At 39.5% G+C, this 144,179-nt stretch overlaps 3 protein-coding genes across 16 annotated transcripts in view; 1 reads left to right on the top strand and 2 right to left on the bottom strand.

The window, feature by feature from the left end:
* Positions 1–34,580: 34,580 nt before the first annotated feature.
* CNMD (chondromodulin) lies at positions 34,581–59,795 on the top strand. 2 transcript variants are annotated; one of them, XM_005601262.4, is made up of 7 exons: positions 34,581–35,085; positions 35,520–35,660; positions 40,520–40,660; positions 47,148–47,261; positions 51,122–51,275; positions 55,633–55,799; positions 59,176–59,795. In XM_005601262.4, the coding sequence occupies exons 1-7, from the start codon at positions 35,014–35,016 to the stop codon at positions 59,386–59,388; spliced, it is 1,002 nt and encodes a 333-aa protein (XP_005601319.1). In that variant the 5' UTR covers positions 34,581–35,013; the 3' UTR covers positions 59,389–59,795. The 2 variants fall into 2 exon arrangements, with proteins under 2 accessions (XP_005601319.1, XP_001493054.1); XM_001493004.5 differs by having other exon boundaries at positions 59,173–59,795.
* Positions 59,796–78,172: 18,377 nt separating this feature from the next.
* Positions 78,173–115,726, bottom strand: SUGT1 (SGT1 homolog, MIS12 kinetochore complex assembly cochaperone). The gene is given in 13 exon segments (NM_001286856.1): positions 78,173–78,284; positions 84,711–84,892; positions 88,252–88,342; positions 96,972–97,079; positions 98,131–98,227; positions 100,105–100,139; positions 101,994–102,010; positions 102,393–102,446; positions 106,741–106,811; positions 107,540–107,609; positions 108,305–108,395; positions 115,430–115,487; positions 115,579–115,726. Coding segments are annotated over 13 exon segments (1,014 nt in total). The 5' UTR covers positions 115,617–115,726; the 3' UTR covers positions 78,173–78,182.
* Positions 115,727–123,203: 7,477 nt separating this feature from the next.
* ELF1 (E74 like ETS transcription factor 1) overlaps positions 123,204–144,179 on the bottom strand; it is a 108,447-nt gene continuing 87,471 nt past the window's right edge. For 7 of the 13 annotated variants that reach the window (XM_023621662.2, XM_070239839.1, XM_023621663.2 and 4 more), the window contains exons 4-9: positions 137,345–137,452; positions 135,807–135,974; positions 132,031–132,114; positions 130,789–130,981; positions 129,180–129,629; positions 123,204–125,219 (exon numbers count right to left, since the gene is read on the bottom strand). In XM_023621662.2, the coding sequence (XP_023477430.1) occupies positions 124,613–125,219; positions 129,180–129,629; positions 130,789–130,981; positions 132,031–132,114; positions 135,807–135,974; positions 137,345–137,452 (1,610 nt within the window). In that variant the 3' untranslated portion in view covers positions 123,204–124,612. The remainder of the gene's footprint in view (positions 125,220–129,179; positions 129,630–130,788; positions 130,982–132,030; positions 132,115–135,806; positions 135,975–137,344; positions 137,453–144,179) is intronic. The other 6 variants (XM_023621664.2, XM_070239845.1, XM_070239844.1 and 3 more) reach the window with 1 other exon arrangement.

Here is a 144,179-nt window from a genome sequence, read left to right as displayed (position 1 = left end):
AAAAATGTTGGCAAGGATGTAGAGAAATTGGAACTCTTGTGCATAGCTGTACGGAACGTAAAATGGTGCAGCCTCTATGGAAAACAGTATGGCGGTTCCTCAAAAAATTAGAAACAGAGAGAGAGGGTTCTAGAAAGATGGCAGGTAGGATGCACCAGAAATTTGTTTCTGCACCTAGACAGCAATTACACTGGCAGAATCTATCTGATGTAACTATTTTGGAACTCTGGAGTATGTTGAAGGCTTGCAACTTTCAGGGCCAGACTTGGAAGGTAAATTGCAGTTCATTTCAATCAATTTCAGCACTTAGCACAGGAGCAGCTACTCATCCCGGCAACCCTAGCCTCATAGCAGGCAGCTGGGTAAATGTTCCTGGAGCAGCTTGCACATAGCTTGTGGAGCCGTGGTAGGTAAAAAGGCCCCTGTCCTCCAAATATCAGGGACCTGTGCTCTGATCCCTGATTGCTGCTTCTGATCATAAAGGTGCAGATAAAGAGGCAGGCAGCCACTGTTGCACCTCCCCCCATTGTTGCCGGCCTCTCTGCCTCCACCTGAAGTGACTTCCAGGGAACTTAAGGGGTCAGATCTCTTCCCCACCCCCCACTGTCTTTTTTCTCTTTTTCCCCATTTGGGAGCCAGATATTAAAGACGAGGACATTCAAAAACAACTGCATATACAAGGAAAATTAGAAACTAACCATGCATATCCAGGGAAAAACTCAGAAACGACCTCAGAAGGTTTTAAGTTTACACCTTAGGCTGATCCTCAGCACAGCGACAGCCTACAATAATCAAAAAACAAAAACAATAACAAAAACCAGCAAACCCTGGGGAAGGGGGAGAATCTGATTTCCAGAGTTACCACATTAGACATACATAAAAAAACACATACAAAAAAACCAGGAATGTATGACCCATTCAAAGGGGGAAGGTATCAACAGAAATTGTTCCTGAAACAGACCTGATGGAAGATATACCACATTAAGATTTTTTTTTTTTTTTGAGGAAGATTAGCCCTGAGCTAACATCCACTGCCAATCCTCCTCTTTTTGCTGAGGGAGACTGGCCCTGAGCTAACATCCATACCCACCTTCCTCTACTTTCTATGTGGGACGCCTACCACAGCATGGCTGCCAAGCGGTGCCACGTCCACACCCAGGATCCAAACCGGTGAACCCTGGGCCGCCAAAGCAGAACGTGTGACCTTAACTGCTGCAACTCTGGGCCGGCCCCTACATCAAGATTTTTAAACAATTGTTTTAAAGCTGCTCAAAGAACTAAAGGAAGATGTTAAGAAAGTAAGAAAAGGATGTATGAATAAAATGGAAATATCAGTAAAGGAATAGAAAACCTAAAAGGACACCAAAAAGAAATTCTCGAGCTGAAAAGTCACAATAACTGAGGGCTGGCTCCATGGCATAGTAGTTAAGTTAGGCACGCTCCACTTTGGTGGCCTGGGTTTGTGGGTTCGGATCCCAGGTGCGGACATACATCACTTGTCAGCTGTGCTGTGGTAGTGACCCACATACAAAATAGAGGAAGATTGGCATAGATGTTAGCTCAGGGCTAATCATCCTCAAGCAAAAAACGGAGGAAGATTGGCAACAGATGTTAGCTCAGGATGAATCTTCCTCAGGAAAAAAAAAATTTACAATAATTGAAATGAAAAGTTCACTAGAGGAATTCAAAGGCAGATCTGAGCAGACAGAAGAAAGGATCAGTAAACTTAGGATAGGATGGTGGAAATGATCAAGGGTGAGAAACAGAAAGAGAAAAGATTGAAGAAAAGTGAAGAGAGCCTAAGGGATCTGTGGGATGTCATGAAGCAAATTGACAGATGCATTGAGGGAGTTCCGGAAGGAGAAGAGAAAGAGGCAGAGAGAATATTTTTGAAAAATAATGACTGAAAACTTCCTAAATTTGATGAAAGATATGAACGTAAATCAAGAAGCTTAACAAATTCCAAGTAAGATGAGCTCAAAGAAACCCTCATGAGACACATAATCAAACTTTCAAAAACAAAGACAAAGAGAGAATCTTGAAAGCAGTAAGAAAAAAGCAAATCATCACATACAAAGGATCTTCAATAGAACTATCAGAAGATTTCTCATCAGAAACTTTAGCAGCCATAAGACTATGGGCTGATATATGCTAAGTGCTAAAAGAAAAAAACTGTGTCAACAAAGAATCCTATATCCAGCAAAACCGGCCTTTGAAAGTGAGAGAGAAATGAAGACATTCCTAGATAAACAAAAGCTGAAAGAGTTTGCTACCACTAGACCTGCCCTGAGAGAAATGCACAAGAGAGCCTTGCAAGGTGAAATGAAAGGACACTAGACAGTAACTCAAAAGCATGTGGAGAAGTAAAGATCTCAATAAAAGTAAATAGATGGGAAATTATAAAAGCTTGTATTGTTGTAACAATGGTTTATAATTGTACTTTTTGTTTTCTACATGATTTAATAGACTGATACATTTAAAGAAAAAAAGATCATTATTAATCTAAAAGCTAGAATTATTGCAACTTTGGTTTGTAACTCCAAATCTTATTTTCCACATAATTTAAGAGACTAATGCATTTAAAAGAATTATTAGTTTATATTTTGGGGCACACATGTATAAAGATGTAATTTTGTGACATCAGCAACTGAAAGACATGGGGATACACCTACAAAGGAGCAACGGTTTTGTTTGCTATTGAAGTTATACTGGTATAAATTCAAATTAGAGTGCTATAACTTTAGGATGTTAAATGAAATCTTCATGGTAAACACAAAGGAAATAGCTATAGAATATACACAAAAGGGAATAAGAAAGGAATTTAAACATTTCACAACAAAAATCAACTAAATACAAAAGAAGACAATAATGCAGGAAATGAGGGACAAAAAAGCTATAGCGTATACAGAAAACAAATAGCACAATGACAGAAATAAGTCTTTCCTTATCAATAATTACTTCAAATTTAAACAGATTAAACTCTCCAATCAAAAGACAGAAATTGGCAGAATGAATAAAAACACATGATCCAATTATATGCTGTCTACAAGAGACTCAATTGAGATTCAAAGACACAAACAAGTTGAAAGTGAAAGGATGGAAAAAGATATTCCATGCAAATACTAACCAGGAGACAGCAGGGGTGGCTATACCAATATGAGACAAAATAGACTTTGAATCAAAAAAGTTTACAAGAGACTAAAAAGGACACTGTATATGATAAAAGATTTGATACAGCAAGAAGTTAAAACAATTGTAAACATTTATTCACCTGATGAGAGACCAGAAAAATACATAAAGAAAAACTGACAGAATTGAAGGGAGAAATTTCTACAATAATGGTTGGAGATGTCAATATACCACTTTCAATAACACATAGAACAATCAGACAGAAGACAAGTGAGGAAAAAGAGGACTTAAACAACACAATAATCCAAATAGATTTAACAGACATATACAGAACACTCTACCCAACAATAGCATATAAATTCTTCTCTAGCGCACATGGGACATTTTCCAGGATAGAAAATATTTTGGGCTACAAATTAAGTCTCAATAGATTTAAAAAGATAGATATCATACAAGTATGGAAACATTACTACTGATTCTACAGAAGTAAAAAGGATTATAAGAGAGTACTAAGAACAATTGCATGCCAACAAATGGATAATCTAGATGAAATGGACAAATTACTAGAAACACAAAACCTATCAAGACTAAGTCAAGAAGAGATAGAGAATCTGAATAGACCTATAACTAGTAAAGAAGTTGAATCAGTAATCAAAAATCTCCTGACAAAGTAAAGATCTGGATTCCATGGCTTCACTGGGAAATTCCATCAAACATTTAAAGAAGAAATAATGCCAACCCTTCTTAAACTTTTCTAAAAGATTGAACAGGAGAGTACACTTCATAACTCATTCTATGAGGACAGAACTACCCTGATACCAAAGCCACAGACACTACAAAGATAGACAACTATAAACCAATATCCCTTATGAACATTGATGCAATAATCCTCAGCAAAAATTAGCAAATCAAATTCAGCAGCATATTAAAAGGATTATACACCATGACCAAACGGCATTTATTCCTGGAATGCAAGGATGGTTCAACATACAAAAATCAATCAATGTAATACACCATGTTAACAGAATGAAGGGGAAAAAACACACAATCATCTCAACTGATGCAGGAGAAACCCTTGACAAAATTCAACATCCTTTCATGATAAAAACACTCAAAAACTAGGAACAGAAGGAAACTACCTCAACATAACAAAAGACATATCTGAAAAACCCACAGCAAACATCATATTCAATTGTGAAAGACTGAAAGCTTTTCCTCTAAGATCAAGGCTGCTTGGTTCACCACTTCTATTCAACATAATACTAGAAGTTGTAATCAGAGCTGTTATGCAATAAAAAGAAATAAAACGCATCCAAATTGGAAAGGAAGAAGTAAAATTTTCTCTGTTTGCAGATGATATACTCTTACATGTAGAAAACTTTAAAGATTCCACAAAAAAACTGTTAGAACTAGTAAATGAATTCAGCAAAGTAGCAGGATACAAAGTCAACACACAAAAATCAGTTGCATTTCTGTGCACTAACAATGAACAATCTGATAAGAAAATTACAAAAACAGTGCCATTTACAATAGCATCAAAAATAATAAAATACTCAGGAATTAACAAAGGAGATGAAAGGTTGGTACAATGAAAACCACAAAATATCGCTGAAAGAAATTATAGAAGACGTAAATAAATGGGAATACATCCCATATTTATGGGTTGGAAAACTTAATATTGTTTAAATGTCAATACTACCAAAGAGATCTACAGATTCAATGCAATCACTCTCAAAATCCCAATGACATTTTTTGCAGAACTAGAAAAAACAATCTAAAGTTTACATGGAGTCTCAAGGGACCCTGAATAGCCAAAACAATCATGAAAAGAAAACTGGAGGACTCACACTTCCTGATTTCAAAACTTACTACAAAGCTACAGTGATCAAAGAAGTGTGGTGGTAGCATAAAGTCAGACTATATATAGATCAATGGAATAAAATAGAGAGCCCAGAAATAAACTCTTACGTATATGATCAAATGATTTTTGACAAGGGCGCCAAGATCATTCGATGGGGAAAGGAGAATCTTTTCAACAAACGGTGCAAAGAAAACTGCATATCCACATGTAAAAAAATAAAGTTGGACCCTTACCTAACACCATATACAAAAATTAACTCAAAATGGATCAAACACCTAAATTTAAGACCTAAAACAATAAAACTCTTGAAAGAAAACATAAGACAAAAGTTTCATGACGTTGGATTTGGCATTAACTTCTTGGATGTGATACCAAGGGCACAGATAACGAAAAAATAGACAAATTGAACTTCAAGAAAATTTTTAAATTTTGTGCATCAAAAGACAATCAATAGAGTAAAAAGGCAACACACAGAATGGGAGAAAATATTTGCAAATCATATATCTGATAAACAATTCACATCTAGAATATATAGTGAACTTCTAAAATTCAGCGACAAAAAAACAAACATCGTGATACAAAAACAGGCAAAGGACTTTAATTTCTTCACAAAAGATATATGATTGACCAATAAGCACATGAAAAGATGCTCAACAGCACTAATCATTAGAGAAAGGCAAATCAAAACTACAGTGAGATAGCACCTCACACCCATTAGGAAGACTACTATCAAATAAAAGGAAACAAATGTTGGCAAGGATGTGGAGAAATTAGAACCCTTGTACACTATTGGTGGGAATGTAAAATGGTATAGCTGTTGTAGAAAACAGGATGGCAGTTCCTCAAAAAATTAAAGAAGAGAATTACATATGATCCAGCAATTTCACTTCCGGTATATACCCCCAAAAAAGCAGGGACATGAACAGATATTTGTACACCCGTGTTCACAGCAGCATTATTCACAACAACTCAATGTGGAAGTGACACAAGTATCCATCAATGGATAAATTGATAAGCAAAATGTAGTGCATACATGCAGTGGAATATTATTCAGCCTTAAAAAGGAAGGAAAGTTTGCAATATGGGACAACATGGATGAACCTTGAGGACATTATATTAAGTGAAATAAGCCAGTCACAGAAAGACAAAAACTGTATGATTCCACTTGTATGAGGTAACTAGAGTAGTCAAATTCATAGACACAGAAAGTAGGATGATGGTGGCCAGGGGCTAGAGGAGTGGGGCCATGGGGAGTCAGTGTTTAATGGGCACAGAGTTTCAGTTTGGGAAGTTGGAAGAGTTCTGGAGTTGGATGGTGATGATGGTTGCATGAAAGAGTGAATGTACTTCATGCCACTGAACCGTCCAACTAAAAGTAGTTAAAATGGTAAATTTTACAATTAGAGGAAGTCAGCTAACTTAGCTCTCTGGTTTCCTATATGAAGAAGGGGAGACAAAGTATTGCTGTAAGTGACTAAGCAGAGTAGCCCAGCTGGCTGGTGGCGGAGACCAGATGGAGCTCCTGAGAACTAGCTCCCCCAGTTCCATGTCCTTTGACCTCCAAACTAGTTTCCCAAAGTTCTGTGGGATATTTTTAGGTGTTGAGAAATAAGAGACAAGGCATTCTATGGTCATGTAAGTCTGGGAAATGCTGGGTGTAGCAGATGCTGCTGGTGCCCCATGTGAGCACAAGAGACTGACTCCCAGTAGGTCTTGTCCATATCTCTTTGTCTAGGGCCCTTTCTGAAACCATGGAAGGCCGATCTGTCCTTCCATAATGTGCCAGGGGCCAGGGGCTTGACACCTGCCAGGAGCAGCCCTTAAACTATGACTGGCGAGAGTTGGTGTATAAACATCCCAGCAATCTCGCCCCTCAGGTGGGATAACTGAGGTGAGGTCTACACTGGCCCCTACAATTACCCCAGGGGAACTGAGCTCCAGTTTAGTAATGCGTCCTTCAAGGCTGCCTTCCCTTCCCTGTCTTGCTTCCCAACTGCCTTACCGTATTTCCCTTCACTTCCCAAACTGACGACTTGCACTCAAATCCTTGTCTCAGCATCCACTTCAGGAGCTCAAAGTAAGAGCTCAGTAAAGAAACAACGAACAGATTTCTTTACTACAGAACCTTCCAGAGCCCTTAACATGCTAATGTACTTTGTGACTATCTGAGAGAGATTCAGTCTGTAGCAGTTGCCAAATATTTAACTACAAAACTGTATTTCCACCCCGCCCCCCCCCCCCCCCCCCCCCCAGGTATCTCTTGAGACCAGTATTCCAAGCGAAATGTTTGGGGAGACATTCTTTTATTTTACTGATGAGAATGTCGTCAGTCTCTGCATTTTACTGACAAGAGGACTAACCCCAAGAAAGTCAAGGATTCTTCTAAAATGTCACAGCCAGGAGTGGCAGAATTATGCTTAGAATCTTGGCTTGCTCTTCCCTCTTCACTACACAATTTTGCATCTGTACATCATTCCAGATCAGCATGGCCTACCTAAATTCATTTATTGGTTCGAACAATTTTGTGTGTGTGTGTAACCTTTAGGGTTTTCCACATGTAAGATCATATCATCTGCAGACACAGATAATTTTATTTCCTCCTTTCCAATTTGGGTCTCTAGGATCCCTCTGGTTCTAATGTTCTAATGTACTCTGATTTTAAATTACTTAAAAGTAACTGATGACGTCCATTTAGAGCTGAATTGCCATTCTATTTCAAATCCTTAACCCTCTTCTCATGTGCTAGGCAAGGCTGGCCTCCTGCTGGGGCCGGTGGGGAGACATACTCTGTCTGGGCTGGCTCTGTGCTCCTGTCCCTGTCATCTTTCGGGTCCAGAGATGTCTGTTTCTCAGGATTTCCTCCCAAAGGAGAATGGAGAAAGCCGGCAATCTCATCTTTAATTATACCCATGCCTTTGAAACCGAGAGTTCTCATCTAAGTTCCCAAGTTTGCACATTGACTTTTTTTTTTCCTGTAGCACACTGAACACCTGAAATATTTTCTTGTGTTCAAAAAGAGAACTTTTGTCTGGGTCTGTGGAAGACTTGAGGTCAGAGATCAGTCGCGCAGGTCTAATATCATAACTGTTTGTAACAAACAAAAGAAAGAAGGACAAATCCTTAACCAAGAAACTTGGGCAACCCCTCCAGACAAGTGGGCTGTCTAAGGAAGCACACAGCCCAGCAGCCAGCACGTCCGGCGCTGCTGTCAGCACGCTCGCTCGGAGCCGGGCAGTGTGCAGGCTTGCTTCGGGTGGAAAAAATTACATTGGCCTTGGTTCAAGCCTCCTCACCCTCTTTAGCTGACAAGTCTTAAAAGAAATCAAGAACCAGAAAGAATTAGAGGTTTGCCTACTTTTCCTCACTTTCAGAGGCTTTACTGCTTCTAGGATTCATCCTGAAGTTCCTTTTTCAACCTTTCCTCCTGCATAAAACATATCAATAATTGTCCGATTATACACGCACCTGGACTATATTTACAAAACGTGAGTATAAATGATCTGGCAAATCATGTTAGCACTGCGAATAAATTTAAGGGCATTCGTGTGAGACAGCAAACCAGCCTATTTCTAAATACCGAAGTCTAACATGCAACCAATTCAAGTCGGTTCAGCCAAGAGCCTGGCTCTGTGCTGAGCGCTGAGGAGAGAGCAGACCGGACGCAGACCCCACACTGGGGAACTGCTATTTTTATAGGCAAAGAACGGTCAGATATCGGCAATTTAATGTGTTCAACCGCACACAAAAACAAACGACAGAAACCCCCGGTTCAAGGAGTTCACGATTCAGGAGGAAAGATTAAATGTTAAACAACCAAGGTTGAAACAAGGATTTAAAAAGGTCCTAGCAAGGTGCTGAGGGGCTGGCGGGGCACCCAGGGAGATGCCCTAAGGAAGTGGAGTTTATGCCTTTTATGAAAAAAATCAATTATTACACAAGTATTGAAAAAAGAAAAAGTCTGCCATAGTCCTACCCACCAAAGATAATTTGTTATCAATAGTTCAGTGTATTTCTAGATTTTTCCTATGCCTATGCTTTTATTTCCTCTTTTTTAAGGCAATTTCTTCATACGACCCATGTTTTACAGGCTTTTTTCCATGTAACCATATATCTTGAACCTCTTTCTGTGCTATATCAATCTCGTTTTTTCCAAACTACTGCATGGTCTTCCATTATGAGTGGGTCTCATAATTTACTTCACTCTCTCCTATGAATGGACATTTAGGTTGTTTCCAGTTCTTAACACTTCAGACGAAGTCGCAGTGGACATCCCTGAACTGAGATCTTTGAATCCTTATGTCTTTTTCTAGTTGCTAGATCAAAAGATACAAACACTTTACATCTAACAAACACTGTCAGATTAGAGGAAATAAATTTTAAATTGGCCTTGAGGATCAGAAGGAAAAGGAGGAACAGGATTTTGAGACTTAGGTCAGTGCCTGAGAAAGGATGTGGAGCTGTAAGAGTAAGCAGCAAGCTGATTCCTGTGACCTAAAATTTAGCACAATGGCAGATGGGGCCAAAAATGTACTTTGGGGGCTGATTGTGTTTGGAAGGACCGAGCAGCCACAACTCCTCATTGCTGTGGTTTTTCCTCAAACTCACGCCCATCACTGCTGTCATTAACTGTCCCGTGATCATGCTGAGGGCAGTGGATGGGGCTGCAGCCCCATGGGCTGTAGTGTCTCTACTTGAGGGCAACTGATGAGGAGAAGGACTTCCCCATTCCCTCTACCTAATCCTGAGCCACTGTCCCCAGAAGACTGGCCCTTGGCTACCATCTGAAGCCTGATGGCCAAGGGTTGACTCCAGCTCCAACACTTACTCCCAGCGTGACCTTAGGCAAGCCATCCACCTGCTCTGTGCCTCAGCTGATAAGTGGGAATAATGATAGCGCCACACTCCACAGTGCTGCCATGAGGATGAAATGAGGTGTTGCCATGAGGGTGAAATGAAGCCGTACCTATAAAGCCTTCAGAAGAAGGCATGGCACAGACAAGAGCTCCAGGATTGTTGTTTCATGTGATGATTATTATTCTGTGGCAGCCTGTCTTCATCCCCTCTCCTTCTCAATGACAGTGACTCAACACCTCTCAGGGTAGGAAAGGGAAAAGCATGGGTTTCAGCCTCCAGTGGCCTCAAATGTGAAATGGAGATAATGTCGTTCACCTTCAGGGTTGGTGTGAGATTCAAGATGAGGTATGTGAGGGACCTTGCACCCAGCTGGAACTCAATAGCAATTAGCTGTTAGTATCATTACTGCCGATATTATCATAAATGCCCCTTTGCCAATACACTGACATGCATGTGTCCTCCACGTCTTCAAAGGGAGTTAAATCCCTGAGCCTCTGAGGTGGAAGACAGAAAGCAAGTCCGTATGCGATACTGTTGATGAAACAATAGAGCAGGAAGTGCTTATGACAGGCAACGGCAGTTTGGAAATCAAGAGGGCCGTGACGGGAACAGAAGTAGAGGTGGTAAAGGTGTGATAGTTAATTTTATGTGTCAATTTGATTGGGCTAAGGGATGCCCAGATAGCTGGTAAAACATTATTTCTGGATGTGTTTGTGAGGGTGTCTCTAGAAGAGATTAGCATTTGAATCGGAAAATGGAGTAAAGAAGATGGCCTTCAGCAGCACGGGTGGGCATCATCCAATCCGCTGCGGGCTTGAACAGAGCAGAAAGGCGGAGGAAGGGCAAATTCACTCCCTCTGCTTCAGCTGGGACATCTTTCTTCTCTGGCCCTTGGATACTGGACTTTGATGTTCCTGGTACTTCAGGCCTTCAACTCAGACAAGGATTCTTGGGCCTTGGGACTTGGCCTTACGCCATCAGCATCCCAGGTTCTCCGGCTTGGAGACAGACCACAGGACTTCTCAGCCTCCATAACCCCAGGAGCCAATTCCTATAATAAATCTCCTCTTATGTCTATATCTGTATCTATATCTATCAATGTCTATATCTTATCTGTATTTATCATCTATATCATATTGGTTCTGTTTCTCTGGAGAATCCTGACTAATACAAGAGGTGTAGGCAATGGTGATAGAATTAACAGAAACAGGTGGGAGCTTACCCAGGCCCCTTCCTTTTCTTTGGGGGTTGTATAAAAGGTCATCCCTTAAATTCAAAGGTAGAGAAAGTGTTTAGAGAGCCGGGAATGCTCTCAGATGCAGAGAATTTGAGAGACAAAGAGTGTGTGGAGAGCAGCAATCTTTAAACTGGGAACTGGAGCCCAGGCGTATACAAAGGCTTTCCAAAGGGTTTGTGGGCACAGATGGTTCAGAGGGAATTAAGTTCCCCATCCTCCATTTCCATGCAAATTCTGTCCTAGAATTAATCTGCCTGAGAACATGTCTGTGGCCAAATGTCCTGGAGATTTTCCTTCCTCATTTCCCCTTTCGAAGTGCCCATCTCCCATTTTTAGCTATTATTTTGTTGTTGTTGTTGTTATTAACCATTCCTTAAGTGTGTGGACTTTCTCTATTGGAGCGTGATTTTGCCCAGAGGAGAATCTTACAAGACCCCATTAGGGAGAGCAAGGAATGTATAAGCTCTGCAAATGTCAAGGAACCAGGAGAGGTTTTCTGACACCATGTGTGGTGAGAGATTGCCAGATCAGGGCTTTTATTCCACTCCATCTAATCAGTGTATCAGAAGAGATTCCAACACACAATGGGCTGTAGTCTCTAAGCGATGAGAAGCTGTCAAAAATCATTTTTTAAGTGAATTGCTCAAGACTACATTGTGCCTTGAGAAAAATGGCCCCGTATTCAGAAAATCTCATTTTTTAGGGAGGCACTCTCAGTAGCTAAATATTTGAATGTAGTTAAATATTTATAGATTCACAGTGTTAAATATTCAGGTTACCTCTGGTAGGCAGATGTTTCCTAGCATCAGTTATAGCCTCACAGATTCACGTAGCTCTCATTACCTGCTTCTTCGGTTATTCCTTTAAGCCCTTTCAAGTCATCTAATTGCTCCAGCGACCAGGACATTTTTATCAACTCTTGTTAATTAAAAGGCTTAACTTCCAATGCTTCATGCCTAGAGCTGGAATTAGTCTACAACTATAATCTTCCTTTGAGCTTAGTCCTTCGTCCACCCCACGCCCTCTTCCGCCATCACTGCCAGCCATCTCCAGTCCCGCCTGAGCTGTCTGCTGCTTATTCCTTCTGAAGCTCCTACTCTCCACTCTATCTGAGAAAGGAAAGAACAGCCTGCCCTTGTGGATCTGCTTCCTCTGCAGGAGCCAGAGGACACAGTTAGGGACTCTAGGGGTTGTCCTATAAATCTTACACTTTGGATCAAAAGTAATAGGACTGAGATTTGTCATCCACTTCACCACCTTATTTGATCATATATGACCCAGATGAGTCCTCTCCACACTCCTTCTTCCTTCCCGCTCCTCCTCCCCGCTCCCTTACCCTTAAAGTTAACTCCCAGAGAGAAACACGATGAGATGGAAATAGGGCCTGCACAGCACACAGAGCGGTTGATGCCAGTCCTTGAGGTCCCTCAAACTACCCCAGCTCCTTCATCTTCCTCTCCAGTTCTGCAAACCCACGTCCTTCCAATAAGTCCCTCTTTTGACAAAGCTGGTTTGAGTTGGATTTCTGTTCATACATGGCACATTGTAATAATCAGTGAATATGTATGCAATGTATAAACTTCTATTCTTTGATAATCACAATGATAGAACATCTAAGGGGACTCAGTTTAACTTTTCTACAAAACAATAAGGCCCCTCTGATATGTACTACATGCCGGGCATGCACAGATGGATAAGATGCTCACTCACCAGAATCAACAGATATTTTTTGAGTGCCTGATGGAAGTCACTGCCCTCATGGGCTTGATATCCAAAGAGGGCACTCACAACCAATGATGACAACTGCCATAAGAGAGGGACAAAATACTTGCCATGGTCCTTCAGGATGGGAACAATGATATCCCCTTGTAGGAACAGGCAAGTCTTTGTGAAGGAGGAGCCATTTTTGCTGGATCCTGAAGGATAGCTAGGGTTCCAGCTGGTGAAGATCACGAAAGAGTATTCCAGCCAGAGGACTAGGAGAAGTGAAAGCAGAAAAGCAATAAAGCTCAGGGCAAGCTTGCAGTACCTGATCTGGCTGAAACGTCTGGTGTGTGAATGTGAGCTGTGGAAGGAAAAGCAGGAAGAGAACGTGGGCCACAGGTGTGGGGGCCTGCCTTACACGAGGCCAGAAGAGTGTTCTCTCAATTTAATAGACAACGGGAAGAAGTCACACAATGTTTCTGAGCCAGAGAATGACATGATCTGAGCCAGACTTTAAGAAGATTAATCCAGCAGCATTATGTAGGATGATTTCAAAGGCAGAGAAATAGGGGCAGAGAAACTGGTAAGAAAGCAGGCAAAATCATCTTAGGCAGAAGATAATGAGGGATTGAACCAGGACGGTGGAGATGGGGAGGAGGGAACTGATGGATGGGAGAGATACTGCAGAGGTAGAAAACCAACAGGATTTGACAACTCTAAGTATGAAATCCTGCATAAAAGTGTGCATCATTCTTATTCGGTGTTACTTCGGGTAGTCAAGATTTGCAGACCATCTGTCATTGATGCTAAGAAGTAAATCAGATTTTATCCCCATTTAAAGTAGGTTGTCAGAAACCCAGAGACCCCATGCTCACAGGATTGTGCACCAGAGGAATGTCACAGAACTAGGCATGACCAGGGCCAGTCGCCTACTTAGCACAATGCCTGAGATGACTTTAGGCTCCTCTACCTCCAAACCTCCCTGAGTGGAACACCTCAGTAGATAGCTGAACTCTCACTGCGTTCATGAGTTGTCCAGGGGTCCTGTAGGGCTGTGTTGCACTCCGAGACACACCTGCTTCAGAGCTCCCTCTGGGAGGCCCAGGGCCCAGGGCAGGGACAAAGTATGAGCTTTAGAGGACAGGAAGTGGGGCTGCCTGTTTCTGTCTGCCTCCCCAGCACTCAGCACAGAGCCCGGCATGTAGATGCACAGTAAATGAATGAAGGATTGATTGGACAACTGAATGAATCAGAGAATTTCTAGAATGTCCAAGCACTCTATGGGGGCCCCCGCAGCTGTCACCCCTCTCTGTCAATCAGCATCATAGCAGGCCCCATTCCTCTTCTGAAGCACCCCAGAAAAGCTGAGCTCCCCATGGCTTCAGCCACAGCCTGAGAGGTGGCAGAGCCTGACCCCACCACCAGGGGAGAGGAGAAGCAGGGAGCAGGCGAGGGGGATGGGAGAGGAGGGCCTTGCAGAGATGTGGAGGCAACACTGCTCCCGCCCCACCAGCTTGGAAGGCCATAACGCTTGTTCTCTCAAGGGTAGACAGAAGAACTGAATATATTAAATAATCATTGTTTAATTTAAGTTGGTAAAGCATTTGGGGATATCAACAGTGGGAACAACTCTCACAAATAATAACATTCGAGGCGCCCACCACAGCAACTGCTTATGTCTCAACACTTGTTTCCTTCCTTATCATCTCTCTATTGCTTCAAGCCACGATTTGATGAATCTCTGCACCAGAAAAAAACCAAAACTTATTAAAATTATGCTGTCAAACTGTTGTAATTTGACTTCATCTTGTTTTTAGCTGTTTAAAAAAAGTTCCCTTCCCAAGCCCAGAGCCCTAAGCTTGGGAACAACACATGCCTCAGGTCCTTCTGCTTTTTTCTTATGCAAACAGAAGTGTCTCATATAATATTTGAGTCTACAAAGGTCCAGAGAGAGAAATCTCTGTTGTTCCCCCCTCCTCTGACTGCACGTGGGTTGTTATTACCATACGTGCGAGGCATTTTTAGATTGAGAAATTACAGCGATCAAAATTCTGCCACACACCCTATAAGGAGGTCTGAGAAAATGAAAGGAACACACACACACACACACACACACACACACACACATATGCACTCTCAGGCTACGGCCTTGACCTCTATTGGGGTGTGGCCATTTCAATGATCTTGGTCCTGCAGATGAGCTGAATGGAAAAAATTCAGGCACTTCCAGGGTGATCCTCTGCAGTCCCAGACGGTGGAAGGTATGGAGTCTGGCAGTCTTCTTCAGGTGAGAGAGGACCATTATCAAGGGGTGATGGTGACCTCCCTGGAGATCACGAGGCCTCTGGTGAGCTACGGCCTTTGTGACTGATGAAATTAAACTACCCAGAGGTGGGACCAACCTCAAGAACAAGCTGAGGAAAGTGCTTCTGGGAAACCCTGCCTGGCAATGCTGGGCCAGAAACAAGAGGTTTGGGGGCCTGGCAAGCAACAACAGTCAAACTAGTTGGTGGCAGAACTTTAGTGAAACTGAGATAAGAAATCAGCACTCTATGATCATATTCATCTCCTCAACCCTTGTATTTCTGTGTTGTTTGCTTGGAGTTTGTTTTTCCATGCATTTCCTAATAAGATTCTTTTGGGAAAAGCCCAAACTCACTTCAGCTGAATGAAGGGATGAGAAAGGATGCAGACGGCTGGACCAGTGTAACGAATAGAGATCAGGCCACTCCCCAGCCACTTGGAGGAGTGGTGACCACGGCAGTAGCTCAGGTGGAAGCAGAGTTAGGTGGGTAGAAGAGAAAAGAGTAGTGTGGGAGCTGGAGGTTAGAGACTATGCCCCTGGGGTGCTCCCTCTCATACTGTTAGTTCCTCTAGTCTCTAACCTCCATTGACTGCCCTGAAATGTGAGCTAGGGACTAAAGAGAATGAAGAGTGTTACAAACACAGACTTTGTATTCAGACAGAATCGGGCTTGAGGACTCGCTGTGCCACGTTTGGCTGAGTGACCTTGGACACAATATTGAATATTTCTAAGCCTCAATTTTTTCATTTGTTAAGAGGGAACAACAGTAGTACCTACCTCATGGTGGATTGTTGCTGCGATTAAATGAGATAATATATGTAAAAGTTGAGTGGAATTTTATTGCTCAGACAGCCCAACACCCCCACCGCCTCTGGGAAAAGCATCCTTCCTCTTTCAGGGAACTACCATTCACCACACCTTCACCCTGGCATCCTCATGGGAGTTGCTACCTTTTTACATGACCTTGACCACAGTGACTGATCGAGAGGTAATCAATCACCCCTTGCAAGTTATGCCAAGCACAGTTGCTACCCCTTAACTATAGTCATTGGTCCAGGGAAGGGCATGTGTCCTAAGCAAGTCACTGGGACTCGTCCAAAGGAACAGGGAGTGCAGATGGTGAAGTCCTTGGCTCCAGTCACCCTGCCTTTCTGTGGTTTGGCTGTATGCTAATTTAAGTGGTATTTATGTCTCATGCAACCAAAAGAATCTTGTATAAGCCAGAGTGGAGTGTTTAAAGTGGCAGACTCCAAAACGTGGAACTGGCTGACTTAAGGTCAGTATGATAGTTTTAACATACATCTGCAAATTCACTGACACTCCTTCCATCAGGAAGTGGACTCTGTTCCCTCCCCTTGAAACTGGGCAGGCCTGGGTGACTGCCTCGATGAATGTGGTGTAAATGACACTGTATGATTTCTGAGGTCAGGCTAGAAAGAGCCACACAGCTTCTGCCAGTTTCTCTTGGGAAATTCACTCTGGGAGCCTTCAGCTGCCATGCAAGAAGTCCAGATACCCGAGGCTGCCATATGGAGAGACCACGAGGAGAGAGACTTGCCCAAGGGGTCCCAGCTGTTGGAGTCTTCCCAGCCCAGGCAATCTTTTGTGGCATGAAGAAGCCTCTGACAGGACCCCAGCCCCAGATGCTGTGGAGACCATGAGTGAGAACTGCCTGGCTGAGCCCGTGAACCCCTAGAATCATGAGCAAAATAAATGATTTGCATTGTTTTAACCAATGTTCGGGGGTGGTTTGTTGTGTAGCAGTAGATAACCAGAACAGCAAGTGAAAGGCAGGCAGGGCCCTTCACTCTGACGGCAATCCTTAGTAAGAATCAGCTAAGTGTTGTTAAACTATTACCTGCCGTGTCTGGGGACTCAGCCTGCTGAGGCTAAAGCTTTAGGGACTTGGGTAAGTTGAGAAAGATTAAATGTTCATATTGTTATAAGTTGCAGGATCATAAGAAGCTACCTCTGGAACTGATGTAAAGGAATGGACATCACGAAAGACGCGGAATGGTGTAGAGTAGTTAGACATGACTTTGAAAGATTTCAAAATGCTGAGGAAAGACACGTTTGTGGTTTTGCACAGGAAATTTGCATTATATTGGATGAAGCATTTTTGGAAATGTCTTAGGAGTGTGTGTGTGTGCGCACACGTGTGTACACATGCCCAGGTACTACATAGACAAGGGTGTGGACTGTAATTGGTCTATTTTTCTCTTTGCCCAGCACTCCTCCCTTCTTCTGAGATCAACCCTCTCTCCCTCCTCCCTTAGAGGCCCCATCCCTCCTCCTACTCCTTCACTATAAAGTCTGAAGCCATCATCGTCTTACAATACCCCACCTCACTGTGATGATTGATCAGGAGGTGAAAACCTGGCCTGGGCTAGTCACCCAGAGGCCTTGCCCAGCACTGTTTGTATTTGAGCCAGGTTGGGAATAATGGGTTGGAGGGAGAGATCCTTCTCTCCAGATTTGAATCTGTAAAGATGTAAGGCCAATTCTGATAGTGGAAACGCTCGTGAAGAATAAAGCCAACACAGAGAGAAAAGAATTGGCGCAAGACCGGGGAAGTCTGTACGGTGCTTGAGTTTCTGCCTTTTCCACCATTTATTCATATCGGCCAAAAACTCACAGCCAAAGCTGTTTGATTCAATCATCTGCAATCAGAAGACTCTTTAACACAGTTCCAGGGACATAGACGGGAGCCAATAAATGCTTTTCACACACAGCTGTTTCCCACTGCTGTGCTTCCAACAAGAAGGAGAGAAGTCAACTACACGTGAGAAAAGTGTTCAAAGCCACACTCCATCGGGGCTCAGCGGGCCATGAAGTCAGCCCACCCGGTCACCCTACTGGGAGCCCTTAGATGCAGGCATGTCCAGATCCACCCACACCCCTGAATGAGAATCTTTAGGGGTGGGGCCTGGGTGCCGGTATATTGTTAAAATTCCATGGGTGCACTTCTGATTAAATAAACACAGGTGTTTATCTCCACTAAAACCTGATAAAATGACAGCAAAAGAATTAAAGAGCTAAAAATATACAAAAGCAAAAACGAAAAAAAAACAGGAGAAGAGCCAAGAGCAAATGAGAAATGTCAATAACATTTTATTACATGGAAACTATATGGGAAAGTCAACAAAGAAGGCTGAATCTAAGTGTCTGTGGGGCGAGGGGGGCAACAAGAGGCAAGACTATGTGCACTCCGGGACCCCAGAAAGGCTCAGGAATTGATAATTCTAGGTGTTCCTAAAAGGCAGAGGTACAAAGTACAGCTGAAAAGAGGAGGACTGATTGAAAGTCTGTACAAGAAGCAGTTGGTGTCCCAGGTGCCTCCCCACCCACGGAGCCAGCAACAGCCCTCACCCCACCAGACAGAAGAGGAGGTTCGCTCAGGAGAGGACAAGCAGCCAGGTGCTGGAGTCTGAGGCTTAGGCACAGGTGAAGGCAAGATGAGGTGCATCTAAGAAAAGGAGAATTAAAGAAAATACTGCAGGCTGAATGGAGAGAACCTCCTGCCTCCTTCCCTTCTTGCTCCTGACTGCTGGAAATAAATTTAACTCTCAGGACAAGAGTATATATTCCTCTTGAGAAAATTGAAAGGCCCAAGGGAAAGACCCATACATAAAAACATTTGGATGTCCCCAGCAAAAAGCCAAGTCCCCATCCATTGACCATACCAGCGCACAGTCCTGCCCACACATATGGGGCTCCTGTTTAGCTTCTCAGAGCCTCAGAGTTAAGTCTCAACGACAGCCAAGGATCACAGACAACTGAGGAAAACCACTACTGGAAAAGAGAGACCAAGACCAATACACAGGACAAAGAAACCTGGAAGAAATAAAGACAATGCAGGGAACTGAAGAAAACTTCATTAAAAACTGTAATTCAGGGCTGGCCCAGTGGCATAGTGGTTAAGTTCACACACTCCACTTTGGTGGCCCAGGGTTAGTGGGTTCAGATCCTGGGCAGAGACCTACACACTGCTCATCAAGCCATGCTGTGGCAGCATCTCACATACAAAATAGAGGAAAATTGGCACAGATATTAGCTCAGGGACAATCTTCCTCAAGCCAAAAACAAAAGAAAACTTTTTAAAAACCTGTAATTCATATCCTCACAAAGAGCATGTATTACATCAATGAAACTCTAGTTTCACTGATAAAATGCTATTTTTAAGAACCATTTGAGAACAAGAAATATGATAGTAGAATAAAAGAAATGGAAGACAGAGTTGTAAAAAACTCACAGAAATTATAATTTTTAAAAACGGAAAATAAAAGACAAAAGGTGAATGGCCATTCAAAAGATATTCCAAAAAGTGAAAACATAAGGAAAGAAATTGATCCCCCAAAAAGTACGAGAAAAATTCTTAGAACTAAAGGACATACATTTCTATTTTATGACCGAGGCAGACAACCCAATCTCAAAACCCCAAAAACACTGGGTGACTGTTCGTTTTATCTTTACAATGCTTACATTCACAGGAAATACATGGGAATGACAAAATAGCTAGTACTTACTGACAGCTTGCTCTATACCAGGTACCTGCTGTGTTTTATATACCTTATATCTCATTCAATCTTCATGGCAATCCTATGAAGTAGGTACTATTATTTTTCCCATTTGCCAATGAAAAAACTAAGACAAGGAATTTAAGTAATTTGGGGGCTATGATTCAACCCAAGTATGTCTGTCCTAACCATTATGCTATTCTGCCTCTTGTCTGTTAATGCATGTACTGCGTACACACACACCCACACGCACACACAGAGATCTTTATCTGTGCCATCCCTTGCTTTCACTTCTTGGATAGCTGCTAACAAGTTTTATTATTTGCTTTTTTGGTGTTTCTTCTACTTTTCAGAAAGACTTAGTTCTTTGTGCCACTTCACATTCTCAATTTTTAACCAAATTGGCCATTTTCTGCTTGTCGTTTGGGAGCTTTGCACACAGAAATGTGAAAAATGGATCAGTCTTTGGGTCTGTCATACCAGCTCACGTGGTCCTTTAACCTCCCAATCATTCTTTGGAAGTCAAAATCCCTTAGAAAAGAAAAATCGTCTTTTCGTCCCTGTTTGATTGATAAGGACTGGCTAAGGAAGCACTTTGCAGGGCCGTGGAAGAGTACAAATGCTTGTTCTTCGCATCCTCTGTGCAATGCAACGACCAGCTTGGGAACCAGTGTTGACAGATCTTGGGATAGGAGCAAGGCCGCCTTTCACCAAGAAACGCTTTATTTGAAATTGTAAAGATAGTGTCAACAGTGCCTGTCTTTGAGATTCACACTAAAGAAAGAGGACATATTCAGCTGGGCTGAACCAACCATCTCCGAACAAAGGCAAGGACAGAAACTTTCAAGACATGTTGACTCTTCTGTGAACGCTATCATACATTGGCACTGAAAAGCATCGAAAATCTCATAAAAAGCCTCAAAGACTATAATGTTGCTGCACAGCAAGAAGAGGACTTTCTTCAAAGATGCACATTTATGCAATTTCTTAAGTCCCCTCTGTTCCTCTAGGTGTTCTGACTGAATGTGTCTGTTCCACGGTGTCTCTGAGCCTTCCCTCCTGCTCCACAAAGATTCGGCGTAACCAACACCCAACTTCCAGCGGAGGCCATCTCCTCCAATTCTCAAAGGGGGAAAAGAGCAATGAGGGGACTAGGGTCGGCTCCAGGCCGACATGTGCCAGCTGTATGTTGCCAAAGCAGACCACAGTAAGATTAGAAAGCAGTGGAGATATCAAACACCAAAAGGAGAAAAGGCAGGTACAATGGGCCAACTTTGAAGAGGACGTTGTCCTGTGAAGTAGTTGAAAACAACTCTATGGTAATATGAAAGCATTCTTTTCTTAAGCCATCAAATTATAATTATGCCATTGACTACTTAAGGGATTGTTAGAATCTTGGAAGTCACCTGTAGATCAAACTGAACAAATGGCAACATTCAACAAAGTACAGAAATCATTAAATCATCCCAAAATGGATAATACTCAAGGCATTTCACCTGAATATTTTTAAATTATTTTTTCTAAGTTGCTAAAATAGTAAAGTACTTTGCATTTTACCCAGTTTTTGCACATCATTTCATCTTGGACTTTAAGATGCCTTTATGGAGCGGATAGGCCTGCCATTACTCTGCCCATTTTACAACGAAGGAAACTAAGACTCTGGAAAGTGAAGAGATTTGTCCAAGATCCCACAATTAGTAAGAGTAATGGCTGAATTAGTATAGCACTTTAGTAAGAAAGATACAAATCACTTTCGAATACATCATATCCCATCAACTCTCCTAATAGTCCTGTGAGAATAATGTTACCAGTAGGCCCATTTTTTCAGAAGTAAACTGAGGCTCTGAGAGATAAGCAGGTTTTCACAGTTCCTAACATTGGTCCATACAAGACCCACATCCCAGATTCCAAAGCTGACCCTCTTTCTACTTGAATTCGAACGCTGACCTACTGTCTACAAATCCATTGCACTTTCTGCTAAACCATCTGCCTTTGAAGAGGATGAAGAAATAAATCCTCTTCCTCCTTCACAGGCAATTGTTGAACCAGAAATTTCGAGAGTTCTCTGTTGATTCTTTCAACTCAGTAAGTATTGGAGCAATCTACCAACAGTCAATTTACACTGATTTACAAATAGAAGATACATGGGAAACTATAGAAGTCTTCTCACATCCATCTATAGCACAATATTTGATATTTTAGATTCAGCCAGGAAAGGCCATGGCTTTAGAAGACCCGAGTGTGTCTTGGTGTGCCACCAATAACCCCTGAACCAGGCCAACAAACTGAAGTGAAAAAGTGTCCAGTTGTCCACAAAATGTCCAGTTGCCCTGTGTACCCTGGACATGCCCTTCAGAGGAATCTAAGTCAGGGTCCAGTGTGGGAGACAAGAGTATCACGACTAACAAAGCCCAAAGGTTATTAGTCTTAACTTGGTGTTCTGTCACTTCTCTCATCTTTTCATTCAAAGATAACCTTATTTTGGCATTGATTTCGATGTCTAATATAGTTTCATTTTTCAAGCAAAATTTAAAGACTGTCATTTCCACACACTTGCGCCCAATGAGAAACAGCTCTGGTGACAACTTTTTTTATTAAAGTTCCTCATGACCAAACAATAGTGCTTCATTCATCTGAATTGAAAGACAAGGTTGTCAGAAAATCTGTAAGCTGTTTCCACCCAAAGCCCCCAGTGCTGTGAATAGTGCTTCTGTCCAACTCCTTTCACAGATCTGACTTCAGCACAAAGTTTGGCTCAGAAGGTTTCATAAAACCAATCTTCAGATGCCACAAATGCCCAGTGGGTTTTGTGTTGACTCTGAAAATACCATAGACTGCATTTAATCTTTTCATGGGACATGTTCATTAGTTTGGTTTCCATATTCCTGAAATAGAAGTTTCTTGTGTGCTCAGGGTGCACTTTGGAGAAATCAAAATGGCTTATTGCTTTTTTAAGTTTTGTGCAAAATAATAAGTACTACTTTTCCTTTCAATATTTTTCTAGACAGAGTGAAAGCAGCAGTGAGTAGAAGAAAAACTTAATGTTGGGTTGCAAACGTCCAAAGTTTTTTCTGTTTTAGTTTATCAAATTCTTATGTAACTATGAAGATAATCTTTGAATTACTTCTGAATCTCAAGTCAATGGAAATCTTGGTCCCAAGAGAATGGGTGGGGATTTAAAACAGAAAGTCGTTCACATGATATACGTAGCTGACATAAATCTGAGAAGCCAGCTTATTAGGGAAGCTTTCCTTTAAGTTGTAGTATGAAAGGTTGATCCAGTTGCTGCAGACAGGATCTTGACTTACAGAAAGGAGGTAGAGCAGGTGCTAATGGTGATTCTCAGATTATGCATTTGATTTTTTGCAATTAAATAAAAAATTAGGAGCCTCTTGATTGCTCATGTTTGTTTTTGTTACAGCTGCTCCCGGGAGAAACAGTATTTTCGCCATCTGTAAATTAGCCGTAACTCCCAGCTTTTCTTTATGTTGCAACATATGTTATCAGCAGTTTTCTGTTTCTCATGCACTTGATATACTCCTTTGAATCCTACTTAAAACTCACTTTCCCTGTGCTTCCATGCGTTACAGCCCACCAGCTTGCTTCGGTCTGCCACTATTGTGTGTCTCCATTTCCCTCCATATCTGTCTCCCGTTTAATTCAGCATCTCCTACAGGTCTGCTCATTTCCAGGCTCTCAACAACCTTCAGGGATAGGTTTTAATAAGCTGATAAGTTGAAAGGCAGATAATTTTGCGGATGACTAAACTGAGGGTCAGAGAGATAAAAAGTAACTCATCCACAGTCACAGAGCTTATCAGCTGGAGAACTGAGATTTGACCCCAGGGCTACCTGACAGCAGAGCCTGGCCTATCCATTCTCCCACTGTTCCCTAAATGATGTGTGGCATCTTCCTGGAGCAGCAAAGGAGCTATGAACAACTGAGTCTCAGCCACGTGGGTATAAAGGTCACATGGCTCATGAGTTAGACCCAGCAGGTCTGGGAGATCATCTACTTCAACCTTCTAGTCCAATTAGCAACTCCCTCCACAATAATCCAGGTAAACCATTTTCCAGCCTGTGCGTCAGTTGTTTTTAAATGAAAAAAAAAAAATTGTGGTAAATGGCTGTGTATCTGATTGCACGTACATAGAAATATTCATCCAGTGGTGGAGTTTCTGCAGCAACGTTCTATTTGGGAACAATTGTGCCAACAACCAACTCAGGTTGATCAGAGAATTCCCTCCTGCAGAGCCAGGCACCCAGGAGAGACCCAGCAGTGAGGTATAATCAGGAATTGTGGTCCTTGTTGCTGTTTATGTGCCTTCCTGGGACTGACGATCTCAAAAGTGGTCCCCAAAAGGGCTGAAGCATCTTTTAAACTGCACAAACAACATGACAAACACAACACAAATTCAAAAAGAAGAGGAATCCCTCACAATCCCACCAGCCAAACTAATCATCTGTTTTCATTCTTCTTGCTTCCTGCTGGTCCTTGCCCACATGTAAACACGATTTTTAGAGTTGTAATCAAGTATACGTGCAATTTGCTATTCCGCTTTGCATGCTTAACGTTACATCATAAGCATTTTCTGTTGCTACACAGTCTGCATAATTATAATTTTTAGTGACTCTATGATAGTCCATTAAATTGACACGGCGTAATTTACTTAACTACTCACTCAAGTTGTTTTTAGTTTTTCCTTGTTATAAATTACTGCACAGTGATTACCTTCATTGTTTTTCTGGTTTTTCTCCCCAAATCCCCCCAGTACATAGTTGTATATTTTTTTCAGTTGTGGGTCCTTCTAGTTGTGGCATGTGGGACGCTGCCTCAGCGTGGCCTGATGAGTGGCACCATGTCCATGCTCAGGATCCAAACCAGCAAAACTCTGGGCCGCCAAAGCAGAGTGCGAGAACTTAACCACTCGGCCACAGGGCTAGCCCCCAGCTTCATTTGTATTGATTTTTTTCCCTTCTTTTGGATTACTTCCTTGGAGTTGAAAATTGCTGCACTCTGTAAAAAAATAAAGTTAATGCAAATGGATTATGTTTATAATTTTGTAACATACAAAAGATCCAAGTCTTTAGTAGAATTTAACATCATGTGTGGTTGTTCTTTGACATATTACTTAGTATTCAGTAATAACTTTAATAATAATTTTGTGTCATAAATGGACAAAATTCTGCCCTCAATGAGCTTATGTTCTAAAGAAAGTAAAAAGATTTTTTTTAAAATAAAGGTTATAATAGGTTACAACAATATGAAATTTCAGTTGTACATTATTTCTTGTCCATCACCATATAAGTGTGCTCCTTCACCCCTTGTGCCCACCCCCAACCCTTTCCCCCAGGTAACCACTAAACTGTTCTCTATGTCCGTGTGTTTATCTTCCACACATGAGTGAAATCATATGGTATTTGCCTTTCTCTGTCTGGCTAAAAAGATAATTTTTTAAAAAATAGAGTAAAATAATTTTCAAGTCTTCCCGACAAGCAGCATTCTTTTTCAGAAATTTTTGTTACCTTTTCTAAGTCTGCCACAGTCACCTCCTATAGCTCTTTAAAAATGGTTTTTGGGGCCTGGCCCGGTGGCATAGTGGTTAAGTTAGTGCACTCTGCTTCAGTGGCCCAGACTTCATGGGTTCGGATCCCAGGCACAGACCTGCACAGCGCTCATCGAGCCATGCTATCACGGCATCCCACATACAAAATAGAAGAAGATTGGCACAGATGTTAGCTCAGGGCCAATCTTCCTCACCAAAACAAAACAAAACGAAAAAACGGGTTGTTAAGCAGAAGGTTGGGGTCATTGGATTTGCTATTCAGGTAGATGGCTTTGTCCTCAAATGGGAGATGGCCTGGACAGCGTGGACGTGCAGCAGGGGTCCAGTCAGGAGACCCCAGCAATAGTCCAGGCAGCACAGGGTGAGGCTCTGAGGTATGTAGGGCAGGTGGAGAGGGGATGGTCAGAGGCGGTAAATGCAGGTGACATTTCTTGGAATGGTCAGGGCTTGAAGATCAATTAGGTGTGCAGATTACACAAATGTCCTTGTTTGCCAGCTCTTCAGAGATTTTCAGAAGAAAGATCCTACCCCAGGCTCAGTATAAGAAAGATAGACACCTGCCAGCTCGGAGTCATCTGAGGCACTCCAAAATCTCTGAGCTCATCTGCTGAAAATGCCGCCACAGGAGAGTCATTCGTTTTCGTTCACATTTTGCCTCTCCACCAGTCTCCAGTTACTGGGTGACCTGCTTCTAGATGAATGGCACTTTAGAACGTTATCCACGATGTGGTACTGAGGAAGGGGCACTGGGCTAGGGAGTCAGAAAATTGAGTCCTAGACTTTGCTGTGTGGTCGTGGTGAGTCACGTGATCATGCCAAGCCTCAGTTTATTTATCTGTAAAATGGGGATAATAATGATTGTCCTGCCTGTTTCACAAGTCGTTTTCAAGTATCATGTGAAATCACGTATGTGAACTCTCTTCGTAAACTCTGATGTACTACACAGAAGTTGGAGGGTTCAGGGAGCAGAAAGGGAGGCGGGATGCTGATCATACCACCAGCTGTTGCTAAATGGTAGAAAACAGAGCCTTAAATGAATGGGACACGGGATAGGTGAATTTTGATGAGTGTGCCTGAAGGGTTATCTTAGCCTGCGAGGGCTGCCATAACAAAATACCACAGACTGAGTGGCTTAACCAACAGACATTTATTTCTCATGGTTCCGGAGGCTGGAAGTCCAAGACCAAGTTGCCAGCAGATTTGGTTCCTGTTGAGGGCCTTCTTCCTGCCTTGTGGACAGCTACCTCCTTTCTGTGTCCTCACAAGGTGGAGAGAACAAACCCTGGTCTTTCTTCCTCTTCTTATAAGGGCACTACCCCTGTCATGGGGGCTCCACCCTCATGACCTGATCCAAACCTAATTATCTCTCAAAGACTTTAATTCCAAATACCATCACTTTGGGGGTCAGGGCTTCAACATGAATTTTGGGGGATACAACATTCAGTCCATAACAGTGCACCGGCGAACAGAGCACTGACAGGGACAGGCCTGAATGGGAGGCTGATGGGGCTCTGACCACCCAGAGCAAGAGGATGTCTGAGGATGGTGAATGAGGGTGTGAATCCCGGCTCTGTCTCTTTCTAAAGCTGTACAACGTGGGCAGGTGACTAACTTGGCCACACCTCAACTGCTTCGTCTGAAATGAAGACTCATTCATTCCGTCACTAGATAGTTTGAGTAGCTACTGTGTGCCAGGAACTGTTCTAGGTGCTGGGGATAAAAAGGTGAAAAAGACAGGCCAAGTCCCTGCCCTTGTGAGGCGTTCATCCCTACGGGATGGGAACGGTGTCCTGTGGGGCTGCTCTGAGGACTGCATGGTGTAATCTACAAGGCATGGTGGTTGCACAGAATAAGCGCTCTATAATTGTTAGCTGCTATTATCATCTCTTTCACCATTTTTCCTGGGGTTGGTCCTGTTAAGATGCTATATGAATAGAACAAATGAATAGAAATCAGCGGCATTAACCCAGAGGTCCATTCAGACACCACATCTGTTTGTATTTTCTGTTGTGGGTAGAAGTTCCAGGGTCACCCTCACACTGCTCACTTCACTGGGTAGCCAATATCTGTGCCATTTAACCATTCTCTAGGCTCGCTTCTCCAATGAGTCCAGAAGGGCATTGCTTATTTAGGAAATGACATGTTCCGAGTTATTAATACATTCCAAATATTAAAATTTTGGTCGGAGCATTGGGAAAATCATGGCAGGATCATAATTTAGGGAGGCCAGGTGGCTAATGAATGTTTGGTGCCCAGGAATATCTTGATTCCTCTGCCCCTCTCTCCCAATTAACAAAAGCACTGATGATCTCAGGGCTGTTTCTGGCCAGCTGGGATAAATCAGCCCCCTGGCAGCTGCCCAAATGACGTATTTTAAGGGCACAGGCCATGTGGCTCTCTATTGCAAAGCAATTGGGGTCACCGTGTTTGCATATGGATTAACTGGCTGTGCATGGATTCTCCCCACTTGCTGTGCCCACTGTGGGTTGACACGCAATAGCTATTCAGCAATGATAAAGAGGAGGCAGACCTAATGACCCTTCAGAATGGCCCCATCTTCATTTCTCTCCATTCCTATTTTCAGCAAAGAGAATTCAATTGGCTTTCCTTATCTATTTTTACAGTCCCTGTTCTTAGAAGGAATTTCCCACAGTTGACAGAAAAAGGTATCTGGATGAGAATGGATGGAGAAAATCATAAAGGTCCATACAGATGGGACTTGAAAATTATGAGTTTGGCCTGCTTTTCTTAGTGATTCCAAGGCAAGATACTTTAAAGTTGCAGTCATTTTGAATAAACTGTTAATTGGATGAGCTGTTCTCTGGGGGAAACTCAGGACAAATCCCACTGAACAGGCTCAGGTGGTAATTGCCCTGTTGTGAACAGTGTCTAGAAGTTCCTGAATATTCCGTCTCTACTCCCCTGAGAAATCATGTGCGACACAGAGGAGAGGACTAACTTAGTCCCTATTCAGCCATTCAATAAACATTTACCAATGACCTAGTGTGTTCAACACACCATACTAAACATTGGAAGGGTCCAAAGACGTCCAAGACAGTCCCCAGCTAGCCATGAGCTCGCTGTCTTATAAAGAGAGACTAGGAATTCACAAAATAACCGCCACAGAAGGTCACACAGTTTAGGTGCCAACTGTTCTGTGATCCTTGTGTCCTGTGATCATAGGTCCTGGATTTTCTGGGCTTGTTCTAATCCTTCATTTTCTATACCATCCCCTCCATAAATCATGGAAGTCCTCCAATAGTCAGAATCCATACTACACTTCTCAGACTACGTCTTCTATCTGGAAGCAAGGAGGCAAAAATCCTCTGTTCAACCATGAGTTCTGATTTTTAGCTATAAAGGATGGTCACTGAACACATGAGTAGCTCATATCATAAGGCGATTGACCATTCATAATTCTGCAAATGCAATTAAAAAGGAGCAGGAGCCTTTTCAGCAAGGTTTTCTGAACTACGACCTAGCAAATGTTTTCAATGGCCTTTGCATGGCTTTTCTTCTCATTTATTAATTAACTATGCACCTATCCAATGAACAACAGTGAATAAAACACAGTCCTGACCTCCCAGAAGCTTCCGTGACAGTCTGGTGGGGAAAACAGACAGATAAATAGGCAAAGAGGCAAGTGGGGAAGTGGCCAGAGCCTCGAATATGTTTTGAGGGGTTCAGACTTTACTCTGATGGCACTGAGAGCCTCTGCGGGGTCTTAAGCAAGATGCGGGGGATGTGAGTTGCACTTCAGAAAAGTTGATCTCGTGACAGTATGAAGAGACAGAAGGGGGCAGGGCTAGAGGGAGGCAGGCAGACAGCAAGGACCTTCTCATGTCGTCCCAGGGATTCCTGCCACATAAAGCTCCACTGAGGGGGATTTCAATTCTTGAGAGTGGAAGGGTGAGATGGAGCCAACAAGTGGAGAAACAGCCACCCAGCGGGGTGCAGGGGCAGGCTATCGCTTCAGTTATTTATACACGGTTCTATATCTCTACACTCTGTATGATTTCCGTACATTCTGGCATTTAGATGAAGAGACGGATGCTGCTTAGGGATGAGTGGTTAAAGATAACTTGAAAATTAACCTATCTATGTGGACTGACATAAATTAAAAAGGCTCAAAAGCGGCTCAGCTAAAGGGAAGAAATTCTGCTTTGATAATCCCAAAAGGCAGATAATAAACTAACCCCTGATATTTAACATTGGAATTCGATTTTTTTTTCTGGAGTATATGTACCATCAATGAGATGTTTTTTATTTTGCCAATATGAAAATATTCCCTGCACTGACTCCAAACTGGCTGGATAGCAGGAAGCGGGAAAGGAAAAGCAAATAGAACCCATGAGCCAGTTCATGAGCTCAGGGATGGAGGGACGGTGGAATAATGCACAAACAGTTAATTGCCTATGACAGCTGTCCATCAATGCCCTCTTAGTCCCCCTAGGTTGTAGACATCAGTGTCGCCATCAGAAAATTCTAGGGAGGCTCCAGCTGCCTGAGTGGAGTAATTACATGTTAGTGACACCATGGAATCTCCTCTTTTATCTTTAAACACTCGTCCCGAAGCTGCCCCCTTTCTAAATATCAGAGTGTACAGAAAGAAGCAATGATAGAAAACTGCGAATAAAACTAGCTACAATAATAGTGCTAATAATTGGAGCTCTACGCTGCTGCTCCATCCTCTCCTGTGAGAGGGAGGCTCTGCATGTGTTCCCCGGAGACAGGAAGCTGTTTGTAGTTCTCCACGGTCCATTCCAGGACTTTGTCTCACTCCTCTCCTGGAACAAAGTCTTTTCTTCCAAAGTTCACGCGTCCATTCATCCCAGCTTTTTCACTCCCTCATCTCTGGCTAGGGAGTTCCATGCAGAACATTCTCCCACTTTCCTTAACAATTTTGCAACTCCCTCACCAATGTTTTCTTTCCGTCACATCCCTATCGTGCCTCATACAACTTCAAAACCCTCACTGATTCGGACACCCTGACCTCAATATCCTCCACTCCTAGCAGTATCATCATCTCCAATCCCCTTTGTCAGTAAGACGACACTTTAGACCATGGTTCTAGGCAGGGCCAGTTCACCTCTAAGATCTCAAATTCCGAGTTCTCCCTCTCTGATTACCTCCATAGCTTTTCCCTCCCCTGCCCCATCAGGCCACCTTCCCTAATCCCCAAGTTCATCAGCCCCTCCTTACTTCAACGACCGACCGCTCTTCCCAGCTCATTCCCTAAAACCACCAAGCCCCTGACTTCTGCCCTACCCAAGACCATCTTCAATATCCAGTGTGATGGTTAGTTTTTTTTCAGCTTTATTGAGGTATAACAGACACAAAAATTTTAAGGTGACTAAAGTATAGATCATGGTCATCTGATACATGTATACATTGTAAAAGGATACCCCCATCCAGTTAATTAACATGTTGTGATGGTTAAATTTTTTTTTTTCCGAGGAAGATTAGCCTTGAGCTACTACCACTACTGCCAATCCACCTCTTTTTGCTGAGGAAGACTGGCCCTGAGCTAACATCTATGCCCATCTTCCTCTATGTTATACGTGGGATGCCTACCACAGCATGGCTTTTGCCAAGCAGTGCCATGTCCGCACCCAGGATCCAAACAGGAGAACCCTGGGCCACCGAGAAGTGGAACATGCGAACTTAACCCCTGTGCCACTGGGCCGGCCCCTGTGATGGTTAATTTTATATGTCAACTTGACTGGGCTAAGGGATGCCTGGATGGCTGGTAATTCATTATTTCTGGGTGTCTGTGGGGGTGTTTCCGGAAGAGATTAGCATTTGGCTCGGTAGGCTAAGTAAAGATCAGCCTTCATCAATGTTGGTAGGCATCATCCCATCTGTTGAGGCCCAAAGAGAACAAAAAGGTGGAGGAAGGGTGAATTCACTCTCTCTGCTTGAGCTGGGACACCTGTGTTCTCCTGCCCTTGGACATCCGTGCTTCCAGTTCTCCAGACTTCAGGACTCCAACTAGGACTTACACCACCTGTTTTCCTGGGCCTCCAGTATGTAGACAGAAGCTCATCGGACTTCTCAGCCTCCATAATTGTGTGACCCAATCTCTCATAATAAATCTCTTTCTATATATGTCCTATTTGTTCTGCTTCTCTGAAGACCCCTGACTAATACACCCAAACGACCACGGCATCATCCAGTGCCCTCTATCCTACTCTGAGTTTGGCCAGCACTGATGGAGAGTCTTGGCACCTTCATGTTCTCCAGGCTCAAATGGTCACCACTCTTGTAAAGTCCGTATTGTATTTCTCAGACAACTTCTGTCAACTTCTCCCACACTTCACAAGCCCTGCTTGGTCTCCTGGCCTTTCTGTTTCAGTAGATGGCCCTCTCTGCTTCTTCACTGACATTATCAAGTACATCTCTACTTGAATTTTCACAGGTCTCAAACTTAACATGTCCAAAACTCAGGCAAAGCTCCTACCAGTTGCTTGTGATTGAAACCTGGGGACCATTCTGACATCTGCCTCTCCCACATACCTCATACTCAGTCAGTCACCAGAGCTTGTTGATTCTACCTCCAAAATAGATCTTGGATCCATTCATTTCTTCCTATCTCCGTCATTTATGATTATCCTAGTTCTGACCACCATCATCTCTCGCCTAGACCAGTGAAAGAGCCTCTAAAAAATCTACCCCTTTCTCTCTAACCTCCTCCACTTTAAACACTCTACCCCACAGTGGCCAAAATAATGTTTTTAAAATGCAAACTTGATCATGCCATTCCACTGTTTCAAATCCCTTAATGACTTCCTAATACTAAGAGGAAAAATTTCAAAATCCTTGACTTGACCTAGAAGACCTCATTAGCTGAGACAACTGCCTCTCTCTGTAACCTCATCTCTTGACCTTCTTTCTTTCTCTACAATCCAGCCTCCTCTTCTTCTGAATGCCAAACTCTGTACTACCTCACGGCCTTCTAACACGCGGTCTCTCCATATTTCCCGCACCCCTACACCCATCTCCACCTGGAAAATTCCTATTCTTCTTTCCATTCTCAGCTTAAATGTCACCTCCTCAGGCTGCCCCCCTTCCCTGCCCAGTGTAGACTAGATGTTATATTATCTTACTGTGCCCTGTAGTTTTCCCTCATGTTGTTTATCACAAATGCAGTGACATCATTATTTTGTGATTACCTGCTTACTGACTGCTTTTTCCACTCCTCTATAAGCAGCTCAAGAGCAGGGACCATGTTTCATTTGCCCATTTCTGTGCCCTCAGATCTGGCACAGTGCCTGGCATGAGGGCAGAGTTGGGTTCTAACCTCCAGGGAACGAGCCTATGGATTGGGTCCAGCAGAGAGTGGACAGAGGGGAGCAAGCCTGTGAAATGGGCACCCCTTTGGTCCCCTTCTCCATGGGCCTCCCACCTTGCTGCTTCTTCTACTGTCTTTTCATCACTCTTATCCATCATCATCTCAACGTTACCTTGAAATTGTCAAAAATATGCCCCCTTAGGAGAACATGCTCAGAGGATGCAACTACTCTCCCTGCCCATCCCTTACCCCACCCCTCGAGCCCCAATCAGCGACTTTCTGTGTCCTGCCTGGCACACAGTGCACCATCTGTTGTATGAAGGAGGCAGAGCCCTGCATTTCCCCCAACTCCTTACCCTCTCCTCAATGTCCCTCTCCTCAGAGTCCATGTGTCCCCAAAGCATCCACATCATTGCTTACTCCCTCCAGCTCCTCTCTCCTTCTCAAGGTTAATCTTGCTTGCTTTGGATCCATCCCCTCCTTTCCCATCTTTCTTCCTCCCTGCCCCTTTCCCTTTCCAGCCTGAGGAGTGGGGGAAGGCAGATTTCCTTTGATCCTCCAACTCCCTTGATCTATCCTCCTTACTTTCTGCCTCCCCTCAATGCCAAGGTTCTTAAAAGAACTGTCTCTATTTGCAGCGTTCACTTCCTCCCCACCCACTCACTGTTATTTATTATTTTATTCAGTCACTTTTTGAATAGTTAATATGTGTTCACAGTACAGAATTCAAAATGTTCCAAAAGGTACACCATGAAGCATCTTCCTCCCATTGGTGTCCCCAAGCCCCACAGCTCTCCTCAGAGGCAAACCCTGCTACCAGCTTCTTGTGTATCTTTCCAGAGAGCATATGCATACAGGCATTCTTGTTTGTATTTTTTATACAAATGGAGGCATTTATGCACATTTTCTGTCCTTTGCTTTTTTCATTTAAAATATCTTGGAGAATGTTCTGCATTAGTATATCCAAAGCTGCTTCATTCTTTTAAATGGCTGCCAATAACCCTCTGTGAGGATGTACCATAAATTCTCTGCTGTGGACACTGAAGATGCTTCTAGTCCTTTGTTCTAGCAAACATGCTGCAATGAGGATCCTTGCACATATAGGATTTTTCCACCCTTGTGAGTGCATCTGTGGGATAAATCCACAGAAATGAAATTGTGCTTTGCCTTTTGGAATTAAATTGCTCTCCATAAAAGTTATACCAATTCACCCACCCACAACAAAACATGGAAGGGCCTCGCTTCCCCTCCTACTCTCCAACAGATGGTTTTAACAAGTGTTTTTATTTTTGCCATTCTGATAGGTGAAAAAGAATACTTTTAATTTGCATTTCTTTTTATGAATGCAGTGAAGCATTTTTCTCATGTTTAAGAGCCATTTGAATTTCTCCCTCTGTGGATTGTCTGTTCCTATCCTTCGCCCATTTTTCTATTACATTATTGGTCTTTTAATGATTCCTAGGAACTCTCTATACAAGAAAACTAGTTCCTTATCCATGATATGGTGCTGCAAAATATGCAAATATTTTTAGTCCCTCTATAATCCTTTGCAATATGACTCCCACCCCCACTTACTCCTCAGCAGAGGACTCAGTACGAATTAATGAAGCCTGGCTCCAAACGAGGTACCATGGCTCCTAGTACTGCAGATGGCATTTCCAAAAGTGAAAAAAAACTCTCCCTTGTTTTGCTTTTTTTAAAAAATATATCAATTTTAGTGATTCCTTTGGACATAGCATTTTGGGGGGGAGGGGGTGTTGCCAGTGTTGGTTTTGTTTGTTTGTTTAACTTACTTAGTCAACCAAGCAGAAGGCACTCTTACTCTGGGCTCCTCAACTCCTTCCCTCAGCCCACTCTGCTTGGCTTTCATCTTTGCTGGGCTGTACACTCCACCTAGGCCTCCTAGGGACACCTGGCCGAGGGCTATCCTACCCCATGCTCTAGTCCAGGGGCCATCCAGCAACGTCAGGTCGGTGAAAACCCTGGCAAACTTCAACCAGTGTCCCCTGTGCGCCAACACAACCTTGCTCTCCTCTCCATCCAGTTCCACCAGCCCCCCGCCCCGCCCCCCAACACGCATACAAAGGCAGGAAACGGGTCCTCAGCTGGGTGTCACAGCAGAGCCGTCTGACATTCTAAGATTCCTGCATGGTGGGAAGAGTCCTGGGAGTTGAGCATTTCTTGGGGTCGCAGAACTCAGCATCCCTGGTCTACCCATTCCCCTCCCCCTCATCCCAACCTTCACACTCAGGTTTGCCAACATGCTTTTGGGGGGCCCGAAGACAAGAGTGAGCGAGAAGGGGGCGCATCTGGAACGCAGGACGAGCTCACACTGCTGCTCCGGGCGGGAGAGGGAAGGGAGGAGAGAGGTGAGGAAGGGGTGGGGACCCTGGAAGGGGTGGGGACCGCTGGGCAGGCCCGGGCGGGACGGGGCACGGTGTGTGTGCGCGCGCGTGTGTGGCGTTGAAATGCCCAGCATATCGGGGCAGCAGGACAGAGCCCAGGGCGCGCACGGAGCCTCCGGGTGACTCGCTCCTCCCGCCGCAGCCATGACGGAGAGCTCGGACAAAGTTCCCATCGCCCTGGTGGGGCCCGACAACGTCGAGTTTTGCAGTCCCCCGGTGAGTACCGCCCAGGGTCCCCAGTCCTGCTGCCAGGTTAGTCCACACTCAGGGCCCAGGCTTCGTGTGGGTGTTCCAAACCACTCTCTGGGGTCAGGATTTGTGCCAGAAATGTGGGAGCAAATTTGGGCGCCCAAATATGGGGGTGGGGGCGCCCCACGTGTGTGCGTGTGCAGGGAGCACGGGATGCATAGACGGGTGTGAAGGGGAGGGTGAAAAGGGAGTCAGCAGGGACCGTCCTGGGGCCGGCGGAGAGTGCACCTCCGCGCCTGAGTACCGGGGACCCGCGGGAGGAGCGCGGCGAAAGGGGGCGCCCGAAGGAGCCCAGGGCGAGCTGTTTCCCGCCCCGACCCTTGAGTCCCTGGGGGCGCTGCGCGGGGACCGCCGGCACGGGCGGCGCAGAGGTGACCGGTCCTCTCGGCCCCCGCCCGCAGGCGTACGCCACGGTGACCGTGAAGCCCTCCAGCCCCGCGCGGCTGCTCAAGGCCGGAGCCGTGGTCCTCATTTCGGGGGCGGTGCTGCTGCTGTTCGGGGCCATCGGGGCCTTCTACTTCTGGAAGGGGAGCGACAATCACGTAAGTCCGGAAGGCGGCGCGCGCGGTGCGGACCCGAGTCGGGCTGCGCAGGGCGGAGAGGTGCGCGGAGCCGGGGAGGCGCGCGGAGTGGCGGGGTCCCCTCTGTCACCCGCATGTTCCTCCCTAGGTGGAGCCAGAGCGCCCCCTCGCCCCAGCTTCTGCTTTCCTCTAGGGTCTCCCGGGTGGGGCACGTCTGCCTTCTTCCATCCACCTCCGCTAGGCTGCTCTCTGCTCATGGGCAACTTTGTAGAAAAGCCAGTCTAGGTTTTAAGGGAGAGTATTAAAACGTAAGGTAGCGGGAAAATGCAGTGAACGGTTCAAGGAAAGCCGTTTTCGGCCGATCTCAGCCTGGCGCCCCCTCTACGCAGTTGTGGGATCATAGGTAAGGCACGTCACCTTCTGGCCTCGGTTTACTCATCCTTAGAGAAGAAAAGCAGCTACTTATCCTTAGAGAAGAAAAGCAACTGTAAGGCCTCTCCCAACTGAGAAAGGCTGTTAATTCTAAGAACCTGGGACAAAGATGGTGGAGGAATATTCAGACCCAGCAGTGGGGACAAATTTGACCTTTCAGGAGTTTTTGTTTGTTCGTTGCATGGTACCTGTTCCTTAATGCTCCCTTCTCTCTTGCTCTAAGGGAAATAAAAAGGTCTAACCTCCTTAAAGGTGATAAATCTCTTTAAAAATCAATTCTGGCCTAGTCACACGTGATTTAATGGTAACTGTTTCACCAACGGCTGGCCTACTTTCTCTGTATGCAACTATCTATTTTAAAGTTCCGCGGGCTCTCTAGGAGTATAAAAGCGCTTCTAACTGAGCAGAATTTGTTTTGTTCCCCTACGTAAAGGGGGGCATTTTATCTTGATGACCATTGCCAGGCCTGGTATAAGATTATTCTGACTAATGGGAAAGAATTCCATCTCCAGGGTGCACACAAAGGGCTGTTTCTTAATCACTACCCTCAGAGGATCTCTGACGGTTTTTCCCCCTCTCTCCCACCATGAAATTCAAAGCGTGAAGGAATTCCAGTACTTAGAGAAAACGGTGCTGAAAGCAATTCAGCCATTTTACGCATCACGTCTTCTGCAGTCACTGCATAATTTGTATTTCTAACTCAAATACCTAATGTAGATAAGCATGCCGTTTAGCACTGAGTCTGTTTTAGAGACTATATCAAAGTTACAAGCATCAATTTGTAAGATCAGAATCGCACCGTATTTTGTGTATATTTGAAAAGTGCCTTAATGTATTTATGTTTTAAATATAGAAGCCGGGCCAGATGCTCATATTTGAAAGCAGCAAATCTGAACATGAGAATAATTTCAATATCCACATCTCCATTAATAGCAGAGTTTAGATGGTTATGGTATTCGAATGTAAATGTTATCTTTTAGATGACAAAACCTCAGTGGTATAGGTCATTTGGGGATAAAAATAGCTTTGCTTTTTTTTTTTGGTAAAGATTTTGGTCATGATATATGTTAAAATGAATCCCATATGGTATTTAATTATTCAAGGCCAACACAGTTAACTAACAAGCTTCTGGAAAGAGAGATGGAAAGATCATACCGAATAAGCAGGGCTCCGTTTTTTCACGTCTTTGACTTTACTGCAAGGTGGTTGGCTATCTGGTTCAAGAGAGTGGTATTAAATTCTGAGAATACAGAGGAATAGTGAATCACATTTTATTGCCCACGATCGAAGTTATTGCTATTTCCTATACAGGCAGGAGAATGAAGAAAATCGTGGTAGTTGGTTTTTTTTTAACTCCCCAAATATTCAATGCTGATCCATATTAAGTCTGAAAAACAAATCACAAAATACTAAATAGAGTAAATTTGGCACCATCGATGCATAACATATGCACAGGTCTGCTTTCCCTGAATTCAAATCTGAATAGCCCAAACAAAGCATAATCAAAAAGGTAAGTCACTGTCAAAGAGAAAGATATGCCCAGCCAGTGGACTCCCTGGGGATTATCCATGCCTCTGCTCCTCCTATTGGTTTATAGAGGAGAACCAGCTGTAATTCACCTCGTATCCCTTTCGTATGGGTAAATTCCCTTAGGACAAGCTTACTCCAAGTCAGCTGGAGGACTGTGAAGCATCGGAGTGCTAATACTGGGGGACAAGTGATTGGGCTCAAATATTAAGGCCATATTTCATCCCCATTATCGTAAATGGAACAAGGCATTGAAATACGGGAAATTCCCACCACTGTGAGATAACTGACAACCCTACCCTGTGGGATAGGGGAATAAGAGAGATCATTGCTTGGGGCCTTTATTCTCAGACTGATTTTTCTAGACACTGTCCCAAACATTATGTAATTAATCTTATAGAACCCTTATTAGAAACTCATTTGCAAATATCCTTGGCTGTAAAAGGCACCATATTGAGCAGAATTTTGGCAAATAATACATTTCATTATACTTTGATAGAAATAGCCTAAGGTGCTAACAGCTCCAGCAATTTAGAGCAGATAATGTGATTACTGCTCCACTAGCCCAGCCTCCTTCTGAGCTCGGGGCCCAGTACTTTGGAAATAACTTCAGAGTGTTTACCACCCCCACCCCAGTCGCTTCAGGAGAACACAGACCTCTCACTGCTGCCCCATGCAGACCGTGTACTGCTTATAAAGGATGGGCTGAAGCTACATTACAAAGGATGCTGTATACCCATACCTAGTTAGGAAGCTTTTGTTGTGAGGAAGGTGGTGGTGGAGGAAAGTGGGATTAGGACCCAAAGCCACTCTTCCAGTGTTAACAATCTTGTCTCCTTAAGACCTGCTAAGAGTTTGGAAACAGTTAATTTCTTAAATTTTGCACTGCTTTACTAGTAAAAGCTTATGTGCCATGCTTTCAAAAAAATAAAAGAGCCTCTTGTTGCTTGAGTGAAGGATGCTTGTGCCAGCAGGAACTCACACAAGTGTTATCTGCCATGCTCGTTTTGACAGGCATAATTAACCCATGTGAATAGTGGCTGCTCGGAGAGCATGGGGACAGAACAGAGTCTGCTTTCTAAACCTTACCTGCAGAAAGCACTGGCTCAGCCAAAGAAAACAGGTTTCCCAAACTTGGCTGATCATAAGACCCACCTGAGGTGCAAAATGAAAACAGATTGGTGGGCTCTGCTCCAGCTCCACTAAATCAGAACCCCCAGAAGTGGTTCTTATGGTCAGACAAGCCCGGAGACAGTATACCGCAGGAATCTAAATTCCTCCATCCGAGGGAAGGAGGGCTGCTGAGAGATGGTTGAGCTGAAGCTGGATGCCGAGATTTTCTGTTCCGCTTAATGAAGGCTTTTGCCTTAAAGGGTATTAGCCAGCAAAGCCATTTCTACATGTCTGTTGATAAAATAAAACAGTGCTCTGTGGGTCTTGTAATAATGAGTTTTCTGCAGCTAATGATCCAATAACAACAGATACTTTTTCCAGTGTGTGTCCACGTAGCAGTCATTCTTCATAATGAGGGAGAAAATCACACTTGAATCTGAGCTGTTTGCAGTTCTGACCTACTGACCTGACACTACGTAGCGAGTGTCTTTCATCAGTTCTCATTTCCTCCCCTTTAAAGTTTTTATATATATATCATCTAAGATATTATATATACACATATGACTCTAAGTCAGAAAAAGAAGGAAAGAAAAGAAAAAAGAAAAGAAATCCATCTACTATCCCCAACACAGAGAAAGTTCTAGCAGGGCAGCCACACACTGACCAGGAGCAGTGGGTGAATTATTTTTTAAATTAGTGTAGTAACAAGATGTCTAAACGAAGAGAGCCCTTTGGATCATCTAATTTAAATTTTTAAACTTTAAAAAAAATTTTTTTAACAGCAGAATTTTTCATAAGATTTTACTCAGAAATCCAACACATAAAACAAATAAGAAGCCAAGCCTCTCTGGTTAAGCTGTGGGTGGACAGGGGAGAAAAGAGCTCCACAGTCCCACCTGCTCTGCCACCCTCACCTCTGGGCTGCCTCTGTGAAACTTCAGAGCTCTAAGGACATAAATCAAAACCACCTATGAGGTCCAGCTTCTTCGTTTCACTCTGAAGGCCACTCCCAAGACCCAGATGTAAGAGGCGTGGCCACCTGTTCTTCTGCTTCCTGGACCAGTCCTCTTCTACGATGCCAAGACTCTCCCCCTTCTCCCCCCACACGTCCTAACACAATGCCATACAACACCATATGCCTGTCCCATAGAGTCATTAAAATGAGTAACTCCCATTTTGAGCTGAAACAGATGTGCACATTGACCTTGCTCTCTACAGATCCCGCTCTATATCAGGCATATCCTAGCCCTGTCTGCAGTCCTTACTATGTACTACGTTCCCTGCCAAATCTTGACCAAAGGATTAAAAGGAACCTTCCAACTGAGGTGCCACTGCAGATGTGTTCAGTTAACAGCCAGTTAACCCTCTGCCTTCTCAGTTTCCATTTATCCATCCATAGGTTTCAACTCTGGCCGCATAGTAGGATTGACCTTTAGAAAAAGAAAGATCTGTGCCCAAGCTCCACTCCCACAGGTTCTGATTTGATTGGTCCAGGGGGAAACCCAGGCATGAGAGCTGGAGATTCTACTCAGATGCTTCTATACACAGCTAGGATTGCGAATCACTGAGCTATTTGAATTGGTATCAGACACTATGAAAGGTTTTACTTTTAAGATATTTTTAAAGACATCATTGTATTAAGTGATTGGTATATGGATGAAGTCCTCATATGTAAATGTTTTACTATTAAGGATGATTCAGTATATCTCTGACAAATATGAAGGCTATCTCATATACTGGAGGTCTAAAGATAAGCCCTGAATTGCTCTAAAAGGAAAGCATCACTAACTCTCATGTTCACTTTCCAGATTTACAATGTCCATTATACCATGAGTATCAATGGGAAATTACAAGATGGGTCAATGGAAATAGATGCTGGGAACAACTTGGAGACCTTTAAAATGGGAAGTGGAGCTGAAGAAGCAATTGAAGTTAATGATTTCCAGAATGTAAGTATATTTCATGCATTTGGAGAGTGTAACCAGGCAAGCCTGGGAGACTTTTCCAATTCAGGGAGCAGTAGCATCTCTCACACACACCCAAATGGTAACCATGCTTTATAGCAGACATAGAGCCACTAACCCACATACATCATGCCACATATTCTCTCTGAAAAAGGACCACACTTTGTCTTTTATATTATCAAAAGGAAAAAAACAACCCCTCGGCATGGAAAAGAAGAGGTTCTTCTTGAAACTATATCAAGTCTTGGCAGAAAGACTTGAAAGAGCTATTTCTTTCCAAGCAGCTTTCTGTAACACGGTGAATAAAAAGCAGAAACTATCTTAGAATGTTGCAAGGTCTGAATTTTGAACTTACAGAGAGAGGAGGGAAATTTCAATAAACTAATAATCTCATCAACAACAGGTGGAATCTATTTGCATGCTTTCTCAGTTCTTCAGATTTCCCATTTAATCCAGAAAATTATCATGGAGAAATTCCTCTTTTATATCATGTTTTCTGACCCTGGCCTATTACAGATAAAATATTCGATTCTCCTGTGAAAAGGGCAAACATGTTTGTTTTCAAAAATTCAATCCACAGGCAATTTGAGACATTAAGCTATATATCGATGCTTCAGTGTACATCTACAACACAAAGGATCACCCAGGCCTGTTTTCCTGTTGGCCAACATAAGTATCTCACTCTCTTCCGTGTTCTGAGATGAGGAAGAGGTATCATTCCTTGGGGTCTCCTGTTACTTCTGTAGGTAAAGTAGGTGAGATTTCATAATGAAAAACAGCTCTTGAAAATAATGTGTCTTCTGATAGTTTATTGGCCTACAAACATCTCATCGACCTGTTTTCCTCTGATTGATAGGAAACTAGAGATGCTTTTCATTTGAATGAAAGAACTCCCCTTGTTGATACCAAAACACACCTCACAAGTCTTTTTGAATAGCAAACAGACGTTAGCGCCCCACTGATGTTAGATCTTATTTGATCATCATGAGGACTGGCTATGTTCAGAGTGGGCTGTGCCCTGGGGACGGGCTCTGCAGCCCTGCGTGTGCCCAGCTGCTCTTCATTTAGTCATCGCTTTGCAAATGGTTCTAGTCAGTGCACAAGGATCATTTCTCTGGACCTATTAAAGGCTTTTACTGCAAGACCCAGGACAAGGTAAAAGCATTTTTTTACCCTTGTCCTGCTCAATATAAAATTGTAAAATGTGGCTCCCACACACACATCATTCACTGCAGAACAAAACTGAATGCCTCTAACGTGCCACAATATCAAGATACGCAAAGGTGGCTGCACAGATGAAGAAAAGATCCGTCTCTCTCAAGATGTGCTTGTATCTTGAAAATACTTCTAAAATATTTTAATCCCAAACCTATATTTCTGTTTTATAATCCTCTGGTTCTAATAATGGTATTGATTGTGTTTTGTTCTCATAGGCCAACAGGGCCACAAATATTTTTTAAACTGATCAATTCTCTTTGATAGCTTCCACATTTCTCTAAGTCAGAACTGGTAAGTAGAACACTTTTTTGATGGATAGAGCCTTTTATGGGTTTAAACCAGCCTGAGCTTTTGAAAACATGTGAATCAGCCGCCATGGTACCTGCACTATTACTTTCTCCTGTATTTTAAACTGTCATTCAAATTCAATCAGTGTTTATTGAGGCCTACTGTGTGCAAGGGACAGTGTCAAGCATGGGGGAGGCAAAGATGAGTGACACTTGTTTCCTCAAAAGCTATGAACAGAGGGCTGCGGAGCGCAGAGGGGAGGCAGTCGCTGCCGGATAGAGGGTGGGAGCAGGTGTTGCAGAAGTGGCAACAGCTGAATCAGGTCTTGGCGAATGATTAGGATTTCAACCGGCAGAGGAGAAGGGCGGAGCTTTCCAAGCCCAGGGAAGAATACTGAATACAAATGGCAGGCCTGCTCCAGGGGTCTAAGTAGCCCAGTGCAGCCAAAGGTGGGGGAGCGAGGAGAATGGGGATGCAGTGGGGCCAGATTAGGGAAGGTTCTGAATTGTGAGGAAACAGTCTCCCCTGTTAACCCAGGACCCCACCAAGATTTTAGAACTAGTGGAAAAAAACCTGCTGAAGGGGAATAGCACTGAACAGAGGGCTCCAGGCTCTGTACTGTTAAAGAACAATGACTCAGGACCCTTGTTAACGGAGGCGAGGCAGACTTGATTCAAGGTGGGGCTACTACGGTGGGGTTTTGTAGTAGGGGAGAGATTTCGATCGACTCTGAACACAATAAGGACAAGTGGAGATTAATAGCCAAGGCATACCCTGATACCCTGAGAAATGCAAATACTGGGTTAGTTCATAGTTACATTCTAGAAAGTTATACCCTCAAAAGCATCAGTGTTGGTGGCTTAAGCCAACCCTCTCACACCTAATGACCCATTTATATAACAAAAATCCTGGCTAGAAATTAAAGATAGAATAAACCTGTGGGTCTATACAAGCGTTTGCTATACAATTCTTTTAACTTCGTGAATATTTGAAATTTTTAAAAAGCTGGAGGGAAAAAAAGGATAGCATAACCTTACCTGGTAGGTAGGTAGGTTATTGATTTCAAAAATCAGTGTAACCCCCAACTATAACATAAAGGAAAAATAGAATGAAAGTAATTTATGATAAAATTCAAGCTTCAATATGTAAATGTTCAGCCTGATGCACTCAGAGACACCATCAAGTCGTGTGCTGGCTTCAATCACTGTCAGTGCCACAGCCTAAAGTGCAGACTGATCTAAGTGTGTGTTGACAAATTAAATATCAGGTAATTTTCTCAAACAGTGAAACACAAGGATCATTTTCTCTAATTTCCCTAGTAATTGCTTTCCTAGGAAATTTGCGGTACGTTAAAAGTACGCCAAAGATCACTTTGTGTTTCTATGTAAAACTGTTAGGTTCTGGGCACAGACACTCACAATCAGGTTTTTAACGAGGACCGGGCAGTTAGTTAGTTCTTCAGGGCTTCCGCAGGCTCGTCAGGACCTGGCATCTCTGGGCCCTGCCCCATAAAGGGCCAGAGAGCCCCTAATCTTTGTGACAATGGAAAACTCCCTTAAGGATTTCTAAAGCGCCCCGTTGGGGGAAAGCCTCCTCACCCTCCTTGGGAACTTCTAGTTTAAGCTACAGAAATAGATGAGATCCCCCAGAAAGAAAAAATATGTGGCTAGGGGCCGGCCCAGTGGCGCAGCGGTTAAGTTCACACGTTCTACTTCTTGGCGGCCCGGGGTTCGCTGGTTCAGATCCTGGGTGCGGACATGGCAGCGCTTGGCATGCCACGCTGTGGTAGGCGCCCCACATATAAAGTAGAGGAAGATGGGCATGGATGTTAGCTGAGGACCAGGCTTCCTCAGCAAAAAAGAGGACTGGCAGTAGTTAGCTCAGGGCTAATCTTCCTCAAAAAAAAAAAAAAAAGTGTGGCTAAAACAAGAATATCTGATTCTCCATAAAAGAATGTCAGGTCATTGGACCCTTCACTCATTACCTTTGTCAGCAAATTTCTTCATTATCACCAGCTTCTAAGGCCTTGTTTGTTTGCAAAAAAAAAAAAAAACCAGGAGGTTTCTTGGCTTCCTTGTGCTTTTTCCTCCCCTCTGTTTAATCTCTTAATCTATCTGGCTGCTTGATATGGATTTGTAGCTAGACAGGGTGGTTAATACGTGTGAATTCCTCCCCACAGGACCCAGCCCCGTGGGGTTTCCGTTCTCTTTGCAGCGTGTAGACTGTCAGAACTAAGTCAATACTAGATGCACACTCAGAGCTGTGAATCCTTCAGTAGAGCCGCTCTCTCCTTTGGGGCCATGGTAATGGTTATCTGGTTTTTCCTCTCTTGTATCTCACATTTCAGGGATCTGAGGGTGTGAAGTTAAGAGGGGGCAGCAATCTCCCTCTCCTGCCTTTTGTTTTTCAAACCGTGAGCTCTAACCTTACCTGCAGAGTAGGAGGAGCAGGCCTTCAGGGGAGAGCAGAGAGCAGTGGTTCTCAGAGTGTCCCCCTTAGGCCACCAGCAGCAGCATCACCTAAGAGCTTGTTAGAAATGCAAAGTTTAGCGCCCACTCCAGATCGACTGAATCAGAAACGCTGGGGCGGGGGCCAACTCTCTGCTTTATTTAGCAAGGCCTCCAGGTGATTTTGATGCCAGGGAAAGTTTGTGAGACACTGGTACAGAAGAAACTTGGGTCCCAAGGCTGTGTGTTAGTCCAGTCCGGCTGCTGTAACAAATTACCATAGACTGGGCGACTTCTAAACAGCAGAAATTTATCTCTCACAGTTCTGGAGGCTGCAAAGTCCACCATAAAGGTGCCAGCAGATTGGGTGTTTAGTGAGGGCCCACTTCCTGGTTCAGACAGCTGTCTTCTCACTGCGTCCCCACATGGCAGAAGGGGTGAGGGAGCTCTCTGAGGTCCCTTTTTACAAGGGCACTAATCTTATTCATGAGGCCTCCACCCTTTTGACCTAAGTACTTCCCCAAGGCTCGCCTCCAAATACCATCTCTTTGTGGGGGGGGTTAGGTTTCAACATATGAATATTGGGAGGATACAAACACTCAGTCTATAGCAGGCTGTTTCAGTCATTTAAAAACTGTGTTTCCCTGAACAAGTTCCTTTCTCCCTAAACTGGTGGTCTTCACCCCTGGCTGTACATCATAAACTCATGAGGATCTTTTAAGCATACTAGTGTCTGGGCGCCACCCCAGGCCAATTAAATGGAAATCTCTGAGGAGAGACCCAGGCATCTGTTTTTAAAATCTCTCCAGGTGATCTTAATGCAGTGAGTCAGAAGCTCTGCAGGAAGCCTGGGGTTCCTCCTCTGTAAGCAGGGTTGATGCCCCCCACCCCAGCCTCCCCGAGTGAGAGGTGACTCTGGGAGAAATACGTGAAGTGTGCTACATCTGTGTACGTGGTCAGTTAGGCCGCAAGGCACATAATGAGGAGCTTTAGGAAGAACGAGCCTTTCCTTCTCCGTTCTCTGCTTTGTCACCCAGCAGCTTTTGAAGGGCTCCTGGCTCTGAGGTTACATGTCGTATAACTCTCCCTGAATGTCCTCAAGAATGACTTACATTTAATTTCGTTCTTCATTTAAGAGAGCTGAATCTGGGCCGGCCTGGTGGTGTAGTGGTTAAGTTGGTGCACTCTACGTCGGTGGCCTGGGGTTCGCAGGTTTGGATCCTGAGCACAGACCTACACACTGCTCCTCGAGCCGTGCTGAGGTGGCATCCCATATACAACATAGAGGAAGATTGGCATGGATGTTAGCTCAGGGCCCATCTTCCTTAAGCAAAAAGAGGAAGATTGGCAATAGATGTTAGCTCAGAGCCAATCTTCCTCACACACACACACACAAAAGAAGGCTGAATCCTGAGCCAGGACCCCTAGATTTACAAATGCTTTTCTTCCCTCACTCCCTGGCATTGACACTGGAACTGGTTCTGTGTCTTCCCAACGTTTGTCTCAACTCAACAGAAGATTGACAAGTTGAGATGTTCAGATTTCTGTTGGTGTCTACATTATTACGGCATAAAATGTGTAGACCTTTAATACTGTTTTTGGCCACTCGCTAGTGATGAAATTAAGCAGCAGGGTGAAAGTAAACACTCTGGGGACAGAACCTGCTGTCGCGCCTGATGCGCTTTGTGGGTGAATCAGTGCCGAGCTGTCAGCCAAGATGGGAGCCTTGCGGATGAGGTCTCCCTTGAGGCTGGTCCCTAGGCAGATGAGGAGGAGACACTGTTTATACCTCACAGAGGAGAAAGACAAAATATCCAAGTGTTTGCAAAAGGCCTAGGAGCAAAGTTCAGCTCCTTGTGTTACAGAAAGCTTTACTATTTACTCTGGGCTCGGTAACTTAGGAAAAATCCGAATTCATGGAATTAATTAATTGGACCAGCATCTTTTGAGAACCTTTGTGGGATCACCAAAAAGAAAAAAAGAAAAGATTCAAATACCAATGTCAGGAAGCTTATAACTGAGTAAGGGGATGACACTCACAAGGAACTACCGTATAAACACTGAAAACTAAGCACCAAATGAGGGAGGAAGACGTGAGGGCTTCTGGGAAGTCAGAGGGAGAAGAACCTGCTTAGACTGGGATGGTCAGAGAAAGCTGCATAGGAAAGATGGTGTTTCCTTTGAGTTTGCGGGATCAATGGAGCAATTAACCTAGCCCTTCTCTGCTCCAATGCCACCCCCTGGTAGAGGCTGACCACAGGTCTAAAGTACTATTCCCTGTCATTCCTATCTCGCATTCTGCTTTATTTTTCTCCATAACACTTATCACCACCTGACCTTATCTCTGTTTTTTGTTTTTGGTAAATAACGCTAAAAGATAGGCTCCATGAGGGTAGATTCCATCTGTTTATTCATTCCTAGACCCAGGACCCGAGCAGTGCCTGGCTTGCAGTAGACACTCAATACACTGAATAAATGAACGGATGGATAGATGGATGGATAAACTTTTATTCTCCCAGGGCATCACAGGAATCCGTTTTGCTGGAGGAGAGAAGTGCTACATCAAAGCCCAGGTGAAGGCTCGCGTTCCTGAGGTGGGCACCGTGACCAAACAGAGCATCTCCTCCGAACTGGTGGGTACCAGCATGCTCCAGACCTCAAGAGAGGTTGGCAGACATTGTTTGAAGGTGCAACCATTTCTGTCTCTAGTTCCTGGATAGGTTCATGACCAGAACATAAGCTCTATGTCTTCTCTGCCAAAGGAATTAAACTATTTTGGTCCTCCTGGTTGGTTCCAAGTGAGCATTCTTACATGATGTAGTAGATTTAAAGGTTTTGGAAAACCATATTTTAAGTGCATAAAGGGGCTTGGTCTTCCTATGGCCTTATTTGCCTGATGTTAGGGAACTACCTGATCAGTGATTAAGACAACATGAAGGACTTCACGTGATAGAATCTTCATTAAAGGGGCCTCAGGAGCCTTCTAGCCTCAGTTCCACTCAATGTGAAAATCCCTCCTGAAAATCCTTGACAGCTGATCGCCCAGCCTCTGCTGGAAATCAGCGACAGGTGCTCTCTTCTCTGTGTGTCAGGCAACTTCTTGGGAGGTAGTTCTAATTGTTTTGCCCTACAGGGGGAGCTGTCATGGCTCCCCCTACAATTTCTTCCCATTGGTTCAAGTTCAGCCCAATGAAGCTACTCAATATATATCGAATTCCTTTTCTATGTGTCAAACCTGTGAGGTTTTAAAAACATAATTCTTCCATTTATTATTAATATCTTGCCTTTGGTCTTAATTTTATAAAAGTTTACTTTAAGAAGTGCACACACAGTTCTAAAACTATGTTTAACAGTAATGTTCCATTTATTTGATACATTAGGGCTTATGAAGTGGTCACATTCATTATCATCTTCCATTGGAGTTGCGGCAGGGTATGGTGGAAAGAAAATGGACTTTGGAGTCAGAAGAATGTGGGTTCAAATCCCAGCTCTGACACTTGCTGTGGATTTGGCTTCAATTCTTTGAGCCTCAGTTTTGTCATTTACAAACTAGGGGTGTGTAGACTGTCTCCATGGGTCTAGAACCTACTAGATAATGGATGGCTGCTGCTATAATTATTAATTTTATTATGATCATCTTTGATCCTTCCAGTATCCCTTAGAGGGAGGTGAAGCAAGCATCAGGTCCCTCAAGGCAAAAGAGGGAAAATAAGGGTAAGAAAGGTGCCTGGAAACTGCCCAATTGTTTGCTCTCATGGGAGCACCAGCAGGAAGCATCTCAAAACAAAACAAAACAAAAACTAAACAGCAGCCTGTGCGTTTCTAAAGCTGGCAGTCTTGTCCTCAGTTTTCTTTTCTACTCCCAGTTTCCCCAACCATTCGTCCTGTGGGATGGTTTCCAGTCATTCTCCCTCTGATCCTGTTCCAGTTGTTCCTCCTGAGCTGAGCCGTTCAGAGCGGAGAGCCACGCTCTCAGTGTGACTCCACTAGTACAGAGGATAAAAACGGACCTATACCTCCTTTGTTCTTGAACTTAAACTTCTCTTATTGCGTTACCTTTTTTGTGCAGTCATATCACTCTGTTTCTATTATGAAGCCTCAGTGAACTATAATCCTCGACGTTTCCCCGTAAGTGGCTGTAGACCTGGTTCTGCTCTCCTGCCTTCCAAAGGAACCAACTCCCCAACCATAGCTGACTGAGAGCTAATCAGAAGTTTGCAGTACATTTTCTGGGTTTTTAAAAAACACGTCTTTTTTTTCTGATTTTTAAAAACAATACTTTGTCAACGTAGAAAATTTGGGAACTACATAAAAGAGTAGAGAAGGAAATTGCCCAAATTGCACACCCCACAGATAGCTCAGGTTAATGTTTTGGTGAATTTCCGTCATATGCAAGTGTGTGTGATATTCTTTTCATAATTGAAGTGATACTGTTGTACATTCTTATTATTTTCGCTTTAGTTCTCAAATGTACATTATAATGGATGTGTTATATTTCATCATATCATAATTTTAAGTCTGTCCTCAAAAACTTCAGGTATCTTCAATTTTTCACTATTTCAAACAATTCAAAATAATTTTTTGAATACAGAAATAATTCATGGTGGCGAATACTTTTGTATTTTTTAAATTTTATTTATTTTTTTAAGGAAGATTAACCCTGAGCTAACATCTGACGCCAATCCTCCTCTTTTTGCTGAGGAAGACTGGCCCTGAGCTAACATCTGTGCCCATCTTCCTCTGCTTTATATGTGGGACGCCTGCCACAGCATGACTTGCCAAGTGGTGCATAGGTCCATACCTGGGATCCAAACTGGTGAACCCTGGGCTACGGAACTTAACCACTGCACCACCAGGCTGGCCCCAATACTTTTCTATTTAAATCTTGGTCTGCATCTGATTCTTTCCTTAGGCCATAGAGCCGAATTATTTGTCTTGTGTTTTAGTTGTTTATATTGTGCATGGTGGATTCTGTGGTGGAGAAAACCAAATTCACACAATATGTTTGTGTACATTAGGAATATTTTTGGCTGTCAATCGCAGAAAACTACACTTAGAGTGTCTTAAACAAATAAGGATTTGTTTTTCTCCATAGTAAGCACTGTGGAGGTAGGTGGCTGCAAGCAGTGGCTCAGGGGCCAGCATCTCTGATTTTTTGCCCTTTCCTTCCAGCTCCAAACATCTACCATGCATTCAAGTAGGGAAGTCAGGAAGAGGTTGAGCAGTGCCAACCGTGACTTCCCTTCAAGCAGAAAAAGCAGAAGGCTTCTCAGCCCGCCAACATACGTCAGCATGGAGCTCACTGTCTAGAACTGGTCACACGGGCACCGCTAGCTGGAGAGTCTGAGAAAGCGAGTGTCTCTCCTGGGACCAGGCACATTGCTGCCTCAAACAGAAGCAGGATTATGTTGCAAGGAACAGGAGAGAGGTGGAGACTGGGCAGGCCACTGAAAGTATATGCCACCAGTTTCTTTAACATTCCTAGCTTGTGGGACGCATGTATATATATGTGTCATCCCCATCATCCCACTCTTTGCCCACACCCTTTAGATTATGATGGGGTAGATTTATGCACCACTTGCTCTCATACATTTTTCATCAGTTTTGTATAATTTTAGAAAGCTTCTATACCCAAAGAGCATTCATTTCCTGGATGGAGCCATTTAATTTAAGGTAAATAACTGGATTACCTGGGCATTAGCTTCCTCCAATGACTTTCAGTTGTTTTAATGCAGCCATAAGCCTGAGGGAGAAGGCGTAAATGAAATGCTGCTTTTAGCTAAAAATACGGAGAAAACATTTTAATTTCTCCAACCTATTGCAAACTAGTAAGTACATGAAAGGAACAACCTGGCAAAATAAATTTTTCTCCTGGGTTATCAAACCATTCTCAGTATCTCGCTGTAGAAGAAAATCCAGGGTTTAGCTTTGAAATCTCAGTGGTGTGCTTGATGCGAGGGACATCTGAGACATGTTTTGTTATAGCTGGGAAATGGAGAAATGGTTTATGTTGAGTAAGACTTTGAAGACATTAAAGAACCAATCACTTTTTCCATTGTTGTTGGGAGGCTGCAGAACAAAACCCCAAAGGATTTTCGCTTCAAGTGAAGGTTTCCTCTGTCCTTTATAGCATTCCAGGCCCGTTCAATTGCTTTTCCTCAAAAACATCATTGATCAAAAACATCAGGTTAACCTAAATCTCAAACTTGGTATCAAGTAATTTTCACTTCCACTGAGGACACTCGTATTCACACATTCCAGCTATCCAAAGGCAGGGCAACATGAGGGCGTGAACATTGTTAAGAGAGCTACAAAGAGAAGAGATGAGAACCTTAAAGTGTGTGTGTGTGTGCGTGTGCACGCACATAGACCTACATACAGAATTCTCATTAAGTTTTCATAAGGCGAAGTAATCTTTTACCAACACGTGAATCTCCATATGCAGCATGTTCCACTGTCCTCTTTGCTCAGTGTATCTCATTTTTGCTTACAGGAAGGCAAGATCATGCCAGTTAAATATGAAGAAAATTCTCTTATCTGGGTGGCTGTAGACCAGCCTGTGAAGGACAACAGCTTCTTGAGTTCTAAAGTCTTAGAACTCTGTGGTGACCTTCCTATTTTCTGGCTTAAACCAACGTATCCAAAAGGTAACATTTTAAATTCTCTTAATGGCTGCTTGGAATTCTCCTGGTTTGCATGAGGCTCCTGTGAGCCCCTCCACAGGCCTGAGCGTGTAACAAGGAAGATAAATCAGGATGCGTGTCACACTGTTGCAGTGTCTCAGGAATGGGCATGAGAGATCAAAGAGAAGGAAAATGACAGCCGCGAATGTTAAAGGGAAGGGATGGAGCAGCAGGGTTAACAGGAAGCAGATTGGGAGCCAGAAACCACTGCACTACCTGTGGTCTTTCTTTATGATATTCCCGCTTCTTTCTGCTCTGCCTCTTAATCTGTTGTTTGCACTTTCCAATTTTACATTTTTTTATTCCTAAGGCAGAGAATTCAGGGACTAAGAAGCTGTCATACCGCCAAATCTTTATTATGTTGAAACCTAGAATTATGGGACAGCCAAAAGCTGCTGTGGGCTGGGGCCAGCCCGGTGGCATAGTGGTTAAGTTCACGCTCCACTTCGGTGACCTGGGGTTCCCAAGTTTGGATCCCGGGCTTGGACCTGGCAGTGCTTGTCAAGCCACATTGTGGTGGCATCCCACGTAAAACAGAGGAAGATTGGCACAGATGTTAGCTCAGTGAAAGTCTTCCTCAAGCAAAAAGAGGAAGATGGGCAACAGATGTTCGCTCAGGGCCACTCTTCCTCACACACATACCAAAAAAGCTGCTGTGGGTATGGGTTGGGATTCCTTAAGTTCAAGGCTCAAGCATTAGCTTCCAAGTCCGGTGAGAATAAATGAAGGGTCCCTGGGGTTCAGACCCAGGCTGGAGCACACCTTCCACTATTTCTGGGTGCTGAAGGGCAGGTGAACCGCGCAGGCCAGGCTCCTGCCCCTGAGTTTCCCCGTCCCCAGGGCTGCTCTCACTCTTGATTTCCACCACAGTCACCCCACTGGCCGCCCAGAGGCCCACCTGGTACTCTGGCTCAGGTGTGGAAAAAAAGGCCTTTCTCCTAGCACAGCTGAGATAGACTACACTTTCTGAAAGATTTTATTGGACACCGAGAGAGAGCACCATGGAAATAAAGAAAATGCAGGCATTAAAACCACAAGGCTCAGGAGGGGGCAATGGGTGGATATGGTTTAAAGGGAGCAGAGCTTCAGTTTGTCAAGATGAAAAACGTTCCGGAGATAGCTGGCTGCAATTTTTTCAAAAACCTCACCAGGCTTAGAAAGTCTAGGCTTCTCATTCAGCCATGGCTAACTTCTTCCTACAGTTGGCACAAGTCTTATTCCATCTCAAAGCTTGGATAAGATAGTTACTTTCTAGCCCAGGCAGGCCAGACGGGATTCAGTGTATAAGCCACTGGTAGTGGCTATCTGGAAGAGTGAGTTGAGAAGGATCCTGAGGCCACATGCAGGCTCAAGAAGAAAGAGTCCAGGGGCTGGCTCGGTGGCACAGTGGTTAGCTGCGCACGTTCCGCTTCTCGGGCGCCCGGGGTTCTCCGGGTTGGATCCTGGGTTCGGACATGGCACCACTTGGCAAAAAGCCATGCTGTGGTAGGCGTCCCACGTATAAAGTAGAGGAAGATGGGCATGGATGTTAGCTCAGGGCCAGTCTTCCTCAGCAAAAAGAGGAGGATTGGCAGTAGTTAGCTCAGGGCTAATCTTCCTCAAAAAAAAAAAGAAAAAGAAAGAGTCCCATGAGCAGTATCTGCCACAATGTAGGGGCCGGGGAGTGGGCAGCTAAATGGGCTGTGGCTTTTGCCATCCCTGCTCTTGCCCCAGTGGGTGCTCGAAACTCACAATCCTGTGGCCACTTGCCAAGTTCTCACCTTTGATGCCTCACTTCCTCCACGTGGAATCAGCCTCCTTGCTTTCCACTACCCGGGAACTTCTTCTCCAGTATCTTGTCACCTGTCCAGTCAAGGACAAAAGTCTGCTTCATGGAGAGCTCTCCCTAAGCACTTTCTATCTGAGGACAAGTCTCTTACCCAGAGAGTTCATTCATTCATTCAGCAAACATTTATTGAAGGCTTATTATGTGCCATTTACTTGTTCTGGGCACTTGGGATAAATTGGTGAATAGACAAGAATCCATGCCCTCGAGGAATTTTATATTGTAGCAAGGGGAGACAGTAAATAAACACTAAATTTAAATAAGAAAATTGTATGGTACGATACAAGGTGCTATGGGAAAATGATAGAGCAGGGCAAGGGGTTGGGGGTGGGGACAGGAAGACAGTGCTGTTGGCAGTGCTAGGATGACTGACAGAATGAGCACCTTCACCCTTTGGGAAAGAGCTTGTTCCCTACATCAAAGATGTGGCTTAGTTCTTCACAGTCCAACAGCATGACCACATCTTAAGCATTCAGTTATCACAACATCCACAGCAGAATTACATATATTACGTACAACACCAGAAAAGTGGAAACCACCTAAATGCCCCCAGATTTGAAAAGGATTAAATAACTGTTGATATAGCCATAGGATGGGATACCATACACATTAAAAATGAAGGATTTGGGGCCGGCCCTGAGGCATAGTGGTTAAGTTTGGCATGCTCTGTTTCATGGCCCGGGTTCACAGGTTTGAATCCTGGGTGCAGACCTATACCACTCGTCAGCCATGCTGTGGTGGCAACCCACATACAAAACAGAGGAAGATTGGCATGGACGTTAGCTCAGGGTGAATCTTCCTCAGCAAAAAAAAAGAAAAGAAAAGATTTTTTTTCCCAATCTCTCATAAATGCAGTCACATTTTATAATAAAATCAAGAAAATAACCCCCCCCCCCCCGAGGATGCCTGGCTGCCTCACCACCTAATTCTAATAAAAGCCCCCCAACTCCAGTGTCCAGCAGTCTGCCTTGGCTCGTCAAGTGGGCAGGTCACCAGCATCATGCAGCTGTCTTATCAGAGACACTGTGAATGGTGGCTGGGCAAAGTCAGAGGGAAGGGCGAAAGCTGGTGTCTGCTGAGCTGCGCCTGTGCTAGAGCTCTCCATCCTGTGCTCATTTAATCTGGACAAGTAGTCCAGGTCACTACTAATAGTCCCTTTCTATAGATGAAGAAACTGGGGTTCACAGAGATTAAATAACTTGCCTGAGCTCATTTGGTTAGTTGAAAGAAGCGGTGTTGAGATTTGAATCCAGGTCTCCCTGATGCCTCAGAAACCAAGCAGCTGTCTGGAAGCTATCTGTGGCTGCAAAGCACATCTCCGTCCTCATAAATGACCCAGCATGAGATCATCACCACTACCGAATATCTGAGTGCTTAATATACGCTAAACTCTCTGCTAAAACCCTTAGACAGAGTTTTTCATTAATTCTATCACTGCCCTGATAATTAGATACTATTATCATCCCCATTTTACGGAGGAAGAAACTGAGACTGAGAGAGACACCGAAGCTCACACTGTGTGGTACTTTCCATTTTTGTTACTCAGCAGCCATAGGTCATGCTGCAGGACCTGTGAGGCAGTGTGGTGAACCAGAGCACTGGGCTGGAAGCCAGAGAAATTCACGTTCAGCTCCTTTCTTTGCCACCCATTCTGTGATCTTGGCCAAGTCATTTGGCCTTTCTAAGCCTTAATGCCCTCATGTATAAAAGCACCTACTTTTTCTATCCCATAGGAGTTTTAAAAGAATCAACCAAGATAATAAGGCCCCTAAAACCATAAAGCTTCATAGTATAGTCAATCTATTAGGAATGCACAAGGCTGGAAGTAACAGAATACCTGATCATCAGTGGTTTCAACAAATACAAGGTGACTTTTTTCATATAGCCAGGAGTCTCAAGATGGGTTTCTGGCATTATCAGCTACTCAGTGATATCATCAAGTCTCCTTCTGTCTTACCATTTTGCTACCCATACCATGCTGGCTGATTATCCTTGTGTCTATCACTTCCAGTCACAAGTGGGCTAACAGATATCATATCCGCATTCAAGAAAGGAAGACATATCTGTCCTCTTTACCAAGAAAGCAAAAGTTTTCCCAGAAACTGCACTAGCATATTCTGCTTATGTCTCACTGGGCAGAAATGTCTCATCTGGTCACTCCTAATTGCAAGGGAGGCTAGGGAAATGAGTGGTATTTTCCTTCCACATGCTGTATGGCAGGGGCAGGAAAAGGAAAAGAGGATTGAGAATGGATTTTTGTCAGCTATCTTACAATATCCATGTCAATAGGATTATAAACCAAAACTTGAGTTATCTGTATGTTTAACTCCTAACCCGAGACTCTGAAACATGCCACATTTTACAAAAATCATGAATACAAATTTAAACAGTATCTAGTCATGTATGTGTTTTGATAGCCGTTTTTTATGTTTTTCACCCTGTACAGAACTTAATTATTCAAATAAAGAAATAACTTACAGCAATTTTTTTTTGCAGAACTCCAGAGAGAAAGAAGAGAATTGGCAAGAAAAATTGTTACAAATACCACAAAAAGACCACAGAGTGGACCACAGGGCAACCCAGCCCCAGGAAGACCAAACAACGAAACGAGACCCGGTGTTCAAGAGGATTCAGGCCCCTTCAATCCAGACAACCCTTACCACGTGCGTACTGGCGTTTCCATGACGTGCTCAGACGAATGCATTGAACCTAACACTGAACTGGTGGTGTTTCTACTTGAGCTTTCAAACAAGCATTTAGTATTCAACTGAGACTTACTAAAAAAGTATCTCGTTTGTTGCAAGGTTTATAAATTAAGCATTAAACTTAAGCACTACCTCTGTAGTGTAAAATCCTGATTGGTTGTAACCTTTATTCAAAGTAGTTTTCTGTGCTCTCCTCTTTTTGAGTCACAGGCAAATCCAAAAAGACAAATTCGCATCAGGAATTTATTTAAAAATGTTTCCAAGTGTGCCCTGGAGGCAACACACAGAATGAAAGGATCCTCTTTCCCCCTCCATATCCACTTTATTCATACGTTCCACAGACACTCGTTGAGAATCTGCTGTTCCCCAGGCCCTGTGCACACAGTCAAGAGTAACTTTGCCCTCGGGGGCTCTCAGTCCAGTCGGCAGACAGACTCACCTAGAGGTGACATTGAGAACTGGTGCAAGGATGACACTGATGTGCTAACAACTTCTCAAATCCTCAATGAAATATTACTTACCATTACTGTGTTTTTCATGGAGTGAAAGAAGAAAAACAGCATTTATTTGTACCTAATGTTTTAACTGAAAAAATAATACGTGCATGTACATTTTAAACGAAGTATAAAAGAGTACCAAGTGAGTTTCCCTTCTACCTCAGCCAGCCTCCCCAGGACAACCTATTAACAATGGCAGGCTGCCCAGTTTCTTTGCATAAGAAAGTACACTCCCACACATGCACACACGTATTTTTAACACAAAAGAGCATACAAAACTTTGATATCTTGCTTTCTTTCCAGTTACAATACAGTATTTTGGAGATTTTTCTGTATCTCCTACCTAGATCCACCTCATTCATTTTAATGGCTACATTGTATTCCATTGTGTGGATATTTGTACAGAAACTTAACCAGTTATGCTTTGAGGGACATTATTTTCCTGTCTTTTGCTGTTACGAATTCTGTTAATATACACCTTGTACATGCCTCATAGGGTTATGGGAAGGAGTAAATGAGGAAATGCAGGTGAAGCTGTTAGACAGGGCTTGGCATATAGTTAGCATTAACTTTCTCCATGTTAGTTGGCTATCAGCCTTATTAGACCTCTTGTACACATGTGGGAGTATGGCTGTAGCACAAACACTGATGCATGGGTCTGATGGGTCCAAGTAGATGGGAATTTCATACTTCAATGGAGGACACCAAACTCTCTTCTGAGGAATTACACCAGCTACACATCTTCAAATGGTGATGAAACGAGTAACTTGTTATCACTTTTAAAAAATCTTAACCAGTCTCTTGGGTGTAAAATTGTATCTCCAGGTTGTTTTATCTTGCCTGTCTTTAATTATGCGTAGGGTCGAGCATCTTTTCATACACAAATAAGTCATGTGTATTTTTTTTCCTATGAGGCCTATTCAGCCCTATATTGTTTCATGTGTTACAAATATATTTTCTGGTTTATCATTTTAGACTAATATATTTTAAAAAGATTTAGAGCAAAACGCATTTTCTAAATAACCCAAAGCTTATCAGAAAATCCAGGACTATGGTACTTCATTCCCTAAAACTCAAATAATAATTACAAAAGAAATAAAATCTGAACAGGGAAACAAAATTTAATCTAGTTTTTTCCGCAGGTAGCTGGGCTAACTGAATCTGTTTCTAGGGACGAGGGCATCAGCCCCTTTACAGAAGTGCAGGACGGGACTTTGCCTTGCTTCCAGACTTGAGTCATCTCTATTCCTTGAAAAACTCTAGATGTACCAGTTTTTCCCTTTGTTACAGTGTTGAGCTTTAAGCAGAAACCCCTCCTCCTGATCTCAGTCCCTCCCATGTCCCTTGTAAGGAAATACCCTAGGGCAACAACCTGAGATTTCCTCCCAATTTTTTAATCTTAACAAACCTTTGCTGAACTCTCAGATGAGGAAAGGCCTCAACAGGCTTTTGGACTCCCCGCTACCGGGAAGAGTCAGCTACAATTAATGAGGTGGTTTTTATTTTTGCTGTCCCAGATGAACTTACTTCAAGAGATACGGGGGCGGGGGAGCGGGGGAGGCTGAATAAAAGAATAATGGTGTAAGAAAGTAAGACACCAAATATTTTGATGACAATATTTGAACACAGGCTGTACCAGACGGTGTTAAGGAATTGCTAATTTTGTTAGGTGTGGTAATGGCAGTGTAGTTGTTTAGGAAAACACTCCATTTTGGAGGTGCATTCTAATGTATTTATGGGTGAAGTGTCATAATGCCTCCCTTCAATTCTCTTGAACTTCACTTCAAAATTTTAAATACTTCAGCCAAACAAAATCAAATTGGACAAAAGTTAGCAACTGTCAAATCTAGATGTTGAGTACACAATTTTCTCTGCTTTCCATTATGTTTGAAATTGGTCATAATAAAAAGCCCTCCACCCCCCTCCCTGAAAAATTGAGATTCTTTTTGTACACCAGAAAAGGTGCTGGGGTCGCTTAGGTTCAGTTTGTGTTTGGTGTTGCATCTCTCTGTTCAGCTTCTTCCAGGAAAGAGGCTGAAATCGAATAAAGAATTTACATCAGCAATAAGGACTTCGTGACAATGTAATCCAATGCCCTATTAAAGAGGATACAGAATCTACAGCCCTAGAATTCCATGAAAAAGAAAACCAGATTCATAAATTTGACAGGGGGCAAGTTCCTTCCAGTTCTGTGATCTTTCCAGCAGTGACAATGGAGGGTTTTGTAGGTGTTTGTGTAACTATAATTATGGCACATACAAACTAGAAGGTAAAGTTCAAGGTCTTGAATTTTTCCACATTATATGTCGTCTTTTCCTGAGTGTGACAACCCCCTTATGTTGAAACAAAGGCAGTGGAAGCTAAATGGATGACGTTTTCACCCACTGCAACTGGAATAGCAATCCGTTAGCTTAGATCAGTGAGTTTCAAAATGTGCTCTCAAGAGCACTGGAAGCCCTACAAGAAGGCACCAGTGTTCCGCTGACTTAAAATCAGCAGTGGCAGAAATGCTACTTTTGAATCATGCTGTTTTCCTATTTAAAACAAGTTGAGTCACTACTGAGTGGTAACCATGGCTCATTAAAGGTATGGGGAAACTTCACCGTAACATTAAAAAAAAAAAAACCTTCCTGCCAGGGACAGATTAGGTAGATGAAGTCCCTTGATGTGAGAAGGAATTCTGAATTATGAGGTTTTAAGACGGAAATCTCCTTACAGAAAATATGCTGATTTCTTGTAGCAGTGAAACATTCAGGATCTTATTTAAAAATAACGTGCATGCTATAAACTTCGCATTATGAAGAAAACACGAATAATGCTCTTTTATTTCACAGCAGCAGGAAGGGGAAGGCATGACATTCGACCCTAGACTGGATCACGAAGGAATCTGCTGTATAGAGTGTAGGCGGAGCTACACCCACTGCCAGAAGATCTGTGAACCCCTGGGAGGCTATTATCCATGGCCTTATAATTATCAAGGTTGTCGTTCGGTCTGCAGAATTGTCATGCCGTGTAGCTGGTGGGTGGCCCGCATCTTGGGCATGGTGTGAAATCACTTCATATACCACGTGCTGTCAAGTAAGTTTTAACTTGAGACAAGCAAAGTATGAAGCATCTTGATGCTCAAGGGACCACGAAGTATTTTATACTCAATCTGAGCGATATTATTCAAGACTTTTAACAGAATACTTTTTAATAGCTTTAAACAGAACTTTATCCAGAATGTTCAAAGGTACTGAAAAGGTAGTTTAAGTCTAAAAATGTCATAATCATCCTTTATTACTTGCTATTTTTTATCTGCTTTGCTTTGCCCAGAAGGCCTGCTTATAAGACTTCCTTCCCAAGCTATTTTGAAATACACATGAAAACTTACAATTTGTTAAAGATCTCAATTGTACGTTTGAGTTCCTTTTAATCAAGTCATTGACTAAAATAAAGTTTTTCTCTTTGTACAGAATTCCTCAACTGTTCTTAGACTGTATTGTTCCTCCCAGTCTTGCAAATGTACCCCTGGAGTTCTGAGATAAAAACAAACAAAAAAAGAAAACAGGACACATAATGGAATCCACCTGAGAGTAAACAATATAAACCTCAATGTGGTGGCTCATAGAAAATTCCTTATCTACAGTATGTGCTGGCATGTGATTAACAGGTGGCTGCCCTATATTAAGAGTCACCTTCAGGAAAAGAGCATTAGGATAAAAAAGGAAAATATGGTCAAAGATAAACCAGACTTGTGGGGAAGGGCTTTCATTGACATTCTGAAAAGCAGGTCTTCACACCCTTTTCAATCTGTTTTCAGTAAGCGGTCATTGGGCATGAAGCAGCATAATGATTTCTACCTTTCTAGTACAAATCAGGCTGCTAATGTAGTCCAATTACCAATAAGTTACTCTCCTAGTAATAGGGCTGACAGTGCTACTTGGCAGATATGGCTGAGGAGGAATGGCTTATTTATTTATAACAACATAAAGAAAGCATCTCAGGAACAAGGACTGTATTTAGAAATTGAAATACTAGAACAGGAAGATGAACAGGTATTTTCTATTTTTTGACATTTTAGTTTTGAATCCCATAGTTTGAAAGAGAAAGAACTTTCCTAAGGAAATAAAAGTTTTCCAAAACAACACAAGGATTCGGAGATGACAGAAAGGTCTTTATACCATAATGTCACTACAGTCCCATATTCTAAATATGCCTTATTATTGTATTCCTACTGTTTGCCAATTTAAGTCTGTAAAGTCACACAGAATTTTTTAAACCTGGTTACCAGATGAACACTCATACACCTGCATTTAATAGAATATACAGCAAGCTAGGTCTTTGGGGGAAAAAAGGGTTGAATGAAAGACACACTGAATTATATGTAATGGTCATGCTGTTCTCAGACAGAAGCTACTTCCTGCAAAGTTATGAATTTTACATGTTTAGTCTTTAAAATGGTTGTCATTCTATTAACTAAGTAAATACGTGCCAATGGTTCTGCACACCATCTCCCACTGCACTGCCCAGCAAGCTGCACTTGGTTCTGGAAATAAAAAAGAACAAAAAAAGAACGACTCAGTGACCCCTGCCCAGAAGAGCTTGTGGTCTCATAAGAGATACTGATTATCAGGACTCAGTATACCGAAGGTCTTGATAAAGATGAGCATTGGGCTTCTTGGAGGAAGAGAATGCCTTCATGAGGTCCTCAAGGATGAGCAGGAGTTGGCCAGGTGATGAGAGAGGAAGGGCATTCCAGGCAGAGGGAGTAGTTCAAGTAAAGCTGGAGGTGTGAAGTTGCATGGCACAAGCAGACAAATGGAGCATTCAGGTAGAGGTAGGAAATATCAAGATCGAAATGTAGACAGAAGCTATATCTTATATTGCATGTTAACTTTGAATTAATTTATTTGGTGAATAAAGAATAGGGAACCATGAAAGGTTTCAGGCACGGAGAGGGCTGGTTAAGTTTCCATTTTAGATGGATCACACCTCACTAGCTTTCCATGTGAGAACTGAGCAGGCGTCAGACTTACCAAGGAGCAGAGCATGTCTTAAAGGCAGGCTGCCTCTGGAAGAGGTGCTCCCTTTTCAAAGCACCATAATTAAATTAAAATATAGGAAATGGATAATTTACTTCATAACAGATAATGAAATTATGTTGTGTTATGAGAAGTCACTAAATACCCAGGGAAGTCAACAGAAAAAAAATATCATGTCTTAAGGGCAGAGGAGAAACTCAAGGTTGGACAAAGGGTAGGAATGACAGAAGAGATTCAAATTGTGTTCAAGGAAGAAACCTAAAGGTCTACTTTGAAAGAGAAGAATCAAGTGTACAAAAGAACATCATTTAGTAAAGGAAGACAGGCGACTGCAGAATACAAGCTTTTCACAAACTGGTACCAATTCCCAGATTAACCAGGCCAGTCCAAAAGCTGCAAATACAGCCCAGTTTGCTGTGCTGAATCTTGACTGTGTATAGACACACACACAAATATATATTTTATTATTTTATAGATATTCAATTTCAGTGGTGGTGTAAACCAATCCTTACAGACATCATAGATTTTCAAGGTCCTAGTTTGATGCAGATTGGAAGGGCTACTATAGGCTTAGATGTGATAGTTGCTATTGTGTCAGTAGACAAAAAATGAAGAAATAGTATTGCTGGGTTTCAATATGTGTAAGTGTTCTTTCTGTTACATTAACATATCTCACTGATATATGCCAACAAACTTCCATTGCAATTTTAGAAACTTACCCTCATCCTTATACCTCCCCATTCCACCACCACCTCAAATAGATGACACTAAAGAAGTAAATATATTCAGAATAATCACTTAACCCACTCAACAGTTTCTTACACCAGGTTTTATTACACTCTGAAATACAAACTACAGTTTTACAAAATAGAAATTCCTTGTGTGAGTGGAATAACTTAATCTTATTTCGGTACAAACTGAATATGCTGATTTATTTTATGAACATTTATGTTATAGAAATGGTCACAATTTTTTTAAAGTTAACTCATTTATTGAGGGGGAAGGAAGGAGTTGACAAAAATCTACATGCATAGATAGTCCTAGTAGCATATGCAAACATAAAGGTGTAAATTTGAGACTCAATGAGGCAAACTTCAGCAAAAACATTTTACAGGCAGAATGAGTTTTGATGTTTATGAAAAAATGCTAAACTCCTCTTAAAGGGCTTTTGTACATATATGCATGCTCATATTTTATATGCATATATAGGTTTCACTTTGAAAAGCCCAATATAATATTACAATCAAATTTACAAAACAGGTTAAGTTAGTGTTGACTGACTTTTAACAATAAAGGGACTCACCACAGGTTTTGTTTAAACTGCTTACATTAGAAAGTAATCAATTTACATACAGTTTTTAGGTACTTACTGTGTAAAGATAAGTAAGTACATCTATATCAACATTTATATGCATGTATAACCTAAATCTAGCAAACAGCTGATGCTATTTCTAACGTATTTGGCTTACTGAACCTTTTCCCCATCTTTATAGTTTTAAAATCAAATATATAGGAGTCAGTCTTTATTAGGGTATATGTTATCACCATAGAGTGATAAAAATCAGTAATGGGACTGGGAATAGTATACCCACAAACCTATAACTAGTCCCTAGGTTAAAACATCAAATTATTAAAAACCATTTGTTTTAAGAGGTATACCCCACTAAATTCCTTCTATAAGTTAGTAATAACTTTACAATGTTATCTATCATATTCCTGTTCTCTTTGTGCATGCTCCTTTACAAAAATTCTCTTCACATCAAATTCCTATAATTGAATCAGAACCCCAGAAAATTCAACCCTTTTTCTCATCTGTAACATGATAGAAAAATTTTAATAGCAACGAGATAGCTTGGAAGAAATAACCTCTATATACTTTTTTTTAACTAGTATTATATTTGCAAATTTACTTGCAATTACTTTTTCTTAAAACGTGGTTTCCGTGGCTTCCTGTCCTTCAGCCTTCCAAGGTGTGGATTATTTGCTACAAATTTTCTTTTCAACTGTCTATATTCCATTAACTTAGACTATTATCCATCTTTTTATAATGAACTTGCTTTATACTGACAGTCAAGGACCTGGAATAAACTTGTCAAGCATGAAATTTCTCTTAGTAGGACGTGCTGCTCTTAAAGACAAGTGGTTTCTTTTCACTTAGAACCATATTCCTATCTGTTAGCTTCTGAGGTAACTATACAACTACATAGCAAAAAAGATCTCCACAGGATGCACCCTAACACACATTCTACTCAACCAGCACCGTAACTTTTAATATCTACTTAGCACCTGTGTGTAATCAGACAGGCAACATCTGAGAATACTCCAGTTGCTAAAGAAGAAATAGTGCCTCATTATGGCTCTCCATAAATATTGAGTATTTTAGTATTCTCTGCTCAACTTTAGTATTATCTCAGCAGTGATAAACTAGCATCTTGTCCAAATAGTCTCAAATTATTTCCTTTTGACTGAAACAGATTTTCTTTCATCATGTGCAGTACCAATTATATGGATTCAATGACTTTATCATAACGACCCTAAGGTTCTAATGATGGAGAAACAAAAATAATCACTGAGCATCTCTTCTCCGCCTTTACAATTCACGTAAGAGTGAAAGAAATTCCTCAAAGGAACAAACCCCCAAGTAACTTTTTACTTTTTTCTAAAATTTATCAGAAATAAGACATTAGAGATGATTAGTGCTAATCTCACTTCTTTATTCTCTCCTTTACTCCTTGAAGCCAGTGCTTTTTTTGGTGAGGAAGATTGGCCCTGAGCTAACATCTGTTGCCAATCTTCCTCTTTTTGCTGAGGAAGATTGTTGGTGAGTTAACATCTGTGCCAATCTTCCTCTATTTTATGCGAGATGCCACCACAGCATGGCTTGATGAGCAGTGCTAGGTCCATGCCTGGGATCTGAACCTGCAAACCCCAGGCCACCAAAATGGACTGTGCAAACTTAACCACTATGCCACCAGGACAGTCCCTGAAACTAGGGCTTTTTAAGGGCAATGCCCCAGGTCACATACCTCATGATCAGCAGGTCATTACAAACACAGATTTACTGGGCCCTATCCCAAACCTACTGATTCAAAATCTCAGGAGGGAAGCTGAGACAGGCCACAATTAAAAAAAAACAAAACAAAACTTCCCAGGTGATGGTTATTCACCATTAAGTCTGAGAACCACTATCTTATATATTATACACAATATCTGCCCAATGCTATAATTTTTCATGGCCTGCTATTTGGGGCAACACTCAGAAGGTCAGTAGAAGATTAGGGTAAATAATTTAAGTTTTAGAATCAGAATCTAACTTGCCTATCACCAACTATCTGTGTGAGTAAAGAACTGTTATCATCACTGGTGAATTCTTCCAAATATTCCAAGATGATTTAATACCTATCCTCCTCAAATTCTTCCAAAAAACTGAAAAGAAGAGAAGACTTCCAAGCACATTTTATAAGGCCAGCATCACCCTAATACCAAAACCAGACAAGGACACCACAAAAAAAGAAAATTAGAGGCCAATATCCTTGATGAACATAGATGCAAAAGTTCCTCAACAAAGTATTGGCAAACCAAATTCAACAATACATTAAAAGGATTATACACCACAATCAAGTGGGATTTATTCCAGGGATGCAAAGATGGCTCAATATCCACAAATCAATCGTGATACACTACATTAACAAAATGAAGGATAAAAATCATAGGATCATCTCAACAGATGCAGAAAAAGTTTTAGATAAAATTCAACATCCATTTATGATAAAAACTCTCAACTAAGTGGGCATAGAAGGGAACATATCTCAACATAATAAAAGCCATATATGACAAACCCATAGCTAACATCATATGCAACAGGAACAAGCTGAAAGCTTTTCCTCTAAAATCACGAACAAGACAAGGATGCCCACTCTAATAAGTTTTTTTTTTTTTAAGACTGGCAACTGAGCTAACAACTGTTGCCAATCTTTTTTTTGTTTTCTTCTTCTCCCCAAAGGCCCCCAGTAGACAGCTGCATATTCTAGTTGTATGTCCTTCTGGCTGTGCTATGTGGGACACTGCCTCAGCATGGCTTGACGAGCTGTGCCAGGTCCACACCTAGGATCTGAACTGGCAAAACCCCGGGCTGCCGAAGTGGAGCACACAAACTTAACTACTCAGCCATGGCGCTGGCCCCTCTCACCACTTTTATTTAATATAGTATTGGAAGTCCTAGCCACAGCAATTAGGCAAGAAAAAGAAATAAAAGGCATCCAAGTTGCAAAGGAAGAAGTAAAACTGTCACTATTTGCAGATGACATAATACAATACATAGAAAACCCTAACGACTTCACCAAAAAACTGTTAGAATAAATGAATTGAGTAAAGTTGCAGGATACAAAATCAATATATAGGAATCTGTGGTGTTTCTATACACTAATCAATTATCAGAAAGAGAAATTAAGAAAATCCCATTTACAACTGCATCAAAAAGAATAAAATACCTAGGGCCAGCCCCGTGGCCGATTGGTTAAGTTTGCGCACTCTGCTATGGCGGCCCAGGGTTTCACTGGTTCTGATCCTGGGCATGGACATGGCAACACTCATCAGACCACATTGAGGCGGCATCCCATATGCCATAACTAGAAGGACCCACAACTAAAAAATATACAACTATGTACTGCGGGGATAAAAGCAGAAAGGGGGGGGGGGGAAGATTGGCAACAGTTGTTAGCTCAGGTGCCAATCTTTATAAAAAAAGAAAAAAAGGAATAAAATACCTAGAAATAAATTTAAGCAAGGAGGCAAAAGACCTGTACACTGAAAACTGTAAGACACTGATGAAAGAAACAGATGAAGACACACATAAATGGAAAGATATTCTGTGCTCATGGATTGGAAGAATACTGTTGAGTCAAAGCAATCTAAAGATTCAGTGCACTCCCTATCCAACAGCATATTTTACTCAACTAGAACCAATAATTCTAAAATTTGTATGGAACCATAAAAGATCCCAGAATAGCCAAAGCAATCTTGAGAAAGAACAACAATGCTGGAGGTGTTATGCTCCCTGACGTCAAACTATATTACAAAGCTGTAATAATCAAAACAGAATGGCACTGGCACAAAAACAGACACACAGATCAATAGAACAGAATTGAGACCTCAGAAATAAACCCACACGTATATGGACAGCTCATTTACGACAAAGGAGCCAAGAACATACAATGGAGAAAGAGTCTCTAATAAATGGTACTGCGAAAACTGATCGGCCACATGCAAAAGAATTACCATACACAAAAATTAACCTACAACTGATTAAAGAGTAGAATGTAAGACCTAAAACCATAAAATTCCTAAAAGAAAACATATTCAGTAAGCTCCGTGACATTGGTCTTAGCAATGTTTTTGGGGATCTGACTCCAAAGGCAAGGGAAACAAAAACAAAAATAAACAAATGGGACATCTCTACACAGCAAAAGAAACCATCATCAAAACAAAATATAACCTACTGAATGGAAGAAAATATTTGCAAATCATATATCTGATAAGGGGTTAATATCCAAAATATATAAAGAATTCATACACCTCAACAACAAAAACACAAATAACCCAATTAAAAAATGGGCAGAGGATCTGAACAGATATTTTTCCAAAGAAGACATACAGATGACAAACAGGCAGATGAAAAGATTTTCAACATCATTAATTATTAAGAGAAATGTGAATCAAAACTACAATGAGATATCAATTCACACTTGTTAGAATGGTTATTACAAAAAGACAAGAAACAACATGTTGGAGAAGATGCAGAGAAAAGAGAACACTTGTACACTGTTGGTGGGATTGTAAATTGGTGCAGTCAGTATGGAAAACAATATGGAGATTCCTCAAAAAATTAAAAATAGACCTACCATATGATCCAGCTATTCTACTACTGGGTATTTATCCAAAGAATACAAAAATACGAATTAGAAAAGATATATGTTCACTGCGGCATTATTTACAATAGCCAAGATATGGAAACAACTTAAGTGTGCTTCAATGGATGAATGAATAAAGACGACGCAATATATATATATACATAGTGGAATACTGAGCCATAAAAAAGAATAAAATCTTGTCAATCATATCAACAAAGATGGACCTTGAAGGTATTATGGTAAGTGAAGTCAGTCAGGAGGAGAAAGACAAATACTGTTAGGATTTCACTCAGGGAATCTAAAACAAATGAACAGACAAAACAAAACAAAGATAAACTCACAGATAGAGAAGATCAGTGGTTACCAGAGGGGAAAGGGGTTTGGGGTTGGGGGAAAACAGTGAAGGGGGTCAACTGTAGGATGACGGATGGTAACTAGACTTTTGGGGGTGATCACTGTACAATGTATACAGAAGCCGAATTACAATGTCATACTCCTGACACTTATATACAGTATATATTTTTAAAAACTGCTATGAAGAAAAAAGTATCTCAGTGTGCTCTGGAAAAACCTGTATTTTTCTGCACCTATAAAACCAAAGGTTTGGACTAGACTGTATTTAAGATTCATTCCAGCTCTAAAATCCTGATTTTATTTTTCTTTGTTTTGTCTCCTCATACTGACAGGGGATGGAATGCAAATACATGTTTAAGGGAGTAACAGGTATCAAAGCTACTTCTAGTCTTGGCAAATGGCCCATAAAAACATGTCCTGCTGATCTGATTTTAACAATTCTATTAAACACAAAATCTTCTATCACACTTATTTTTAAGTCCCTGTTCACAAGCAGTCATTCTTTATTATCCAATTTTGTCTATCTATTCTGCTATAACTACACTTATATTCCAGGACAAGAAATAGCTTTGCTAAACAAAGATCACACTAAAATGTGATATTACCTGTAATTTAATGCGTAAGGACAAAAGGGCAGAAATAAAGTGAGTGTTGCGACTGAAGGATTCCCATATACTCAATTAAGTCATATACCATAACTCAAATTCATTCACATCAATACCATCGGGTATTCAGAGTAAAACGCCATTGCAATCTGTTAGATTTAGAAAGTAAATCTGACTTGACTTACGCACATTTGATAAAAATTAGGCGGTTTTTTAAAAAGAATGACAACCAATAAAACTTTGACAGCACGAGGACAAGAGGCTTTTATATTAAGCCAGGATAAGCCCTGGCCTCGGTTACCATCCTCTCGTTTTTCTGACCTGCAAGGCTCTACTCTAGTCTCACCCATCAGTAATCTCGACCCCTTGCTCTCTCTGCCACAGCTGCACAGCCTTCTCAGCGTTCCACACACACATCAGGCCCATTCCTGCGTCAGGGCCTTCACATTTGCTGTTCCTTCTGTGGGAGTGCTCTTTCTCAAGTATCTGTATGGCTCCTCCATCGCGTCCTTCAAGTCTGTATTCAGATGTCACCTGCTCACCAAGTTCTTACTTGGTCTCCTATCTCAAATTTCAACCACCTATTGTTTCCTTCGCACATTTAGTTTTCTTCCTTAGCACTTATCATTTAACATACTACTTTGCTTATTTCCCCCATAAACTAAGCTCCATAAAGGCAGACAATTTTGTTTTGTTCACCACTGTATCCCTAGGGCCTAAGAGTGTCTGGCACATACTTGGCACTCAGTGTTAATGAATAAATGGGTATATAATGAACTATGTATTTTTCACTGATCTATATTATTCTATTACCTAGATTAAAGTGAAAATCCACTCCACGAAAAAAAGGTTTATGGCTTTTGACCAACAGACCTCAAGGGTTTTAATATTGTTAAAAAATAAAGTATGCAACCCTCACCAAGGAGGGTCACAGAGTATTCAGTATCTCAAACTTTCCTTGGGGGGTTTTCTGGAAAAAATGTGACAGTGAGCAGTTCAAATTTTTGCCAGAAGTTGGTACGCTTATTAACAAAATTGCTAGACTCACTCTTGGTTTCCAGGCCTCTCCATACGCCCAAACCAATTCCATGCCTGGCTTTGTGAAACTCTGGCCTCCCTTACTCTAGACCCAAGTTCTTTGGGCTCAAGATTTCTTCTGAAAGGATAACTAACCTACTTAGAAAGGAAACTTCAGGGGCCAGCCCGGTGGCCAAGTGGTTGGGTTCACGTGCTCCCCTTCGGCGGCCCAGAGTTTCCCCGGTTCAGATCCTGGGCACAGACATGGCACCGCTAATCAAGCCATGCTGAGGCGGCGTCCCACATAGCACAGCCAGAGGCATTCACAACTAGACTATACAATTATGTACTGGGGGGGCCTTTGGGGAGAAGAGGGGGAAAAAAAAGGAGATTAAAAAGAAAAAAAGTAAACTTCAGTCCCTTAAGGAAACACACACATATTGGTTTTAAAATAATTAGACAAGAAAAAAAGGAATCTGAAATTTAAATAGTAAAACAAAAAACATGTGGATATCACATTGGTTTTGATTAGTTATATAACTGCTATATTCCCTCAAGTAATACAGATAACTTAGGAACAAATTAGATTTAGTTCTCATGGCCATGGGTTAAAAACCTACTTAAAAATTACTATTCTATCTATACTGATGAATAAATGATCAATTTCAAGGGCATGATATAAAAACAAAGTAAACCTTTAAAAAAATTAGTTTAGGGTAAAGTAACAGTTCTAATACTTGAGCATCTACTGTGTGAAAGACACTGTGCTCTGCACCAAAGACCCACAGCTAAGTAAATAAGACTGTAACTGAGCAAGACACACAAGGTGTAACAGACAACTGCAACCAACCCTAAAACCAGTGAAACTGTAAAAGCACAAACAAGGCACTTTCACATCACAGCTGGGAATGGCAAAGAACTCGTGTGGAGGGCATGGAATGGGGGATTTCAGAAGAGTACTGACCTTTTTGTTTGGGACACAAAGAATGACTAGAAGAAAATAAGGACATTCTATGCAGTGTTAAGACGGAAAGCAAATGTATCCATCCACTTATCAAATTCTCTATGTGCCAGGTACCGCAGATACAAAGTTGGAAGTCAGCTCAGTCACAGGGGGAAGAAATGAATCAGTTATAGTGACTTGATAAAAGAGGTCAGACTCTCAAACATGCTCTTGAGACACGGTGGGTTTTGTGTGACTCTATCAAAGGATCTAATGGACACCTCAACCATAAGCAAGTAACTCCATCCAACTGCTACAAAGTCAGCGGTTGACTCAATAGCTTTCCTGGAGGTGGCATATGAGTTCAGTTTTGACACATCAATAGGAAGTTGGAGCTTTCCTAGTGGGGTGGAAGAAAAAAATTAAAATACATGGGATATTCAGACAGAGGAAGAAAAAAATAAAAATACATGGGATATTGAGACAGAGGAGAGGTTTGCAAAGTAAAGACAGAATATGCAAGAGAGATTATATGTGGCCCACAAAGCCAAAAATATTCACCATAACGCCCTTTATAAAAAGAGCCTGCCAACCTCTGAATAGCGTATTGTGTATGGCTGGAGCTTAGCTAACAGTGAAGAAGTGACATATGAGGTTAAAATACTTGGTTGAGGCTGATTATCAAAGCCCTTGAATAACAGGTAAAAGTCAGACTTGTTAGCCTCCTTTTAGGAATTTCACTACTCAACAAGACTGAGAAAAAAAATCAAGGACTTTATACTTAAGTAACATTTATTGGTTACATCCTTTGAGTCAGGACTTGGTTAAATCTTCACAATCTAACAGGTAATCATCATCCAATGTTACAGATGAGAAAAAAGTTCAGATAGAGTCATTTGTCCTCAAAACACACCATTATTCAAGTATCAGAACTGGGATTTTAAGATTCTAGATTTACATGTTAGTATCCCCTCCACTATAAAACAGTTGCCTCTGTGGTAGAGTAGAAATGAAAGAAACTGATCATTTTGCAACTAATAAATAGCAAAATAATAGTAAAGCCAAGGAAATGCATTCAACATCTTAGCATATTTCATGGTCACTAGCTACACATCCCTAGCCTAACCTAACTTATGAAAGTGTTCGTTTGTAGTCAGTCAGTCACAGAAAAGGTCTATGCTAGGGTACAAATGATAAGGAAAAAGTGGTATCTCAGTGAGAACTCCAAACCTGAGTCCACTGTAGTGTCTATATACAAAGGACTGCACATACTTATCTTTGCTCCCCACCGATTCTTTGCGGGGGGGAAATAGGATTGATGAACTAACTCTTGCAAAAACATCTATCAGCTTCTCTACACTGATGGAAATAAGAGGACGGAATCTGTGGTTTATGAGTGGTGTGATTCTGCACCTTGTTTTTATAAACCCTAATAGTTTTACTCTGTTTTGAGATTTAAATTAAAATGGAATTAAAATCAGAGAACTTCTGAAAGGAAGTCCTTTAACATTCTACATATAGTCTGTATCTTGTGCCATCATTACATTTTATGATTCTTTTTAAAGTACTATTGACAATACTTACATATTTAAGTTCTGCTTAAATAAATTACAATAACTACTCATTCAAATTAAAAACTTTTCAATGAACTCTTATGCTCTCAAAGTACTTATTTTTAAAATTATACTAAAATTTTTAACTAGCTGATATACTTTCCTCAGACAGAATCCTGAAGGACTTAATTCATAAGAAAAAGGCTTTCTTTAGGATTTAAACCTCAGTCTAAATGCACATAAAATACTCTGATGTTATCTGTAACTAAGAGATGTAAGTAAGCGCTGCTCTTTGCACTTTTACATATATAGGCACACAATTCTTTCAAAACCCTTGGAACCAGATGTGTTTCTGAATTCAGAATTTTGAATTTTAGAATACAACATAGATATATACCATTTATTTTGTAACAAACCTCAGCAAATTCTGTGCTAGCACTCTGTAATTAAACATATTAATATCTCTGCAGCAAAATATATGACTACTCATATTATAAGTTTAGGTCAAGTTTTGTACCACTGAGTCATACACACACACAAATTTAGCTTTTAGAGTCTTCTGGATTAATTGTGGAATTAATATTAACTCATTCAACTTATAATAGCCCACGAGGTGGATATTATTATCCCAGTTTTATAGACAGGAAAACTGAGGCACAGAGACATTAAGTACCTGCCCACTGTCACACAGCTAGTAAGCAATGTAACCAGGATTTGATCCCAAGCAGGCCGTCTTCAGATCCACGCATTTAACCACTATGCAATACTGCTTTTTAATGCACTTAACAGAGCATTAAAGTATATATAATAGTCCCCCTTATCCATGGTTTTGCTTTCTATACTTTCAGTTAACTGTGGTCAACCACAGTCCCAAAATACTAAATGGAAATAAATAATTCTTTAAGTTTTAAATTGCATGTCATTCTGAGCAACGTGATGAAACCTCACGCCACCCCCACTCTGTTCCACCTGAGACGTGAAATCATCCCTTTGTCCAGCATATCTGTGTTGTATACGCTAACCCGCCCCTTAGTCACTTAGCAGCCATCTCAGTTATCAGATGGACTGTCACGGTTTCACAGTGCTTGCGTTCAAGTAACCCTTATTTTACTTAATAATGGCCCCAAAGCCGTAATGTGCTTGCCTTAAGTACAAAGGTGAAAGTTCTCGACTTAAGGAAAGAAAAAAAAATCATACGTTGAAGTTGCTAAGATCTACGGTAACCTTTATTAGTCTATTGTTATAATTGTCTCATTTTATTGTTACTGTTGGTAATCTCTTACTCGGCCTAATTTAGAAAATTAAACTTTACCATAGATATAGGAAAAAACATAGTATATATAGAGTTCGATACTATTTGGTTTCAGGCATCCACTGGGGGTCTTGGAATGTATCTCCCCAGTGGATAGGCAGGGACTACTATAGTATGTGCAATACTTTACTATTATTTAGAGCTTTTGTAGCTGCATTGCAGAGTATGGTTTTTAAACGCCCACATATAGGCACTGAAGATTATTTTCCTAACCCCTTTTTGATAAACTAAAAATTGCCTTTGGGTAAACACTATGGTTTTTAAAACATCTTTTTGTCTAACTGAACCCTATAATCCTAAGAAAAACTAAAGTCAATGAGATAGGTTTGAGAAGTCTCAATTGAAAAACTGAAATTAGGAGGCTGGCCCCGTGGCTGAGCGGTTTGGTTAATTTCGCACACTTTGCCTCGGCAGCCTGGGGTTCACGGGTTCAGGTCCTGGCGTGGACCTACACACCACTCATCAAGCCACCCTCTGGTGGCATCCCACATGGAAGAATTAGAATGATTTACAACTAGGATATATAACTATGTACTGGGGCTTTAGGGAGGGGAAAAAAAAAAGAGGAAGATTGGCAACAGATGTTAGCTCAGGGCCAATCTTCCACACACCAAAAAAAGCATATCTTAAAAAAAAAAATTCAAATTAAAAATTCAAATTCGAAGGCACAGCAAAGATAACATTTAGAAGATTCCAGACAAGCCAAAATTCAGAATATATACAAAATGCTATCATGATTGCTCTGTACAAAGGGACTAAACCTGAATCATTCCAATTTTATTGAAGAAATCAGTGCCACACTGATCCTAATACATCAATCTAGGGAAAAAACCTTGAAAAAATCTTAGCATTTGTACAATGAAAACTAGTGTGAGAGTTCTCAAGTTCAAAGAAGAGCAAGAATTTGCTAAGCATGATGTGCCAGTCTTCTCACACCTGTAACAGTTCTACGGGTATCTCACTTCCCTGTAATTGTCTGGATTTGAGGAAAAAAGCACCTTCAACATAAATTAAGATGACTAGCTTTTATTACTTTCCATAAGAGGCAAGAGGTTTGGATTCATAATAAGCTTTCCTACTTAAGAAACTGACGCTAATATTCTGATCTTTAGGAATATACCTTCCTAGCCCGTGTATAAGAAGAATAGAACCATTCAACTTGCACATTCTCTGCTTCACTGTCAGATAGCTGATTTACCAAAAATCATTCATTGCACATCCAACTCACTGACTTGAGGAGGAAGTCACAGTTGTTAAAAGCATGAACACTGGAGTCTGACAGGCCCAGGTTCAAATCCCAGAACCGCCACTTATCAGTGGAGTGAACTTTGACTTTGGCCTTATTTTTGTGATCTGTATTAACAGGATGCTATCACTACTTCACAAGGCTGATATAAATGAGGTAGTGTATACAAAGCACTTAGTGATAAGTGGCCCATAAAAAGTATTAGTACAGAACAGCTATCACTGTTATTGCCCTAAAGGGTTATTAGTGTATACGACTTTAGGTGATTTGGGGGACAAGTTCACTGAGGTAGGAAGAGATACTAAGAGTTAAATTAATTTCAGAAGCAAATCCCACGGATGGGCCCAAATAGTAACATTTGTGAGTAAATCACTATCTCCAATTTGCCCACAAGTTCCCAGATATTTCCAAAACAAAATCTCTTGGTGTAAAATGATATTGCAATAGCATATGCATAGTTGGAGACAAAGGCAACCAGATCAATGTTGGTGATCCCTCTTATTTAAAGCTACACCTAACTCTTCCTGGAATAGACACCTCTATTTTGTCCTTTCACCTTTTATTACCTCCCCTCCTTGGTTCCTCCAAGGCAGAGATCATTGAAACCCATATTCCTATGGGGCTCTAAAAGCACATATGAGTGTAAAGGTAAACTTTAGAGCTGGTTACAAAGAAAACTCATTCTCGAAACACACACACCACCCAGAAATTTTCTACCTATTTTTGGAAATGTTAGCAATAGCTACAAGTCAGAGAGATGCACATTAACCTGGACAAGGAAGAGCCCAATAGAATTAAAGTGCATTAGGCAGATCAGATGGTAAATTAATAGGCAATACTGCTCTGGGTCAATGCTATATCTCAGAGATCAATGACCTACTCTGATATGTACATAATTAGGGAAGGAGAAAAGAAAGGTAAAATGGGAAAGGATAGCCAAAAAATAATTAAAGTACTGAACTAAATTAAAAGTTCTACCTATTCATAACATAGGGACATATCCCCATTTTAAGTTTATTTAAAATGTATCTACAAAGTTTATATAGGACAGTCCAATTATTTTCTCCCTTGTCCTATATAGTTAGCCTGCTAAGAAAATATGAAGCTTTTCCAGATTCAGGGAGACAATAACAATAATGATTCCATGTTCTGCATTTAGTGAATATCACAAATCTAAGGAACGAAAATATTACAAAAAATTGTAGTTATCAATGCAAACCATTCCTTCTCTCCATTGCAGATAAAGACAGAGAAAATAGATTATTTTTTTAAAGTGGTCAGTAATTGCCATTGTTGTTGAAGACTGAACTTGTCAGCTAGCAACCAACTCTGAATGGGTTAGGACACAGAACAGAAAATTATCAAAACTGACAATGCTGTCTCAAACCTGTAGTATAGCCATCTAAGGAGATTCCTTGATAACAGAGTTCAAAGCAACAGATTATCCTATTCAAGAGTCTTTGAAAACAGTGGGAGAATTCTGGGAAGTCATCAAGGTGCAAATGATTACAGAAATCAGAACAGATGAAGAATCTAAGATTAAGAAAAAAATATATTCTAGGATTAAACCTTAGAAAGGAAAATAAGAAATAGGGGGGGAAAGGGTACATTCTGAAGAAACAGAAGGTTACCAAGAGCACTAAGAGGACTAAAATTTGAGAAATGAAAATAGAGAAACAAGGTGAGACCAATTAATAGCTAAGTTGAGATAGTAAGAGAGAATAAAAAAGTTGAGAGGCTCTTAATCAAAATGAAGTTGTTTGACTTTCTGGAGGCTTACAAGTGTTCATTATTTAGAATGGTGAAGGAGAAGCAGGAGAGTGGTCTTCTAGGGCAGCAGTCTAACCTACTTCTCAAGATCCCCTTCTTTACCCATAAATCTATTGTATGTAGACCAGGTACATTTTATAATACAGTCATGTATATTAGGAACTCCATTTGGCTCAGCAAAATCCTGAATGCCCTAACACTAAACAAATCTAGCCAACAGATAAGCATACTTAGATATAATGTATCCCAAGCAAAACAAGTTCCAGCTTTTAAAAAACCAACTCCTATTATAATAGTGTCATTCTTAGGAAAAAAGTTGCTCTTAATTGGCAAAATGTTTCCTTATTTAGAATCATGGGCTTTTGATTATAAGTCTAAAACCCTAGAGATTATTTACAGATAAAGGAACTAAGACATAGAAAGGCTAAACCTGCTAAAGATTATAAAGCCAGTTAGTGGTAGAGACTTGCCACAGCTGGGATTCTTGCTTCTGGTGTAGCGCTGTTATGTCCCTGACTTACCACCTCTGTAGCAAGAGCCTCCCGACCCCTTAGGACTAATGGTAATTGAGAAAATTTAACATACAGCAAAAAAAAATCACTATCTTGTCTCCCTAAGGAGAAAATTTGAGAAATTCACAAAAGCAAGAACTTAATTTTGCCTTTTCCTTCAGTGTTCAAAAACAAAGTAGCCTGTAGCTCTAAGTGGGCAGAAGACAAGTGAAAAGCACTGCATGCTTAAACAAGCTATCACAACAGGTTTGGGTACGGGCTGGTATGGCCCCACCACCATTTTCCTGATGAACTCTCCCACGCTTCATGTCCAACGACTAGAAGGAAGGGCTGAAGTGCCACTCTTTCAAAGGCTGAAATGATGACTGATTTGCCTCCCATTCACCCTAACCTCAGTTAAGAGCAGACAGAGTAGTGCCTTGCCACAAAACGTTAGTGAGACGTAACAGGTACCAACCTCAAGGGCACTGTGGTCAGAAAATGAAGTCAGACCTACAGGTACTCTAGGCCTATGCACAGCTTAGGCTGCAAAGAATTTTAATCATAGAACACTTCTTTTGTGTCTCAAAACTGTATTGCTAATGAGTTCAGCATTCAACCATTCCATAATTCCTTCATGAATGTTAACTTTCTCTCTCTGCTACATCATAAACTCTGTAAAGTTAATGATCATGTCTTTTAGTTTTCGTATTCTATGGTATCTATGTGTTCCATGATATCTATTTATTCTACAGAGTAGATAGATACCAAATATATATGTATTAATTTACTCTCTCAGCAGCTACCCTAAACCACTGAAACCAAAGTAATCATAGGGATGTGAGAAGAGAGATTTTCCAATAAAGACAAAAAACCCAAACAAAGCCAAACCCAAACCACCAGTGCTGTAATTCCAGGACTCCTGCTGTGGCAAAAGCAGCAAGACGTGGAGTTGGGCTTTCCCAAATCACTCTTTGCCCCCAACTTCACAGATTCTCCTTCAGTATAGATAAATTTGCAGCATGTTAAACTCAAGTGTCTATGTTTTATACAGGAATTTGAAGTTAACGACCAAAATCTCAGCGCAATTACAAATACTTCCCATAAAAAGAACCAAATGGGAATTTCTTATGATAAATAATTTCTCAAAGTTCTCATTAAAAACTTAAGAAAAAGGTAAATAAACCAAACTTCATAGAAAAATTGTATTTACAACTCCATTCAAAAGCAGTTTTTGAAAGCAAACAATATAACACTGAAGTTGAAAAATCTATGCTCACCCAAAGTTGCCAAGTCTAATAAATTAACAGAACAATGCATCAAAAATAAGGCAACAACCCAAGATATTCCATTGATGATTTCTCCATGCCCAAAACTAGGTAGTAATCTATCTTCCACTTCAGCATGTCTGAAATGCTTAAGGACAGAAGTGATAAAACATTATCTTCATTCTTCATTAGACTCTTAGAACACCAGAGAAAATAATTTCAAAGCACAAAGAGGTAAAGAGGTATAATCTTTCAAAAAGATACTCAGTGTTCAAAATTCAAGAATGCAGTATTAATACACAATGCGCATTAGGTGAATATATGCAATAAAAGTGATAGCAAGTTAATTTATTTAGTACTTTTTCCATTCCATATCATCAGGGGGGTTGATTTCAACTTTCCTTTTACCTACATCAGACCAATTGGTACTCAAAACTGTACCACCAGACTCCATCTGCAATAAGAAATAAAAATAGATTAATTCTTAGACCACATAATCAAACAGAATACTTTCTAAAAATGTTTGAAGCATAAAGTCCCAAATATAAGCTATGTTTGGCTCAATATAAACACAAGATAATATTTTGATTTAACCTTAGGCTTTCCAGTTACCATATTCTGTAAAATCTGAAATGGAATCTCTACAACAGTTAGGTAGGAGCATCTTGTTCACATACACCACAATATAAAAAGCCACGTTCCCCTCTGCTAATCAGCTAGGTAGGTAGAAAAACTACCTTAAAATGAAAACAAAATTGGCTCCCAAAGAAAATAATGACGTAACCTCTTTTGCAGACGACAGTAAAAACCAGGCAAAGTAAACTCTTTCTATACTAGTTGGACAGAACTTTAGGAGCCCTTTCTTAATGCTCTCTCTGTGCCAAACATACTGCAAGTGTATGCTGGAATTTTTTAAAATCAAGGTACAGACAGGTACAGAAAGTCAGCGTCTCAGTAAAGAACTGGTTGTCTATTTATCATCTACTGAATATACCACCTACCAACTACCCTAGCATATTCACAAACACATAAAAAAAACCCCGACTTCTGAACATCTGTGATCTTAATAAAATAAAAATTCACTGGCTTGGATCATAGCAAAGAGCAGTGCGAATAAATCTAAACATTTGTAAATAATCAGCTGTGTTGCTAGCAAACATATAAAGTTACATACCCTAATATAATACTGGAACCTCAATATAACCCCACGCCCCATGCCTGCTGCCAAGCTCCCTTACACGGGTTGCTACATATGGGATGTTCTCTATCCCAGTTCTTTTTCTGTCTTTAGTTATCCTCCAAGCATGACATCTCACCATTTCTCTGTGGTCTTTTTTGACTCTAATCAGGACTCCACTCTTGTAAAATATATCTTCTGTATGAGCATAACTACCATTAATATAAGATGTATCACACTGCACTGTTAAAATTTTAAGAGTCTGCTTTCTTATATCTGCTTCTCATCCTTGGCTCCAACTAAACTTGACATCTCCTAAAAGGGAAGGAGTATATTTTACTAATACTTATATCCTAGATCTAAAGCACAGTGGCCTGGCACAAGGAAGGCTTCAAAGAAAATGTTGAATAAAATGGGACAAGTCTATCTAATAAACTATTAAGAGGACTGAGGGAAGAAGATTTAGTTTATAACCTGATCATAATTCACTGACAACATTTATTTTCCCCTCTCTCTCTATTCACTGCAGGACAATTTAGCATTTCCCTTCTATTATTTTGTACATGTTGGTCTTCTGTACCAATTAGACTGGGAGATCACAGACAACGGTCTATTTTGTTTCTTTTGTATTATCACAAGGAGAGACACAAGCCCTTGGTATGCTCCAGGTCAATGCTGCCAAACAGATGGCTTGTTTTATGGGTGTATATGGTTCAATTACAATTAGCAAAGTCTCTGTATGAAAATGGACGCAGATTCTGTAATCTCTTGTTGAAATTTCACACACTGCTATTTTGTCCAGCATACTCTTCAAAAAGTCAATACTGAGATTGACTTCTGAGGACATGAAGCAGATGTATTTTTTCCTATTCTTCCCACTAAGTACTACTAAAAACCTTAGACATTATATAAATAAAACAAACATAAGATTACTCTAAAAGGTAAAGAGAAGAAGAAACATCATCTAGGGACCTTGGGACCCAAGGAACATCATGGTGGTGAGTTCCCTGTGTTTTCTTTTTGCCTCGTATATGCTAGAGTTGGAGGTGAAAAAGCTGGAAATGCCAAGGGGCACCAACAAAAAAAGCCCCAACAAAAGCCTAATCTCTCTAGCTAAAACTTCAGGAAAGACAGCTTAGGGAGACAGAAAATTTTTAGACAATAATTGCTCTACTCCAGCTAAACACCAGAGAAGAAACTGTGGCCTCATCCCCACCTAGGCCAGCAAAGGCTGAGTGGGGAGCCTAGACTTCCATCCGTGCTAGGCTGTCATGAATCCACCTGCTCTACTACCTGTGATGTCAGTGGAAATCCCGTGGGGAGCCAGAACTCTTAGCCACCCCTAGCAATAACAAGAAGATGCTCTGGGGTGTCTAAGGAGACCAAGTGGGGGTTCTCGATTTTGACCTTCACCTGTCAGTAGTGAGGCATTGCCTTCCCTTCCTCCGCCAGAGTAGTTATCAGAGAAAGTCAACTAAGAAGGAGGGTTTAAATAAGATGCAGAGTCTCACAGCATAACATGAAAATGTCCAGGTTTCAACTGAAAATCACTTGTGCTGGGAAAAGCACCAAAACTCAGGAAGATTTCAGATTATATTTTTATAAAAGAAGACAATCAATAGACACTAACATTGACATGACAGAGATGTTAAAACTATCTGACAAAGATTTTAAAGCAGTCAAGGTAAAAATGCTTCAACAAGAAATTATCAACACGCTTGAAACAAATGAAAAAATAGAAAACCTCAGCAAAGAAACAGAAGATATAAAGAAGAAACAAAGAAAAGTTTCAGAATTGAAAAATACAGTTCAAATAAAAAGGTCAGTGGATGGGCTCAAGAGCAAAACAGAAGGAACAGAGGAAAGAATCAGTGAACTGGAAAAGAAAACAATATAAATCACCTAATCTGAACAACAAAGAGAAAACAGAGATAAAATGAAGCGAGTCGCAGGGATGTGTGGGACTATAATAACATATCTAAACATTTGTGCTGTCACGTTCCAGGAAGGGAGAGCACAAAGAAGGGAGGTCTGAAAAAGTACTCAAAGAAGTAACAGCTGAAAATTTCCCCAATTTAGCAAAAGACAGAAAACTATAGATTGAAGAAACTGAGCAAACCTCAATCTGGATAAATCCAAAGAAATCCTTGCCAGGACAGTTTGTCACAGGCAGATCTAAAAGAAAGCTTAAAGGAAGCTCTCTAAACAAGAAAGAAACAACAAAAAAATAGAAAAAAAATTTTTAAGATCAACAAAGAGCTGATTCTTTGAAAAAACATCAAAACTGACAAACCTCTAGCAAGAATGACAAAGGAAAAAAAGAGAAGACAAACCACCATTATGGAATGAAATGGAATATCACTACAGACTCTGCAGACATCAAAAAAGGTAGTAAGAGAATATTCTCAACACTGACAACTTAGACAAAATGGACCAATTCCTCAAAAATGCAAACTACCACAAGTCAGTCAACATGTAACAGATAAGCTGAATAGTCCTATGAGCTATTAGGATAATTAAACTTATAATTTAAAGTCTTCCCCCAAAAAAATGCTCAGATGGTGTCACTGGTTTAAAGAATGTTTAAAGAAAAATAACACCAATTCTACACAATTTCTTCCCCAAAGCAGATGATGACAGAACACTTCTCAATTCATTTTATGAAGTTAGTATCACCCTGATACCAAAACCAGACAAAGACAATACAAAAAAAGAACACTATAGAGCCAGTCCTGTGGCCTAGCAGTTAAAGTTTGGCATGCCCTGCTTTGGTGGCCCAGGTTCAGTTCCCAGGCACAGAACCACACCACTCGTCTATCAATAGCCATGCTGTGGCAGTGGCTCCCATAGAAGAACTAAAAGCACTTACAACTAGAATATAGAATTATGTACTGGGGCTTTAGGCAGGGGGGAAAAAAGGGAAGACTGGCAACAGATGTTAGCTCAGGGTAAATCTTCTCCAACAAAAAAAAAAAAAGAAAGAACACTATAGACCAGTATCTCTCGTGAATATAGACACAAAATTCAAAGTATCTGAAAATATAATTGAGCACTATATAAAAAGAATTATACACTATGATCAAGTGGGGTTTATCCCAGGGATACAAGGTCGATTCAATAATAGAAATCAACCATATTAATCAAATAAAATCACCATTGTAACAGGCTAAAGAAGAAAAATCATATAATCATATTGATCAATACAGAAAAATCATTTGACAAGTCAACAGCCATTCATAATAAAAATCTTAGAAAAATAAGATTAGAGCAGAACTTTTTTTTTTTGGGTGAGGAAGACTGGCCCTGAGCTAACATCTGTGCGAATCTTCCTCCAGTTTGTATGTGGGATGCTGCCACAACATGGTTTGGTTAGCAGTGTGTAGGTCTGCAGCCAGGATCCAAACCCACGAACCTTGGGCCACGGAGCGAACCCTGAAGCAGAACGCATGAACTTAACCACTACGCCACTGGGCTGGCCCCTAAAGCAGCACTTTCTTAGCTTGGAAAATCTACAAAAATCTACAGCTAATATTATACTTAAGGGTGAAAGACTGAGCGGTTTTCCCGTGAGATGAGGAACAGGGCATGGACGTCCACTCTCATTACTCTTACTCAACATAGTGCTGGAAATTCTAGCCAGCACAATATAGCAAGAAAAGGAGATAAAAGGCATACATATCAGAAAGGAAGAAATAAAACTGTCCCTATTTGAAGATGATATGATTGTCAAGAGAAGCACAAGGAATCTACCAAAAAATTTCCTAGAACTAATGAGTGAGTTCAGCAAGGTCACAGAATATAAGATCAACATTAAAAAAACCAACCGTATTTCTAGATGCTAGCAACGAACATGTGGACACAAAAAGTAAATATACAACACCATTTACAATCACTCAAAAAAATTTTAATTAAATACTGTATGGGATTTATATGCTGAAAATGGTATAACCTTGATGAAAGAATCAGAGATCTAAATAGAGTGAAAGATTCAACACAGTGAAGTCACTCTATACTGATAAAACAGTTCAATACAATTCCTAACAGGATTTTTTGGTACACACAGGCAAAATATTCTAAAATTTATATGGAAAGGCAAAGGAAATAGAATATCTAAAGTAACTTTGAAAATGAAGAATAAAGTAGGAGGAATGAATCTGCCCAATTTCAAGACTAATATAGCTATAGTAATCAAGACTGTGGTATTAACAGAGGGACAGACATGTAGATCAATGGAACAGGAAACCGAGAAATAGACTCACATAAATATGCTTCAACTGATAAAGTAAAAAAAGCAACTCAATGGAGGAAGACAGCCTTTTCAACAAATGGTGCTGGAGCAATTGAACACAGATAGGTTAACAAAAAAAAGCCTTCAACCTACATCTCACACTTTACATAAAAATTAACTCAAAATGGATCATAAATTTAAATGTAATATTAAAAGAAAAAACATAGGAGAAAAATCTTTGAGATGTAGGACTAGGCAAATTCTTAGACTTCACACCAAAAGCATGATCCATAAAAAGAAAAACTGATACACTGGACTTCATCAAAATGAAATACTTTGGATCTGCAATATTGTTAAGAAAAGGAAAAGATGAGCCACAGACTGGGAGAAAATATTTGCAAACCACCTGTCTGACAAAGACCTGTCCGATTACTAGTAGCCAGGGCTTAAGGAGGGGTCGGGGCAGGAAGGAAGTGAGTATGGCTATAAAATGACAACACTGAAGGAATCCTGTCACAATGGAAATGTTCTCTATCTTATCTGTCAATATCACGGCTATGATGCTGTACTAAAGTTTTCCAAGATGTTTCCAGAGGGGGAACTCTATAAAAAAAAATACAAGGGATCTCTCTGTATTATTTCTTACAACTGCATATGAACCTATAATTATCTCTAAAAGTGTAGTTAAAAATATTTTTTTAAGTCAATAGTGAAATGTACAATCATAACCCATTACTACATGGTAACTTACATGGAATATCCGGGCCTCAAACATATCTATTAACTAAATATTAAGTTTAACTATTAAATATTAATTTTAACTTTCTACTATAAATATAAATGCCTTAAGAGAGTGACACTCTCAGAACTACTGGTAAAAATCAAATGATTACATCTTTAAGCAGATAATCCACACAATTTTGCAGTAATGACTTGTCATTAAAATTTCAGAACTTGAGGGCTAATTCAGGTGGTATTTATGCTGCTCCGGCGAAAAGCTTGCATTTTCTTAATCAATAGACAAAATTATCAACAAACGAATGAATAATCAATATGCACCTTCTACTTGACAAACACTGTTCTAGAAGTTTCCCTTCTGTATTCTTCATCTCTGACATTAAGACTATACATGGTTCTAGAAGGTAAACAACGGAAGCTCATTCAGCTATTGTGATAAATCCCAACTAATATAACTCTGTAACCTTGGTATTTCTTAAGCCTTCCAAGATCTAACTCATTGATAAAAGATTTTTCTTTGGAATAAACCTCTTGTTTCTCATCTCCTCCACAAGTTTCTAAATTCCTCAATAATTACTCTAAGTTTAGAGCAGGAAGAAATGTTCAGACAAAGCCTATTCAAAAAGGTCTCCCAACTACACTATATGCAATTTGGTCTCAAATTACCTACTTATTGTTATCTTACAATTTCTGAAATTTACTACCACAATGCATTTTTTTAAAGCTCATGTTCTTACAAATGATTTGTTCATGGCACGTTTCACTTCATCAGAACCATCTGAATAGATCTGCTGAAATAATTTGTTTAAAGCTGCATCTCCCTCCAACTTCTCATTCTTTTCTTCTTCTTTGATCTCACCAACCAATTTATCCCAATTTCTTGTATAATGAGATGACGATGGATATAGGTTCTTTACATCTATGGATTAAAAAAAACAGAGGTGATTAACTAATACATGTTGATTATGTCAAGAATAAGTAAACTTTGTGACCATGGTGTATAGAACATCTTAGCAAATAGTTTAGATTGCTGAAATTCATGTTTGTAACGTGCCTTTCTGATACATACATCAATAAGTAGATTTACACTTCTAAAAACTGAATCAGTAAGCATAATGTAAAATCTGGGAACTTCTTACGAGCAAAATAACTCATTAAGTGTAAATTTTTGTAAAAATTACGCAAAATTAGATTAAAAACATTCTACATATTAGCAATCGAGGAAATGGTAAGAAGTATACAAGAACTTTTCTACTTACAGAAACGTTAAAGCAATTCTAAAAACAGTATTTTTTTAAAAGACACTTCATTAAGATATTTCTCTTGTAAACAAGATTTTAATAAATGTTAAAAATGTGGCTTTTTCTGAGGTACTTACATATCTTTCAGAGTAGAAATAAAGTGAAAATATAAATAATTATCCATGACATTTGACAATGAGTTAAGACTATCTTCTCCCCACATTAAAAATATTAGATTACCTCAAAAGGGAATAAGGAATTCCTGAATGTTGAAAAACACAACATGTGATGATCTAGAGTTCAATGACCACATCACACACACACAGAAAATAATAGTACTTGTAGGGCACAGTGAAGTAAACAGAGGCTGCTTGCAGCCAGAGAGGCCACAGGCTCAGGGGCTCAGGGGACTGAGAAGACTGCCCCCAAAACCAAAGGAATTAAGATCTTGCCACCTAAAAAGTAAAAAAGTACCTAACCTACCTAGTAGCTATAAGAGCAGTTCTGTTCACTGTCTAATGGAAATATACCTTGAACCACATATATAATTTAAAATTTTCTAGTAGCCACATTACTAAAACAAATCAGGTGAAATACAGTTTAATATATTTTATTTAACATAATATATCCCAAAATAGTATCATTTCAACATGAAATCTGTATAAAAATACTAAGAAATTTTATGTTCTTTTTTCATACTAAATCTTCAAAATCTGGTATGTATATATTTTACACTTACAGCACATCTCAATCCAGACTACTCATATTTCAAGGTGCTCAACAGGTATATGTGGCTAGTGGCTAACATACTGGACAATGTAGCTATAGAGCTTAAAAAAAAAAAAAAAACTTGATTCAAAGCTTCCCTATCAATATTTTAGGATACATGAATCCTAATCCAAATGTCCCTTTTCCACTACTACCTCTCTATATCCCTTTTCTCAAAATAGTTGAGAAACTACTAATTGTTCATTCTGTCTTTCCATCTCCTCTCTTCACCTGTAATCCAACCTTCTCCGTCTATACCCCACAAAACAAAACACTGCCCTCCCCCCAGTTTTACTCAGGGCAAGCATACTGGTTTTCAAGTCCTATCTACCCTTCCTCTACCAGTAATCCCCTCTATCTCTGCACATTTTCACCAGCAGCCAAAGAAAAGAAAACGCAAATTAAGAGCCTAGGAAACAGGGTTTAATTAATCCTAATGCTGATTCCCCAGAAGGATGAGAACACAGGTTCTAATCTCCATTTTACAGATAAGAGACCTGGCCCAGACAGGTTAAGCAACTTGCCCTTATCTGCAGTCTCCAGCTTGCAATACATAGGAATGTGACAAGCATATTAATTCCTTACAAAAATATAACAAAACAGGAGGAATAGCATCTTGAATATCCAAAGCACTGAGTTTAGAAAAACTTTAACACTAAAAAAATCTTTATATTTAATCTTAGAAAAACTTTAACACCATGTAGATGGCAGATGAACTACTGAGAGATGGGTAACCCAACTTTCTTGCTCATTCACTACAGTATCAATTAACTACAAAGATACTTATGTCAGCCGAGACCTTGCATTGTTAGAAAATGTGGCAATAAGCAGTATCACATATGGGATTAACAGAAGAACCAGACCCAGACTCTGAAGACTTGGGTTCAGTCCTAGAGAATGAAAACTGCTGGGTGATCTATTATTAAGCAAGTTGCTTAACCCTTCTGAGCCTGTAAAACAGGAAGAACAATACTGGGCTGCCTACAATATAGTGCTGTTAGAATTAAATGAGACGCTACATTTTAAGTGTTTCTTTAAAAAAAAATGCTTTGAGCTATATATAAACCTCAGCCCAAAAATCTCTTTAGGGGGTCAGCCACAAGAAAAGCACATAACATCTCTACTACATCTTTCAAACAAAGTGAAGCAGAAGCTTAATTAAATAGCTTAAATATCAACTTGAAATATTCCAATCCTTAAAAATTATCTGTTGGTGTCAATGTCCTGGTTTTGCTAAGTATGCTATAGGCTAATTACGATGTTATTTTGCAGAAAAGCTGGGTGAAGGGTACATGAGAACTCATTTCTCCAACTTCTATGAAAACCTAAAATTATTTCAAAATAAAAATAAGCTAATAAAAATCAACGATCTGTTGGCTAATTCCGTTATCTTCTAAAAGGTGCCACAAGGAAATATATTTTCTGTTATAGAAAGCAGTGAAAAATCTAAAGTAGCTGAAACAATGCTATCTCATTTCAGTCATCCAATCACGGCATTAACTCTAATCAAAGAGAAATTTCTCTCCATTCATTAATGAGGACATTGCCGTAAAATACAGTCTTAGTTGTACTTCTAGGAGTGTCTTGCAGATTAATTATCCTGTTAGAAAAATACATATGTGCCTACTGCATATGCTTACAATTGAGCCAACATAAAGTAGCCTGTTCCTTAAAGGGTTAAATTAGCGTACAGCAGCTCTATCACCCAGGTTTGGGTAAGTGCACACTATGATGTTCGCACAACAACGAAATCACCTAATGACACATTTCTCAGAATGTATCCCTGTCGTTATGTGAAGCATGGCTGTATAGTGAAATACGCTAGATACTTTATGAAGCCCTCAAATTTCAGGAAATTGAGTTGACAATATCAGAAGAAATAGAAAGGAATAAGTAAGAGAGGACAGGGAAGAGGAGGAAATATGTAAGCAGAGTAAACTACTAATTCACTTAAAACCCAAAAAGAAACAACAGGAAAGGTCAACACAAAAAAACAAGCAACCCCTAACTGATGTCAGAAACTGACATAGTAAACAAATCCCAACTCCCTTTGGGCTTTTGGTGCCACTCATTGTATTCTTAGAGTTTAAGAAGTTAGAACCTTCATAAGAAAGGCTTCTTTGTATTCATTACAGAGCAATCTTATTATACTCAATGTATGTTATCTCAGGAACATGAATAATGAAAGTAGAAAGAGTGCTCATTACTATTTAATTTCAACCATATAACACAATATGAATTTAAGGTTCATCAAGTCCAGAAAACAAACCTGCTATGAACTGTTTTGGCTTAGGCACATCTCCTTGCCCCTCTAGCTTTTCCCATCTTATAGCCTCTGGCTTTTTCATTTTAATTTCAATCTGGAGAAAACATGAGATAAAATCCATTATTCAATGTAAAATACACAAAACAGTGAAAAAATGCAATTTTTCAAGTTTAAGTCATCAAAGTTTTATAATAGTGTCCTTGAGATAGTTTCCTTAAGTTATCCAAGGTTAAATTTTAACAACTTTGAAACATTTATTTTGTTTCTACTTAAAAGCCAGCCTTCAAAAACAACATACAAATTGAAGAGTCTTGAAATCCACTCTTTTCTTCTTCTAAAGTAGTGTTCTCAATCTGGGTTGATTTGTCTGGAGACATTGTTGATATCACGCCTGGGGTGGAGGTGAGGGTGCTATTGACATCTAGTGAGGAGAGGCTAGGGTGCCACTAAACATCAACATTCAGGGCAACCCCTCCACAACAAAAGAATTATCCAGCCCAAAATGTCAACAGCAGCACTCACCACTGAGAAGCCTGTTCTAAAGGAATTACTACATTTCCATGTACATTACTAACCTTATAGAGTGGAGAAATTCATTCCATTGTATAAAATGAGTCCAAGTAATGCTAACATTTTTACAATTGATCATTCAATAATTATTTAATTTTTTATTGAGTTATTGATAGGTTACAATCTTGTGAAATTTCAATTGTACATTAATGTTTATCAGTCATGTTGTGGGTGCACCTCTTCACCCTTTGTGTCCACCCCCCACCCTACCTTTCCCCTGGTATCCACTAAACTGTTCTTAGTCCATAATTTTAAATTCCTCATGAGTGGAGTCATACACAGATTATCTTTCTCTCGCTGGCTTATTTCACTTAACATAATTCTCTCAAGGTCCATCCATGTTATTGCAAATGGAACGATTGTGTTCTGTTTTGCAGCTGAGTAGTATTCCATTGTATATATGTACCACATCTTCTTTATCCATTCGTCTGTTGCTGGACACTTAGGTTGCTTCCACGTCTTGGCTACTGTAAACAGTGCTGCAATAAACATTGGGGTGCACAGGACTTTTGGGATTGCTGACTTCAAGCTCTTTGGATAAATACCCAGTAGTGGGATGGCTGGATCGTATGGTAGTTCTATTTTTAATTTTTTGAGGAATCGCCATACTGTTTTCCATAGTGGCTGCACCAGTTTGCATTCCCACCAGCAGTGTAGATCATTCAATAATTATTAAACACGCATTATGAGCAAGGTATAGTCTTCAGGGATGTGGGGGATTTTTAAAATATTAAAGACATGTCCTTGACCATTTGGAAACATGTGAGATACTTGGAGAAAGTTACTCAAGAGGCAAATAAATGTTCTAAAAGCTCAGGAGAGGTCACAGCTGGCTGTGAACAGGGAACGTTTCAGGGCACCTCGAAGAGCTGTGAGGGGTAGGAGCATTTGCAATGGTGGAGGCGGGTAGGTCTCCAGAAGCAAACAGAAGAGCCTAAAATTGGAGCCCTGAGGTGTGAAAGGACACAGTGCATCAGGGAGTACAGAGGAGACTAATTTGCTGCAAGTCCAGGACTTATGTTAGAGCAGTGAAAAATACACAAGGAAAAAAAGGTGTAAGGAGACTATGAAGAGCTTCTGAATGTGAACCTAAGGTCACATATTAAAATGAAGTATTAGCAGCATCCTAGAAACATCTCTCTAATCAAGGCTCGTCCCCTAGAGTCTACCCTTAACCCTAACATAAGCTCACATAGCACTTAGATCTACCTTTTGTTTTCCTTATTCCAATAATGCACTCACTCCCGTTTCTAGCCTGGCAGAAATCAGCATTTATAGTGCTGGTAAACACAGTAATTATTATGCAAATAGTTTAAGAATCAAATTAGAATTTTATATTCTAATTTTTTTTCTAAGAAAAGGATTATTACTTGTATAAGCAGGAAAAAAAGATTTAACAAAAAGAAAAGCCTATTTACATCTTGGTTCTTTGACTCCTTTAGATCAGAAGAATCATTTAAATTAGCAATTACTGGTAATCTTTCTACCGCCTGCCTTTATCAAGAGAATCCTTAAAATTTGCATTTTAAAATAACAAAATACTAACAGAGAAATCTGCCAATATTTTTAATCAGACATGAAGGGATGGTGTGGAAGGGGTGTGGTCTCTTAGTATTTGTATTTTCTTTAGGAGCAGTGAAACGTAACAAAAAAAGTTGTCATAATGAGAGAAAAACATGAAACAAACGTGCCTGGGAAATGTGCAAAAAGATAAGTATTTTAAATGCAATTTACATGTTTAAATTCTACATAAATAAAAAAATTTTATAAGACTCTCTAGAATTCCCTAAAATGAACTATGATTAATCTTTATAAAGTAAAATATCATTTGTATTTTCTCATACACAATATTAACTGAGGGTACTCTGGTTATCTTAAGCTGTCACTGCTGGAATATTTACCAAAAAGGTACATAAGGGCTGGCCCAGCGGCACAGTGCTTAAGTTTGCATGCTCTGCTTCAGCAGCCTGGGGTTCATGGGTTCAGATCCCAGGCACAGACATATCCACTTCTCATCAAGCCATGCTGTGGTGGTGTCCCACATACAAAACAGAAGAAGATTGGCACAGATTTTAGCTCAGGGACAATCTTCCTCACCAAAAAAGAAAAAGTACATAAATCCAATAGCTGGCAATGACACAGCAATAGTTACTGAAAGGGGCTATTAATATTATCCTAAAATTTAAAATTGCATCTTCCTCCTCTAATTTTCAGTTCATTTGGAAATGAAGACCTGGCAAGCAGTATGTAACATCAACACTACCCTTAACTAACCTCAGGCACAGGGCACTCCATATCCGCACCACACGTTCCCATGCTAAGTACTGTCTATAAAAAGTTCCTTGTTTCACCTGAAGAGCAGCACACAGGAGCACTTGCATCTACTGAAAGCCTCAGTATATACATAACCTGAGTAACTGCATTATGAACAAGGAGGCCTTTAGAAAGCCCAAGTTAAAGCTCTTAGTAACAACTTGTTTCCACTGAGACATGCTGAACTGAACTTGAAATTATACTTAATTCATTCATTAAAATAGCTGCACATAACAGACCATTTTAAACAGTTTTTAAAAAGGTAAGAAGAGGGGGAACTAATTCTCTATGAATTCCTTTTTACACGTACTTCACTTTCAATACGTGTACATCCTTCTAAAAAGGAAGTCTTAAATCTTGATGATTTTGGTAGATACTTCTCAAATTACCACCAGTCCAATTTCAGCTATTTTTATTGCGACCATGAATAAGTCATTAAATTAACTTAAAACTTTGCTAGCTTGCTTAAAGGTTGCTCTTATATGCACAGGAAAGGCTTTCAATGCACCATAATCCCAAAGCAGTATCTGCGAGTGACTACTAAGGATCCATACTGTGCTGGATTTTCAGTCTTCAATGTTATGGGTCCTACCCACCAGCCACCTCTACGGTCTTCTTTGCACAGCAGAGAGTTTAATTTTTTCCCATGAAAGTAACTTTAGACTTAAAGAGAAGCCATTACTCCTAAAGGGTCATGGCATAAAGACACCGTCTTCTTAAGAAGTGGTAAGCAAGCTCCCACTTACTGCTACAGATTGATGGTGAGGGATCTTTGTCCCAGAGACTAGAGAGCTGTGCAGTTTACTGGTAACGTTTTTTTTCTGGCAAACTTTTCAGAATCATCTGTTTTAAGGCGGCAGTCATTAAATAAGGGTTCCTCGGATCTTTAGAATGTAGCTTTCCCAACGTTGTCTTACTCAGCTTTGAGCATGTTTAATTGCTATATCAAACCCCTGTGCTCAATAATACAGCAGTTCAGTCTTCCTGAGGCCAGACTGCACAGCTACCTTCTTTATTTTTACACTCAAATCACTTTAAAATCATTTTTTAAAATGCAGAAGATGGTAATGAATGAAGAGGAACTGAAAAATCTTGCCAAAGCTCTAATAGCTCAATTCAAATACCCACCGAGTGCCTACTCTGAGCCAGGCACTGCACTGGTTCATACGGCCACTGCCTCTATGCTTCTTGAAGAAATCAATTAGAAGTGACAGTCCCATAAACAAAAGATTCTAGTATATATCACCTGTACTGACAGACCTAAGTGTTGGGAAATATCTAGTTATGCGGAAGGAACTACGCCAAAAAGTCATTCACTAGTGAAGACTGAGTGATTACTTTCTCAGCTCCTTTATATTTCTCCAAATTTTCTATGACACACATTTATTGCTTTTATAATCTGAATAAAAATCTAAATAATCAGGATAAAGTACTACTAATAATAGTAAGATTGAGAATTTATTACATTCCCCATGTACTAAGTGCTTCATATATTATCTCAGTTAATAAAACAACTCTGTAAGAGGAGATTACCATCCATATCTTAGAGATGAGGGAGCCAAGAGATAGAATACCTTGCTGGAAGTGTCTTTTACTGCCAGAAGTTTTACTTATTTTATATCCTCAGAAATAAGCAGAGGTTGAGAACAAGACAAAAACAATCAGCTGTGTAATTTTAGAAAGAGAAGAGTCACAAACAGGTGCCACTTACTGGATATATGACCACAAGCAAGTAATTAATCTCACTGAGCCTCAGTTTCTCCTTGTAAAATGGGATTAATAAGACCTATCTCATTTAGGGCTCTTATGAGGATTAAATGAGACCACATATGAAAAGAATATAGCATTGCGTCTGGCACATAACAACTGAATGTTAGTATAAATCCCATCATCATCATCATTATAATTAGCTAAAAACTCTGGGCAAATTATTTAACATCTCTGGGTTCAGTTTCCATACCTGTGAATAGGTGGTAAAAATATTTACATCCTGCAGTAATTGTGAAGATTACATGGGATAATACACAGAAGTCAAAACAGTTACCTACTATAATTCTCCACAGGTCAAACAACATGGGACTGTGGGAATAAGCTCCAGTAAATGTATACAATGAAATACTTCGCTGTAGAATATTTAAGGGCATGGAAAATACTCATAACATATGGCTAAGTTTAAAAAAACAGCTACAGGTAGGATGTACAGTAAAATCCTTTTCTTTTGAAAATATATGAATATACTTTAACAGAAAAGGCGACAAGAATATACTCCAAGATCTATAATTTGTGGATATCAGCAACTAATTAGCTATTTAAAAAAAACCTCAACGGCTGGCCCCATGGCCCAGTGGTTAAATCCGAGTGGCCCAGGGTTTCGCCAGTTTAGATCCTGGGTGTGGACACAGCACCGCTCATCAAGCCATGCTGAGGCAGCATCCCACATAGTACAACCAGAAGGACCTACAACTAGAATATACTACTATGTACTGAGGGGCTTTGGGGAGGAGAAGGAAAAAAAAAAAGATTGGCACATGTTAGCTCAGGTGCCCATCACAAAAAACCTCAAAAAACGTATTACCACCACCATTGTATCAAAAAGACATAATGAAACAAGAACCCAAACCCCCCCCCCATCTGTGTTTAAAACAACAGCAGCATCCTGCCCAGACACCTCCACTCCATTATAGCATCACTGTGCTTCTTCTATGAATATTAAGAATTCTAAAACTTCTCAAACTTTAGTGGGTTAAGAAGGGAGAAGGGGCCCATTTGTCTCTAAGTAAAGACAGACATTTTTATTTCCCATGGTTCCAATTAAAAGCTTTCATATTTTATATTGAATAATATGGAAAAATTACTTTGACTAAAAATAGGAATACAAGAATATTTCTACAAGGGTAAACTTACTCCAAAGGATTCTGAGAATTCCAATTTTTACCTGGAGTGAATATTAATCTTTAAAATGAGTATTTTGCAGCACAGTTGTTATTAAAGTTATTTATAATCCTGATTGTGACCAGAGAACACTGTCATGAAATTTAACAAGATGGAACAAGAGAAACATTACAATTTCTTAATAAAGGAAATGGATTAAGGCAGATATGAAAGCTGGTATTCAGTAAAAGGAAAAAACAACTATCGAGGGTACTGAAAAAATATGAATTCTGACTTGGGAAAACATATTAGATATTACACTGTAAAATATTTAGTTAAGAAATGCTATTTCAATCATTTAAGGGTCCTCCTCTTCTTATTTTCATTGGAAATTATATCCCACTTGAATTAACAATACTTAACCAATGGTTATACATGAATATGTAACATTCGTTCAACCTTGAAGGTGGGAAAGAAAACAGGATTCTCAAAAGCAAAGAACTAGCCCTTTCAAACCACAGATTTTACAGAATCTCTAATTTTAAGCAGATTCTCCTAGGCAAAATGCATCCTTTTCTCAATCCACTTAAAGGATTCAAGACATCTGAATACATAGGAAAATCAAATTACTTCACTGTTTTCCTGTGTCATCACTAAATAAGCCTCAGTAACCCAGAGAAAGATTTTATTTTCAATATTTTAACACTGTCTCCCTTTGTTGTATGAAAAAAGATTCAAAACTTTCATCATTTCCCTTAACATATAATTAAAGTACAATTCTTTCCATTTGTTTCCCATAAAATTACAGCTTAAAAATTGGTAGTCTAACGAAGTAATATATATTAATTTGGGTTAGGACAAGAAAAATAATCGTCCTTCAGAATGCATCCTTAAAATCTATTCTTTAATCCAGAACTTAGAAAAAACTAAGCAAAGCAGCACTAGCTTCACAGAAGTAAAAGTATTCCTCCTGGGTCAGAGTGAACAATTTAGTAACTATGTGAACCTGGGGAAAGCACTGAAAATGCATGAACCTCAGTTTCTTTTCACCCGTAAAACTAAGAATGAAAATACTTATTTTGCCAACTTCATAGGACTAACATCAGAATCCAATTTAAGTTCATTCACTGAACAATTACTGACCACCCACTATGTACAGTGTACAGGGCTAGGGTGGTCAAATTTTTACTAAAAAATTATTCACTGTTTGTAAAGTTAACCGAGTGTCTGGTACTTTATCTGGAAACTCTACCTGGAGCATATACAAAGACACAAACATGACATGCTTGTTATCCTCAAAAGACTTACTAAGAGCAAGGGAAATAAAACATACATATAAACAAACTACTATTCAAGAAAAGCAGTTATGTAGCATTTTAAGAAAGGAGAAAAGATGAAAAAGGCGTATCGAGAACACAGTAAGAGGAGCTGGGGAATAATTACAATCAACAAGCACTCACAAGGTTCAAAGGAGAATAACAAATAAGGATGAGAGTGCTTAGTTACATCCTCAATTCTAGCCACACAGACTTGTGTATTTACTGCACATATTACTCTTTGGTAAGTGTACGGGGCGGCTCAGTAACACAAGGTTTTAAGTCATTTACCATCTATTCACACAAATCAGTTTACATTTAAATTACTTCAAAAGGACATGCAGTAACAACATCTTGATATATACAAAAATGCCAAACTCCTAATAGTCTCCGTCCCAAATCTAGCTATAGTTTTGTGCTTCATTACTTTACCCAAGATTATTTTATTAAATAAATTCTACACTGTATGTATGAGGCCAGTAAGACAAAAATCTTGATAAGATTTCATCCCTTTTCCCACTTTCTATCATCCAAGCAACTCTGTTTCCCATCTCTCCCTCATAAGTAAACACCTTTTACTTTGTAATCTTCAAATAAACAGATCATTTTTAACTAGATGCAAAAACTACTGCTTCTTTACTTTGCACTTCCTACTCCCACCCTCTGCAGATATATCCTTTTCTTTCAGCAGGCCCAGTTACCATTCTTCATGACACAGATCGACCCTGATTCTATTCTATGACAGGAAAATTCACATGTCCTGAAAACTTAAACTCAATAGTTAATAAGATATGTTGCAGGACACATGTATAAAAAAAGCGTAGTATTGGAAAAAGTCTACTTATATCATTCATTCTCATTAAGTCATCATATACCTTCCCACAACTTTACAGATGAAGGATTTCAGAGCTCAAAGTCCATATCCCTAATTTTTATAGATGCAAAAAATTTAGTCCTAATTTTGTGACTAGTCTATAAATTCACAGGGCAAGCAAAGAACTAGATGTCAGATTTTTTTGATTTTCAGTTCAGTATCTTTCCTACTAAATTATACTACTACCAACTACATCTTTTGATATTTAAAATATTCCCTGAATTTGAATTATATTGCATATTTTTTACTTCTTGAAAATATAAAGAATCTAAAAATTACATAGTTACTCAAACTACAATTATTCACTAACCCCCCACGACAAACTAAAATTCAGCTTACCTAAAACACACAACAAAAAAAGAGCAGATTCATCTTTAAAGTAGTTTGTATCCTTAAATGTGTAAGATAGGGTGAAAAAGTATTTGTATATCAAAACAGGCCAGAGAGACAAGTTCAAGAAACAAGACACTGTCAGTATCAAATCTTAGAGATGCTGATTATATCTTTTTTGGAAACCTCTTTATTGAGAAGTATTATACGTATCTTAATAAGCGTCCAAACGCTACTGAGGTTAAGTAGACTTTTACACTCCACTGTCCTAGAATTTTGGGAGGGGGAAAAATTGTTACTCAAAAACTATCGTTCTTATTTACCTCTCCCTTTTAATTTAAACATACGTGGCTGAAAGGATCTATAGACTTATAATCACATAGGTGATTAGTGGACCAATGTTTGATTTTGAAAAGATTGCTACTGACAATCCTTCTCAATTGTCCTACCTTTGTTGAAAGTACTTTAAACGTGCTCTGTTCTGGTATTACAGGATGAAGAAGTCTCAGCTTCAAATTGTAATCCTCTCCAGAAGGAAGTTTCACTGAAGCAGATAACTAATGAAAACAAAATTAGCAGTGCATTTCATAAGTTTATTTAATGAAGGGTAAAATACTTAAACTGAATATAATTACAGAATTTCAATATTGCTGCAGATTATTTTAAACACTTTATATGGAATATCAGATTTAAGAACCTCAAAATAACCCTTTTTTTCCATCTGGTATCCTTCACATGAATTCTCATATACATAATTAAACAGCACAAAAGAGTGTATTTCATAACACATATTTAGTATTTAAATCTCAAGGAGACTCAAGACACAAGAGTAAAATGATACAATATGTAACAAAAGAATTCATGTGTAAAAGGTCTAGTTCTACCACGAACTCTCCTAAATATCTATCACAAGATTTTCTAAGTGCTAAGATACAAAGCTATTAAAAGTCACATTCATTTAATACAGTTAGTAAAATCTAAGATGTATAAATCATACAACAAATAAGTAGACCTTTTCACGAAGTATACTGCATAAATGAAATCAAATCACATTATCTTTTTTTTTTTTGGCGAGGAAGACTGTCCCTGAGCTTAACATCTGCTACCAATCCTTCCCTTTTTGCTTGAGAAAGATGATCCCTGAGCTAACATCCATGCCAATCTTCCTCCATTTCCTATGTGGGACACCTCCATAGCATGGTTTGATGAGTGGTATGTAGGTCCGCACCTGGGATCCGAACCCACAAACCCTGGGCTGCCGAAGCAGAGTGTGCAAACTTAACCACTATGCAACTGGGCTGAGCCCAAATCACATATCTTACTAATGGTCTTATATATTTCTCAATTAAGTTCTGCTTTGAATTCTAAATCTAAAGAAAATAATGCACATCTAGTTATAATCTACAGTATACATATACTCATCTCAAAACTTAAAATGATTCCAATGGAAAAGGAATAGCTTCAGATTTTTATCAGCATTTTCTACATTATCTCAGGAGGAAATGACATATATCTGATAAACTGCTACAGATTATTCTGCAATATACTGTATTTATAAATAAAAGTATTTAATCTCAACATAAAAAATGGTTCAAAGGCTATAATGACCTCTTTTTCTGAAAATTCCACATTTACATCATTCTTCTGAACATTCTTGATCATAAGTGTAATGATTACTTGAGATTCTGTTTGATACCAGTCATACCTATTAAAAAAGAAAAAAGAAACTTAAAACAGAACTTCCAATTTTCTTAGTTATTGCTTTGTTTTGATAAGATAAAAACTACAATTTGATAAACAGTAAGAGCTCCACCTTGAGGAACAAAATAGCAAAGCAGTGCTGGTTCATAGAAACAATTTTATATAACTAATTTCCCATGATCTGTACTAATGGAAGAGAACAGTAAGGTAGATGATGCCCCAAACCTTTCCAGTGGATTTAAATACTTACATGATTTTCTGGGTTCTGACTTACATCTCTAATACTGCTGAGCTTAAGCTAATGTTAAAGATAAGATTTACTCTAAATAGCTAACAGTTATTATACACCATCAATAGTTTTATACTCATTTCAATCTAATACCAAGAAGAGGTAAACACTTCCATCCCTATTTTACAGATGAAAGAATGTAAGTTCAGAAGGGTGAAGCAATCAGCCCTTCAGTGATAGGTGTTACACTGGACCCAGGTCAGCTTGACTCCACACTCCATGATCTCTCAACTGAAGTTGGGGACAAAAAGCCCTGAGAATAGGGGGCAGAAGTAAATGAGCTGAAATTAAAATAATTCAAAGTTCAACTCATTCTGCCAGGCACGTTAAATACAATATTTTTCTTCAATCCCAATGTGTGTGGGAAGATTCGTGTCCCTAGAGATTCTAATTACGTGTCTGTCTCACACTGAAAGCTCTAAAAATGTAGGGACCCTCACCTTAAAATTAGACCACATTATAAACTCCATGAGGGCAAAGTGATTTATCTATCCTATCACTATTACACTCCCAGGACTAAGCACAGCTCTTGGTACACAGTGTACTTACTAAATCAATGTTGGATTATTTTTTGCTCCAAACACCATAATTATTATTTGATATTTATGTGCCCTCTCCCTGCTGCTGCCACCAAGCTAGTCAAAGTTCCTGTGACTACTAGGTACTTGGAGAGTCCTCTTGTATCTCCCCAGAAAGAACACGAATAAATTGCTTTGTTTTAACATTTCCAAGGCATTTTAGGTAATTGTGTCCAAAAGCACCTTGATTAAAGAAATAAACTTTAAGAGTCCCACAGTTTCTCTTTAAAATTCAGTGAGAAAGCAAAGCTCGATGCCTTATGCTTCCTTCTGTTTCAGTCCTAAGAATACATGTAGTACACATGGCTAATAAATAATTAAAAATAAATTCAAATATTTGCTAGCTGCTTAATCATTACTGTAATCGCTGCCCTCAGCATTGGTCACTTTCAACTTACACAGAATTATTTTATGAAAAATTTACTCCAAGTATAAAAGGCAGGTAAAATTACACTTCTCTCGAGCCTACTATTAATTTATTTACCTATATAATAACAACTAGACTGGAAGACACTCTCCTTAATATATGGAAAGGCGACATAATATGGAATTACGTGAAACAAGCTTAAAGTTGAGAAGTAATTTGAATTTAACCTTAATATGAACACTAATACTAATCAGTAAACAGCCTTAGAATTAGTTTTTCAAGGCTATAACATGATTTTTAAAAAAATTTAAATCAAAGGTAAGGATCTGCTTACTTTTTTTTTTTTTTTTTATAATTTTTTATTTTTATTTTTTATTTTTTTTCCCAAAGCCCCCCAGTACATAGTTGTGTATTCTTTGTTGTGGGTTCTTCTAGTTGCGGCATGTGGGACGCTGCCTCAGCGTGGTTTGATGAGCAGTGCCATGTCCGTGCCCAGGATTCGAACCAACGAAACACTGGGCCACTTGCAGCGGAGCGCACGAACTTAACCACTCGGCCACGGGGCCAGCCCCCTGCTTACTTTCCAATGACAGGGTCTTTTTCCCTTTAAGCATATTCATCATGCATTATAAAAAAGAAACACTTACTTAATTTTTGACTGATGAGTCCGCTGGGATGCAGACTAATTTTCCCAGGTTGAAAGAGAAAGATTTTTACAAGTTAGTTTAGCAATTCTATATTTAAACGTATTATTAACTTACCCAGTGTTATAGTTACTTTGATACAGAATAACTACATGAAAATATCCTTCAAAGACAAAGCATGGTATCCATAACTGTTAAATAATACTAGTCCTCACAAAAATTAGAATATTCAGCATTTTTATAATTGAGTTTCAATTTCAAAAAAGATTTTTCTTCTAAAATAAAAGCAGCATAAACCCCAGAAAACTTTCTAAAGGTATGACTGGAAAAGGTTACATATAAAATGTTCAGTTCCAACATGCAATAACTCTCTAAAATGAAAATAACAGTAGCATTTAAAAAAACATTTTTAAGAATATAGTATAATCTTCAGGCTTAACAATGGCATGACACTGCTCTAGAACATATGAAGGAACATGGCCCCTCTGCGACAAACATTCTACACTGCCCATCAAGAAACAAAGTGACTCCTGACCAATCCATAGTTTCCTAAACTACATGTGTGCCAGTTAAGACTGTAAATAAGTAAATCTAAAGAACTCGCCCTGGCTCTCAGGTGGCCTCTAAGTTGTCCCTAAATGAGAAGGAAAGAGATGAAGTTTGGAAGAAAATAAGTAAAATCACTTTAGAGATCTGAGCCTAACTCAGAATCACTCTCTAGTGTTAAGTATTGAGAAATACTTAAATCTACATGATATCAAGTGGAGACACCGACTAGAACAGATTTTTCCAGCTCACTTTGGTAGCAAGATAAAACTAGATTGAACTACAGCAGTGACAAAATGCACTGTCACAAAACAGCTGTTTGTGTTACCAGACAAAGTCCCTGTTATCCAAATGCCATTCTGTTGTCTTCAGGCCTAGTCTCAATCCCAAATATTATAAAACCCAGACAAAAATACCAGCAGGTGAAGGAAGCCAACTTTTAAACACCTCCTCCAATCCATTCCCCCCCACCAGCCCTAGGAATAGGGACAAGCCTGGAGGTAGAGGGATAGCGAAACGGGGCTCACTTGAGGCAACGTTCAAACCCCAGTAACTACATATATACATGTCTTGCCTGAAGCTCACAACCACCTGCCTGAAGTAGATTAGCTCTATTAGGCCCTGTGTACACATGAAGAAAGCTCAGAGAATAACTGACTTTTTCAACGTCAGGATGGAACTCTGGAAGACAGAGATGTAAATCTTCCTTTATAGATGAAGCAGAGACTCAAAAACGTTAAGTAATTGCCCATAAAGAGAGTTAGGCTTACACATACATCTCCTGATCCCCTGTCATTTTATTTCCTGACTAACTATGTAGATGACTGCTGCTAAAAGCCATTAGCCATAATTTAACTGTGTGTTGTATGTAAACCTAAGTTGGTTTAAAAAAAAAACTCAATTTTCAACTCCACCGTAATTTTTAATAACTGAAAAGACTTGAAAATCTTCATGTCCAAAACAAGTACAACACTGAATTACAGAGAGATAAACACTTCCAAATTTTAGTTAACCTTGGTGTCTTAGCACACCGTAAGCCCTGCAAGTGCTTCACACCTAATGTTATGACTTTTCACCAAAGAAATAATCATCCTGACCATACTAAATACATAAGTCAACTCGAATCACACTCAATGCATTACAATAGCCCAATAAGTTTCATGACTATAAGTGTCTGTATTTATTTTACCAAAAAATAACAGTATTTCAGTTGCTGGAGGAACAAGTAGTTAAATGGAATTGCTTAATATTTAACTGAGAGAAACCTTATTCTGTATTCTGGCTTAAGTATATTTCGGAATAATATAATTAAGTAAAAACATGAAGGATACAAACTCTGGACTTACCACTTCGGACTGTGATCCTATTAAAAAAATAGAAAATATTTTCAGAAAACACTACATTTATAGGCAAAGTTATATACACAATTTCCATAGCACAAATGTACTGATTAAGCAAAGCAATTCTCCATACATTCCTAATAAAGGAAAGTGGTTTAATTCTGCACCCTGGAGTCACTTTAGACTCCTTGAAATTTCTTACCAGTAATACCAATGCAAAACAAATCCAACCTGGTCAACATACACTAGGCAAAAATCAGAATGCCTTTGGAAATCCCTATCTAAGGGAACATGTACTACTTCAATTATAATTTATAAAGTTAAAAACAAATGTGTTTAAATCAAAAGATGTCAAATGTTTACTTCTTTTTAAATTGAAAGACCATGGGAAGCCTGTATGCTTACCATTCTGAGCTTCTTGACACCTTTTAATCCAGACAATGAAATCAGCATCTGCATCTAAAAGAACAAAATGACTGTAACATCACTCATCTGCACAATTAACACATTCATTCAAAAAATAATTACTAAACACCTACTATGTTCCAAACACCCTTCTAGGCACTGGCGATTCAGCAGTGAATTAAATAGACAAAAATACCTGTCCTAACAGAGCTTAGAGCCATCCTAATGTTATAGCTATTAATATACGAATAGGTTTAACATGTAGTTGTTCATTCTGAAGAATTTTGATTTAAAAAAAACATTAGTTTTAACCAGTTAACCTTACTGGTTCCCAGATGCACATAAATCTGCATTTCCCCTCACCTCTCTCCTCTTAAAGGAGCTTCCTCCTCATACAACAAGATCAGACTTGAATTTGATTCTCAATGTTATCAGTTAGGGTTTGGTGGAGGCCTGGCAACTGGCAGCTGGGTTAAGGTCCAGAAGCGTCCCTCCACCAGTTTGCTCTTCAATGTGGCTACCTATTCTGCCTATAATTCTCTGTGGCTTTATTTGTTACCATACCTTTCCCACTAACACCTTTATACTTTGTGGAATTCTGTCGTAACTGCAAATTCCATGGCATCCAAGAGACTGCAGACAGTGAATATTTACAGATAACACTGTAAACATTTACATAAGCAAATTATTCACTTGTGAAGACTCAGAATAATTAGAGTCACAAGACCAAAAACACTGTCTTGATGTTAAGAAAAATTATTAGGGGTCGGCCCCATGGCCAAGTAGTTAAGTTCGCACACTCTGCTTCGGTGGCCCAGGGTTTCACCTGTTTGGATCCTGAGTGCAGACATGGCACCACTCACCAAGCCACACTGAGGCAGAATCCCACAAAGAACAGCCAGAAGGACCTACAACTAGAATATACAACTATGTACTGGGGGGCTGTAGGGAGAAGAAGAAGAAGAAAAAAAGAAGATTGGCAACAGCTGTTAGCTCAGGTGCCAATCTTAAAAAAATATATGCATTAAAAAAAGAAAAATTATTAAAAGTGATCCAAAAAAAAGTTTACTAATTCAAGCTAACTGCAGGCAAGATTATTCTGAAAAATAAAAAGCTATTAAAAATGTCTTAAAATGAAATTTTCTATTTCACTAATTTATAGATGAAATTCAATTACAGAGGCCTTAACTCATATATATACACACCCACACACACACATACATTCATTCTAGAGGTGAACAATTACAGTCATGTACCACATAATGACATGTCGGTCAATGACAGACCTCATATACAACAGTGGTCCCATAAGATTATACCATCTAGCCTAGGTGTGTAGTAGGCTACACCATCTAGGTTTGTCTCAGTAACATAGGGGAGGAAGAAATTTTCCTCTACCGTACTAGGTTCTTCTGGCTGGTCTAAGAACTAAACTGACATGAGACAGATTAACAGAAGAAACACAAATAAAGTTTCAGTAACAAGTATACGTGGCAGAAACCCAGGGAAACCAAATTAACTCCCCAAAATGGCCAAAGGCCTCGCCTTAAATACCACCCTCAGCTAAAGACAAAAGATGATGTTGGAGGTCAGGGACTTCAAAGGGAAAGGAGGCAATCCACAGGTGAAAAAAAGCAAACATATGGAAAACAAGTGTTTGGCCATACAGAAACAGAGGAACATAGAGGGGAGCCCAACAAACAGGCTTTTCTAGGTTCCTTCCTGTCTACCACCTAGTTCATGTTATGCTACTAAGTCAGTAGCTCCCTTCCTGAGACAGGTTTTTCTATCCGAATTCTTATAGGCAGTTAAGGGGGAGATAAAAACTTTCTGAGTCTTCTCTTTTTTTTTTTGAGGAAGATTAGCCCTGAGCTAACTACTGCCAATCCTCCTCTTTACGCCTACTACAGCATGGCTTTTGCCAAGCGGTGCCATGTCTATACCCAGGATCCAAACCGGTGAACCCCGGGCCCCTGAGAAGTGCAACGTGCAAACTTAACTGCTACGCCACCGGGCCGGCCCCATTTTGTTTCTTAAAAATAATCAGCCTAAACTCTGGGCTGAGGGGGGCCAGCTCCGTGGCCGAGTGGTTAAGTTCACGTGCTCTGCTGCGGCGGCCCAGGGTTCGGATCCTGGGCACAGACATGGGACTGCTCGTCAGGCCACGTTGAGGCGGCATCCCACATCCCACAACTAGAAGGACCTGCAACTAAGATACACAACCATGTACAGGGGGGGTTTGGGGAGATAAAGCAGGAAAAAAAAAAAAGAGATTGGTAACAGTTGTTAGCCCAGGTGCCCATCCCTAAAATAAAAAAAAATAAAAAAAAGGAAGATTGGCAACAGTTGTTAGCCCAGGTGCCAATCTTTAAAAAATAAAAAAATAAATAAACTCGGGGCTGGCCCCGTGGCCAAGTGGTTAAGTTCGCACGCTCTGCTGCAGGTGGCCCAGTGTTTCGTTGGTTCGAATCCTGGGCGGGGACATGGCACTGCTCATCAAGCCACGCTGAGGCAGCAACCCCTGTTGGCAATGCATGACTGTACATCAAAATCCTATTATTCAAATTAATCAGTAAATAAAACCAAGCTTCCTACCATATAAAGGGGAAAAAGGTAAAATTCTGAGTTATAAACTTTTTTCCCTGATAAAAATGAAAGCCTAACAGTCTAATATAAATTTTTCCTGGAATTAAATTAAAAGACAAATTTGTTTTTAAATTAAATATCCTCAACAGCAATTTTATCAAGGAGCAGACACCTTCTGAGGTCACCTCTGAAATAATTCTAAGATAAAAGTCAATGGCATGATAGATAATAAGATATTACTCAAGGAAGGAATGTGGGCAGGGAACTTTCTAGGGACTTTAGATGCTCTAAAAAGATAAAAGAATAGGGTTTAAGAAATCTAGAGGATGGAATGACTCATGAACCCATCAGGGCTTTCAAATATGCATCAAGACAGTGGATAACGGGACTCTTTAGCATTTACTAAGAGTGCAGATATGCTAGCTTGCTAACTGAATAGCCATATTATTCATGTACCACACTTGGGATAACCAAGTTTGAGAACAACTCCTATTGCCCAGATCTCTTCTTTGCTAATCTGTAGGTTCCATTTGCAAAGCTGGGCCTGATGTCCTTTCTCAAGCAGGTATATGGCAGAAAAGCAAATATTTAAAGCAGTACAGAGTAAATTTTTAAAAACATAAAAATACAGGGGCCCTGGGGCCAGCCCCGTGGCCGAGTGGTTAAGTTTGCGCGCTCCGCTGCAGGCAGCCCAGTGTTTTGTTGGTTGGAATCCTGGGCGCAGACATGGCACCACTCATTGAGCCATGCTGAGGCAGCGTCCCACATGCCACAACTAGAGGGACCCACAACTAAGAATATACAACTATATACCGGGGGGCTTTGGGGAGAAAAAGGAAAAAAAAATTTAAAAATTAAAATAAATAAAAATATAATTATACAGTACTTTAGAGGAGGGTTTCTCAACTTCAGCACTACTAACATTTGGACCAGATACTTCTCGGTTGTGGGGGACAATCCTGTGCGTTGTAGGATGTTTAGGAGCATCCCTGGCCTCTACTCACTAGATGCCAGGAGCACATCCCCCATTCCTAGTCATGATAATCGAAAATCTCTTCTGCCAAATGTCCCCAGGAAGCAAAATTATCCCCTATTAGGAACCACAGCTTTAGAGAATCGTGATAACAGTCTATCATCATAAAAGATAAAATGATAGTACACAATTAGGATTCTGTATTCTATTATTATCTATGAGATTACTTACAACCTCTGTCTTTTAGTATTCTGCAGATCTTTTGATTCTTAGCTCTTACAATTTCTATTTATGTGCATATTCATACCACTGTGTTAACTTTCAACTGTTTCTCTCAAACAGATAACATTAAAAACACAATACTCTCAAAGCTCCATGTTTCTTCTATACACTACCATGATTTATCGAAACTTATACTTCACGTCTCAGTAAATTCTTTGTTGTAAGATTTCCTAGCTCAGCAATCTGAATAACAACTTAAAGTGAATTTACTCCTGAACATGAGAGCAAATTAAACTTTCACTTGCCCATTAGAAAAAAACAAAGCCAGACTAAGTTTATAGTTTTTAGCTTCTAATGGTAAAGTTCATCTGCGCTTAAATGCTAAAGAAAGGCCAATTTAAATTTTTAAGTAAATTCAAATTCTGCAATCAACACGAGAAGTCATTAAGAGGAAAAAAGGTGTTGGGTTTCCACAATTAACTTGAGATTATGCTAACAAAATTCAGGTATGGTATTCAAGACACACAAGTAATGGGTTAGAGTTTAACATATAATTCTAATACTTACTATCTAATTTCTGTCCTTCCGTAAAAGTTTCTAGAGCAGCAGCATAGTTTTTTTCATGGTATTCACATATCCTGTATGAGCATATTAAAAACAAACACCACACACACACACACACACACACACGAGATCATGAAAAATAGCCTTCTAAATAAAAAATCCTAGTATTTTCTTTATTGTTAAAAGAATATGTTAATAAGTTAAAAGTATAAGTTAATATTTAGAAAATAGACCTTCTAAAATACTCTACTGCGACATCCAGTATAATTCCCACTAAAATGCAATTTGGAACTCATTTCAGAAGGAATTTCTTCATTTTAATTGAATACACTTGCTTGCTCCAAAATACAGCTGTACTAAGGAATTTAAAATATTTCTTACTTAAGGAATAAAGTCACGCTTATCAACAGAAACAAACTGGGATGTAAAGTACACAGATACAGAGTTTTCACAGCATTAAATGTAGTCTGTCCAGCATGGTTAAGGATGAGATGTTCTCTAGTCAGTTAATACAGTAAATTCTAATGAACAAAAAAGGGATTTGAAATCCATCAGTTTCATTTATACTTTGCAGTTACTTCAATCATCACTATTTTAAAACATACTAACTACACATATCCTATCACATCAGTTAATACAAAAACAGAAATATAAATTATATTTCAACTTGAATCCTATCTCAGCTATAAAATGTGTAAATACAGAATTTACTATTCATATAAAGCTAACAATTAATTCATTCAACAAACTAAAATCTACTATCTGTAGTCCAGATCAAACAAGAGCAGTAGTTATTGTATACCCTTTTCTCAGCATAGCAGTGGAATTACTTGGATTAAGTTCAAGAGATTTCTTTGCATCAGCAACAGCATCTGTGTATGAAAAAAGGGGATTTTTAGTCAGTTATTTACAGATCCTAACAAATATTACACAAAAAATTTGAATCAGTCTTAGATTTTTAAGTTTACAATGTGGTAAAATGGACAAATAATTTTAAATGAGAAAAAGCCAATCCTAGATATGATTCAAACAAATATTACCCTCATACCTTCCTACTGGCCTAATATTTAGCTTCCTTCTTAAAGCTCTTCAGTCAATAAATAAAGCTCTGTACCACACAGTTCATCTAATTTTCTCACTAACATCATTTATGTATTTGACTCACAGTCAATTTAATTTTTCCCTACCCACATTTTCTATCCAGAATAATTAAACACAAGTAATACAGAAGTACATTCTTTTTGTAAAAAATGCAAAAGAGAGCATTTCATTTAAATATGCTGTAAAACAGTAAATATGATGCTATTTTCTTTGTTAGCACATCTAAAAACCAGAAATGAAATCTGGACAAATTCTCCACCCACAGAAGGAAGAATAGATACCCATAAAATTTAAATGAGTGTTGTGCAACGTAACGCTTGTCACACTTCAGCTACTTCCCCTTGTATGAAAGATCAATTTAAAAATCCTTGAAGATAATCTCCATTTTACCAGACTCACTGTATCTTGGGCAAAATTTATAACAAACCTATGAAGAAGAGACAGTATACTTTGTAAGAAAAGTTACCACAGTAATTCCCAAGAAGAATGTGACAGTAAGCTCTTTGACAATAATACTGTGCATCATCTGGTTTCTGTTCCAAAGCCTTAGTCAGCTCCTACAAATACAAACACGTTGAGTGTCAGTAAATGTTCTTTAAAAGCCACTGAATTCTAATTAAACATGATTTTTAATCAAATAACCTATTATCATAAGCTATTTGGAGGAAAGATAACAGGGAAACAAGCTTGGAGCTTTTCTCTGCAAGAAGATCAATCTCTTCCCAGCTCTTCTCCCCTCCCCCCAAAAGCCTACAATCTAATGTACTATCTACGTAAAGCACCTAGCAGTTCCTGGCCTTCAGTAGGAACTCAATACATGGTAATTATTATCACCTCATTTATTCTGAAGAGGTTAGTTGATATACATTGACCTTCACAGATTTTATCCTTCTAATTTGGAGAAGACTCAAAGATATGTAGAATTTGAGATGCCTAGAAAATGTGAAGCTGTCCAATTAAAAAAACTGGAAGTTAAATCTAGAGTTCAAGGAGATTAACAGAATCAATAAACAAACAATCAAGCTTACCTGGCCCACTCCTATCCTCTGCCACTGGCAGACATCCCTAAGAAATTACAGCATTCTGTTGAAAGCCCAGATACAGTATCTCATAAATACCTACTATCCGTCATCAAGAGTTAACATTAGATCAACATTTTTGCCACCCTGGGCAGTCACAGTTTATAAGTGGTAGCTGAAACAATAATGATGGAAGAAGAGAGAGCATGACTAGTGGCGCCAAAGACAAATACAGCAAAACAGGAACACTGATTCTCTATCCAATGCCCACACACTCTAGAGATTTGGTAGTTTTCTTAAAAGGTAAAATTATTTCAATAGCCACACAAGTGTCACTGACTTTCCTTTAACCTAGTAGTGTGAGTTTCACAAAGCAATATATACTATACTTGGTAATCATATACCTAAAATCCAATACACCTAAAATCCAAACCACTTTTTACCATATTCACCCCTATCATGCTGATCCAAGTAGTAATGAAATTCACATCTTGTTACTGCGTCTCTGCTTAAAACTCTGCAATGCCTTTCCAGCCGATCAGGGCAAGAGCCCAAGCCCTTACAATGACCTCTAACACCCTCCTTGATATGACCCTCTGTTAGCTCTCTGATCTTCTCTCTTCTCTTCCCCTGCTTCTCCATCCTAGCCACAATGGCCTCCTTGCTGTTCTTCAAACACCTCTAGACTCTGCACCTGCTGCTCCCTCTCACTAGAATGTTCTTCCCCCAGATTGTACCGAAAATTCATTCCCTCACTTCCTAACTAGTGACTGTGCAGGGACAGGATTAAAATCCAGATCTAACTCCAACTTGAATTTTAACCACTAAACAACACAGCTTCTTGTTAACATTTCTTTACTCCAAGTTTCTTTCACACACTATTTCACATTTGAATTAACATGTTTTCTAATACTTTGAAATTCCTAAGTTAAATAATACCATCTTGCACTAAACTTTCAAACAATTTTGAAAACAGCTGATAGCTTCTTGCCTATCTACTCAAACATATCTTCAAACCAAATTTTCCAGCCTCTCCTCAGCAAGAAAACAGGTATATTATGGGTCAAAAAGGCTTTTACAGATTATATTAATATCTGAATCATCAATTCATAAGGTATTTTTAAACACATATTATGTGACAAACGCAGGCCAGATACTGGGGGTACAAAGATAAATAAAATATTCCTTTTCTTAAAGAGTCAGATATAAACTTCTGAATTTCAAACAACCAACCTGCAAATGACCTTTAAAAACATAAACCAATTGGGGGCTGGCCCCGTGGCCGAGTGGTTAAGTTCGCGCGCTCCACTGCAGGTGGCCCAGTGTTTCGTTAGTTTGAATCCTGGGCGCGGACATGGCACTGCTCATCAGACCACACTGAGGCAGCGTCCCACATGCCACAACTACAAGAACCCACAACGAAAAATACACAACTATGTACCGGGGGTCTTTGGGGAGAAAAAGGAAAAAATAAAATCTTGAAAAAAAAAACCAAAACAAAACATAAACCAATTATTGGTTAAACAGGACCATTTATGGTGATTCAGTTAAATAAATTAAGCAACTGACTTATGAGGCTGTTAATAAAAGAAGTTACCAAAAAGACTACTGAGACAAACTGAACATTATGACACAAACTTATAAGTAATGAATAAAACACAATAAACAGTTTATTTTGAACAAGCAATATACAGTACAATAAAATCAGAAAAAGTGAAGTTAAAATAATGATTTGTGGTTGTCTTAACTACACTGACCTGTGGTATGTTTTCAGAGTTCTACTGTTTCTGTGACAACAGTTGCTGGCTGCTAGAGTACCAAAGGACTACAGAGAAGTATCTAGAAAGGCAAGGACTCCAGCGCCAACATTTGAATCGCAGTGGCAAAAAGCTATTATTTAATGCAGACCTATGAGAAACTTACCCAAACATACACTTAAATAAAACTAGTTATGTTACAGTTGAGCAATTTATAGTTCTCAAAAACAAAGAAAGCTAGTGAACTGTAAAATATAATTACACCGAAATCTTTACCAAGATAACAGTGAAGGAGGTAACCTGACAACCCAGAACAATAGGGGGAAAATTTTCTTTTAAGACATTAAAATTGTTTAACACTAGGATCCTAGAAAATGAATTTCCAAATATTTAAAGTTTCAGTCTCTTTTAAAATGCTACTCAAAAAGGTAACTTAAGATTAAAAGCAAAGGCAGACTGCTCAGACTGACCTGGTGTTTGCAAGCATGTAGCTCTGGGTATCTCAACTTGACTCCACTTTCAGTTTTCTTCTAGCCACAGCTAATCCCCAATCATGGGTAAACAAAAACATCAACCCTTCTCCCTTCCTAAACTACCTAGCACTCCTGATAAAAAAACAAAAAAACAAAAAACCCACACAGACCCAATACCACTGTACGTTCAGACTAACCAGCTACACTCTCAACAAAACTGTTTTTGGTCAGTTACTTCAAAGTCAGCTACCAACCTTTATATCATACAACCCCAATCCTACCCCAGCTCCAGAGGATGACTTTGATGCCTTGAACCCAGAGACTTCTCACTTCTAAACTGTATAACCTTGAGCAAGTTAATCTCCTTAGCCTCAGCTTCCTTGTGAGCAAATACCCACCACATACTTATTACAAGAATTATGGTAGGGGTAATTTAACACATTAGAATGCCTACCACACCCCAGGCACTACACTGAGAACAGAGATAAACAAGATACATGAAACACCTGTTCTCTTTAAGCTTTCACTGGGGCCCAATTTAGACAGGGTGGTCAGAGAAAACAGTTTCTCTGAGGTGACATTTCAGCCGAAATCTAAAGTGATAAGCATCTCCAAGGAAAACAAGAGATAGGTCAATAAACAGTACTTTTTAGGCAAAAGGAACTGCAGGTGCAAAGGCTCTCCATCAGGACTGAGTTTGACAGGTTCAAGTAACAGAAAGAAGCCAGTGTGGCTGAAACAGAGAGAGCAAAGCAGCTGCAGGATGCCTAACTCAAGGGATTCATCTGTACTTACATCACTTATCTTCGCAACAACCCTCTCAAGTCGTTCCTATTTAGTCCATTTTACAGACAAGAAATCTGACCCAGAGTGATAACAGGAACATTCCTGAAGTTAAATAATTATCGTGAAAACAGGATTTGGACCCAAGCAGTCTGATTCCAGAGCCTGTGCTCTTAACCACTTTTCATGCTAAGCCTCAAAAGATTCTCATAATCCACATACAGCCGTGTGTTGCTTAACGACAAGGATACGTTCTAATAAATGAGTGGTTAGATGATCTTGTCATTGTGCAAACATCAAAGAGGGCACTCAGACAAACCTAGACGGTAGAGCCTACTATACACCTAGGCTAGACGGTACTAATCTTACGGGACTACTGTTGTACATGTGGTCCATCACTGACCAAAACATTATGCAGCACACATGACTGTGTGTGTTTTCTCTCCTTACTGAACTGACACTTCCTCTGTAAAGCTTTTTTTTCACTTCCCCAGTTAGCCTCTATTCTGCTATGCTCTTTACTGGACTTTATACACCACTCCTTTAGAGTACCTACCTTCTATTTGTCTCCCCACTAGATTGCAAACTCCCTCACTGCACAATCTTTTCATCTTTAGATCTCTCCCTCCCAGTACAGCATTCACCACTCATGTACCTTGTTTGTTGAATGAATGAAAAATGTGAGTCAGCTTGATTCAAACATTTCCCCTTTATTCCTAATTGGATAGTCTTATATAAAAATGCAACATTTTAAGTGATGTAATATCAAGAGACTTGAATTTCAAAATGGCTACTGTTAAACCAGCTCTTGGGAAAATCTAGAAACAGACTCTCACTTCTCATCAAGGTTCCAGCCCTTCTTTTATTACCAATTATTTGGTAATTAACATCAAACTGTTCATCTTTGTGAGGTCATCTCCAGTTTTAAAAAGAACATTTCCCCTAACAGAGCTGGTTCTTATCATAATCATTCTCCCCACCCCCAGTTTCTGATTCAGGTCTGTGGCGGGTCCCGAGAATTTGCATTTCTAACAAGTTCCCAGGTGATGCTCCTGCAGCTCGTATGGGGACCACACTTTTGAGAACCTCTCTTCTACAGCACTAGACTAAGAGTCAGGAAGCACGTCCCAAGGCCCCCATTCTGCCTCTAACTGGCTGTATACATCCCTATGACAGATCATTTGGATTTATTTGGGTCTGTTTTCTCCCGCAAAACAGATGGGAAGAAGTAGTGGACTACAGGAGTCATAAGGACTTTCAGTAAATCTGGTGTCAGGGGGGTGTTCAGAATTTGCATTTCTAATGAGTCCTCAGGTTGTGCTGCTGCTGCTGGTCCAAGAGCCACACTTTAAGAACCAAGGTACTGGGGCCAGCCCCGTGGCCGAGTGGTTAAGTTTGCGCACTTTGCTGCGGCAGCTCAGGGTTTTTCCGGTTCGGATGCTGGGTGCAGACATGGCACCGCTCGTCAGGCCATGCTGAGGTGGCGTCCCACATGCCACAACTAGAAGGACCCACAACTAAAAATACATAACCACGTACCAGGGCTCTTGGGGAGAAAAAGGAAAAATAAAATCTTAAACAAAAAAAAGAACCAAGGTACTAAAGCTAACCACATTTCTACTCTACGCAATTTCACTCCTAGGTATATACACCTAAAAGAAAGGAGTGCATGTATGTGTTCACCAAAATACATGTACAAGAAAATTCACAGTAGCTTTATTCACACTAGTTAATAACTGGAAATAACCCAAATGTCCACTATTAGAATAAACAGTGCTACGTTTATAAAAAGGAATACTACATAGCAATGAAAAAGAACTACCACTTCACACAACAATATGGATGTATCGCACATAATGCTTAGGGCAAGTCAGAGTACCCACACTCAACTGAATACCTAGGTTATGATCCTGTTTACCTTAAGAGCAAGAACAAGCAAAACTAACTGATGGTGATGGAGGGCAGAACAGGGGTTACCTGGCGGGTGAGGGGAATTATTAGCTGAAAAGAAGCATGAGGAAGCTCTGAGGATGGAAGTGTTCTATATCTTGATCTGGGTGGTATACATATATGTAAAACTACAACTTCATAGTTGCTGACTTAAGACTTGCATTATTTACCTATATCGTACTTCAAAAAATATAAAAAGTAAAATAAGTGAGATGGAAAGTGACAAATTCATTACTTAAATATCCTTCAAAAGCAACTTTCATATAAACTGTATTTTCAAAGGAGGCACTGGGTCTAAAAGGACCATAACAAACCTCGATTCTGGAAATTAATTGCTGTCTAGCTGACATAAAGAATTGTGAAGAAAATTCTCAACGCCTCCTGTGACATTATTCTACTACTGATCCCAGAAGCCTCACTAGGAAACATCATAGTACAACTGATTAATCAACCACTTTATCTGAAGGCCTTCATATCCAGATCCAAAAACATACTCTGACCTAAAAGGCCCTAAGGGACCTAGCCCCTGGTTTTCTCCCCACCTCAGCTATTACTCCTCTTTCATCCTTCTCTAGTTAAACGGGCCTTTTGGCTGCTCCTTGTACAGGCCAACTTCATTCTTATCTCAGGATCTTTGCACTGGCTCTTCCTCCTGCTTGGAATGCTCTTTCCCCAGAGCTTCCCAACTCACTCCCTCATGTGTCTGCTCAAATGTCACCTCCTCAGAGAGACTCTACCACCGATGTGGCAAATTTCTTTTAGAAGTCATAACTAGGAAAATGGTTCTCTCGCCTCAAATCACTAACCTTGCTTACGTTAAATTATAACGAGGAAACAGGGTTTCCTCTCTTCTGTACTTCAAAGCAAGAAACCTCTGGCTAAACTGTGTGACCCACTTAATCATGTACCCTTAGCTTGAGTTCTCTGTTACTTTTAATTAGTATCTTACTCTTGCTCTTATACTTTCCTTCACAGCTCTCCAGTCTTTCACTGCACACAAAGTGCTTTCTAAGTCAATGAATATACAAATGAGATTTTAATCCACAGCAATCAGTGCCTTGCACACAGCAACTCCCCCAAAATTGTCTTGATGGATACACAAACGAGTAGAATAATGAACAATGACAGGACATCTGGAAATCTTCAGGGACATACGGGAAAAGGTTTTTGTTCCAGTAGTCTGAGTTCACACAGGCACCTGAGTCATACGAATAGCAAGGATGATTATCAAATAAAAAACCGAATTAGCAAATATCATCAAGCCTAGATTTCACTTTCTTCTAGGCACAAATACTACCTAAAAAGAAAAAACCCTTTCAGGCCAAGTATGGATGTCAACTATGCCCCCCAAAAACAGATTTTCCTAAGCTGCGAGGATGCAGGAACGGTCTAGGAGTAAAACGGGGCAAGAAGAGGCGTCTAGAGTAAGGGGGCCACTGTAGGCCACGGAAAGGAGAGGCCGAGGCTGTCAATATTAGGGCTGAGACACAAGAAAAACAGCAGCCCGGGTCCCAGAAAGGCAAAGCCGGGAAGAGGAGGGGTCGGCCAGAACCCGTCGCTGCCGCGTTCCCCAAAGGAGAGTGGAGGAGACTGAGAAGGGCTCTCTCACCTCTAACGCCGCCTGGGGGTCCTCGTCGATCAGAGCATCTGAGAAGCTCCGGAAAAACCTGCCAGGAAAACAACGACTTCAGCAGGGCTCACTGACCAAGAAAAGCAGGGGGATAAAAATAAACAGCCAAGAGAAGAAAAAGCACGCACCTCTGGGCTGTTGCAGGTCCTGCTGCAGCCGCCGCCATCCCTAATAGTCACTGTTACCGCTGCTGGAGCTGCTACTACTGAGGTTAACAGCTTGGCCACCGCCCAAGGGGGAAACTTCTGGAGAAACACCAACTGGAGCTTCCGTCCTAAGTAGCCAACGAGCAGCCACGCAGCGCGCCGCGGGGGGAGGGGAGGCGAAAAGCGGGCGCGGGGCCGGCTGGGACGGTGGAGGACCCAATCTCCCGGCCCGGCCCCCGGTCCCGTGACCTGCGCTGCCAGTTCCCGCCCCTCGCAGCCATGGTTACGGAGGCCTCCGCGGTTCACGTTCGCCCTCTCTTCCACTGCACGCCCGTACGCCAGTAGAGCCTTCAGGAGTGATAGCTCAAAGCACATGTGGAACGTATTGTTATGCCTCAGGAACGTGGGGCGTTTGGATGTCTGTTACTAACACAAGGCACGTGGAGCTCCATTTTCACCGCGGTCCCCATCATGGCTCCCGGAGGCAGCCAAGCCTTTCGTGACCCGTGACGTCATTCGCGGCTACGTGTTTGTTTCCGGGAGCACAGCTTCGGATTGCGCGTCGAGCCGGGATCTTTACGCTGGGAACCATAGAAGACTAGGACTCGCCGGAAGTCGTTCTGTCTTTGCGGAACCTAGAGAGAAGGAACCCTTTTGGTTCCGGTGTGGGTGCACTGTTCCACTCCCCAGAACAACAGAGGCCCAAGCTTTCTCCCCGGTTGGCTTCCAGGTAGAGAAGGAAAACCTGTTCCGTCCGAAGGCACTGAAGGGAGTAAGGTGGCCTGAAGTTGTCTCAGTGCTGCTTTTCTTTCCAACCTAGTGGGTCAGGCCCTCCCTCACTCTCTGTTGACACATGCAGGTCAGAGAGAAGAAGCCCCCAGCAAGTTCCACGGGATGGAGGTGGAGGAGCAGAGGGGAGTGGGAGTGAGCGGCTCAGTCAGTAGAGATAAAAAAGGAAATGAAGTTGAGCATCTGCTACGTCCAAAATCTAAACTAGGCCCTGGGATTCGAAGACATTAATGCTCTCCAGAAACTTAAAGCAGTTCTAAGTGCTTAAATGAAAGAAGGGGAATAGTCATGCGATAGCAAGGAGGGGCCCTTAGCCCAATATAAGGTATGGGGATGGATTCCTCAAAGGTGTGATACCTGAGCCTCAGCCTTGAAAGATGAATTAGAATTAATCAATGAAGGAAATGAAAAAGGCATTTTCCGACAGAGTAGAACGTGTGTTAAAAAAACGGTAAGGAGAGCTCTAAAATTGGTAGAGTCAAAATTCACGTTGCAAGCAGACTGGCTGGAGAGGTAGGTAAATGCCAGGTCATAAAGGGCCAGGTGTGGTCTGCTTAGAAGCTTGGATTTGATTCTCTTAATGATGTTAACTCAGTAAAGGATTGTTTTAGGGCTCGGCTGTGGCCGAGTGGTTAAGTTCCCGAGGTCCGCCTTGGTTGCCCAGGGTTTCCCCAGTTTGGATCCTGGGTGCAGACATGGCGCCACTCATCAGGCCGTGTTGAGGTGGTATCCCAACATGCTGCAACCGGAAGGACCAACTAAAATACACAACTATATACTGCGGGGATTTGGGGAGAAAAAGCAGCAAAAAAAAAAAAGATTGGCATCAGTTGTTAGCTCAGGTGCCAATCTTTAAAAAAAAATTTTTTTCAATCCAAAAAGGCAGTAAGTCAAATTTGCATTTTTTTTAAAGAGTTTACTTTTCCTCCTCCCCAAAGCTGGCCCCCCCCCCCCCCCCCCCGGGCCAGGTACATAGTTGTATATATTTTTAGTTGTGGGTCCTTCTAGTTGTGGTATGTGGGACGCCACCTCAGCATGGCTTGATGAGCGGTGCTAGGTCGGTGCCCAGGATCCGAACCAGCGGAAACCCTGGGCCCCGGAAGCAGAGGGCACGAACTTAACCACTTGGCCGCAGGCCGGCCCCCCAAATTTGCATTTTTAAAGTATATTATCGTCTGTGCTATGGAAGAATGATTAAAGGGAAAGGAGAGCAGTTGTTGAGAGACAACTGCTGTGTTACAGCCCAAAATGACTCTCAAACAGATCAGTGATTGTGGGGATGGAGAAGAAAGTGAAAATTACAGAAATATTTGAAGTAAAACTGTCTGGGTTTGCTGTGGGTTTTGTTTTTGTTTTTGTTTTGAGGAAGATTAGCCCTGAGCTAACATCTGTGCCAGTCTTCCTCCACTTTATATGTGAGTTGCTGCCGTAGCATGGCTGACCAGTGGTATAGGTCCAGTCCTGGGACCAGAACCTGCCCAAGCAGTGTGCGCTAAATTTAACCATTATGCCAAGGGGCTGGCACCTCTCAACATATATTTTTTTTTTTAAAGTTCAAGGTTTCCAGGTTTGGGAAGAAACACTAAGAGAGCTGGCTTTGGTTCCCTCTTCCTAAGTTGCTCCTTTTGTCTTTTTTTTTTTTTTTTTTGAGGACGATTAGCCCTGAGCTAACATCTGCTGCCAGTCCTCCTCCTTTTGCTGAGGAAGCCTAGCCCTGAGCTAACATCCATGCCCATCTTTCTCTACTGTATATGTGGGATGCTTGCCACAGCATGGCTTGCCAGGCAGTGCCATGTCTGCACTCAGGATCCGAACCAGTGAACCCTGGGCTGCCGAAGTAGAACGTGCGCACCTAACTGCTGTGCCACCGGGTCAGCCCCTCCCCGCATAGATTCTTCTGAGACCTTTGTTGTTAAGTAGATGACCACATATATGAGTCTGTTTCCAGGTTCTTATTCCATTGATCTGTCTAACCTTGTACCAGTACCACACTGTCTTAATGTAGCTTTGTAATTCTTGAAGTCCTGTAACTTTTTCTTCAAGATTATCTTGGCTATTCTAAGTCCTTTGTATTCCAGTATTTTGTAAAATTTCCATTTATTTGTAAGTTTTAGAATGAGCTTGTCAATTTCCAGCAAAAAACAAACCCCTGCTGGAATTTTAATTGGGCTTGCATTGGATCCATAGATCTATTTGGGGAAAACTGACATCTTAATATTGAGTCCTCCAATCCATGAATATTACACACCTCTCCATTTTTTTAAGTGGTCTTTAATTTCTCTCAGCAGTGTTTTGTAGATTGCAGTGTAGAGGTCTTACATCTTTCATTAGATTTATACTTGGGTATTTGATTTTTTTATGCTATTTTAAATGGCATTAACAATTTTTTTTTTTTTGAGGAAGACTGGCCCTGAGCTAACATCTGTGCCCATCTTCCTCTACTTTATATGTGGGACCACTGCCACAGCATGGCTTACCAAGCAGTGCCATGTCTGCACCCGGGATCCGAACCGCAGACCCCAGGCTGCCAAAGCGGATTGTGCGCACTTAACCGCTGTGCCACCGAGCAGGCCCAGCATTAACAAATTTTTATACTCTGTTGCTAGCATATAGAAACACTACTGACTTTTACTTATTGACCTTATATTCAGCCATCTTGCTAAGTTCTCTTATTTCTAATACTTCGTAGGTTCTTTTAGAATTTCTATGATCACAATCTTGTCATCTGTGAATAAAGGTGGTTTAACATACTGCTGTGCAATCATTATACCTTTTATTTCTTTTTCTTGCTGTCTGTCACTGAATAGGATGTCTGCTATAGTGTTGAATAGAAGTAGTGATAATGGACTTCTTGTCTTTGTTGTAACTTCAGGGGAAACAGTATCAAATGCTTTTTCTGCCTTTATTGAAATGATCAGATGTATTTTTTCTTTAATAATGTGAACTACATTGATTTTCAAATGTTCTCCAAATGGCCAGTATGCATATGAAAAGAAGTTCTGCATCAACAGCTATACAGGGACTTAAAATCATAATTCATAATCATAACACTCCCAACAGAATGGTTAAATTGAATTCCAACACCAATCATTGGCAAGGATAGGAAGTGAGCACATATAACTTTCATATATTGCTAGTGGGAGTATAAATTGGCATAACTACTTTAGAAAAATTTTTTGACACTATCTATTAAAGTTACTCATACATATGCCCTTTACCCAATAATTCTACCATTGGGTATATAACAAAGAGAAAAAGAGTACTTATGTTCATGTACAAGAATATTGATAGCAGCATTATTAACAGAAGCAAAAACTGGAAATAACCTAAATGTCCTTTCATAGGAGAAAAATACTACAGAGCAATGATTAAGAATGAACTACCAGTACACACAACAGTATGGATGAACCTCACAGAAAAAATGTTGAGTTAAAGAAGCCAGGCAGAGTACATCTTGATTGATTCCATTCATATGAAGATAAAAAACTATTTTGAGGGACATCAGAGGGTAATCATGTGGCTGGGAAGGGCCATGAGGAAGCCGCCTTGGATGCAGGCAATTTTACATATCTTGATCTGAGTGGCAATTACACCAATTTATTCAGATGTAAAATTTTATCAAGTTGTACACTTAAGATATGTGCACTTTATGCATCAATAAAATAGGGGGGAAAGATTTAAAACAAAATTGGCAACGAACAATCAGAATTTGAAGTTTAAAAACTGTGACATTTACAATAGCATCAAAAATACTAAATACTGAAAAATAAATGTGATAAAAGTATGTGCAAAACATATACATTGAGAATTACAAAGCATTGCTGAGAGAAATTAAAGAACACCTAATCAAATGGAGACACATTCTACGTTCATGAGTCAGAAGATTCAATATTGTTAAGATATCAGTTCTTCTCAAACTTAGCTATAGATTCAACATGATCCCAATCAAAATTCCAAAGGCCTTTTTCTATTTTTAAAGTTGACAAGCTGATTCTGAAATTCAAATGTAAATGTACACGACTTAGAATAGCCAAATCAACTTTGAAAAACAATAAAGTTGGAAAACTAACACTACGTGATTTCAACACATCAACCTTGTGTATTGGCACATCAAGATAGACAAGATCAATAGAACAGAGTAGAGAGTCCATAATTAGACCCATACATATATGGACAACTGATTTTCAACAAAGGTCCAAAGGCAATTCAGGGTAGAAAGGATAATTGAAAAAGATAGTCTTTTCAGACTTTCCAATCGAAAAAGATAGTCTTTTCAACAAGTTGGATATACAAAAGCAAAAAGCGAATTTCAATACATAACTTGCACCATCTACAAAAATTAACTCAAAATGGATCATGGACTTAAATGTAAAATTTAAAACTATAAAACTTCTAGAAGAAAAATGTATGTCACCTTGTTAAGCAAAGATTTCTTAGACATGACATCAAAAGCATGGTTCATAAAAGATGTTGATAAATTAGACTTTACCAAAATTAAAAAGTTTCTACACTTTGAAAATATTTGCAGGGCATATATCTGATGAAGAGCTTATATCCAGAATATATAATGAGTTCTCAAAACTCAGTAATAAGAAAACAACAGAATTTAAAAATGGGCCAAAAATTTAACCATCACTTCATCAAAGATAGGTGGGTGTCAAGCACATGAAAAGATGCTCAAAATCATTAGTCATTAGGGAAATGTAAATTAAAACCACATTGAGATAACCACTACACACCCATTTTAAAATGGCTACTAAACTTATGGGACAACCATGGTAGACAAGAAACTATGGAACCATAGCTGATCTGAAATACACTGCACATCACCCCAAGTCATGAAACTGTCTCAAAGCAACTGATGAGACTGGCTGATCTCTCCTTGGGAAAGAAATACATGTTTCATGTAGGCATGAGCATTTTTATAAGTGTTTGGACAGGAAAAAGGATGTTAGGGATGATGGTAGGCTGCATTATTCCTCCCTTATTCCTTGCTCTGGAGCCCCAATTTGTTTGGCTGTCCGTCTCCCCAGCACATGCCTAAGTAATTTTGGCAATCCGCTTCCTTGGCCAGCAATTGGTTGAGGAAGGGTATACGACCAATCCAGCCAATGAGCTGTAAAGAGATGTCTGCTCAAGGTGTCTGGGAAAGGTCTCCTTAGTGATAAACAGAAACATAGAAGGAACTACTGCAGCTATCTTGCAACCATGGCAGGAGGCATCCTGGAAACTACACCAAAATCCTGAGGATGGTAAAGCAGAAAGACGGAAGAAATCTGGTTGCTCAGTATCACCACTGAGCTCCTGAATTAACCAATCTGGAAACCTCCTAACTGCAGACTTCTTGTTTCGTACTATTTAATAATTTTGAATTGTTTTTTGTTTGTTTTAATTGAAAGCGAATCCTAATCGTAACCGACAGTATGATTTTGAGAGTAAAATTTGAAGATAAGGCTGGTGAGACCATGCAGGCCCTCAACTCCATCTGAAGACAGTAAGGAACCACTGAAGGGCTTGACATAATTAAATTGGCACTCCTGTTGCATTGAGAACAGATTGGAGAGGGACAAGGTGAAAACAAAGAGAATGAGAAAACAGTGACCTTTAGATAAAACAAGGGGGAACTCTAACCTTTGAAAAAGTCTTTGGAGCAGCCCAAGAGGAACACTAAGAAACTATTATAAAGGCAGCAGAAGGACAGAAAAGAGTTGGGCACAAAAGTGCAGGCAATAGAGAGTTTAAAGGAAGAGTGAGTTATAAAAGGTTATCAAATGCTGGAGAGGTCAAGGAAGAGAAGGATGGAAATTTTGCAATACGGAAATTGATTAGTGTTTAGTGACCTTTGCAACAGTAATTTCAGGAAATAGTGAGGACAAATGCAATACTACAGAGGGTTAAAGAATGAATGGAAAGTAAGGAAAGCAGCAGGTTAACAGGTTAAGGATAGTGACGTCAACATCACAGGTGCTTCCTTAATAAATACATGTTGAATCAGTGATTTGATGTACCAAGACCAAAGACTTCATGTGAGCTATGCCCCTGTTGAGGAGTTCAGTATGACAGATGAGGTTAGGGGACGCATGGCTAGACAGAATTCTAGGGAGGAGAAACTTTCCCTCGATCCTCTTAGCTCCTTAGCTGGGCCTGAAAATCAAACTGACAAAGATAGATTAAGGGAGAAAAGCATATAAATATATTTAACATAAGTTTTACATGACACAAGAGTCTTCGTAAGGAAATGAAGATTCAAAGAAATGGTTAAGCTTGAGCATTTTTCTACTAGGTTTGATGAAGAGTAGAAAGTCATGGGAAACGAGAACAAAAGGGTCTGAGCTAAGGGTAGTAAATGGGGAAACTTAACAAGGCATGTTCATTCAGATTCTTCTCTGCATCCCTCTGTCTTCACAGATAAGGATGCTCCTTTTAAAATTATATTTTGGGAGAAAATGACTAGGTGGAAGTTACTCCTGGGTATAGGCGAATTGGATTGAGATTTTAATTTTCTTATATTTTTCTGTTTCTATGTTTTCTAAGTTTAACAACTGATCTAATTTCTAATTAGAAAATTTGTTTTTTAAAGTGTGCTTAATATTATTGCTGAGAACATTTTATTTTTTAATTTTTGGAGGTTGGGGATTCATTGTGTGAGGTCTGGAAACTGCCATTTGCATCACAGAAAGGAAAAATGAGAGGATGACATTCGGCAATTCTAATCTGTTATATATATGAGTTTGTTATATAAACATTTAATAACACTGAATGCTAGCAACATTTTCTGTATACTTGTTCTTAAGAAACATTTGCTTGAAAACACAAACTGAGAATTTTTACATGATTTATTTAATAATAAACCAATTAAAGATACAAAAACGTTTAGAGGATTCCAAAATTTAAATTTTTGTTTAAATACAAATTCACTCTGTAATATGAAAACATATAATATTAGACCTCTAAACATAACGATTTTTCATCTACAAAAATTTCTTTGCTATACTAGAAAATTTGCAGAAAACAATTTTTCTTGTGAAATTAAATGTACATTATTTACAGTTGAAAAAGTAGTCTAAAAACTATTTCATTTCAGAATCTTGGATATATATGTATATTATCTTTGTATGTACTCCCCTCCCCCTCACTCCCAGTAAAAAAATGATCCAAAATATAAAGCAATTATGCTTTTATAGCAACTGACTACTCAGACAGATTAGCCCAAGGCTTTGTTGCTTTCTGGGCCCTTAAGAAAGAACCTTGACTCTTTCAGAATAGCAGTATATCACTTAGCACTCAGCAACATAAGTTTACTAAGGGACCACAGTGCACAGTGGCCTAAAGAGTTAATGAACAAAAAGTATTTAGGAATTCAGGTTCGTAGCAGATCTTACAGATAATAGAAGAATGAATTTTGTAGGGCCACTTACTTTTCTGCAATTTTTTAGCTTAATATTTACATTAGGAAACAATCTGACAATGTTTTAATTGATACAACTTTAAAATATAGGAGTTGGAATCATAAAATTTAGAACTAGTAAGGAAAATGGAGATCATCTAGTCTAATCCAATGCACCCTTTTCTTTTATGAGAGAAGTGAGGCCCAAAACGATCAAGTGGCTTGCCCAAGGTTACACAAGTTAGCAGGAGAGCCACTATCCTGCTTCTGGAACAGGGTTTGGCCATATCATGGGCACATTCCAATTTTCAATGTTATTTTTACATATTCATGGTTCATTATACAGTGCAACCAACTGGTCAATCTAAGTGAAATCATAATTTTAACAAAGCATAAAATAGGTGTCTTGCATTTGAAAGAGTCAAGACTTAACTTACACAAGTGGAATGAAAATAGTTCCTATATAAATTTCCTGTTGCCTTATATTGAAGTACTCTATTTACAAAAGAATCAGAAAAGCTAATACAATGTAAAATTAAAAAAGAAGCTTTAAAAATTCTTATATAGCAACTGAAAAAATCTCAAAAGAATGTCTTCATAGTATAAAATTCCTGTTCCTTCACAATTGAATTCTGAAACACATGGAGAACAAAGAGAAACACCTGGGTTTTCCTCCCTCATCTAACAAAGTCAAAATTAACTCTAAATTATTATTTTTGACAGTAAACTACAAAATTAGGAATATCTGTAGAACTTATGTTAGAATCAATTACATAGTTTGCATATGACTGGAAATATTCAATTACCAAACAATCAGCCATAATTCCTTTGGTATATTAATTAAAAAGAGTTGGAAGGTTCCAGCAGTTCATTTTGTTTCACAGCTACCTGAGAGGTAAATCCATTGGAATTGGATACCACCATCACATAAGGCTGTGGCTGTTGCTCAGTTTTCTCAGTGTCTTCTTTCAAATTATCTTCGACCTCCTTTTTCTCTACTTCCTGTACAAGAGTTTTTGTTTCTTGAGCTTTGATAACTGAAGTGATTACAGTGCCAGGTGGGTGAGCAACCAGCTGTGAACTGCGAGGAGAAAAGGTCACCACAGGTGTAGTAGCACTGAAGGACGGAGATGAAGCCATACTGGCGGTTCCATTGCAAATGGACTGAACGTTGCTAGTAAGAACCTGCTGTACATGGGCAGGGCTCAAGACAATTGAAGGAGGAGAGCCTGGCTTCTGCGACTGTAGCATGACATTTTCTTTCAGTACTGTCATGGGCTGTGATGATGGAATAGCTTGCAAAATAAATTTCTGAGATCCAGCACCTGATGATGGATCTGTGCTGGCTATAACTGTTGTGATTGGCACTGTCTGGAGTGTTACTGTATGCAAATGCTGATTCCCAGGAGACACGACCACTGGAACTTGGGTTGGAGCCTGTATAGTCCTATTGAGATTATGAAATAAAAGTGAGAAAATTAACATATTCTACATCATTTAAAACTTTAACATTTGACAAGTCATTTTGACATAATACAAGTTATATTTAAATGCTACTTCCCATATTTTCAATACAACATTACAAACATTGTGCTAGACCCAACATTACAAACATTGTGCTAGACCCGACCCTGTATTAAACACTGTACACACAGAAATGCTCAACACAAAACTCTCAGGCATTGACTATAATACTATCTGGTGGAAAAAAAGGTCTGTACGAAGTGCCACATTAACACAAACGGGGAAGCAATTTTGTTGCAGAAGGAGAAGGATATCAAAACGTTTGGCAAGGAAGTTATGTATGAGCTGCTTGAAAGCAAATTACAAATTTTAAAACAAATGTATTGAATTCACTCTCATTGTTTTATTTTATTTTATTTATTTTTAAAAGATTGGCCCTGAGTTAACATCTATTGCTAATCTTTCTTCTTCTTCTTCTCCCCAAAACCCCCCAAATACATAGTTGTATATTCTAGTTGTAGATCCTTCTAGTTCTGCTATGTAGGACACTGCCTCAGCATGGCCTGATGAGTGGTGCTAGGTCTGCACCCAGGATCCAAACCAGTGAAACCCTGGGCCGCTGTAGCCCAAACTTAACCACTCAGCCACGGGGCCGGCGCCGTTGTTGTTTCTTTGAATAACATGAAGTCAGAGTCGAAATTAAAATTTGTAAAAACTGAGCACACATACCATAAATCAATTAAGAAAAGCTTAACTGATTTCAACATAGACACATGCAATTATGTGAGATAAAAGGAAATGAGTAAAGGAAAAAACTGAGAAAAAAACATCTTGGAACTTCATTGTAAAAACTGATAATTCATGCAATTTATGTGAATCAACCAGCAGTATGGCAAATCACAAAGTTCACTGCTTTGACTGAACTGCTTGCATTAAAACACTGTCTCCACTACTTACTAGGTGAGACTAGGCTCCTTGGCCTCTCCTTGTCTCAGTTTTCTCATCTGTAAAATAGGAATAATATTACCTACATCTCATTGAGCTTGAGGATTCTTTACATTAATGTACACATAAAGTGTATCAAATATACAGCGTGCTTTCAAAGTGTCAGCTTTTGTTATATTAATTTAATAATTAATCTAATTTTAAGTCATTTGTATTCCACCTTCTCTCAACTACAGAAAAATTTTTTTAAGGTCTTTGATTTTATTAATAAGTAGTCATAAAATCAAAAAAGATATAGTCAAACTACCGTTAATTTTCTTAAGAGTGATAAAATGGTTATTTAGGATAATGTAGGTTGAAATATTTAGGGGTGAAATGTCATACTGAGATCAACTTACTTGACAAACAGCCAAACAGGAAAAAGGGTATAAATATAGAGAGAAAAAAAAAAATGAGGCAAAAAGCTATCAATTGTGAACCTAGGTGGATGGTAAATAGGTGTTCATTGTACTATTTCAACTTTTCCATATTTTGAAATTTTTCATAATAAAAAGTTTGGGTAATTGTAAATGCAAAAAAGAGAAATCACTAAACAAGAAATTAACCTAATGAAAAACTATTCTAATAAAACGTTAAAATTTTAGAATGATATGGACAATTTGCCTGAAATTTATTTAACACTTGTTCTTTCTTTTTATATAATGGAAAGGAACAAGATAACAGCAAAACCTGAATAGTTACATTCAGGAGCTGTCAACTGCTGCTATTCATTAACATTTGCCTTTTCATATCTAGTAATTTCAGGGAATAAAATGCATTCTATTAAAGGTTTAACTGCTTTAAAATAAGTAGGATTTGGGGGAGGAAAATAAAAGATATAACCAAACGAGAGGAGAATGTTTTAAAAAGTCAAAGAAATGATTAAGAATGTGTATGTACACATACATACATACAAATACAGGATGATTTCTACAATAAGAAAGTACGTTTTAAAGTTTGAAAAGTTAAATTTTGTATTTCTTCATTCTACAAGTAGTCCATTCAGGACTCATTACTCCAATAGGAGATAAAGAATGAATATATTCACTACTTCAAAAGGAATTCTATAAATATGATGGGGTATTATGTGCCAGATACTATGTTAGGTGTTAGGAAAAGGACAATGAATAAACTCTGGCTCCTATAGATTTAAATATATAGGAGGATTTAAATATATAGGCATTGAAGTCAACACCACCCAGTTTATGTACCAGAATGAGGTACAGGCAAGCAGTCAGTCTTAGCTGGAAAGCAAGGGAGGAATTATGAGCAGAGAGTGAGAGCTGGCAGCTGAGGCTATAGAAATTGGACTGCACTCTGTGTGCAACACAGATCTAACAAAAACTGCAAGAAGGCAACATAACAAAACTATGACTAGTAGTAACATATAGGTTGGACTGAAGAGAAAAAATATTAGAGGCAGGAAGCAAGCAGAGAATCCACAGAACTCTCAGGGACCACAGAAGTGAAGATTCTGAAACATACAGCAGAGATAATCACAATGTTTTAATAACTGGCATTGAATCTTATCAGAAATTGACATTCAGGGTAATATAGTATCCAATACAATATCACAATCTAATCTTTCAGAGCTGGTGGGGTGTGGTTTTTTGTTTTGTTCTCAAGATCTAAAAAGCAAACTTTGATTACAGATGCTAAAAAACCAATGAATCACTCCAAAAGGGGGGTCCTAGTGATTAGCTCTGGCCATTGTATGTTTCCTATCAACACAAATACACATAATTATAAAACGACAAAAAGCCTAGATACCTATGGGAGAAACCACATACTTCCAATTTAATACTCAGTCATCACATGTAACCAATAAGACATAGAGGAAAATAAAACATTAAAAAGAAAATAGAGCATGTTAAATAAGTACTCCTTTACTAACAAAGATGTATCATTCCTGTCCAATAAAAATAGAAAAAATGAGGTCTTAATACTCCTTGCAAGACAACTAAAGATTTCAGAGAATTTGATTTTCACAATGTTAAAGGTTTAAGTAAACTATTCAAGTGAGACTGAATCATCTAAGTCTGTCTTGACTCTAGGTAATGTTTACTAACTGCAAGATCAATTGAACAAAAACCCAGCATTTATATTCTGGAATATACAAATGTAAGACTGAAGTTGGCTAAACAAAATAATCAAAGAATCATTTTCATTGGATTTGGAAGGGCTCCTATATTTTATTATAACTCATGTTCTGGAAATTCATGACAGAAGAAATAGAAAAAGAGAAGGCTGCAAATGTCCATCTAATTTTCTGCCTTCTTCCCTTTCTCCCATTCTAAATCAGCTGAGACCCACTCCCAAATTTCTGCAAAAGATCAGTCTAAAAGCAGATAGGGTTTTCTTGGTTAATTAATTGTTTTGTATCTTTCCTGTAGCTATGAGGCAAATTTGATTTGATTATGCAAAAAAAAACCCTATTCTTCCACCTTCTGCCATTCTAAGAGCCTGAAAAAGAGGACCTTAGATTCTGGGTCTCCCTACCTGTTTGAACTTTAGAACTGTTTCATGATAGGATCTTCCCAAAGAATAATGTTTATTTCTTGGAATTCAATGCATTCCAAAAGGTCAAAATGTGTCAATCTATGTTGAATTTTTACAGCTTCTGACTGTTTGAAAAAAGATCTGAAACCATCCTCTGGATTTTCTTATATGTGGATCCCTTCCTGTATGGATCAATCCAGTTACACAAATGTATAGTGGACTAGACTTAAATTGATAGAATAACATCAAGTAATGTCAGAGTTTAAAAATAAGGCATCACTGATACAATCAGAGGTCTGATGTAATACACATTGCTGCTGAAACAATCTGTTGACCAAGAGTTCTAGCTTGAAATCTATATAATTTTTATTTTCACTTGGAATCTTGACACCTGTAACGAGTCATGGCTCAGGTCAGAAACATCACATAATGATTTGCATCGGTAACTTCAGTTTCTCACCTAATACTCTGAACGGAAGAATTTAATGTTTCATCCTGCACGCAGTTGGTGATGGCTGCTTCTCCATCTGGGACAGCTTGTACTGGCTGTACTACATGAATAGTCCGGAAGAGCTGGGTGGGGTATGGAGACTGTGTGGGCTGCACTGTCCTCAGAACTTCTGATGGCTGTGCAACTTCCACAGGATCTTTGGGTTTTGCAGCTTTAGAATTCCCTGGTTTTAGAACGGTAGTGGCTCCTCCTTTTATCCCTGGACTTGAAGACACTCTCGATCGGCTTGCTTGGTTCCTACTTGAAGTGGTTGTTGAAGACAGGGATGGATCTGAAGACTCTATGCTGGAACTTGCATCCTCATCATCTATATAAATAAGATCTTTTGGCATTTCCTTAAACTGATACACCAAGCGCTGACCTTCCACTTTTGCCAGAATACCCCTTTGGTAATAGTACCTATTCAAAGAAACAATTTCATCAATATTTTATTCAATTTAACATAAATTGATGTTTAACAAAATAAAAATTTCCTAATCATAAACCAAAGTTTAAAGCTAGAAACAAGTGAGAAAAGAATTTCTAAATGAAGGTCAGTTATTTTATACAAGATAATATAATTAAAAACATTCTTTTCTAAACATGTGTTAAACGCACATTTACTTACAAAGAGAGAAAAAGTCCTTATTACCAACTAAATCTGAAATCAATTCTGATTAGGGGATTGTTGATAAAGTATATGGATTATTCTAGCTCTTCTTTTTTTCCTTCTTCTACCTTCTGTTGACTTGCTGGAACAATCAAATCTACTGCTACAAACCTCAAGAAATGATTTCCCTTCCACAGCTTCCTATAACACCCCTACCAGTTTGAATTTGATTCTGTAAATCCGATTCCGTTTTCTTTATAAAATTTAATGATAGACAAATAGAAGTGATTCAAATTTTGTCAATGATTTAAATTAAATCAGGAACCAATAAGTGTGAGTTAAAAAAAACAACCAGAAACTGTTACTAAATAGTTTTAGTTTAAGAAGATTATCAAGTATCAGATCATTGCTATTTCCAATAAATCTTTCTCAAATATATGCATATCTTGAATAAATGACATGATGACAGAAAAACAAACTAAAAGAGAGTTTAGGAATAAAATGATACCCTAGTTCAAAATTTTCACCATCTTTAATATTCTCAAAGCATTAATTTATTCTACCCATAATATATTATATGTCACACCTGAGATTAACGTTTAACAATGCATCCTCTTAGTAAGCACCTGCATCACTACTATTTGTACTTTGTGCTGAACTTAATTTTAATGGCTCAAAACAATGAGAGCTGTGGTCAGTTTACAATTCCTGATGACAGCTTAACATTTCCTGATCTCTTGATAAATAAAATATCTGTTTCTTGCAGAAAGATTATTTTTGGAAGGAAAACATTTTCCAATATTGGAATAAGATTTCAATTTAAATGCACACTGATTTCTGTAAGTAGTGTGGCTTTAGCACTTCAATAAATAAAATTCACCATTTCCTTTATTCCTCAGTATTTTAGAAGTTACCTATTTTTTAGGAAATGATATTCTTAATACAATGAACTACAAAAACTTCACATACCTGAGAGCTCTTCCCATGGTCTCATAGTTCATATCAGGTTTGTTTTTGTGCTTTCCCCACAACCTGGATACTGCTTTAGAATCTACCAATTTAAAAATGCCTTTTTCTCTCTGGGTCCATTTTATATATTTAGGACAAGTAGCTTTGTCCTGGAGCAGTGCCAGTAAAAACTCCCAAAGATAAATTGTGTTTCCTGAAACAAAAACAATTTCTTTTTAGCAGACCAAAATTTCCTTTGAAACAGTACAATACAACACAACTAGAAGTCTCATAAGTTCCAGTTATAATTATATAAAAATATTACATAATTCAGTTAGTATTGGTAATATAACGATCATAATTTTTAGGGACTGATTTGGTTTTTTTTTAAAGATTGGCACCTGAGCTAACAGCTGTGGCCAATCTTTTTTTCCTTAAAGATTGGCACCTGAGCTAACAGCTGTGGCCAATCTTTTTTTTTTTTTTCCTGCTTTATCTCCCCAAATCCCCCCTGGTACATAGTTGTATATCTTAGTTGCAGGTCCTTCTAGTTGTGACATATGGGACGCCACCTCAACGTGGCCTGACAAGCGGTGCCATGTCCACGCCCAGGATCCGAACCAGCGAAACCCTGGGCCGCCGCAGCAGAGCGCGAGAACTTAACCACTCGGCCACAGGGCTGGCCCCTGATTTGGTATTTTTATTAGTCCCACATAAGATGTCTAAACAGATCAATCTTGTGAATTAGATTTGTGATGACTTAAAGAGAAAGTCAATTTTGACTTGAGACAATTTTTTCCTATTTCTTTAAGAACCACTACATACAAGAAACAGTTGAAAACAGTTATACAAAACCTTACAATAGTTGTTCTCTTTATATTAGAGCCAGTGGATTAGCCACAACAATTTTCTCTAAATTTGGACAGCAATTACGGAAATACTAGAACTCCAAGACAATGTAATAAAGTGTCTATGAACTGAAAACTTAACCTGGCTGAACTCTTCTAAGAGACTTATTGTTAATAAAAGGATGGATTATTTCAACAGGTAAGTGAAAATCTCTTAAACAGATTTCTTGGGCTACATTATTACCAGTCTCTCTACAGAAAGTGGCAACCATATCTTATAAGCATGCAGCAGCAATAAGATCCATTTCAATACCTCAAGAAAACTAGTTTCTACTTACAATATGCAGACATTTTAAAACAATCTTAATGTTATTTGACCCGTAAGTATTATAGGGAGGGTTATAGTTGTACTCACCCTTCCCATCTTTGTTTTTCTTCTTCACAGAAATGTTTGGTGTAGTGGCTGGGGAATCTGGTCGTGGTGGTTTGGTTTTTCTCCCTGAAATCAGAACGGCTCTGCATAAATATTTACCCTCAAAAGTGAGAGAGAATGGGCAATGTGGCTGTTCATAAATGCTATTTTTGTCATTTATCCTAAATTTCAAGCACTAAATCCTCAATACATGGATCACATATACTGGTCTCCTAAAATGCTATTTACTAAAAGTAAAATAACTTCAGTAAAAATTTAGCATTAATGTAGTTTAGATCATAAACTTTCATGCAGGAAATGATACTTTGGCTCATTTGTAAAAAATAAGGTTAAGTTTAAAACATTATATCTTGTCTTTCAGGTGACAATACTGATGGTGCTTTCGTAATATTTGGGAGAATTCTTCATGCTGATAAAACTTGGGCTCAAAAAATAAGCCATATAGTTTTGTCTCTCTGTTGGTTATGTAAGCTTTTTAAGGCAGAAGAAACGGATTCTTAGCTTTTCTCTCTTCCAAATACATCTCTGCCTAGAGCTAGTTCTCAAATACTGGAAACTTCCCAAAACTCTAGAAATATGAAAAACAAGTGAGGCAAAATTTTGGTGAACCATATAGTCAATTTTTATTTTCCTGTTTATTTTTGAATATCTCATTTTTGTATATTTCCGTCAATCCACAGCAAACAAACTTCATGGTTATCCAACATCCAATTTCTAAACAAGTCCATTCCAACAGTGTTAAACTGTATTTTGTGCAGCCTTAGTCTGGGTCAACCAACTATTCTAAATCCTTGTTGTGACCCTCTTTTACCACTTATCTAGAATCACAACTTGGTGACAACATTGCTGTGATTTAAGTTGAGATGACGATGCTCTGAACAGACTACCACTCTGTATATGAGAAAACAATGAGGATTCAATATAATTGGATATTTTAGTTTGTACCTCTTACCCCAACATTCTTGAGGCTGACTCTCTCTGGGTTACTCTGGGTGACTCTCTCTGAATTCTGGGTTAATATAGGACAATAACTTAGAAAAGCAGAATTCTACAGCTAAAGTCACAAGGTTAATAACAACTCATCACTAGACAAACTGAATAGAAAAACATTTCTGAAGTTAGGATGAATAAGAGTCAGGGAGAAGAGGGTCAAAGAGGGTCACTCTTCAGGTCCTGTTGTCACAAACGGCAAAATTTCCCTCTTTCTCATAGCTGAATATTCCATTGTGCGTGTATATATATCACATCTTCTCTATCCATTCATCCATGGACGGACACTTAGGTTGTTTCCATATCTTAGCTACTGTGAATAATGCTGCAATAAATATAGGGGTGCAGATATCTCTTTGAGATCGTGTGTTCATTTCCTTTGGCTATAAACCCAAAAGTGGAATTGTAGGATCATATGGTATTTCTAGTTTTAATTTTTTGAGGAACCTCCATACTGTTTTCTATAGTGGCTGTACCAATTTAAATTCCCACTAACAGTGTATAAGGGTCCCCTTTTTCCACATGCTTGCCAACATTTATTTCCTGTCTTTGTGATGACAGCCATTCTAACAAGTGTGAAGTGATACTTAATTGTGGTTTTGATTTGGATTTCCCTGACAATTAGTGATGCTGAGCATCTTTTCATGTACCTGTTGGCCATTTGTGTGTCTTCTTTAGAAAAATGTCTATTCAGGTCCTCTGCCCATTTTAAATTAGATGACTTGTTTTTTTTCCTGCTTTTTCTCCCCAAATCCCCCCCAGTACGTAGTTGTATATTTTAGTTGTGGGTCCTTCTAGTTGTGGCGTGTGCCACCTTAGCATGGCCTGATGAGCGGTGCCAGGTCCACGCTGGGGATGTGAACCAGTGAAACCCAGGGCCGCTGAAGTAGAGCATGCAAACTTAACCACTTGGCCATGGGACCGGCCCCAGATTACTTGTTTTTTTGCTGTTGAACTATATGAGTTCTTTATATATTTTGGATATTAATCTCTTATCGGATATATAGTTTGCAAATATTTTCTCCCATTCCGTAGGTTGCCTTTTCATTCTGTTGACTGTTTCTTTTACTGTGCAGAAGTTTTTTAGTCTAGTGTAGTCCCACTTAATTTTTGCTTTTGTTGTTTGTGCTTTCCATCTTATATTCAAAAAATCGTTGCCAAGTCAGAGTGCATTATTCCATCTTGACTAGAAGAGGAAGTTCCATCTGGTATTTTTTAATAGTCGTATTTTTTGACCATGTTTTTTTATTCTTTTGCTTTAATAATTATAATCATATTCACAGAAAGTTTCTATTTGATAACTCTATTATCTGAAGTTCTTAGAGAACTAACCCTAGGGTTTTCTGTGTCTGCTGCCGCTCACTGAGGAAGTGTCTTCCTCATGTGTTCTGTGATACCAAAATGTGAGTTCACCTTCAACAGGGTTTTATTTGAGGAAATCCTGTGCAGCCTGGGTTTCATGTATGACTTGCCAGAGCAATTCTACAAGAGCTTCTGCCTGGTGCCCCAAATTTATTGCCAGCCTGGGGCCACTTTAACGTTAATTACTTGGCTTGGAATTCCTAAAGTCAGTGATAGTTTAAAATCTAATAAAAAACCTAGGTTTTTAAAGTAAGCCTAGGGGCCGGCAGGCCCAGTGGCTAAGCGGTTAAGTGTGCATGTTCTGCTTTGGCAGCCGGGGGCTCGGATCCTGGGTGTGAACATGGCACTGCTTGGCAAGCCATGCTGTGGTAGCTGTCCTGCATATAAAGTAGAGGAAGATGGGCACAGATGTTAGCTCAGGGCCAGTCTTCCTCAGCAAAAAGAGGAGGATTGGCAGCAGATGTTAGCTCAGGGCTAATCTTCCTCAAAAAAAAATTTTTTTAAAAAAAGCAAGAATTACGAATTCTCAAAGGAAGAATTTTTCCACTCAGAGCCCCAGCTGAGAAATGCAAGCTTCCCTGATATCAGTCTGTACCAACAGGTTTTTCCCCTGAAGGTAATAGCCTTTCCAGGATCCCAATTATATGCTGAGGTCTCTGTCTAATACCCCATCTTGCATTGAACCAAGACTTAAGCATCTCCCTCTATATGGGCAATAAAACCCAAGCCCCGTGGGCATCAAGACTGACATACCCTTCTCAGCCCCTGAAAGCCACTACTACAGCATCGGCTCACTCTTATTGTTTTTATTTTTCCCTTCATTTTGGGCTCTTGGAATTTCTCTTACTTTCATGTGAAGTTAGGTTACTGGGTGGCTGGTGACGCCATTTATTCAACAGGCTGGAGTAGAATCAGAAGGCAATTAAATTGAAAGAGTGTCAGACTTTAGAATCCAACTATGGGCCTAATTTGTGAAAAGTTAAAAAATTCCCTTTAAGACATTCTAACATTTTCCTCTTCAATTACTTACCCACTGATTTCCAACTCCTATTTTTCCCAGTGGAATCTATGCTGATGGTTTTCAAACTATGACCTGTGGGAGGAAGCTGACATGCTTTTACCCACAAGCTCTCTCTGAGCTTGGATAAAAGGGTTTAGATAAAAGGTTGAGGTCTTTAAAAGTTGGAAGAATCCCTTTTCTTTGAGGTAGGCCAAATATGTGAAATGAATAAAATAACGTAATTAAAAAAAAATTAATCCAATATGAAGAAATACCTCTTATCTTTTGTGCCCTCAATTTTTTCTTATATACGTTTTATTTGGTGTAAAAATATCCTTGAGTAAAAATTATATTTAGATTCCACATCAAGATTTGAAGGTTTGCCCTAAACAAATTAACCACCCACCTTTCTTTCTCTTGGGTTGTTCTGGCGATGAGGCTCCCGGTGAGTGTGCATATGTCTCTTGAACCTGGTGAGTTTCCATTACTTCAGGAATCCCATCTAATGTGACGGATACATGGGTGATTGGGGCAACAACAATGTCATCTTCAGATGAACTAAATATATTATTATCTAATGGAAATAAAATCAACTAATTATAATCAACTTTGTATTATAAACCAAAATAATTTCATAAAATAATTTCCTGTTTCTATGCAGATTAAAGTAGAAATAAAATCTTGAAATCTAGTCCCTGCTTTTTATTTTCTCTGCCCTAAATCAGATACCCTAAGTCAGTCTAGTCTTGACTGGACTATTCCAATGTCTTCATTACTTGATTTCCTATCACCAGTCTATCTCCTCTCTCTTCTCCATTCTTCACATTGCTGCTGAAGTTATTCTCTGAAACCTAAGTCTGATCTGACCACATTATTCTTCTTTATAAAAATTTTACACCCTGAAAATTAGAAATAAAAATAAAATTGACATATCTTCCCATAGTTTATAGGGGAAAAAAAGAACAACCCAAACTTCAGAGCGTGCCTTTTGAAGCTTCCAAAATGTAGATCAAACCTACCTTTCCAATCTCATCTCTCAGCCACCATGAAGCTTACACTTCAGCTATACCAAAGCATTTTTCTCTGAAACAGTTCATTCTTTTCTACAGATGTGTCTTTGGCTCAATCCATTCCCGTTACTTTGAATGCCCTTTCCTGTCTCCTCTACCCTTTAAAAGCTTACTTGTCACTTATAGGCCAGGTCAAGCACTCCCACCATAAAGCCCGTCTCTGATGTTCTCAGCTAGAGTACCCTCTCCTTCCAGAACCTTGCTATCCTTCTCAGAGACTTTACTTTTGGCTTTTACAGTTATTTACATATATGTCTTCAAAATTAAATCGTAAGCTCGAGGAAAGAAACAGTATCTGTTCATTTGAATATTACCTTATTGTCTAATATACTTCTATGCATATAGAAAATATTCAATAAACATTTTGAATTGATTTAGTAATAATTAATTTTATGAGTTTGACAACGTTCTTATCAAAAAAGCCCAAAGAAGAACACAGATTTAAAAGCAGATCAATAAAGTGGCAGTGAATTTTATTCCATTAAGTGTTAGAAAATTTTTCAATGGATTTTTGTCTATTCACTGATAAACATCTATAGAGATCACTAAATTATAATAGTATGGGCTCCTAATACTCTAATACTTTGACCAATGAGGTTAAGAGACAAATTCTGCATAATCTGCTATTTGACAACTAAATAAATTACTCATTTATTCCTAAAGGCCTCACTTCCCCAATTTTTAAAAAAGTCTTTTTTAACTTACACTTTAGTAAAGGTGCCTCAACTAGTACCATACCTTAAAATGCACCTGGGACACACAAAACATAAAACATGGTCTCTGGTCTCTTAATTTACCACCTAACAGAAAGAGACAGCAAGAATCACTTTTCAAAGTATATAAACATGAACAATCCTAACACATAACCACTCACTTATTCGTTTTTCATCCAGCATAGGGCCAGGAGAATCCATATTCAGGAGAGCCTCAGCAGCCTCGATAGTTTCAATTGTTTCATCCCCATTATGACAGGAAGCTTCAACTACAATACATTTAAAGAAAAAACAGAATTAGTTACAAGATATCCGCTGTTCTAAAATGCACAGATTCTGGTCTCTTAAACCAGGATACATCACTTAACATTTGGGTTTATATACATACTTTGTATCAACATATAAAATCTATACTGAATATGACTATTAAATATTTATCTATTTCTTATTTTTAAAAGAACTTTGCAAGATGTGGAGTTTTTATTAAAAAACAAAACAAAAACCCTGTAAGATGCTGGGAGGTAAGAGAGAAGCAAAATAAGCTGGTTTCTGGAGGGAAACCACTAGTTAATTCTCCAATAATTCTTACATTTTCAAGAATAAATAAGATGGCTATTGGACTTGATTAGAAAGGGTTCAGGAATGACAGTCGAAAATCTCAGGTGTGCCACTAAACTAGGATGTCACTGGGCAAGTCATTTTGTTTCTGTAGACTCCACACTATAAAATGACTGGGTTGATATTCTCAAGTCCCCCTTCAGCTCTAACACTGATTCCAATGCTCTAGTTTGCTGATAGGAATGAACATGGATCTCTGTTAATCTCCGACTCTTCTTCTATTCCTCTACAATTAACGAACTGCCACCATCTCCAAAAAGTTTTAGTCATAGTCACATTACTAGAACCTAAACATCCTTTGATAATTATAGTATTTTGGTACCATTCTTCTCTAGTAGTGCTATAGAACACTAATTCCCCTACTTGAAAATTAATCCAAGTACATGCTAGATACTTGACACTTCTCTGCATCCCAGACTGATGTCTAAAATAGATGCCTAGTGAATTCCTCGATGGCTTTTAGCCCCTTGGCTCCAGGATCAGCAACAAGAAACTAAATAAAGAGCTAAAAATGCCCTTTTTTATGGATAAATTCGATATTCATCATCCATAATCTCTCATACTTACTTGCTGTATTTCCCCACGAATATTTGTGATAAAAATTAGACATTATTTTTAAAAGTTTGAATATATATATATAAAAAATCATGACTTCCAGATTCAGGGATAGACTGACAGTATAATTTTTAATTTACAGAGGTTTAAATTTTTAATTTACACTTTTAATTTTACACAGGTTAAAGAGTAAATATAAACAAAGTACTTAAAGCAAAAGTTCTCTCATCAAATGAATGATAGTGATCATTTCCACATTCTTCTCTCCCCATTTCTATTCAATCCAGAGAACGAACAAAATCATCTTCCTTTTCATTATTAATACTATAATCCAATTTCCAAGAAATTGGCAGCTCTTTGAAATTTAACTTAACTTTCCATTAGAATATTATAACATTTATTATCCTAAATATTTCCTAAACAGTTCACATTCTCTTTAGACTGAAGATCTCTAAGAACCTAGGAAATTCTTAATCTTCTCTAAGTTCTCAATTGGCAATAATACTGAATGCCTATCACTCTTAAACAATCGTGCTAGGAAATGTGTAAGCTACAATAGTACAACACATGACCTTTTTCCTTATCCACTGGTAACTGACACTCAGATACTATTTAAGAGAACAACAAACTGATTAATTTTATGGTATAAAATAGACTGACTACAGGCACTGTATATTGCTATAAGTTTAGAAGGCTTCCTAAAGAGATGACCTTAGGCTGAGTCATTTAAGATAGCTAGGATTTAAATACTTAGAGAGAAAGAGTGAGAAATTAAAGCAAGAACAATAGTAGAAGGACATGAGAATAAGAATTTTGCATTTAAAAAAAATGAGGTAACTGGTCTATATCATTATAAAACAAAATATACAACCGCTAAAGGCTGTTATAATAACAGCAGATTTAGTTAACTTGCTTTAGACACTGATATGGCTGACTGCCTTCCCAAGGGAGGAATCTCACGATGGGAATGGAAGGGATGGACTGCTGAAGGAGCAAAGAGCCAGAAAAATTCCTGAAGGATGCAAACAAAGAAGTTCAGGATCTAGGGTCATATACTAGTCAGCTCCTCTCAATTAGGAAGAAATTCCTAACAAAGAACATTTTCTTCCATAAAATAACTGTATTTTATTTTATGGGCTAACACTGGGAGTCCCCACAACCTGTCAAACCAGAAGAGAAGCACCTTCTTCCAGATACGAAAGACGTACCTGCAGAATTCCAATCTTCTGGGCTTGATTCCCTCAGCTAGTATCGTCGAACCCACATATCTATAGGTCACATGGAAATCAAGGAACAAGAAGACAGCCAATATAGAAAGAGGCAAGAATTTTAATCTAGCCTGAATTTTTCAAACAGTAGTTTAACATTTCATGGAGCCTTCCTCTTTCAAAGGCTTTAAACTTTTTCTCTTAAGGCAAGTGGTCACATTTCTGAATTATTACAGAAAGCATCCTAGAAAATTTGAATAGATTTTTGACTAGTTTTTTATTTCTGAAAGTATGTGTGCTTTTTATTTTCATGTCATGATGCACAAAACTTCATTAGGAGATTACTGATAGACACTACTCATAGTCTTCATTACGAAACTATTTCTCCTACTTGTAATGAAAAAAATCAATTAAAAATTTTTCTTTTTAAATGGGGCTGGCCCCGTGGCCGAGTGGTTAAGTTCGCGTGCTCCACTGCAGGCGGCCCAGTGTTTCGTTGGTTCGAATCCTGGGCGCGGACATGGCACTGCTCGTCAGACCACGCTGAGGCAGCGTCCCACATACCACAACTAGAAGAACACACAACGAAGAATATACAACTATGTACCGGGGGGCTTTGGAGAGAAAAAGGAAATAATAAAATCTTTAAAAAAAAAAAAAATTTTTCTTTTGAAAGATTTTGTTTTTTCTTTTTCTCCCTAAGGCACCCCCAGTACATAGTTGTATATTTTTAGTTGTGGGTCCTTCTGGTTGTAGCATGTGGGACACCGCCTCAGCATGGCCTGATGAGTGGTGACATGTCTGTGCCCAGGATCCAAATGGGTGAAATCCTGGGCCAGTGAAGCCGAGCGTGCGAACCTAACCACTCGGCCACGGGGCTGGCCCCAATCAATCAAATTTTAATTATCTGTTCTATAAAAAGAAATGCTTTAAAAGTCCAATTCCTCCACAATAGTTAAAACCAGAAAAGATCACTATCTCTAAAATTCTAGCAAAAAATGATTGAAGCAGGGCATTGTAACACTTCCTATTAAAACCTTAAGCCTCCTATTTAAAATCTTGTAGATTTACGGCATAGTAGAAAAGCATATTGCTCCTCCGTCAAGGCTTTGAAATTCTATGAACTGACGAAAATTTTTAAATTTAAAATTAAATTTAAAAAAGGCAGGTAAATAAGGCACAGATAACTCAACAATTATTACTATTTTTATAATTCTAGATATTCATTTACATAAATAAGTTTTCTAAAATATTTTAAAGTCTGCTGGGTAGATGAAAATGATAAAAGCAGTACGGATAATAATTTAGTTGCCTATCAATTCAGAAAAAAACAAGGAGAATTTCAAACCACTTCTTTGTCAAGCTTTTTATAACGAAAAATTTCAAACATACATAAAAATAGAGAAAATCATATAATGAACCCCATGTATTAAGGGCCCAGCTTCAATACTTAATAATAGTCAATCTTCCTTCATCCATACTCCTCAACCCAATACACACACACCAGATATTTTAAAGAGAACCCCAGATAGCCTATCGTTCAAGTGTAAATATTACAGTATATATCCCTAAACGACAATACCATGATCACACCTCTTAAAAATTATTCTTTAAATCAGATATCCAGTTAGTACTGAAATTTCTCTAATGTCTCAGGTTCTTTAAAAAGTTGGTTTGTTCATATCAGGATCCAAACATAGTTCATGCATTTCGTTTGACAAGCACCTCCTCCCTCTTTTTTTTTCTTTCCTTTTTGCTACTTGTTTTAGAAGAAACAGGGTCATCTGTCTGTAGTTTCCCCCTTTGTAGATTTTGCTGATTACACCTCTGTGGTGTCACTTACCATATCCCTTCCCCCAAGTATTTCCTGTAAACTGGTAGTTATATCTTGAAGCTTGATTAGATTCACATTCAATTTTTTGGCAAGAATATTTCAAAGGTGATGCCGTGTGATTCTATGTGCCTCCTAAAGTACTGCTAAGAAACCTGGTGGTCTCCTTTCAGTACTGTTAAGATTGAGAACCAGATTCAGGTGTTGTCAGCCTGATCCATCCATCATGAAATTCTCTGTCAGTCAGCTTTTTACCTGATGGCCTTAACAGTTATTGACAATAGTTGCCTAGATCCACAATGTCCTTAGGGATTCCAAAATGGTGATAATTCTAATCCTATCATTCCTCCAGCATTTATCAGACCTCTCTATAAAGAAGAACTTTCCTTCATCAACTATCTGGTTACCTTGAGCCATGGTATATACAATAAGGGCAAACTAAATGCTGGATTCTTTTTCCATTATTTACTGGTTTTCAGAATAGTAAATAGGCTTCCCAGCACCTTCCAAAGGTGACCACTGAGTTACTTTTTTATCATTGCGAATACACAGATTCTAACATATTCCTCAATCCTCTGCAGTTGTAATTTTTTTTTTTTGAGGAAGATTAGCCCTGAGCTAACATCTGCTGCCAATCCTGCTCTTTTTGCTGAGAAAGACTGGCCCTGAGCTAACATCTGTGCCCATCTTCCTCTACTTTGTATACATGGGATGCCCACCACAGCGTGGCCTTCTAAGCGGTGTCATGTCCACACCCGGGATCCGAACCCGCAAACCCCAGGCCAGCGAAGCAGAACGTACGAACTTTAACCGCTGCGCCCACTGGGCTGGCCCCTGCAGTTGTAATTCTTAATGATCCTCTAAATGTCCCATCTTCGGCCACTGGGAACTAAACTTGGTTTCTGGGTATTTTAGACATGACCTGAGAAATGCTGGATCCCTTTCATGCCTTCTGGGATGATAAGATATTATAGGCTATTCTTGTACATTTCCTGCCCCGAACCCAGAATTAGTTGTTTCTCCCAAGTACCCTGGTATCTTTAGTGGAAAGTGCATTTGGAGACCATAAGTCATGGAATAGTAGGGGTGCTGGAACGTTCACGACTTCTAAGCCTTTTCAGTGGCCAAAGCTGGGGAATAGGTTGCTTTTCTAAAAATTATTTTGAAGAATTTAAAACATATTCAAATGTAAACAGAATAATATAATGAACTCCTATGTATCTGTCACCCATCTTCAACAATTATCAACTCACAGCCAATGTTGTTTTATCTATACCTCTCTGCACTCCTCTATCACCATATTATTTTGATGCAAATTCTAAACATTCGAATATTTCAGCAGTAAATATTTCATGTCTCTCTAAAAGATAAAAACTTTGTTTTGAAAAGATAAATATAATGTCATTATCACATATTTTAAAAAATCAATTTTGCCTTAATCAAATAGCATTCAAATGTCCAATTGTCTCAAATATCATAAATGGTAGTGGGTGAGGGGGAGTTGATAGTTTTTTGCTTAAATCAGGATCCAAATACAGTCCTCACATTGCAATTGACTGATATGTTTCTTAAGTTTCTTTTCATTTCTATGTCACCCTCTCTTTCTCTTTTTTTCCTTGCAACGAATGAGGAAACGAGGCTGTCCTGTCGAGTTTCTCAGTCTGGATTTTGCTAATTGTATTCCCATTGTGCAGTGTAACACATTTCTCTATATTGCCTCTAAACTGGTAGTCAATTCTGGAAGCTTGATCAAATTCTGGTATTATTTTGGAGGAAGGCTATTTTTCATATGTGATGATGTGTTCTTCCATTAAAAGGCTCAAATGTCTGGTGTTCTCTTTTTGTGATGTTAGCAACTGTTGATGCTCAATACCTATCCCTATTAATTCATTAGGGATTACAAAATGCAGATATTCTACTTATCATACCTTTTTCATTTATAAGCTAAAATACCACTATAAGGAGAAACTTCTCATTTAATAATCTAGTTGACGCAGCAATATAGTTCATATAGTGAAGGGAGAATAAGTGTCTGATTCCTAACCTTACCAGTTTTCAAAATTGTAATTAGTATAACCTATTAGTGACTATTTTTTTGTGCATATGTATCATGAAATCATGGATTTGAACATACTAGATATGCTTCAATCCACTGTGGTTATCTCATTTATGCTCAAGTTGTCCCATATCTGCCTAGTAAATATTTTTTGTTTTTGTTTTTTTAAAGAAGAAAATACATCATGAGTTCATACTGATATTTTCAATTCCAATTTAGCATTACAGAATTTATTTGTAGGCTTATATAATTTATTTATAGGATTTATTTATATTAAATTTATTTATAGAATTATAGAATTTTTACTTAACTTTGCAATTTAATATTTGTGTATCTTATTTTATGCCAAAAATCTTGGCTTCTTATAACATTAACTTCATTACTTATTTGATTTTACCCTAATATCTCTCTCACATGCGCACACACGTTTTAAAATAACAATAGCCATATTATTACTAACAGTATAATTACTGAAGACAATTTAAGATTTCTAAGCAGTTTTGTTTTTGCTTCTTAGGGTATATCCTAGTGGGAAATGTACAGCCTTAAAAATCACTTTAAATAATTATTATCCGTTATGGTTATGCCAACAACTCAATTAACATAATTAAGTTCATTTGTTTCAGTGTGCTTCAACTTTTAGATTCCTAATTTTCCCTCTTTTGGATTTAATTTTGTTTTATAATTCTGTTAAATATTTACATGGTTCCAAAGTAAAAACTACAAAA

The sequence above is a fragment of the Equus caballus genome, chromosome 17 (genome assembly GCF_041296265.1).
Source record: "Equus caballus isolate H_3958 breed thoroughbred chromosome 17, TB-T2T, whole genome shotgun sequence".
Classification (NCBI taxonomy): Eukaryota; Metazoa; Chordata; class Mammalia; order Perissodactyla; family Equidae; genus Equus; species Equus caballus.
Note: the sequence above shows the minus strand (reverse complement) of the source record. Positions and strands in the feature narration are given on the sequence as shown.

What these genes read in the sequence shown, in the direction of transcription:
- CNMD (XM_001493004.5), top strand. Translation starts at nt 35,014, where the DNA reads ATGACGGAGAGCTCGGACAAAGTTCCCATCGCCCTGGTGGGGCCCGAC. An exon ending in TCGAGTTTTGCAGTCCCCCG is followed by an intron (nt 35,086 to 35,519) that starts GTGAGTACCGCC and finishes CCCCGCCCGCAG; the next exon opens with GCGTACGCCACGGTGACCGT. An exon ending in TAAACCAACGTATCCAAAAG is followed by an intron (nt 51,276 to 55,632) that starts GTAACATTTTAA and finishes TTTTTTTTGCAG; the next exon opens with AACTCCAGAGAGAAAGAAGA.